At 54.4% G+C, this 118,705-nt stretch overlaps 9 protein-coding genes across 14 annotated transcripts; 6 read left to right on the top strand and 3 right to left on the bottom strand.

Annotated features, from left to right (window-relative positions):
* Positions 1 to 20,136: 20,136 nt before the first annotated feature.
* On the top strand, positions 20,137 to 34,022 carry PTBP1 (polypyrimidine tract binding protein 1). Of its 4 annotated transcripts, XM_079771091.1 has the most exons (15): positions 20,141 to 20,269; positions 23,414 to 23,444; positions 27,257 to 27,332; positions 27,614 to 27,786; positions 27,889 to 28,035; positions 28,124 to 28,294; positions 28,370 to 28,480; positions 28,562 to 28,736; positions 28,993 to 29,070; positions 29,769 to 29,917; positions 31,096 to 31,129; positions 31,551 to 31,643; positions 31,726 to 31,942; positions 32,274 to 32,351; positions 32,435 to 34,022. In XM_079771091.1, exons 1-15 carry the CDS (start codon positions 20,262 to 20,264, stop codon positions 32,565 to 32,567), a joined length of 1,674 nt encoding a protein of 557 aa, XP_079627217.1. In that variant the 5' UTR covers positions 20,141 to 20,261; the 3' UTR covers positions 32,568 to 34,022. The 4 variants fall into 4 exon arrangements, with proteins under 4 accessions (XP_079627219.1, XP_079627217.1, XP_079627216.1 ...); XM_079771093.1 differs by lacking the exon at positions 28,993 to 29,070 and having other exon boundaries at positions 20,137 to 20,269; XM_079771090.1 differs by lacking the exons at positions 20,141 to 20,269; positions 23,414 to 23,444 and having other exon boundaries at positions 23,451 to 27,332.
* Positions 34,023 to 34,172: 150 nt separating this feature from the next.
* Positions 34,173 to 39,914, bottom strand: PLPPR3 (phospholipid phosphatase related 3). Its single transcript, XM_079771089.1, has 8 exons — positions 39,823 to 39,914; positions 39,390 to 39,484; positions 37,133 to 37,318; positions 36,909 to 37,050; positions 36,616 to 36,811; positions 36,463 to 36,520; positions 36,118 to 36,291; positions 34,173 to 35,911 (listed from the first exon to the last, which is right to left on the bottom strand). The coding sequence occupies exons 2-8, from the start codon at positions 39,462 to 39,464 to the stop codon at positions 34,553 to 34,555; spliced, it is 2,190 nt and encodes a 729-aa protein (XP_079627215.1). The 5' UTR covers positions 39,465 to 39,484; positions 39,823 to 39,914; the 3' UTR covers positions 34,173 to 34,552.
* A 6,375-nt stretch (positions 39,915 to 46,289) lies between these two features.
* AZU1 (azurocidin 1) lies at positions 46,290 to 51,809 on the top strand (the record flags this gene model as incomplete). Its single annotated transcript, XM_079773086.1, is given in 8 exon segments — positions 46,290 to 46,294; positions 49,203 to 49,283; positions 49,285 to 49,323; positions 49,760 to 49,898; positions 50,913 to 50,963; positions 50,967 to 51,025; positions 51,253 to 51,367; positions 51,726 to 51,809. Coding segments are annotated over 8 exon segments (573 nt in total).
* Positions 51,810 to 56,323: 4,514 nt separating this feature from the next.
* PRTN3 (proteinase 3) lies at positions 56,324 to 59,653 on the top strand (the record flags this gene model as incomplete). Its single annotated transcript, XM_079772387.1, has 5 exons — positions 56,324 to 56,390; positions 56,670 to 56,826; positions 57,727 to 57,868; positions 58,776 to 59,006; positions 59,483 to 59,653. 5 exons carry the CDS (start codon positions 56,324 to 56,326, stop codon positions 59,651 to 59,653), a joined length of 768 nt encoding a protein of 255 aa, XP_079628513.1.
* Positions 59,654 to 63,741: 4,088 nt separating this feature from the next.
* ELANE (elastase, neutrophil expressed) lies at positions 63,742 to 66,161 on the top strand (the record flags this gene model as incomplete). The annotated part of the gene is made up of 5 exons (XM_079772386.1): positions 63,742 to 63,808; positions 64,231 to 64,387; positions 64,689 to 64,830; positions 65,531 to 65,761; positions 65,922 to 66,161. 5 exons carry the CDS (start codon positions 63,742 to 63,744, stop codon positions 66,120 to 66,122), a joined length of 798 nt encoding a protein of 265 aa, XP_079628512.1. The 3' UTR covers positions 66,123 to 66,161.
* A 2,174-nt stretch (positions 66,162 to 68,335) lies between these two features.
* Positions 68,336 to 70,601, top strand: CFD (complement factor D). The gene is made up of 5 exons (XM_079772369.1): positions 68,336 to 68,490; positions 69,211 to 69,367; positions 69,478 to 69,628; positions 69,791 to 70,048; positions 70,390 to 70,601. Exons 1-5 carry the CDS (start codon positions 68,433 to 68,435, stop codon positions 70,549 to 70,551), a joined length of 786 nt encoding a protein of 261 aa, XP_079628495.1. The 5' UTR covers positions 68,336 to 68,432; the 3' UTR covers positions 70,552 to 70,601.
* A 7,741-nt stretch (positions 70,602 to 78,342) lies between these two features.
* On the bottom strand, positions 78,343 to 95,112 carry MED16 (mediator complex subunit 16). 3 transcript variants are annotated; one of them, XM_079772167.1, is made up of 15 exons: positions 94,915 to 95,112; positions 93,351 to 93,523; positions 92,091 to 92,198; positions 91,598 to 91,767; positions 89,503 to 89,934; positions 88,680 to 88,785; positions 86,416 to 86,571; positions 85,504 to 85,715; positions 84,783 to 84,989; positions 83,302 to 83,512; positions 82,704 to 82,837; positions 82,423 to 82,620; positions 81,797 to 82,013; positions 79,818 to 79,901; positions 78,343 to 79,205 (listed from the first exon to the last, which is right to left on the bottom strand). In XM_079772167.1, exons 2-15 carry the CDS (start codon positions 93,481 to 93,483, stop codon positions 79,057 to 79,059), a joined length of 2,517 nt encoding a protein of 838 aa, XP_079628293.1. In that variant the 5' UTR covers positions 93,484 to 93,523; positions 94,915 to 95,112; the 3' UTR covers positions 78,343 to 79,056. The 3 variants fall into 3 exon arrangements, with proteins under 3 accessions (XP_079628293.1, XP_079628291.1, XP_079628292.1); XM_079772165.1 differs by having other exon boundaries at positions 78,346 to 79,205; positions 82,428 to 82,620; positions 94,915 to 95,105; XM_079772166.1 differs by lacking the exons at positions 92,091 to 92,198; positions 93,351 to 93,523; positions 94,915 to 95,112 and having other exon boundaries at positions 78,346 to 79,205; positions 82,428 to 82,620; positions 89,503 to 89,980; positions 91,598 to 91,732.
* Positions 95,113 to 97,143: 2,031 nt separating this feature from the next.
* Positions 97,144 to 105,537, bottom strand: R3HDM4 (R3H domain containing 4). Its single transcript, XM_079770151.1, has 8 exons — positions 105,409 to 105,537; positions 101,278 to 101,432; positions 100,542 to 100,666; positions 100,000 to 100,123; positions 99,763 to 99,848; positions 99,255 to 99,340; positions 99,113 to 99,168; positions 97,144 to 98,148 (listed from the first exon to the last, which is right to left on the bottom strand). Exons 1-8 carry the CDS (start codon positions 105,489 to 105,491, stop codon positions 98,045 to 98,047), a joined length of 819 nt encoding a protein of 272 aa, XP_079626277.1. The 5' UTR covers positions 105,492 to 105,537; the 3' UTR covers positions 97,144 to 98,044.
* Positions 105,538 to 109,149: 3,612 nt separating this feature from the next.
* KISS1R (KISS1 receptor) lies at positions 109,150 to 112,022 on the top strand (the record flags this gene model as incomplete). The annotated part of the gene is given in 6 exon segments (XM_079773083.1): positions 109,150 to 109,393; positions 110,134 to 110,258; positions 110,822 to 110,957; positions 111,177 to 111,409; positions 111,560 to 111,895; positions 111,897 to 112,022. Coding segments are annotated over 6 exon segments (1,200 nt in total).
* Between the last annotated feature and the right edge of the window lie 6,683 nt (positions 112,023 to 118,705).

Here is a 118,705-nt window from a genome sequence, read left to right as displayed (position 1 = left end):
CTGGTTTGAGGCCGAGATGAGCAACTGCATGCTGCCACCAGAGGGCAGCAAAACACCAGCAATGCGGTATCTGCTCCCACCCGCCCAGAGAAGGCGGCCCACTGCATCTTGCAAGTTCCAGATCCTCTCCCTGGCCTAGGCTCCCCAGCGCCCCTGAGCGCCCAGGCTGGAGAAAACACAGCCCCAACCCCACAAAACGCCCCTGGGCTGCTGGGAACAACAGAGAGGGGAGTGGAGGTGGACGGAGCCCATCAAGCCATATTACAGAGAAAGATGCACACCCTCTAATACGTTTTAATGTATTTAAACATATCTTAATGGATTTCTTCCCCAGCACATTCAAGTAGTTGAAAATTTTTGAAAAATTAAAAAAGGATGTGTTGGCTGGGTGGCTCAGTTGGCTGGAGCGGCGTCCCATACAACAGAAGGTTGCAGGTTCGATTCTCAGTCAGGGCGCATACCTAGGTTACGGGTTCAATCCCCAGTTGGGGTGCATGCAAGAGGCGACCGATTGATATTTCTCTCACATCAATCAATGTTTCTCTCTCTCTCTCAATATCAATAAAAACATCCTCGAGTGAGAGTTACAAAAAGTATGTGTATTAAAACTCACGGCAAACACACACACACACACACACACACACACACACACACACACAAAACCCTCATGGCACTATTTTAGGTTTAAATGTATATTTTTGTATTTATAGTCCAAACAGAATGCATACATTTCTTCCAGTCCTGCTCCTGCAAACTAGGTTTCCTGTGTTGGGTTCCTGTCTGGGACCTGCTGAGAGAGGAGTGACAACTTGTGAGCATGGAGTGTCCTTTGTGAGATGATGACAATGTTCTGGAATTAGACAGTAGTGAGAGTTGCACAAGTCTGTGAATGTACTAAAAGCCACTGGATAGTCCACTTTTAAATAGTGGATTTGTATGAGATGCAATTGCATCTCAATTAAAAGAAGACATCGCTAGAACTTTCTGAAGGTGGCTGCCTGCTTTGCATTTGCTGTCTGCTATGATATGGGGGTTCCCATTGGCAGGTGCTGGCCAGCACTTGGCACTACTGATCTTGGTTTTAGCCGTTCTCATAGGGCCCTGGTCCCTCTCTGGGCTTTAATCTGCACTTCCCTGTGGACTGGCGCTGTCAAGTACATGCTCACGGCCTTCGGGGGTCCTTCCCCAGGACCTGCCCTTTCAAGCCCTCGGCCCATTTTCTTAACTTGGGTTGGCTGATTTCGGGTCATTGATTTGTGAGAGTTCTTTACATGTGTTAGACCTGAGTTCTTGGTTGTATTATGCGCTGCAAATACCTTCTCCCAGCCTGTGCTTTGCCTTTTGACTCCCCTAATGGTGTATTTGGATAAACCAAATTGTTTAAAATAAAATAGTAAATATTTTAATTAGAAATACATTCTACAGGCAAGGAGGCTCAGCAGATGAGTCATTGAGGAGATAGTTTGCCAACAGTAGCATCAGCTTTTCCATGTGAAGGGCAGAGAAAATGAGATTGGCTTCATTCACAAAGAGCCCAAAGTTCTCAGAAGCACCTTGACTTATCCTGGGTCACCTGAGGCAGCAGCCCCTGATCTGAGTAGAAGCCTGGGAGGGATGTTTCTGGAAGACGCACCGCCCTGCCCCCTCACCCCCCGCACCCACACTCCCCGCCACTGCCGCCCACATTAGTATATTTCTAGCAAATCTGCAGGTTTGGCATGAAACCCACAGTTTCAAGTTACAAAACCTCATTTCCTGCCAAATGTAATGGAAAAGGCTGGAGACGGAAGGCCACTATTTATGTCTTGTCCCCTCTGGCTGGCTGCCTCCTAGGTCAATCATTGGTTTAACTATGTGGTGTGGAATGAGGACATGGCCACCCACAGGGGCTCCCTGAGGATGTGCCCCATCCCTGTCCACTTCTAGGTCCCCCAAGGGGCCATGGGTGCTGGGAGGTGCCAGAGCGGGCAGCTGGAAGCTGTGTGTTCACCCTGGGTCATCAGTGCCCAGCCTTTCTGGGCATTAAATGTCTGGGGTCTTACAATTCTTTTATTTCTTTTTCTTTTTTAAAAAAATATCTATATATATAAAAGGCTAAGTGACTGTCCAACCAACCAACCGTCCGACCGACCATCTGACCAACCATCTGACCAGCCGGTAGGTATGACGCGCACTGACCACCAGGGGGCAAATGCTCAAAGCAGGAGCTGCCGAGCGACAGCAACTTTGCAGAGTGCCCTCTCACACTCTGGGACCCCTTAGGGGATGTCGGAGAGCGGGTTTCAGCCCCATCCTCGCAGGCCAGGCCGAGGGACCCCACCTGCCAAAGTGACCTAGCTCACTCTGCCCCTTTGAGCCCCGCGGGAGGTTGGCTCCAGGGAATGTCCAGCCAGTCTCTCCCAGTCCCGCCCCAACGGCCACCTCCTCCTTCTTCTTCTTCCCCTTCTCCTTCCCCTTCCCCTTCTCCTTCTCCTTCTCCCTCTCCTTCTTCCTCTCCCTCTCCTTCTTCCTCTCCCTCTCCCTCTCCCTCTCCCTCTCCCTCTCCCTCTCCCTCTCCCTCTCCCTCTCCCTCTCCCTCTCCCTCTCCCTCTCCTCCTCCTCCTCCTCCTCCTCCTCCTCCTCCTCCTCCTCCTCCTCCTCCTCCTCCTTCTTCTTCTTCTTCTAAATCTTTTTATTGATTTCAGAGAGGAAAGGAGAGGGAAAGAGAGATGGAAACATCAATGAGAGAGAATCACTAATCAGCTGCCTCCCGCATGCCCCACACTGGGATAAAGGCCACAGCCTGGGCATGTGCCCTGATGGGGAATCCAACCATGACCTCCTGGTTCATAGTAAGACGCTCAACCACTGAACCACGCCAGCCGAGCTGGGGTCTTGCAATTCTTCACAAAAGAATTGAAAACTGGCTGGTGGCTGAGGGGCAGGTCAGCCCGAACCACACCCTCTCTTGATTCCAGGTGGCTGGAAAGTGGCACAGGCAGCATCTGAAGCAGAGCTCCCTGACCCGGAGCCCGGTAGGAAGTGGGGCCAGGACCCGCCCCCCTTGCCCAGCACACCAGCCCTGTTTATAACAGGAACCCATGGAAAGTTCTCTTGCTCCCAGGGAGCTGCTCTCATCAATAAGTCATTGGCAGGATGAATGATTCCTCCCCAGGGAGCAGCAGAGAGGCAGCCGCCTCACCCTTTCCGTGCCCTGGATGAGCCATGTCGGGACGTCCAAACTGCTGGCCAGGCCAGGCCTCGGAAGTTCAAACAGGGAATTACTGTGTGACCTAGCCATTCCCCTCCTCGGTGGAAATGAAGATGAGAACTGAAAACATATGAACACGCAACAACCTGCACACCCATGTTCAAACTTCGCAATTCACAGCAGCACAATTCACAACAGCCAAAGGTGAACACAACCCAAGGGCCCACCGACGGGTGAATGGACAAACACGATGTGGTCCCTCCACACACGGGAGTAGCACTCAGCCTGAGAAGGAGGGAGGCACTGACACTCCCTACACCCTGGATGGGCCCTGAACACAGGACGCTCAGTGAGAGAAGCCAGACACCAAAGGCCACACAGCGTGTGGTTCCATTTCTATGAAATGCCCAGAACAGGCACATCCACAGAGACAGGAAGTGGATCAGAGGCTGGGGAGGGAGATGGGGGTGACTACTAGTGGGGACGATTTTTTTTGGGGCGGGGTGATGAAGATGTTCTGGAATTAATAGTATTGTTGGTTGGACAATTCTATGAATATGCTAGAAACCGTTGAATTTTATAATTTATTTCTCCTGCATAGTTGTGGGTTTTTTTAAAATCCTCACCTGAGGATATGTTTTTAATTGATTTTGGAGAGAGGGGAAGGGAGAAAGAGAGACAGAAACATCGATGTGACAGAGAAACATTGATTGGTTGCCTCCCAACCCCTACCGAAGATCGAACCTGCAACCCAGGTAAGTGCCCTGATCAGGAACCGAACCCACAACTTTTTGGTGTAGGAGACGATGCTCCAACCAACTGACCTGGCCAAGGGCTCTGCATAGTTTTAAAATATATATTTAAGCCCTAACCAGTTTGGCTCAGTGGATAGAGCGTCGGTCTGCAGACTCAAGGGTCCCAGGTTCGATTCTGGTCAAAGGCATGTACCTTGGTTGCGGGCACATCCCCAGTAGGGGGTGTGCAGGAGGCAACTGATCGATGTTTCTCTGTCATCGATGTTTCTGGCTCTGTATCCCTCTTCTTCCTCTCTGTAAAACAATCAATAAAATATATATATATTATATATATATATATATATATATATATATATATATATATTTATTTATTTACCAGGTACAATTTATACAATGCAGGTGGGTATACTAAAAAAAAGTCTGGTGTGGCTCATTGATTGAGTGTCGACCTATGAACCAGGAGGTCACAGTTCAATTCCCAGTTAGGGCACATGCCCGTGTTGCAGGCTCGATCCCCAGTGAGGGGTGTGCAGGAGGCAGCCGAACAATGATTCTCTTTCATCATTGATGTTTCTATCTCTCTCACCCTCTCCTTTCCTCTCTGAAATTAATAAAAATATATTAAAAAACAAAACAAGTCCTAACCGGTTTGTCTCAGTGGATAGAGCGTCGGCCTGCGGACTCAAGGGTCCCAGGTTCGATTCCGGTCAAGGGCATGTACCTTGGTTGCAGGCACATCCCCAGTAGGGAGTATGCAGGAGGCAGCTGATGGATGTTTTTCTCTCATCGATGTTTCTAACTCTCTATCTGACTCCCTTCCTCTCTGTAAAAAATCAATAAAATATATTTTAAAAAACAGAACAAAAAGTCTGTTCTAACTCACCTTTCACTTATTCCACCAGTTCATCTTTCTAGGAGCAAACCCTTTCCACACTCCTTGTTCCCAGCTTTACTGAGGCATGATTGACCTATAAAAACTGTGTGTGTTCATCGGCACCAAGATGCTGATGGAGACGAGGCTTCCGGCGGCTAGCAAGCCTCTCAGCGGGGCCTGTGCACCACCCGGTGGTGCCGGTGGTGGTGGTGGTGGCGGAGGACACAATCACCACAGACAAGGGCTTCGTGTGGGGCCATGGAGCTTATTCGGGGGAAGAGAAACTCACTGCATCGGTGGCTAGCTCTGTGTGAAAGCTTTGAAAACCAGATGCAATGGTGAGGTGGGTGACGTCATCGTGGTGGAGAGGATCACAGAGGTTCAACGGAAGAGACGGGAGGTGGAGGCCAGCTCCAGGCTGGACTCAGTCTTTTTTTAAAAAAATATATATTTTATTGATTTTTTACAGAGAGGAAGGGAGAGAGATAGAGAGCTAGAAACATCGATCAGCCGCCTCCTGCACGCCCCTACTGGGGATGTGCCTGCAACCAAGGTACATGCCCTTGACCGGAATCGAACCTGGGACCTTTCAGTCACCAGACCGACGCTCCATCCACTGAGCCAAACTGGTTTCGGCGTGGACTCAGTCTTGATTCTGTCGTCCGTGAACCTTCCCATAGGAGAGCCGAGGAGCCGATCTGCAGAAGATGAGCGGGCAATGCGAGGGTTTTTACAGAAAGGGGACCTTATTAGTGCTGAGGGCCAGGCAGTGTTCTCTGATGAGCTGTCTCTCTGCACACGCGGGGTCTAGTAATCGAAAAACTAGGTCAGGGTGTTTTGGTCCCGGTTTCCCCCTCCCTAGTAACACGGCAGAAGGCCACACGGTGTGTGAAACATCAATGATGAGAGAGAATCACAGCAGAAGACTCTTCCACGGCGTGCCTTGTGGTGCCTCAGGTCTCCTGGGCAGCAGCAGCTTCATCTGGATGCACCCTACACCTGGGCACAAGGAAAGGGATGCAGGGGCTTCATTCCAATCTCCCGCTGCGCCCGTAGCTCTCAAATGGAAACAACGCGAACTTGGTGTAACACACACCCTCACCAGCAAGCCCTGACCCGGCCAGGGCAGCCGCAGGGCCAGCAGCAGAAGCTCGCACCCAGGCTCTGCGTGCATCCACACCGCGGAGGAGCCTGCTCACCGGTGGGAACCAAGTAAAACAGCCAGCCACTGCAGGAAAGTCAGGAGTTCTTCACAGAGCCAAACTAGAGCCCTGGCAGGCATAGCTAAGTTGGCTGGAGCATCGTCCTGTACGCCAAAGGGTCACAAGTTTGAATCCTGGTCAGGGCACATACCCGGGTTGTGGATTTGATCCCAGTCGGGGTGCATGCGGGAGGCAACCTATCTATATCTCTCTCTCACATCAATGTTCCTCTCTCCCCTTCTCCCTCTCTCTTCCTCTCTGTCTAAAATCAATAAAATCATATCCTCAGGATTAAAAAAATCTATACTAATAAAAGGGTAATATGCTAATTAGACTGGGAGACCTTCCAGGGGACCTTCTGGGCGTTCTTCTGGACAAAGCCATGGTGGTGGGGCCGAGGTAGAGGCAGTTAGGGACCAAGAGGGAAGGGCAGTTATGGGTTATCAAGCCAGTGGGGAGGGCCGCTGGGGGTCATCAGGCCGGCTGGGGAGCAGTTGGGGGTGAGCAACCCACCAGGGGGGCAGTTGGGGGCAAGCAGGCCGGCAGGCAGAGTGGTTAGGAGCAATCAGGCAGGCAGGCAGGTGAGCAGTTAGGAGCCAGCAGACTGGGCTGAGGGAACCCCCCTCCCCGTGCACAAATTTCGTGCACCAGGCCACTAGTAATAATAATAAAAAGGCTGGCACAGCTGGCATGGCTCGGTAGTTGAGCATCAACCCATGAACCAAGAGCTGCCCAGTTTGATTCCCCGTCAGGGCACAGACCCAGGTTCAGTGCATGCAGGAGGCAGCCAATCAGTGTTTCTCTGTCATCAATGTTTCCATCTCTCTATCCCTCTCCCTTCCTCTCTCTCTAAAAAAATCAATAAAAACATATATTTTTTAAAAAGCCAAACTTAGTTACCTCTGTCTCAGCAATTCCACTGCTAGGTCTCTACCCCAAATAAACAAAATCGGGTGTTCAAACAAAAATATGTTTACGACTGTTCACAGCAGCCAAAAAGCAAAACAACAGGTGAACAGACAAACACTACAAGGTTCAGCCACACACTGAAGTGTTATTCAGCCATAAAAAGGAGCGAGGCCAATACAATATACAGATGCTGTATGATAGAATTGTACACCTGAAACCTAGATAATTGTATTAACTAGTGTCACTCCAATAAATTCAATGAAAACATTTTTTAAAAGGAGGGAAGCATTGGCACCCGCTACAACGTGGATGGACCTTGAACACACGATGCTCAGTGAGAGAAGCCAGACAAAAAGGCCATGCAGTGTGATTCCATTTATGTGAAATGTTCAGATCAGGCACATCCTTGGACAGGAAGTGGGTTAATGTCAGGGGCTGGGGAGGAGATGGGGGAGTGACTACTAATAGGGATAGGGCTTCTGTTTAGGGTGATGGAATGTTCTGGAACTAGATAGAGGTGATGATGGTATAAAGCATTGAAAATGTACTAAATGTCACTTAAAATGATTAATTCTATGTTATGTGAATTTCACTTCAGTTTTTAAAAAAGGAGCCTGGCCTGTGTAGCTCAGTTGGTTGAACATCATCTCATGCACAGGTCAGGGCGCATGCCCGGGTGGTGGACTTGATCCCCAGTACGGGTTGTGCAGGAGGCAGCTGATCAATGTTTCTATCTCTCCCTTCCTCTCTCTGAAAAGTCAATAAAAACATCCTATCTAATAAAGATGGAATATGCAAATTGACCATAATTCCGCAACAAAGATGGCTGCGCCCACAGTGCAGGTGGGTATACTAAAAAAAAAGTCTGGTGTGGCTCTTTGATTGAGCGTCGACCTATGAACCAGGAGGTCACAGTTCAATTCCCAGTTAGGGCACATGCCCGTGTTGCAGGCTCGATCCCCAGTGAGGGGTGTGCAGGAGGCAGCCGAACAATGATTCTCTTTCATCATTGATGTTTCTATCTCTCTCACCCTCTTCTTTCCTCTCTGAAATCAATAAAAATATATTAAAAAACAAAACAAGCCCTAACCGGTTTGGCTCAGTGGCTAGAGCGTCGGCCTGCGAGAATATGCAAATTGACGTGACAAGGCGAGAGGTGGAAGGCGGCTCCGAGCCGGAGCGAAGGCGGAAGGAAAGCCTATTCTTGCACGAATCTTCCTGCATTGGGCCTCTAGTATTTTTTATAAAAAGGATTTGTGCTCAAAGCAGCTTTGCTCCCAGACTGTTCACACCCTATGATAGCCACTGTGTGCCTGCTCTGTGTTGGCCACAGTGATGGGCCTGGGTAACAGTAAAGGCCCAAGGATAGCACCTGTGAGGACTGAACCAGATCCCAATTCCCCAGTAGCCTGAGAAGAGTCTCATTGGAACAGCTGAAGCCCACTGAGTGCCTGGGACCATGCTGAGGCCTGGCCTGTGCTCGCTGGTTCTATCCTGCTTTCCGTCCTGGAGGAGGTCACGGTCACACAAGAGGGAGGTTTCCTCTCTAAGGGCCGAAGGCTCTCCACAGACCAGCACCTCAGCTCCACACAGGGCAACCCTGGTCCCTCCTTTACAGACACCATCGAGGCTCAGGGTGGCGAACAGCTCCTGAAATCGCCCCCACCCCAGGACCCCACCCAGGTCAGTCTGCCTCCAAGTGCGAGCCCACTGGGCACCAGGCACCGGGGACAGAAATACACACTCCGTAGGGTGGATCCAGCTGAGGACCTGGAAGAATGATTTATTCTGTTTTAATTTATCTTTATTGTTTAAAGTCTTACAGATGTCCCTCATTTTCACCCCATTGATCCCCTCCACCCCAGGCCTTCACCACACTATTGTCTGTGTCCAGGGGTTATGCATATGTGCAAATAAATTCTTTGGTTAATCTCTCCCCTCCTCCCGCACCCCTTTCCTCTGACATTTGTCAGTCTGCTCCATGTTTTTATGTCTCTGGATCTATTTTGTTCATCAGTTTATTTTTGGTGTGGAGTGATTTTAACCCCTGCCTCAGTTTCCCCACTGGGAATCTGGTTGGCCTCCAAGGCTGGCCACTGTCTAACTGTTAGGGGCAGAAATAGAATAGCGGGGACTAGCTATAATTATAAGAAATATTAATCAAACTCTGTTAACCACGATTGTTCTGTTCTGATTAGAGAAAGCACATTCTAACCGGGCGGAGAGTTGTATGCCCGGGGACAGGAATGCAGTCCGTTCTCCTTTTCCAAGAACTGCCTGCCTGTCATCATGGAAAGATTAACAACCTTGTTGCTGAAACAATCTGGACCCGGAGGCATCTGCCCTGGGCGACCCCCAGCCCGCATTGCCTGTAACCAGTAACCATCACACCTTGTCCACTTCCTCATGCCTGTAATTCCTACTTTCCCAGGTAATCTTTGTCCTTCTCTCCGATACAAGCAGTTGGCTTATGGGGTGGGGTGGGGTGTGCAGAACAGATATTTGTGGATGGCCTGCAGCTCTCCCATACTGCTGGCATTATTGGAATAAACACTCATGTGTGATTCAACCCTATATCTGCTTAGGTGGTTCAATTAGTGACCGGCAGCCGGGACCCATTGGTTGTCTGGTTTCATAACCAGTATCCGAAACTCTGTTGCCTCCCTTGTGTGTCCACCACCCAGCCTGGTCTGCAAGGGGCTGAAATCTCTTTCGACCTCCCTCCTCCCAACGGCTAAGTGTGGGGAGGCACGAGTGCCCTGGCTGCAGAGTGGACAGTGTTGATGGGAGTGGCCTGAGGCAAGTCAGCCGTGGATGACCAGCCTGCGGTGGCCCAGGGCATGCAGGCCAGCTGCGCACACTCAGACGCAATAACCCCAGTGTGGTGTCCCTGGGGGAGGGGGTGCAGCATGGAAGGGTGCTAGCCTGTCCCATGGCTTGGCCACTGGTGGTTCCTGGATGAACAAGCAAAGTCCCTAAATGCTAGCGGCAGCAGAGAACAAAAGGAAAAAGGCGTTCCTGGGCATCTAATTTAAAACAAGCAAACAAACAAGTGGGGACAAAAGCAGGAATGCTCGGAATGTGGCCAGGTCCCCTTCCTCCCGGGTGCGGGTGCGGGTGTGGCTGTGGCTGACCGGGTGGGACCTCAGGCCACCCAGGCTCCCTTAGCCTCTGCGCTCTGTGGGAGGGAACTAGGAAAATTATTAACACTAAGGAATTTTGCTGTTTTTACGGGGGGTTGAGATTGCTCCCTCCCGGCGTGTTTATTGTAAGGGACGTTTGGGGGTCTGAGTGGGGACCCCTCAGAGTTTGAATTCTTGGGCGTGAAAGAACCCTGTGGAAGGTTCCAGAGAGCTTCACGGGGAGAAATAAGCATGAACGTCGCAGGCTGCTGGAGGAACACGGGCATTTTAAGAGCCGCGTTCTTAAGCCTTGGCCTGGTGTGCGGAGGCCTCTCTCCCGGAACCGTATACAATGTCTGGAAATGACACAACATTCCACACTTTGGAGATAAACACCAGCATTTGGTATGTGTGTGTGTGTTTTTTATGGTTGGATCTGCTTTATCTTCAGCAAAAAGGAAGGAGCCTGTGCTTGCCCAATTAATTCTAGAATTTTCCTCCAGGATTATGCTGGGGGATTTAAACTCTGCTAGCTGGACAGAGAAGCTGGGGCAGGGGAGGGAAATGTGGCTTTCTTCAAAGAATAAAGATGTAGCCCTGGCCGGTGTGGCTCAGTGGTTGGAGCGCTGGCCAAGCACTGAAGGGTCTGGGGTTCAATTGCCAGTTAAGAGCACGTACTTGGGTTGTGATTTGCTCATGCAGGAGGCAACGGGTCATGTGGCTCTCTCACATCCATGTTTCTCTTTCTCTTTCTCCCTGCCCTCCCTTCCTTCCACTCTCTGAAAAAGTAATGGAAAGAATATCCTCAGGTGAGGATTAACAAAACAACAACAACAAAAGAAGATGTAGATTTTAGGGAAAGTAGAATTGTTATCATCTCAGTCTTTCTGTTTTTTTTTTTGTTGTTGTTTGTTGAACTCTGCTGTTCTGATAGGGAGACCCCGGGCGTGGGCTGGTCGGAGGTTCGGGAGAGGCAGTATTCTGAGGTCAGCTGGGCTGGGGAGGGCTCCCTCTCCTCTGGAATGTGGGTGGGGCAGCCAGGAACATTGTGCCTGACCCCTGTCCTCAATGACCGGGCACCCAGATTTAGGGCTGGACATGCCTGTGCCCCCCGCCCCCCGCCCGGCACATCCTGAGTTTAAAGAAGCCCAGGGGAGGAGATGCTGCCCACGTGAAGAGGGAGCCCCAGAGACGCTGACCAGGAGGAGGACGCGAGACTGTCAGCACCGACAACCCTGCAAACTGGCGAAGATGTTTCCAGAATTTCAGTTTGGGAAGATGAAAGAGTTGTGGGGACGGATGGTGGTGTCGGCTGCACTACAATGTGAATGTACTTGATGCCACTGAGTCCAGGATTGAAAATGCTGAAAGGGGTTTGCATATTTTACAGATTTATTTATTTATTTTTTACTAATTAAAAAAAATATTTTACAATTAAAAAAAAAAGATGTTTCAGAGGAAATGTTAATATCCTCTGGAAAGTTTCAGAATATAAAATAAGGGGAAAGGAACCTGCTTAACAAGGAAGCAAGTCTCACTTTGGTGAACACAATAAAGCTACAAAATAAAGTTCAAAGCCCCTGCTGGACACACTAGCAGTTGTTCCCTCTGGATTACTGGGGGCATTTATTTCCTCTTCTATTCTATTTTTTAAATCTTTTGCTACACTAACATGAGAAACTGAGTTGGTTGTTAAATGCAAAATGCATCATGGAAAAATGAATGGTGCCCTAGCTGGTTTGGCTCAGTGGATAGAGGGTCCCAGGTTCGATTCCGGCCAAGGGCATATGCCCAGGTTGCGGGCTAGGTCCTGTCCCCAGTAGGGGGTGTGCGGGAGGCAGCCAATCGATGATTCTCTCTCATCATTGATGTTTCTATCTCCCTCTCTCTCTCCCTTCCTCTCTGAAATCAATAAAGATATATTTAAAAAAAAAAAAAAACAACCCTCAAAGGATGGAAGATGCATAGGGGTTGGGAGCATGATGCCACCTAACAAAACACAAAAAACAACTGTATGTCCCCTCAGGTTCTGTGGTGGGAAATAGGGCCTTGGAAATGCCGGGGAGCAAATAGTGTGAACTTGGAACAGCTGGAATATGCAAGGAACAGGGCAGAGGAGCGGGGTGCGTGAATTGGTTACTATGATACTTAGTTTTTAACCAATTTTTAGAAAGTATTAGCATGATTGGGATTATGCTGTATATGTGTATATAGACATTATGTATGTGTATATACATATACACATGTAAACATTTATATATCCACTTATTTTCCTTACAACATACATAGATATAACCCTGGCAGGCATGACTCAGCAGTAGGAGCCTTGGTCTCCTCACCAAAGAGTCTCAGGTTCAATTTCCGGTCAAGGGCACGTAGCTCGGTTGAAGGCTGGATCCCTGCCCCTGGTTGGGGCACATGTGGGAGGCAACCAATGGATGTATCTCTTTCACATCGATGTTTCCCACTCTCTCCCCCTCCCTTCCACTCTCCCTAAAAATCAATGGAAAAATGTCCTCAGGTGAGGATTAACAAACAAACAAACAAAATCAATGGAAAAATATCTTTGGGGGAGGATTAAAAAAAACAAACAAAAAGGTAAATAGATATAGGAAACCTGAAAGGAAGGCCTATGAGGTTAAAGGTGGTTACTGTTGACTTGAGTAGTGGGAGTGTCAGGTAATTTTTAGTTTTCTTCTATTTGGTTACCTAATTGTTTAGAGTAAGCTTTTCTTTCTTCTTCTTTTTTTTTTAAAAAAAAACAACGTTTCTTTTCATTTTTATAAAATATTTTTATTGATTTCAGAGAGGAAGGGAGAGGGAGAGAGAGACTGAAAGATCAATGATGAGAGAGAATCATTGATTGGCCACCTCTTCACGCCCCTACAGGGGATTGAGCCCACAACCCCGACATTTGCCCTTGACCCGAATCAAACCCTGGGACCCTTCAGTTTGCAGGCCACTGCTTTATCCACTGAGCCAAACCGGCTAGGGCTACAACGAGCATTTAGCATAACGTACACATATTTTAAACTCAGTAAGAAAAATAATGCAGAAAAGCCTCAGGAACAAAAAGAGAAATCCCACCCCCATCAGCAGTCACTCCCCATCCCCCTTCCTAGCCCCTGACAACTACTAACACACTTCCTGTCTCTGGATCTGCCTGTTCTGGACATTTCACAGAAATGGAATCACACACTATGTGACTCTCTGTGTCTGGCTTCTCTCACTGAGCATCATGGTGTCAAGGTCCATCCACATACCTGTGCTTCACTCCTTTCCATGGCTGAGTAACATTCCAGTGTGTGGACGGAGCACATTTATCTGCTGATGGGCACCCGTTGCTCCTTCTTTATGGCTTTTGTGGATCATGCTGCTGTGTACACTGTTTTGTTTGTTTTTGTGTACAGTTTTAGGTGGGTGTGTTTTTATTTCTCGTGGAGTGAAACTCCTAGGATGAAATTGCTAGGTCAGACAGTCACTCTATGATCACCCTTTAGAAGAGCTGCCACTGCTTTCCACAGTAGCTGCCCGTTTCACAGCCCAGCCGCTGTGGACTAGGGCTCCAACCTCTCCGCATCCTCGGCCACCCCTGTGATCACCGTTTGCACAGTGGGTGGGAGGCCGCCTCCCACTGTGAGTCTGTTGGGTCAGCATTTCCTCCGTGTCTCACGCTGTTGAGCATCTTCTCATGCCTTTTTGGTCCTTTGTCCACCTTTTCTACAGAGATGTCTGTTCAGAACGGCAAAGGAACTTAGAGCCAGTGGCCTTGGCCCCCTCTCCTCCCTCCCCTTTGGACTAGCACCTAAGCAGCCCCCACCCTTCAGCCCATCCAAATGAAAACAAATTGGTGACACAGTGTCTCCACTCCAGGAAGGGGTGGCTTCTGTAGAGCCAGGCACCAAACACTTGTGTGTTCAGCCCGAGATGAGGGACAGGGTCCGTCTCGACCCCCTGTGGGTCGTCAGGAGCCGACCCAGGCAGGTGGCCCCGAGGCCATCCAAGCCGACTGCCCGAGACTCCAGATCAAGTGTCCGTTCCTGCTATAAACTATTGATGCTGGCACTGTCACCACTGGAAGGCTGGCTGTCTGGGGTGTCATCTGTTACCTGTTATGAAATGCAAGGGCCACTTTCCTTGTGTCCTCAAGTCCTATCTGCCTGCCTTGGGGGCACGTTCTTTCCCGTGCCCCTGGATCCTTCCAGAATTAGCTTTTTAGCAGGATTCCAGGTCCCCCCACTGTGCAGCCTGACCTCCTCCGGGGGTCATCTGCAGAGGACTCAGGGGCTTTATTTAAACTCAGCTGACATTGGGCAGTTACTCTCTGTGGGGGGGCCATCCTGGGCACTTGTGGGATATAGAGCAGCACCCCTGGCCCCCAACTAGAAGTCAGGAACACCCCCAGTGTGACAACCACAAATGTCCTCAGACATGGTCCAGTAACCAAGCGGGGGCAAAAAGAACCTCCTGGGTGAGAAAGGCTGCTTTACTGTATGTAGGAAAGGCTCTGCTGTAGTGACCAGGATGGGGCTGGGGTCCTCACCCCCAGTGAATGAGGACTTGGGTCTGTGCCCCTACCCTGGTCAGGACATGCTGGGCAGCCCACAGCCCCTGATCTGCTCCATCCCAGCTGGTGCCCATGGCCCCATGACCCTGTGGGCAGGCGGGCATCGGAGTGAACAGATGGCCACAGGATCACTTACAGCCCAGCTCACATTCCCTCTCCCTATCAAGACATCCTCCTTTTCATCAATTTTGCAAGGGCCACGGAAGCAAGCCAACTTTCCTGTCACCAGGCAAAGCTGCCAGCCCAGACCGGACAGCCACTGCCCACCCCCCTGGCCACACTTCTCAAAGGCATGATGAGTTTCCTGTGGCTGTCACGACCAAGAGCCACGAGCTGGAGGACTTAAAACAACACACAGTTACTCTCTCCCTTTTCTGGAGGCCAGAAGTCAGGGACCAAGGTGCTAGCCGGCTGGTTCTTTCTGGAGGCTGTGAGGGGAGATGTTGGTGTTGCCAGCAACCTTGGTGTCCCAGGCTGGTGACCTCATTACCCCAGTCTCTGCCTCCCTTGTCACTGTGGCCTCTCCCCTGTTTCTATGCAAATTTCCCTCTTCTTATAAGGACACCAGTCATTGCCTTAGGGCCACCCCACTCCTTTGTGACCTCATCTTAACTGTTTACATCTGCACAGACCCCATTTCCAGGCAAGGTCACATTCATGGGTGCAGGGCGTCCGGACGTGGACACATCTTTTGGAACCATGACTCAACCCTTGACAGGACCCTTGTGGTTCCGTCCTCCACACTCTTGGCCCAGCAGTCCAGTGCCCGCCCTCCCCCCTCAAATTAAATGTGGCTGCTCAGGGAGGCTGCCCTGACCTGTCCCAGCCCCTTCCGGCCTTTCTCTCTGGCATTTCCTGCTGGGCTCATTGCAGCCGCCTGCTGATGTTTGCTGCCCTCGGTTTTGTGTTTATCGTCCATTTCCCGAGGCTTTCTGCACAGCCCAGTGCCCAGCAGGAGCTCCGACATGACCTTGAGCCATTTGGGTTCCTGACAACTTGACAGAAAGACCCGTGGCCCACCCCTCTGCATGGGCTGCACATGGTGACCCGCTCCTGAGAGGACAGTTGAGGGAGGGACTTCCCCGTGGAGAAGTCTGACCAGCACAGAGGCCAGGAGATGAGGGTCAGTGTCAGCCCTGAGGAGCCACAGGGGACAGCAGGGACTCTGATGACTTTATGGCTTGCCAATGTTTCGTTCCTTTTCATGGCTGAGTAATATTCCACTGTGTATGTGGCTGGATCACGTTTTGTTTGTCCGTTCGTCTGTCAATGAACACTTTTGGCTGCTGTGAGCACTCCTGTCCAAGTGATTGTGTGAATTTGAGTTTCATTTCTCTTGAGCACATACCTAGAAGTGTTGCTGGGTCAGGTGGTTACTCTATGTGGACAAGCCTGTTTGCCCTAAGGAAGATGGAGCGGCTTGGGGGGAGAGGTATCTTACAGGCTAAGAGGCTCAGGCAGCTGACTCAACGTCTCTGGTCTCTGGGCTGGGGGAAAGGAAGTGATAATACTTCAAAAGGTGAGCGTGTGGCCAGACTCACCCTGAATCATTCTTTAACTTTTAAAGAGTTATAACTGGAAGGCACCCAGCACTAGCTGAGCTCCCAGTGGGTGTGGATCAGCCTGGGGGTGGTATAGGGCTGAAGGTGGAAACAAAGTTCTAGCTCTAAGGCAAGGCCTGGGGAGAGGGTGGGTTCCTGGGAGGCAGGGCAAGCCAGGCTGGTTAGGGCGAGTAAGGGCTAGGGAGTTAGCTGATGGCCTGAGGGCCTGAGGGAAGGGAGTCTGAGCCCTAGATGTGGGATCTATGATAAGACCCTTGAGAGGTGGCCATGAAAATTCAAAGGAAGCACCTTGGAGACCCCCTCCCTACCTTACAGAGACAGGGGGCTGGGCAGGGCCTGGCAGGGGTAGTGGAGGAAGAGGCCTGGGGCCTAATTGGAGGAGGGGACCAGCTGAGGTCTGGTAGCTGGGGAGTCAGCTATTCCCTGATGGACCCAGGCAGGAGGCAGATTTGAATATTCTTAGGCCTGAGAGAGTTCCAGAAGGTCCAGGAGAGGGTCCAGGCCACCCAGCTGGGGCTGGGGGAGGAGCTGGGAGTAGTCTCTTTAATCCCCCTATGCCCTAGTTCAGTTCAACAGAAATGTGGAAAAAGGGTCAGAAAGTCTGGGAGGCCTTCTGGGGGGAGGGAAGATATGAGAGACTTGACCAAGCCCAAACCCAGGTCCCCTACAACCCATGGCTTTGTAATCTAGGCAATGGATAAACAAACATGGGACTAAATCCAAAACTATTAAGCTATTTCCATTTGAAACAGGAAGGTAAACTGAAGGGAGGTGAAGAGGGACAGGCCTGGCCGTGCCCCTTTGTTTTGACAAAGAGATAAACTGAGGCACCATCCTCCACTTCCATCTGATTTGAGAAGAGAATTAAGGCCCTGGGATACCTGCCCTCCACCCCCATCTGGCTCCCACTCACCAGCCTTGCTCCTGCCACAGAGTATCATTTTCAAAATTATCAAACAATTGCAAGGTGAGCGTGTGGCTGCACTCACCCTGAATCATTCATGAGGGAAGCAGCTGGCTGGCAAGATTAGGATGGAAGCACTGAGACGGGAAAGGGAAGACAAAGAGAGGAGACTGGCTCCCCTAAATAAACCAGGGGCACAGATCTAATTGTCAGTGCCCTGCCCTAAGCCTTTGCTGCAATCATGAAGGCCCCACCAGCATCCTTTTGTTGCTGGTCCAAGTTTCAGATGGTGTTGTGGACTGACCAGTTGGGTTGGGGGGACCATATTAGATTATATTCACATCTAATCCCTGAACCTGTGAGCATGACCTTATGTGGGAAATGGGGGGTCTTTTGCAGGTGCTCTTAAGGGTCTTGTTAACATAAAAAAAATTCAAACCTGTAAAGAATTTTTGTGAGTTTATTTGAGCCAAACTGTTGACAATTGCCGGGAAGCAATATCTCAACGGATTGGGATAGCGCTCCGGAGAATGGCGGCTTTTCCTCTATTTTTATACATTGCAATCAAAGGAGGCACGTAGGTGGGGTTACATGAAATCCATTGGTGATAAATTAGAGAGACGGGAGAAAGCAAAGCAGGGAAACCTCTGGGATTGGATAAAAAGTAAAATGATAGACACATACTTAGGTGGGTGCAGGAATAATTAACTTGACAATGAAGGAATTTGTGGTCTCTTTTCCTGGCCCAACAGTCCAGGGCCCGCCCAACATTTGGTTGTGCCCCAAGGGGTCCAGAAAAAGGGAAGTTACAAGTTACCCAGACATTTCAAGGATATGTTATTATAGATGCAAAAAGACAGACAGGCTCAGTTAAGGTAAAGGTTGGCCTTGTCAGTGAAGATACCAGCCTAGGACGTTACTATCCCCCATAACTACTTTTAGTTAAAGTTTAACTTCAGACCATCCTTTGTGGTGACTGTAGGTCTCAGAGTTTGCAAGACCGCCATGCAGGCCTTCCCTGAGCTTGTCAGGTCAGCATGTGGTCCCTTTCGTCCAGTTTTGAGGTGAGATCTTCCTCGATTATCCTGACGGGCCCTAAATCCAATGAGAAATGTCTATTTTAGAGACACAGAGAAGGCCATGTGATCACAGTCAGAGACTAGAGTGATGTGCCTACAAGTCAAGAGTCTGGAGCCCCGATAACCTGAGAGGCATTAAGGCTCCTCCCCTGGAGCCTCTGGAGGGAGCGGGGACCTGTTGACACCTTGATTTCAGACTTCTGGCCTTCAGAAAGCGAGAATAAAGGAGGGAGTTGTGTAGGTTTAGGAAAGAATCTTCCAGAAGGAACTGCTGCACAGAGGCCCGCATAAGTGGGTCAGAAACCAGAAAGGCGGCCAATGGTGTGGGGCGGGTTGATTTGGGCTTGAACTCTGAGCAAGACACGAGTCCTGGGAGGGTCATGCTCAGAAGTGGGTTATAACACAATCCTGATGGCTTAGGGCCGCCCCCCCCCCCCCCCCCCCCCGCAATGTCAGCTGCCCCTCTTCTCTCCGGGCTGAGACACTCCTGCCATTTAGGGTTGGGGGTGGGGAGGCAGCCCTGGCACTGGTCACCAAAGGATGAGCAACTGGCCCTGGTGGTACCCACATCCGAGCTTGGATGGGAGTCTGGGAGGGAGCAAATCCAAGAATCCCCTGGAACGTTCCTCATGATTAGTGATTCTGGGGCTTCAGATATTCTGAGACGGGAGAGAGGGCCAAAAACCGCAGGGCAGGAGGCTTCCTGTAAATCGGAGGCCGCCCCTAATCCGTGGCAGCCCTCCGGCTCCTGGAACTCCTGGGCTGCGTCCAGGTCCGCCAGCCTTGGAAGTGTTGTTGCCAGGACTACGGGCGCTTGCTGGTGAAATGAAACCAACCCGAGAGGCAGAGAAAAATGTCACTGCTTCCCCCTCTCTAGGCTGGTGCCATTTAAAAGTCCCCCTTTCAGCAGGGACGTATAGCAAACTATAATCACAACAGCTTCAGCTTCCTCTGTTTACTGAACTTCTTCGCACCGCGAACCTCGCCGAGCCTACGATGCCCATCGGCTCCGCCGCCTGCGCTACCGACATCGCCGGCGGAGCCGACCCACACGAGCCTCCCCGGCTCTGGCCTCTCTGATCTCATGTGGAGCTCCCCCTCCCCACCTCCCTGGCCTTGGTTTCCCGTCCTCTCTCTAAAGGGGCAGCCCTGTTAAAACTCCTGGAATCAGCACTCCTGGGAATATGTTTAGGGTGTTTTTCCTGCTGCTGGGATGGAGCCGCACCCGGTTCTGAATTTCCCATGATGGCAGGATTCTGCTTTCTGCAACCCCGGCTCAGATTCCCCGTGTGCAGGGCAGATGCTGTCCCCTGTGCGCCACGCCACCCCCGCGCCTCAATTTCCCCGTGTGCAGACTGCACTGGGCTTCGCTGCTCTAAAACAGGCCGGTCGGGGCGATCCCTGACCACATGCGCCTGCAGGCTCGGTGGCCAGCAGTGAGAATGGAGGCCTGGCGTCGGGGATGCCTTAAGCAGCCTCTGCCTCCCCGCCTACTAACCTAGGAATAACGTCTCAATTTGAATCAGACTTTTCTGCCACGTGCCCACAAGCAAGATGGAGCCTAATAGGTGTCCCGCCCGACTCCAAAATGGCGACGAGCCTCCCTTTGCTCTCACGCGTGAGGGGGACAACACATGCCCGTTTGCAAGATGGCGGCAACCTAGGGGGAGCACGCTTCCCGCCGCCGGACTCGCCACGTACCCACTCTCAAGATGGCTTCTCCCGCAAAGCCCTAGGCAGGAGGGATGCTGGCTCATTGGTTCAGGCTTTGTCACGTGCTCCCACCTTTTCTCCCCTCCCCCGAGTCCATGGGCCGTTTCCGCCTTGAGCCCTGACGGACGGCCACGTTCTCCAACGGTCGCCTGCCATTCCTCTTAGCTCCACCCCTCAAGCGGCCTCCTAGCCACTGGGCGGCGCTGGTGGGGGTCCGCAGCGCTCTCCCCGCCTCCCTGAGCAGCGGGAGCCAATGGGCAGAGCGCGCAAGGGACGTGTTCAGGCGTCTCCGCCATTTTGTGAGTCTATAACTCGGAGCCGTTGGGTCGGTTCCTGCTATTCCGGCGCCTCCACTCCGTCCCTTGCGGGTCTCTTCTGTGTGCAATGGACGGGTGAGTCGTGTCTATCCGCGCTTCCCGCCCCTCTTCTCGCGCTCCAGCCTTCCTCTTGCGGCCGCCTGGGCCTCCTCGGAGCAACGGCTCGCCTGCCGGGGCCACAGCGCCTCCGGGATCTTTCCTCTCTCCCGGCCGCGGGCGCGGAGGGAAGCTCCCAGGAGCGAGAGGTGTCCCAGATCTCCCGAGCCGGGGATCGGCCGGCCCAGCCCTTCCCACCGTCGTGCTCGTTTCCGGTCTCTCCGCGGCTAGTCCCGAACACACGCGGCGGCCGCGCGACCCTTTCCGCTGGTCTTCCTCCGCGCTCCCTTTTGCGCTTCCCACGTGCCCCTTCCTGCTATCCGTGCGGCCCTTCCCGGTCCCCGTCCGGTTCTTCCCGCTCCCCGTCCGGCCCCCACGTGCGCGTGCGCAGTTATTCGAACTCCTCTCAGGCCCCGGTGCGCGTGCGCAGCCTTTCCCGCCGCACCGACTTTGCACTCGGCCTCCCCCGCCCGCGGCGGTCCCGGGCGCGCCGGGAAGACGCCGCCCTTCTGTCCGGAAGGGCGCGGGCCCTCCTCCGCCCCCGCCCTGCCTCTCCCCGGACTCCCCACAAAGAACCGCCGCGCTCCCGGTTCAGCCCCAGGACCGGGGGTGTCAGGGAGGGGCCCTCGCGTTCCCTTTGTTCCCGCCATCCCGGAGCTCCTTGTACGGGAGTCCTTTAAGCACGAGTTGGCTCACTCCGGCCGTGGAGCTACACGCCCTAGAGTTCGTGGAACGACCCACGTGGGCCGGCACGACCGGACCCCGAGCTTTCGGGCAGTGTAGCCGGCTGGCCGGCCAACGGCCATTCAGCCGCCTTGGGAGAGGGAAGGGACCTCTCCGGGGCTTGTGTGTGTTCCAGGGACGAGAGGAATGGGGAGGGCGGTGGGGCAATCTTGATTTTACATTGTGGGTTATCATAACCTTAAACAGATCTGAGGTTGCAAAGGCTATCCACTTGACGGTTGAGATTTAGGGCCAACGCACAAAACTGTCTTCTGTTAGCCCGAGACATGAGTCTGCCCAGTTTAAGGACTCTTTCTCCCCCCCCCCCCCCCCCCCGGATATTTCTGGTCTGAGGAAAATGATAGAACTTGTTAAAAATGAAACTAACTTTAAACAGGGCCTTTTCTTCTTTCGTGTTAGTCTGATTGTTTTCATTTCCCCTTGGGAGGGTTAGGTTCTGGTTTTTAAAAAGTGAGCCAGAAGATTCCAAAGGCAGTTCTTATCTTTAGATCTGGGGGTGTGTGTAGTTAAAATGTCTGGACGGTCACTATCTCTGTGCCTCTGGTTTTAAATGATACGTTTCAGGCTTAATTAAATTCAGCCTTTTAGAAAAACTGCTGGTGCATGAGGAATGTGATCTGGGGTCCACCTTCCGTTTTGGGTGGACCTCCCAGGGAATCCCCAATCCAGTTGGCCTGGGCTGTGGGTGCACATAAGTGGGAGTTTAAGAGGCCCTGTAGAGAAATCTTGATGGAAAGTGGGGACTGTCTGGTCCGGTTCTGTTTTTCTTCCCGCAAGGACTGTTGAGTGTTTTGTCCCCCAGATGTGGCTTGGTGGCCCAGTCCCATCTGCAGCCTCTTTTGAATTGTGTGGTATTACCGGGCAGCCAGGTTCTCTTTGGAAGGTTTGAAACCCTTTTTAAGAAGGGCCATTTTATGTAAAACTGTGCCTGAGGCTCCCTCCCAAGGAGCAGTGTGTTGCCCTGGGTTAGCAGAGGGGAAGCTGCATATTTTTCATTCTTTCAGTTTTTCTGAGTTTTTCCTTGACACTCTATAAGGCAGTGGTTCTCAACCTTTCTAATGCTTTGACCCTTTAATACAGTTCCTCATGTTGTGGTGACCCCCAACCATAAAATTATTTTCGTTGCTACTTCATAACTGTAATTTTGCTACTGTTAATGAATCGTAATGTAAATATGTTTCCCGTGAGAACCGCTAGCAGGGTCGCCTAAGACCATCGGAAAACACAGATATTTACATTATGATTCATTAACAGTAGCAAAATTACAGTTATGAAGTAGCAACGAAAATAATTTTATGGTTGGGGGTCACCACAACATGAGGAACTGTATTAAAGGGTTGCGGCATTAGCAAGGTTGAGAACCACTGCTATAAGGTTTTAAAAACTCTGTTGACGCTAGCCCATAATGTTTTTTTTACTGAAGAGGTGAAGGCCCTCCAGTAGAGGCAGTGGGTTAGAATGAGCCAGTGAGATGTGCAGCAAATGGCAGGACTAGGGTGTAGCGCTTGGGGTCATGCTGTTCTGGGGGCAGGGGGTGTCGGATCTTCTGCCCATTCTGAGACTAGCCTTTCCCTGGCTGGTGAGGGGGACATCTTTGTGTGACATCATGGGAGGCTCTGGTCACAGACGACTAAGCCAGGTGACCTGGTGGGGGGGCGGGGTGTTGCTGACGAAGTTCCTCTCCTTGAGTCATTAAGGACCTTGTGAGTTTACATTTAGAAGTGGTAGGAAGGTTTTATGTTTGTACTGAGAGCTGGTGTGCAGTTGAGGAATGCAGGAACCTCAGCAGCCACGGTTTCTTCTCACCTTCCCTAGCTGGGCCTGGAGCAGGGAGAAAGTCCAGTCACATGGAGCCAGGTTGATGAGTAACTTGTGTTAATTTTATCTGATTATTTCATCTTTGCTGCCTCCTTCCTCTGAAGGGTGCCATTCTTTGAACAGAGTTCCCTTGTTGAGTCTCTTTCTCATCCCCCTGGAGCTATGACCCCAAGGCCTTGTGAGCTACCTTCTCACTAGTCTTCCCTGCTTGAAACATTCTCCAAGCACTTCCAGTTTTTAGAAAGCAAACAACAGCACTTCAGCTTTTAACAACAAGCATCAAGTGTCCCTCCTGGGGCTTTTGGAGGGGGTGTTTTTGTCTGGGGGCCTGCTGGGAGGGAGGGGAGCTAGAGGACAATGATGGCTCCTTTTTCAAGTTGAGATTAAAGGGACGGCAGCTCACTTCCCTGCCCTAAGCTTACTAGTTATCTGAGGACCTCATTGGGTGGACTGTGCAGCCAGAGAAGCCCTTCGCTGGCCGGCCTATCCCGAGAGTCCTAGCAGCAGCTGCTGTAGTACACCTGCTAACATTCTTTTTTTTTTCTCTCTCTCTCTCTACAGCATTGTCCCAGACATAGCAGTTGGTACAAAGGTAGGCATTGCTGACTCTGCTACCCTGCTAGCTCGCATGGCCTCTGATCTGGTGCTGTCCTTGTAGGCCCCTTCCCTCCTGCTGCTGAGCGCTGGGGCTTCTGACCGCTCCCATGGTCTACAGCAGGGGTCCTCAAGCTTTTTAAACAGGGGGCCAGTTCACTGTCCCTCAGACCGTTGGAGGGCTGGACTGTAGTTTAAAAAAAAAACGACCAAAACTATGAACAAATTCCTATGCACACTGCACTTATCTTACTTTGAAATAAAAACAAAACGGCAAAAACACCCGGCGGGCCGGTCCGTAGTTTGAGGACGCCTGGTCTACAGTGTGTGTAGGGCAGACAGTTTTGCAGGTTGGGCACTCAGACACCTTTTCTTTGTCCTGCCTGCATCCAGCTAATTCCAGGCACTGTGTTTCCAACAGTGTGGGTTCAGTGGCCTCTCAGTGGTAAATGCACCTTTGGCCTTAATATGGGACCCCTCCTCCCTGCCCAGGCGAGAGTCCTGTGATTGGGACAGGATATTTGCCAAGTGTTCTAAGTACTGTTGGCTTGATACAGAAAAAGTTGAAACTTGGTTGTACCCCAAGTAGTTTATGAGGTGGCTGGTGGGATAGGAGGGTATAGAGGTGCTGCTCTTTAAAAAAAAAAAAATTTTTTTTTTTTAAATTTTAGAGAGGATAGGAGAGAGAAACATCAGTGATTGAATTCATTGATCGGCTGCCTCCTGCATACCCCCCACTGGGGATTGAGCCGGCAACCTGGGCATGTGCCCTTGACTGAAATCAAACCTGGGACCCTTCAGTCTGCAGGGTAACACTATCCACTGAGCCAAACCAGACAGGGCCAGAGGTGCTACTTTTGATGGCATTGTGATTTGGTCTAAACATCTTATAGCTTCTTCTTTTGAGATGAAAGAAGTTAAAGTGCCGTGTCCCCTTTATATGCCATCCTTGGTACTTGGGACATTTAAGCTGTAGAAAGGGCAGAGCTGGCATCGGCTGTCTCCACAGGAAGTGGGGCCATGATGGTTCTCAGTTCTCCCCTCAGGTGAAGACCAGGCCTGTGTACACTGCAGTAAGTGGTATCCAGGGATGCCTGGTGCTGATTGAATACTTATACAGATTTGGTACGGCGTGCTGGCAGGAATTGGGGGCTGGGGAATCCACTGCAGGTGGGTTGGTCAGTGAGCCATGCTGCTGGGATGGGTTTTTCCAGGTGGAGTCTTGTCTTCACATGCTGCCTATCCTGATCTTTTTGCAGATAAAACCTGTTTGTTCAGTGGTAGGAGGAGGGGAGAGGGACTTTCATCTGAAGCATTTGTAACCATCACAGAAAATGTCTGGCCTTCCGTAATCCTCCTGGCTTTGCCTGTTTCCAGCTGGAGCAGCTCTGTCTGGGGTTGTCCTTAGAGTGGTCCTTCCTGGCCAGCCCCAGGGGACCGCTGCTTTCAGAATCAGACCTGTACATGACAAACCTCAGAGGTTCCAGTCGGTGGGTGGGTGGGTGGCTACTTGTCATCAGCAGGGCAGCACAGCCTGGTACCTGTACCCCAGCCTATCAGGAGGGCAGCACAGTTGGGTTCTGGGCACCACTGACCTTCACCCCAGCTTTAGAACAAGCTGTGTCATAATTTAGAAGTGTCCAGAGATTTACAATGCTTAGCTACTGATTAAAAAGCAAAGGTTCCCCTTAACATACTGTTGGGAGCAGGTGTGCCTTGTTCCCAGCAGGAAGCACACAGCTTGGGGGCTTTTCCAATAGATGCTTAATTGACTTTGGATAAGGTACCATAGGGTCTCCCCAAATGCCCAGGTCGTGATCTCAGTGTCCCTGTGCTCTGGGGATGGGGGAGTTGCTGTTTAGCAGACCTGACCTGTGTCCTGGGGAAGGGGGTGGGTCTAGGGGAATGTGGACAGACAAGTGGTCACAATTTGTCCACAAATGTGGGAGCACCAGCCCATCTTGCCATGGGAACACGAAGAGTCAGGAGTGTTGCCACTCAAATGATGGCCCACCTGGCACTGGTCAGAGACAGCAGTCAAGACCCTTTTTAAGGTTGTGCAGTCAGCACGGGGGAGACACATAGTGCCTGGCTCTTGTCCAGCTTTGGGGGAGGCACCTTTGTGAGCCTAAAGGGGGCAGGGATATGGGTCAGAACTCCCAGTTCATAGGCAGGAACCTTCTTGAGGCTTGCACAGGTGGGACTCACCTGCCCTTGGTGTCACCAGGAGGTTCTGGGGCTGGGGTGCACTTTGCCTGGTGACTTTGTCCCCACTGAGGCCTGTCTGTCTGCAGTACTGAGCTTTGAAGCACTGGGTGACCACTCAGGAAAAGCTCAGTCATGACAGGCCCAGAATGTTTCTTTTTATAGTAGACCCCAGTCCTCAGAAACCAGCAATTTTAACTTTCTGTTCCTTGGCTCTTAGCACCACTGGGATTGGGCAGCCCTCACAGCCTTGGGCTATGGGGAGGTAGGGTTGGGTGGCTTCTGGGTGCTTGCCTAGTCAGGGGTCTGGGATGTGGGGATATGCCCACATAGCAGGGACCAATGGTGTTGTGGACATTCCTGATCCTCTTCTTGAAGAGCAGTTTGTAAACCTCGTCTCCCTTCAGTAGGTACTGACATCTGCCTGTGGCGGGGGGGAGGGGGGGGCGTTCTGAGGGCTTCTAGAGCACCTCAACTCTGCCAGTGGTAGATGGCAGCCCTGGGTGATGGTTGTGCTTGTTTGATTAACAACTGTATTGGCAGTTTGGAGGAAGGGCAAAGATAAGGTGTCCTTGAGAGAAAGGCAGTTTGAGGGAGAAGGGGCGAGGCTCGTAAGCCCTGAGAGCCAAAGGCCCAGTTGAGCTGGTCTTTCCTGTTCCTGCTACAGGCCTGAGGGGGCACTGAAGTTGGGGGGTGGGGGGAAGAGACACCCTCCCCTGATTGCCAACCTTGGTCCTAGTTCATGCTGATGGAGTCCTGTCACAGCTCTGCCCCTAACCCCCGACAGGTCCTAGAGCCTGCAAGTTCCTGGTGCTCATGTTCTTGTTCCTAGCAGAGCCTGTCCTGGGTGGGGGCTGCATCCTGAGTCTCCACTTGCACGAGTGTACTGCAGTCTCAGACAGTTCACCCCTGAGTAAGAGTAGTCCTGTCCTTGGCCTCAGTCCACAGGAGGGATGCCTGTGTGCCTGCTTTCTAAGCCCAGAGTTAGTCTGACATGATTGGGGAGTTGATTTAATTAGATTGAGACTCAAGGAGTAAACAGGTTGTTTCTGGAAAGAAAACAGGCAGGTCAGAAGTCACAGGAGCCCGCCTACAGATGAGCAGTTCTAGAGCTGCCCTCAGACCCTGTTTTCTGTCACTAGATAGTGTTGCTGGCTCACAGAGAGGTAGTGTTTCTAGTCTGAGTGATGAGGCTGCAGCTCAGGTGTCCTCACACAGCTGGAAAATAGGCCGAGCTCCGGAGGCCAAGGGAATAGCTGCAGTGTGACAAGGGGGCTTTGTTCTCAAGTTTGCAAGCAGCTTTGTGATAACTACAGACAGTCTAACAGTCTCAAGGTGGCCAGCTAGGTCTGTCCACAGACCCTGTAAGGGTTCCCCAGAACCTGGAGATGGGAGTGACATGTAAGCCCCTTGTAGGTGACAGTCCCCCCTCCCCCGCCTTGGAAAAGCAGCCACATCTGGGACTGTGAGGCCATCTTGAGGTGGGACAGACACAGTGCAGGGCAGTGTCTTCACATCTGAGCAGCAGGGTATTCTGGGAGGAGGGTGTCTGCAGCCATGTGCCAGGCCACCCCCAGCCCCACTTCAGCACACCCTCTCTTCCAGCGGGGATCGGACGAGCTCTTCTCTGCCTGTGTCACTAACGGACCCTTTATCATGAGCAGCAACTCAGCCTCTGCAGGTAACTGCTGACCATAGCCCTTTGTCCCTGCCACAGGGCGGGGTGGGGGGTCCCTCTGCTTCAAGGACACTGAGGTGAACTGATTTGGGCTGTGACCTTGAGCCCTGGTTCATACATGGGCACTCACCTGGGAGCTATGTGTGTGAGGGGTGCACCAGATGTGGAGATCACTCTGCTTGAATCCTGTCAGGGAGGAAGCTGATGCTGAGGAGGTGGGGGGAATGTTGCTGTGTGAGAGCCTGGGAGGTGCTCTGTGTTAGACTTACCACCTTTCTTCTCAGCAAACGGAAATGACAGCAAAAAGTTCAAAGGTGACAACAGAAGTACAGGTGTGCCCTCCAGAGTGATCCATATCCGGAAGCTTCCCAGTGATGTCACCGAGGGCGAGGTCATTTCCCTGGGACTGCCTTTTGGGAAGGTCACCAACCTCTTGATGCTGAAAGGGAAAAACCAGGTATGTGAGCACATCTCAGGAAGGGCCCTAGGCCTGCTTTAGGAGTGTGGTGCCGGGCTTCCTCAGGGGTCTGGGTCTGGCTTACGCCCCCACCCCCACCAGGCCTTCATTGAGATGAACACAGAGGAGGCAGCCAACACTATGGTGAACTACTACACCTCGGTGACACCTGTGCTTCGTGGCCAGCCCATCTACATCCAGTTCTCCAACCATAAGGAACTTAAGACCGACAGCTCACCCAACCAGGCAGTGCGTCATCCCCTCCCAGGTCTGGGGTGGGACAGGGCTCTTGGTGTGAGCCTGGGGGCATTGGGACTCATGGCTGTCCCCCCAACAGCGGGCCCAGGCGGCCTTGCAGGCAGTGAACTCAGTTCAGTCCGGGAACCTGTCACTGGCTGCCTCAGCTGCTGCTGTGGATGCTGGGATGGCGATGGCTGGCCAGAGTCCAGTGCTCAGGATCATCGTGGAAAACCTCTTCTACCCAGTCACCTTGGACGTGCTTCACCAGGTGAGGTGGGGTCCATGTGCCCCATTTTCTACCCAGACCCTGGGCAGAGGTTGACTGTTCTTCCTTTTCTGACAGATCTTCTCCAAGTTTGGCACAGTTCTGAAGATTATCACTTTCACCAAGAACAACCAGTTCCAGGCACTGCTGCAGTATGCTGAACCCGTGAGCGCCCAGCATGCTAAGCTGGTGAGTGGGTCCCCAGGGATGCTTGCCTGCCCTCTTCAGCTCCAGGGCCCTAGCCACTCACAGCTTTCCCCTCCCCCGCAGTCGCTGGATGGGCAGAACATCTACAACGCTTGCTGTACACTCCGCATCGACTTTTCTAAGCTCACCAGCCTCAACGTCAAGTACAACAACGACAAGAGCCGAGACTACACCCGTCCTGACCTGCCCTCTGGTGACAGCCAACCCTCTCTGGACCAGACCATGGCCGCAGCCTTTGGTAAGATTTCTGGGAAGATTCCCGCTACTGCCGTGTGCCATAGGCAAGGACGCGCAGCTCAGTCTAAGTGGCCAGGCCTCAGGATGCCCGCCCTGCGCCCAGGGAGGTTGGCGCCCATCGCTCCTTACATGGCCATAGCACCCAGCTTGGGTGGACATTGGACCTGCCTGCTGGGTGTGGGGTGCGCCGGCTTGGCTCACTCGGCTCTGGTGGCGGAGGTTGTGGGTGCAATGATTAGTGTCTCATTTGTTTCTAGGTGCACCTGGTATAATGTCAGCCTCTCCGTATGCAGGAGCTGGTTTCCCTCCCACCTTTGCCATTCCTCAAGCTGCAGGTACTCAAACACTTGGTCTTGGTCCCCATAACTGACTGTGCATGCCCACACACCTTTCAGTAGCTCTGCCGACATGCGAGCTGACGGGCGCAGTCACGGGGGGAGCCCATCTTCCTGGGCGCGGGCATCTGGGTTCTTTGAGGAGCCTGGACAGGGTAGTTCTAGGACAGGGCCACGCAGAGAATACTCTAACCCCACAGTCTCTGGTCTGATTCCTTCAAGCACCTCCCGGGCAAGGACGTGTGCACACAATGGTTGGAGGGCTGTGTCCCTAGTAGGTGAATTAAGTGTCCTGGTAAGAAGATCAGCATGAGCTGGGCGGGCACACCTGAGCGTCCCTCCTGGGGGCTGGGCGCCCGACAATGTAACAACTACCATGTGACAGTCATGAGCCTGCTGTGTCCTGCCCAGTGTGCCATCTGCATGGTGATGGGTACCTGCATGCACACAAGGCCGAGGCTCGATTCTGCATTCATGGAGCTGGAGCTTCTGTGCTGTATGGGCGCATGTAGCCTGGTCCAAACCCAGTACAGTCTGCTGTGAGGAGGATGAAGGAGCTAGCAAGCCATATGGCCAGGACAGGCCGAGTGCAGACACCTCCTGTGTGTCTCCTTTTGCATGAGGATGGGCAGGACTTCGCTGCCCTTTTGGTGGAAAGCAGGCTGTACTGCTCATCTCCTTACTGCCTTTTCCTGCAGGCCTCTCTGTTCCCAATGTGCACGGGGCCCTGGCCCCTCTGGCCATCCCATCGGCGGCGGCGGCGGCGGCGGCAGCTGGCCGGATCGCCATCCCAGGCCTGGGAGGGGCTGGAAATTCTGTTCTGCTGGTCAGCAACCTCAACCCTGAGGTATGTGGCTCTTTGAGGCTGTTTTTCCTGGAGGCTCAGGCAGGGGAGTTGTGTATCTCAGGTCTTAGTGTAAACTGTCAGCAGGCCACGCTCCTGTAACTCCCTGGAGCTCATACACAGGCCAGTCCTTATGCAGTTCCACTCTGTGCTCGCATCTCCCCTCCCTTCCCACTGTGCTGGAAGCTCTGTCCCTGAACATCCTAGTTTACGTTTCCAATTTCATAGTGTTTAGAGTTGAAGTATTTTTTGATACTTTCATGAAAGCAATCATAAAATTTCGAGCCAAACACACCTCTGTTTGAGGAGGTCTCTGGGCACCTCTGCTCAGGAGGGCCATGGTCTGCGCTGCCCCCACAGCTCTGAGTCATAGTCCTACTATAGCCAACCTACACTTGTCTCAGGGCCAAGTTTGGCTCAGAGAGCATGGGTGAGATCAAGGCTCAAAATATTTAACTCTTGAGAGATGGGATTAACGTCCAGTTAGCATTTCAGACTGTTTTCTCATCTGTCTGACCACTCCTATAATCTCTTGGCCTGGGGCAGCCGGTGCCTTGTCTGACTGAGTTATTAGATGCTCTAGAAGCCTCACTAACAGACTCCACCCCTCGTGCTTGTGTGAGCGTTTATACTTTCCCCGCAGCAGTCAGCAGGAGACAGGTTCCGGGGGAACTGAGCCCAGCAAGGGGCTTGGCAGGAGCAGGGCAAGGCCGGAGGGGCAGCAGCGTCTCCTGCTCACTGTGCGGACAGGTGCTTTCCTGCCTGCTCCACGAGGTGGACCTGTGACTAGTAATGTGTGTAGATCTGACTGATGGAACACTGCGGATTTTCTTATGTATTTACTGACCTGTGTTTTTTGCTACTTTTTTTCTTTTCTCCCCTTCCCCTTTCCCAATTTTTTTTCTGATCCGGAATTTCTTTGCCAACTGACTGCACGGTACTTCTGCTTCCTGTTGTTGCTTGAAACAAAACAAAACCATAAATAAATAAAAACAAAATTCCCCCTCAAACCCTGCTCTCCGGAAACCAACCTGCCCTTGAATATTAACATCCTGACAACTTCATCATCCATCAACCTGCACGCCTGCGGGGCTGCCTCCTCGTGGTGGACGATGGCAACTCGCCCCCTGACCTCTCCCTTTCCCTGTCCCTCCGCTGCCTTGCTCTGCTGTCCTCTAAAGAGAGTCACACCCCAAAGCCTCTTTATTCTTTTCGGTATGTTATCATTCACACTTTTATTATCTTGTTTTCATTTAATTGAGGTTATTTTTATGCCCTAAGATATACTATGAGTTTGCAGTTCTGCCTCATTACTTGGTTTGCCTTCGGTTTGTGTATTTATTTGGATTTTTGTAGACACGCATGGTTTATTGCCCTGCATGCTCTCGCAGAGTTAAGCGTGTTGGTAGCATGTAAAGTGATGGCTCTTTGGCAATTGACCTTTCCTGGATTTTATGACTTCTTTGCTGAAGGTAGTCCTCCTGGTAACATCCCTGTGACTAGACGCAGGTTCCCAGAGGCAGAATAGCAAACCTTCAGGAAGAGCCAGTCCTGTGAGGGTGTGTGGGTCATGGGGGCTGGTGTGGGAGGCGGAATCAGATCCTAGGCTCAGAGCCCTGTCCCCACACTTTTGAAGGCGTGTATGGCGATGTGCAACGGGTGAAGATTTTGTTCAATAAGAAGGAGAATGCCTTGGTACAGATGGCAGATGGGAGCCAGGCCCAGCTGGGTAAGTGGTGATGGCCCGAGATGGGGGTGGGGAGCCAGGCCTGTGCCTGGGGCCTTGGGTCATATGGGTCCTACCTTTCCAGCCATAAGCCACCTTAACGGACATAAGCTGCATGGAAAGCCTGTGCGCATCACCCTCTCCAAGCACCAAAACGTCCAGCTGCCCCGTGAGGGCCAGGAGGACCAGGGCCTCACCAAAGACTACGGGAACTCACCCCTGCACCGCTTCAAGAAGCCTGGCTCTAAGAACTTCCAGAACATCTTCCCACCCTCAGCCACCCTGCACCTTTCCAACATCCCGTAGGTGGCACATGGTGGGGGGAGCAAAGGGGTAGGAGGGCCTTTTGACAGGTGGTCCTGCTATAAGCTGCCTCTGTCCTTCCTGAAACACTCCCAAAACAAATAAGGAAGGAGGGGCTGGCATTTTTTGCAAACCTGTTTGGTGTCATTTTTTGAAGCCGAGTGGATTGTTTTTTGTGTGACTCTTGATAGACCTCTTAAGATACGGTCGTTCTGCAATATCTATGGGTACCTAAAACAGTGAGCAGGCCCCTCCCTGACCTCTCTGAGAGAATTATTGTCCTCAAGGTAGTAGTCAGATGGTCTGCTCAGGTCTTCCCTCTCCCTACAGGCCCTCCATATCTGAGGACGACCTCAAGATACTCTTCTCCAGCAACGGCGGAATTGTCAAAGGGTTCAAGTTCTTCCAGTGAGCATGAAACCCTCTCCCCACCTGCCCCCCCCCCCCTCCCGCCTCCACCTCATGCCGTCTCTATACCCCTTGTCCTGCAGGAAGGATCGAAAGATGGCGCTGATCCAGATGGGTTCAGTGGAGGAGGCCATCCAGGCACTCATCGACCTGCACAACCACGACCTGGGAGAGAACCACCACCTGCGGGTGTCCTTCTCCAAGTCCACTATCTAGGCTCCCCACCAAGGACCAGCCTGCTGGGTAGTCCCGGCAACAACTTCCATCATTCCAGAAAATAGCCACTTTAAAAAGCAGCTGAAGTGACCTTAAAAAGACCAGAGATTTTATTTTTTTAAAGAGAAAATCAGTTTACCTGTTTTTAAAAAAATTAAATCTAACTCACCTTGCTCACCTTTGGGAGATAGGGTGCCAGCCTCAGGCTCTTGGTGACCCGTGGACAATATGCCTACCCCTTCTGCAGCCTGCAGGGTGGGTGTTCCCAAGCCTCCACTCAGCTTTCTTGTGCCTTAAAACCCACTGCTTTGGCAGGGCCTTTTTTTGCAGTAGCAAATGCATAGGGGTTTGGGGACAGAAGGGACTGCTTCCCCACAGGGATCATGTGCCTGGCATGGCAGGAGGCTGCCAGCTGCAGGGTCTGCAGGCATCCTAATCCTCCATTTAATCAAGTATCTTGATTCTCCCCTCTCCCTGCCCCTGGCTTGAGGTGCCCCTCCTGGGCCAAGACCCTCTAGGGTGCATCCCTGGCACTTCTTCAGCTTGGAGCTTTGTTTTATCATAAGTCTTTGTATTGTGCTTTTATGCAGTTGCAGACATCTGTGCCTAGCAATATTCCAGTTGACCAAATATTCTAATCTTCATTTATATGCAAAAGAAATAGTTTTAAGTAACCTTTTATATAGCAAGATGATAAAAATGGTATGAGTGTAATCTAAATTTCTTCCTTATATGACCTTGTATACTGTACTTTTTATTTTATTCCTTGTAATTAAGTTGCAGGGCAGGATCTAGTTTCCAGGGCAGACGCAGTGGGGGCGGCCACTGCGGAGCCTGGGTTCTTCCTAGAAAGCCCCAGGCCTGAGACCTTCAGATGCCTTACACATAGCCTGTCCTCTGTCTGGGAGGACAAGGGCTCTCTTAAACTTTCAGGGTTTATTTTTCCTGCAAATCATGGACCAAAGTTTGTTTTTTTTTTGTCTGCCTCTAACGCTGAGACCCATTAAGGTGGGACAATAGCCCTCGAGTCTTAACTGTCTCCTTTACCTTGTATAGTTCTACACTCAAGGGTCCAAGGGGCTTCCCTGTGCACAAACCTTGTGCTGGCTGGCTCCTCTTCCTTGGGCCTGGACCCCAAGTGTTCATGTTGGGGTGGGGACGAGGGATTAAATATTTATAATTTTTTTATACCTGTTGTAAGACATGAGGGGCAGCAAATGCAGTTTTTTATGGTGACACAGATGTATATTTTGATACCAGCAATTACAGGCTCAGTATTGTAATGTGGAGCGTGGCACATTCCACTGCCTGCCTTACAGCTTGTAATGTTGAGAAAACTGAATTAAAGCGATTTTATAACAACTCTTGCCTTTTCTGCAGGCTTTCTATTCACATTGTAGAAGGCAGTTTGGCTAGTCTGTACTGGACTTTGAATAAACTCTTCTGTATCCTGCACTCATTTCCCTCTTTATTGGGCCTGCTTGTCTTCACTGCTGTTTTCTTTGTGAATTCAGACATTTTTTGACCCCCCCCCCCCCCCCCTTGTGACTTTAGGATTTCAGGGGAAATTTTATGGGCCAGTGATCCCTGCTTGGGAGTCCCACCTATCCTAGTGGGGGTGACCTTCCCTGGGAAGTAAGCATGAATCTGAAGTGGGGCAACTCCCCAGATGCTGCAAACCACACTAAAACCTTTTCCATATTCCAGTTAGAACCTTGCTCTAGTGCCCTGTTCTTTGTACTCTGCAGGCCTTGGTCACATGACCTGAGAGCCTACAGCCAGCCCAGGACCCTGGGCCTATATGCCTGGCCAGGGCTGCCTCAGTGGGGGAACCCTCAGACCAGGATGACTTTGCAGCCAGGACTCCAATTCAAACTTTTATTGTCTGATTGCAAAATGCCTCCACTCAGCCCTCTTTCCCCAGTACCCCCATGCTGTTGCACCCCCACCCCACCCTCACCCCAGCCTGCTGAGCCCCTGGGCACTCAGTCCTTGAACCTGCGGGCTGCCTGCATCTTATGGTAGTAGCTTTCAGCCTCTGACTCACAAGAGGCAGGATCCCGCTCACCCAGTGCCAGGCCAACTGCTTTGCGCCTCAGCGTTGATTCCCGGCTGGCTGGCCCCAGAGTACTGTCGGCCGTGCCCAGTGGGGGCAGCCCCTCCCCTGTGGCCAGGTTGACTGTGGCCACAGCACCAAACCTTGGCTCCTCCTGGTCTACATCACTGACAGATGAGCCAGGAGACACACCCAGTGGCTTGGGCCCACCGCGAAAGCCATGAGCCAGGTCTCCTAGCTCATAAGTGCCCTCGCCCTCCGGCCCCTTGGTCCCACTGCCAGCAGCCTTCCACTCCCAGGGCCCGTTACCAGCAGACAGGTGGACCACGGGGTGGTGAGGCGCGTGTGCGTCAATGGTAACGATGCTTGCTGAGTCGCGGTCTGATGGCGACCTGTACTGGGAGGAGTCGGAGCTGGAGCTGGAGGACAAGGCTGTCTCGGCCGCCTTGGGGCCAGGTCCACCAGGTGCCTTGGACATAGCAATCACCTGCAGCAGTCGGGGCGGGTTGGCCATACGGGGCTGGGTCGAGGCTGTGGCCACAGGGGCCCCGCTCTTCTCAGCCATCATGAGCCACTTGGCCCGCACAGCCACGCTGCCCTTAGGTGACAGACCAGCTGCTGCCTGCGCCCCCTCCTCGGGGATGTGGACCAGTGGCTGTGGCCCGGCCCTCGGTGGGAGAATGACCCGAGGCCCGAGGCCTGGCCTGGCCTGGACTGTGGGGTAGAGTGAGGGTGGAGCTGGGCCCTCTTCCTCTCCCCCTTCCTCCTCCTCCTCCTCCTCCTCCTCCTCTTCCTCCTCTGCCATGGGCTCTGCAGGCACCAGCATATGCCCCAGGCTGGCCTCATCAGACAGCCCCAGGCCACGGCCTTCCAGTGACTTCTGTTTCCACTCGCTAATGAGCTGTTTAGAGCGTGAGGCATCAAGTGGCACGTGGATGGTCATGTGGCGGCGGGCAGGGTCATCAAGTGAGGGCGTGCTGACACGGGGCAGTGTGTGGCTGAAAGTCACCATGTTCTCCTTGCCCATGGGGCTGCGTGGAGCCAGCAGGTCCACGTCCACGCTGGCCCGCTTCAGGCTGCCCAGTGAGGTCTTCTCACGGGCCACGGGCCCAGGCACACTCTCTAGCCGCCCTGGAGGGCCCAACTCATCAGTGCTCACAGACTTGTTCTGCTGGTACACCGAGTCGTGGCCCCGCTGGGTCAGCACCCGAAGTGCATCTTTGGCAGGTGTTGGGGCTGTGGGCTTCTCTGTGGGTGGGGCCTGGAAGTTGCCAACTGCATGGCAGGCCTGGGGGTGAGATTCAGGATGGCTGTGAGGCCATGTCAGGGTCCCCACAGGGCAAAGGTCTTATCAAAGTCTCCCCAGAACAGGGCTAGGCCTTGGCACCTGTTCCTCCCCTCCTCTGGCCTCCCCCTTGGGGGCTAGCCTGCTCCTTCAGACCTCCCCCCTCAGACCTGCCCAGTGGCTGCCAGCCTCCCTGGTCAGACTCTCACCAGGTAGGCAGCGATGCCAGCACCGATGAGGAAGCCCGCATACACGTCCACGGGGTGGCTTCGATACTGTGTGATCTGGGTGAGACCGCAGACACCCGCTGCGATGGCAAAGGCGAACACCAGGCTGGGCTTGAGCAGCTTGGTCGTGTCGGAGATGACAGAGTTGAAGTACATCTGGGGGCGGGGCAGCAGTCAGGGCGGTGGTGCAGGAGCGGAGGTGGGGCGGGTCCAGGGAAGCTGGGGCGGAGGTGGGTGGGGTGAAGGAGGGTTGGGTAGGTGTGGGCGGATCCTAGCAGGGGGCGGGAGGGGCGGGAGGATGAGCAGATCCTGGGCCTGGGGACTCACGGACACATAGACCGCAGCGAAGGCCGACAGCGTGGCGTGCTGGGATGGGAAGGTCTTCCTGTAAGAGTCATCCATGTGAGCCCCGCTGTATCTGAGACCCCTCTGTGCCTCAGTTTCTCCCTACTGAATGGCACAGGGGCTGGGCCTGCTCACCTTGCGGACAGGATGGCATGGGTGTCCTGGCCAGAGCAGATATCCTGCGTGATGTAGGGGTTGGCCTCGCATGAGGTGCCCAGCAGTGTGTAATTGGGCTTGCAGACCGTCAGGAAGAAGGGTGCATGGTAGCCCGTGGCCAGCTGGATGACGTCCGTCACTAAGGCCGTGGCACACAGGCCGAACACATGGACTCCTGCAGGTGAAAGGGTCAGGGCCGGCCCAGGGGGCCAGGACCCGCCCACTCCGGGCTATAGATAGGGGGAGGGTTGGGGTGCTGACCAGGGACTTACCCACAAAGCGCACAGTGCGCCGTAGGAAGGAGTTGAAGTTGCAGCCGCCAGCATTGATGCTGCCCTCAGCCCCACCTGGGCCACCTCCGCGGCCCCAGAGCCGAGACTGCAGACAGTACAGCATGCCCTCGCCCACCATGATCTGCCGACAGGGGGGTGGCTCAGCTGGATCCTGGCCGGGGGTGCCCACAGGCTGGCCGAGACCCCTGGACTCTGGGACTCACCGAGGCTGCAGGGGCAGCGAAAGCCAAGCTGAGCAGCATGAGCAGTGGAATGAGCTCCTCGTTGGTCTCCACGTAGGGCATGGAGAGCGTGCGGTCGTAGCACTGGAAGCCCACCTTGGCTGGCTTGAAGAGGTCGGTCAGCTCCAGGAAGTACAGGGACACGATGGAGGATGCCACAATGGGCAGCTACAGGGAGAAGGCTATTCAGTCACACCCATTCACTGGCACATCCATCCATGAGTTCAGTCCCATCCATTGATTCACCCACCAATTCACACCACTTATCCATGCTGCAGTTCACCCATCACGCAGTGACCCACCCATCCTTGTAGCAGCCATAGTCCATCCATTCATCATAGCCTTTCTTGCACCCATGAATTCATTCATCAATCCATGGATTTACCCATCCATCATTCATCCATGCTTCCTTCCTTCCATCCATCCACCTACTCACCCACCCACCCATCATCCATCCTTTCATCCACCCACCCCATTCATCCATTTCTTTCCTCCAGCCATCCTTGCCATCTTGAAAAACTTAGAAACAGCAAACATTCCTGCCTCTCAGCTTTTTCTCTCAAGGATGGATGGATGCCCTTAGATATCCCTCTGGTGCCCCAGCCCTCCTCAGTGGAGCCCTCCCTGGCTATCCATCTCTCTATCCCTTGTACTGCTTTATTTCCTCTGGGCCCCATATCCTATGTGCCAACCTGCCACTCAGCCCCGAGAACATGGCGGGTGCTGAGTGAATGAACAACTGAATCCACTGAGTCACTAATTCATGCAACTGTCCTCCACACATCCTGCCTTGTGCCCCGCACAAGCGGGGCAAACAGCATACATGACAGCCCTGCATGCTCACGCCACCCGTGAGGTACAGAAAGTGAGACTGAGTTTGGGAAAGCTGAGCTGTTCACATCGCAGGTGTGGTGCCTGAAGGAAGGTCACTGAGGAAGAACACACTCGTTTACGTGGGCCACAAACAGCTGTTGGGCACAGATTCTGACAGAATCATTTTTAAAAAATATATTTTTATTGATTTCAGCGAGGAAGGGAGAGGGAGAGAGAGCAACATCAATGACGAGAGAGAATCATTGATCGGCTCCCGCCTCACCATGGGGGTTGAGCCTGCAACCCAGGCAATAGGCCCTGACCGAGAATCAAACCGTGACCTCCTAGTTCATAGGTGGACACTCAACACGGAGCCACGCCGGCTGGGCTGGCAGGGTCTTTCTGAGGAAGCAAACCCTCCTGGTGTTCTATGCCTCCCATCCTGGTCCGAGGGTCTCAAAATCAAACACCCACAGGAGACAGAGAGGGCTGGCACTGTGGGGGCCAGAGAATATGGAAGAGTCTAAGGGGGCCTGGCCGCCTCAGGAAACCCCCCTCTATTTTACAGACGTGGAAACTGAGACACAGATAAACCCACGAGAGGCTCCCATCTTCACTCCTGCTTTGAACGACGCCTTAAGAGGGGCCTCAACCATCCATCTAGCCCTGGAAAAGGTACAGGGCGGGACAGACAACCCCAGGCCCATGGTCAGGGCTGGGACCAGGGTAGGGGCTCTCGGAGGGAAAATGCCAAAGTTGGATTTGTAGGAGGTCTCCTCCCCAAGGAGCAGTTATTGAGTGCCTGTTGGCATGTCAAGAGGGAGATTTTGGCTACAGGGAGACTCGTCAGTACTGAACCTCAACGGTCACCCTGTGCCATCCTCAGCATATGCCAAGTGGCTGAACGTACTATCTTTTACTTTTCAAGCACTCATTAAGCCTCCATTATGTGCCTGGACTGTTCTATCAGAGGTCAGGGGAAGTGTACCAGCCCCCGAGATCAGCACAAGAGGGATGTGAGCTCAGATCCTCAGGCTTTAGAGCTCAAGGCCTGGAGGAAATCACTGCACCGCATTACCTGCACCATCCTTATGCCTCCCTGCACCTTGCTCCAGCCCCTCCAGGTGAGCTACTGGCCTGAACCCCAGACTGAAGGTCCCACCTCCCCTTTTTCCCAGCATTTGCCCAGACTGTTCCGGAAGCACAGAACAGCCTTTTGCCCCTCCAACTTCTACTCATCCTACAGAGCCCAACTCCTCTGATCCGCACCCCCAGGCACAGCCCCACCCCCAGGCCCTCTAGCTGTGCCCCAACTCGAGCGTGAACCGAGCAGGGCCGCCCCTGTACCTCAGCATGGGGGGCCCGGTGGGACTGAGGCCTCTGCCCTGCCCCCACCGGCGCGGCCCCTCCCCCCTCCCCCGCTTACCTCCACGAAGTAGAAGCAGGGCAGAAGCGTCATGCTGTCCTTGGGGCTTTTATTCTTCTCCTTGGTCGAGATCATGGTGTTGCGGGTGCCACCGGCTGTGGTTGGAGGGAATAAAGCTGCGCTGGGAGGGAGGCGCAGGCTGAGTCCGGGGACCCGGGGCCCGGCGATGGCGGGGGAGGGGCGGGCGAGGATGCGAAGGAACCGCTCAGGGAAACTGAGGCCAGGGGAGGGGGGTGTCCCCGCGGCCTCCCCCGCGCACTGGGTCCCTGTCAAACAATCGGCTGCTGGCACCCCCACACTCCGGATGGGGTCGGGCGAAGAGGGCGGGGCCGGTCTGGCTTAGAGGGGGTCTTAGCCCGGGGCGTCCCCCGCGTCGGGGCGGGGGCCTCCGGGAGAACGGAGGGTCCCGAGCCTCGGCTGGTAGGCCCCTCACCTGGCGCTGGCGCTCGGAGGGCGGAGCTGGCGGCGCGGCGGCCCCTCTCAGCGCTGAGCACAAAGCACAGCCCCTCCCCCGCGGGAGGGGGGCCGCGGGGAGATGGGAGGGGAGGGGAAGGGGAAGGCGGAGGGGACCCCGCCCGGCCCTGAGACCCCGCACCCGGAGGCCCAGATGCGGCGCGAGGGGCGGGGGCTCTTTGTCTGGCGCGTCGGGGGCGCGGCGCGCGTTGGTGTGCGGCCCCCGCCTCCCGGGCGCCCGCCTCCTCCGCCTCTGGGTCCCAGGGGTCCCAGTGTCCGGGAGCAGAGAGCTAGGGCTGGGGTCTGCGGCCTCCTCCCCTCCCGGGGTAGGCCTCGGGAGCCCCCTCTGGACTGGGCGCGGGGCGAGGGTCTGAGCTCCTGGGTCTCTGGTTATCTCTTCGTCTCTCTGGGTCTCCCCTGTCTCTGACGCCCCAACCCGGCATCTCAGCACCCCTCCTCCTCCGCCGGTGCCCACCGCTCGCCCGCATGCGTTTCCATGGCGAGAAACCTGGGCGCGGAACCATCGGGAGACAAAGAAGCTGGGCGGGGGCTTGCCCTCCCCCCCACCCCGCCTCGCCCCCGCGCCTGCCTGCCGGGGTCCACCCTCAGACCAGCCGCCAGAGTCCAGGCCCCAACCAGGCACCGCTCTCACGGTGAATTTTTAATATGTTTCCATTGATTAGATATATAGTTTTAAATCCTCACCCAATGGTTTTTAGAGAGAGGGAAAGACAGAGAGAAACATCGATGTGAGAGAAACACATGGAATGGTTGCCTCTTGCATGATCTCGACCAAGGCCCAGGCCGGGGAGGAGCCTGCAACCGAGGTATGTGCCCTTGACCGGAATCAAACCCGGGACCCTTCGGTCTGCAGGCCCACACTCTATCCACTGAGCAAAACCAGCTAGGGCTCCCGCTGAATTTTTTGATGCACAATTAATTAGGCAGCTCTTACTGTTTGTAGTCACTTCCTCCTTACCACACACAGCCCTGTAGGATGGGGACTGACTGACTGAGCCCTGAGCCCTTATTTACGAACTAGAGGCCCGTTGCACGAAGAGATTCGTGCAATAGGCCTTCCTTCCCTTGACTTCCAGCACCGATTTTCCTCTGGCACCTGGGACCCAGGCCTTTGCTCCGGCCAGAGTCTGCCGTCATTGCTGCAGACTCTGGCTGGAGTCTGCCATCTTTGCTGCAGACTCCGGTTGGAGTCTGCCATCTTTGTCTTTGCTGCAGACTCCTGCAGTCTTCGTCTTCACTGTGGCCGAGTGCTGCTCCTGTAGATCCCTTCACCCCCCGCCCTCCCTCTCATAGCAGGCGTCCTGTCCCGCCCAGCCACTCCGAGCCTGGAGCAGCTGGGCAGCTGCCACCGTTCTCCTAATTTGCATATTCTCTCCTGATTGGCTGGTGGACGTAGCGGAGTGATGGTTAATTTGCATGTTTCTCTTTTATTAGTGTAGATGGGGCAACTGAGGCCCAGGGAACTTAAAAATCACTGACCAAAGTCACCAGGCCCCCAAACGGCAGGATATTATTCAGTTCATATATTCACCATCTCTTGAGCAACTACTGTATACATGGCCCTAAATAGTCACTGGGGGCCCCCTGGGAACTGGGACAGACCTGGACACTCAACTCCGTCCTTAAGTGTTGGGGGGACGAGGGCTGCATTATTGAGCTCACCACTGGTTTTTATTCCTGGCCAGCTGCTCACACTCGGCTGAGGCTGTCCAATAAGCTGGGCAGACCAGGCCTGGTGGTGGACAGACCTGAGTTTTCCTGGCTGGTCGAGGCTGGGCTGCCATGATTGAGGCAACGTGGCACTGGTGTTGAAAGGTGACTACAGCCAGCCAGCCTTTGGGAGGCAGGAGGAGGAGGGAAAGATGTGCAATCACTCTTGGGTGACTCCTCGGGGGCAGGAGCATGGAGAGGGGTCCTGGAGAAACTTTTTAAAAAATATATTTTTTTATTGATTTTAGAGAGGAAGGGAGAGGAAGATAGAAACATCAATGATGAGGGAGAATCGTTGACTGGCTGCCCCCTGCATGCCCCCAACTGGGGATCAAGCCCATAACCCAGGCATGTACACTTGACTAGAATTGAACCTGGGACCCTTCAGCCCACAGTCTGACACTCTATCCACTGAGCCAAACCAGCTAGGGCTGGAGAAACTTCTTGACTGCTTGATAGTCTAGGGCCGTGGTCGGCAAACTGCGGCTCGCGAGCCACATGCGGCTCTTTGGCCCCTTGAGTGTGGCTCTTCCACAAAATACCACAGCCTGGGCGAGTCTATTTTGAAGAAGTGGCGTTAGAAGAAGTTTAAGTTAAAAAAATTTGGCTCTCCAAAGAAATTTCAATCGTTGTACTGTTGATATTTGGCTCTGTTGACTAATGAGTTTGCTGACCACTGGTCTAGGGGAATATCAGGATCTGGCGGGGGGAGGGGGGGGAGGGCAGTATATCCTTCTTCCCATCCATTCCTGGTGGTGGAGATGGGGCAAGCCCAGATTGTGGTGGCACATTGTCCAGCTGAGGGCCTGCACTTGAGTCTGGGGCATTAGAGAGCCACCGGAGAGGTCAGAACAGGCAAGAGGGGTTGAGCATGCTAGGGGCAGCTCAGAGACTCATGCTCGTATTAACTCAATACCACAGCTATACCGGAAGGGTGGGGTTGTCGTATCGTTAGGGAAACTGAGGCACAGGGCAGGCAGTTTACTACAGAGCTCAAGGGGCTCACCACTTGGGGTGCTCTATTAAAAAATGAGACATGGTTGTCACATGGTAGTTTTATTTACTTGCAGCAGGAAAAAGCGCCAGAGGATTCCTATCCAAAGCCCTGCCTCCCCGAAGGGAGGCTTAGCCATGGCTTTTATACACTGTTTGGTCAATTCCATGTTGATTTCTTCTTTGCAGTTGGCTACACTTATGGGTTGGGTTCCCTTCCAGTTTATCCTGTTTACAACTGGTCTACAAAATACTGTGCTATATATTTTAACATTTACCAAGAATGGCGTTTAGTAAGAATGGCTCAGACCTTGAGACCCTTGTCCTATCTAACAGTTCCCCCAGGAGATTTTTTCACTTCTCATTTTTGAGGAAATAGGGACAAGGGTCATACTTCTGTAACTTTTCTGCTGAACGTGGACCAAGCATGTCTTTGCGTTAGAGGAGGGAAATGATCCGGCTGCCTGACTTAAGAAAGTCATGGGGTCCCCTAGGTTTTGAGATTCCTGAGAAGAGGGGCGGATGGAGGCAGCACTACTCTCACAGGAGACATGAGCCGTTAGAGGTGAGGCAGGAGTGAGAGGGGAAAGCCAAGGAAACCGAAATCCTGCCACTTATAAACTCACACCCTCGTGGGGATCCAATGAGCCAGATGGAACAGAGTGACAGCTTCCCTAAGTAAGATGTCCGCAAGCGAGGCCGTCCACCCAAGACTTTGGAGGACAGGTAGGATCTGGGCAGGATGGAGCACAGGCGTTCCAGACAGGGGAGGGATACCGGATGTGACCGCTGTGCACAATATCCAGTTGGGGTCCACGGTTTTTCTAGCACAGAGATGCTTGCTTTGTGGCCGAGTGAAGAGCTGCATCTCATGAGGCACCTTGGCCTGGGGAGGCGACACAGTTTGGGAGGAAGTCCTGGCACAGCCTCCTGAATCAGCTGTGCGTCCGAGAGTGCACCAGAGAAAAGCCCCCCACCCCACCCCGTGGTGGCAGGAGGCACTCCCGGGGACTACAAACTGTGTGTGTGTGTGTGTGTGTGTGTGTGTGTGTGTGTGTGTGTGCGCGCGCAAGTAAGGTCAAACACGTGAGGCCACGCTGTTCACGCCCACACAGCACAAGGCCCTCCATAACCAGACATCCTGTTGGATACCATCCCCTAGTTAGCCAGCTACACAGCTGCAATTCAGAGACTTAAAGCCCTTCTGAAAATCAGGATACAGGGAGAAAGCACCAGTCACTCGCTACCTCTTTGTCACCCAAACCTACTGCCCCGTAGGCGCTGGGATGAGCTTTGATTTGAGCAGACCCCCTGAGGTCTATGTAACCCACAATTTCCATCTTTTACGGACTGTGGCTCCTCCACCCCTTGTCCCCTGTTTGGAAACATTAGGAGCTCAAGACTAAGAGTGAAGGCAGGAAACAGCTGTGGAAACAGGTTGTAATGAAAAAGGGGGGAAAGTAAGGAGAGTCGGCAATGCCATGAGGAGCTGCTCACAGGAGGCACCGGCCGCCCTCACCTCCTCTCTGGCCGCAGACGCCCACATTAGCAGAGTCTCCACTGCAGTTACAGATCCCGGCTCCGCGCAGTCCTCCGGCGTCTGGACTATTGGAGAAGATGAACTGAGAAGGCCTCCCCCGGGTTTGCCCCCGTGTTCCCCACAAATGGGACTGTGAGAGGCAGGACAGGCCCAGGATGCCTGGTGTAAGAGCTTGCCTCTCACGCCACAGTTCAGACCCAATCTGCGACGAGGAAGGGTCAGGGTGGTGTGGCCTCCCTGTGTCTGACTCCCTTCCAGATCACACCTTAGCAGGGCTGTGTTCTGTTCCTAAACTCCCGTGGCTGCCTCTGGCCGTGACAAAACACTGCGCCGACCTGGGGCAATGTCTGGGTCAGCCCACTCCTCTGCCAGTCAGAGACTCCCAGAGCCACAGGGGCCTGTGCCCAGGCTGAGTGGGGGCCACTCCCCAAGGAAGGCTCACAGCTTAGGAAGCACCTCATCCTGCCTGTGGATGCAGAGGTCGAGCTCTCTCACCTTGGTCTGTCCCACCCCCAGCCACCCCACAACTTTAGAAGAGAGAAGGGGTGGGGGGAAGAGTTAAGGGGCTGCTGCTCAGAAAAGAAGCCGAGGTCTTAAGAGTCTCCTGGCCTTGAATGGGCTCTGACACGGGGAATGCATAATTGTTCACCTGCCCAGAGTCAGTGATCTCAAAACCATACTTGCAAGTGAATAAGTAAATTCAGGAAATAAGTAAATTCTTTCTTTCTTTTTTTCTTCCTTTCTTTCTCTTCCTTCCTTCCTTCCTTCCTTCCTTCCTTCCTTCCTTCCTTCCTTCCTTCCTTCCTTCCTTCCTTCCTTCCTTCCTTCCTTCCTATATATTTTTATTGATTTCAGAAAGCAAGGGAGAGGGAGAGGGAGAGAGATAGATAGAAACATCAATGAGGAGAGAGAATCATTGATTGGCTGCCCCTTGCACGCTCCACACTGGGGATTGAGCCCACAACCCAGGCATATGCCCTGACCGGGAATCAAACCTCGACCTCCTGATTCATAGGCAACGCTCAACCACTGAGCCACGCCAGCTGGGAAGTTACTTCTTTTTTTTTAATGTTTTATTTTTCATTGATTTTAGAGAGGGAAGAAGGGAAATGGAGAGAGTCCCCACCTGCATGCCCACCACTAGGGATCGAGCCCACAACCTGGGCATGTGCCCTGACCGGGAATCAAACTGTGACCTCCTGGTTCATGGGTTGACGTTCAACCATTGAACCACACCAGCCAGGTGCAAAAATTACTTCTTAAGACCATTCTAAAGTCCTCCTAAAAGCAATTCATTTTCTTGTGTCATTTCCACCTTCCTCCCATACCACGTGGCTAGAGAGCCCACCCTTTTGGCTTCTGTGACTCAAAATACATACATGTGGTTGATTCTACTCACTTCATGTTGCAAGTCCATTAAAGCTGACTCAAGCTACTTTTTTCTTTTAATGTCAATTCCTTTTTTTAAAAAAAATATGTTTTTACTGACTTTTTAGAGAGGAAGGGAGAGAGATAGAGAGAAACTTCAATGTGAGAGAGAAACATTGATCGGTTGCCTCCCGTATGCACCCCAACTAGGGATCAAACCACAACCTGGGTCTGCGCTGACCGGGAATTGTACCGTGACCTCCTGGTGCATGGGACGATGCCGAATCCACTGAACCACACCGGCCGGGCGAACATCTCTTTATATCAGTGAGACTCTTGAAGAGATGTGGCATGTAATTTTCCCCCTTATCCTTCAGAGGAAGAAAAGTAGGAGGAGTCTTTTTTTTTTTTAAATTGATTTCGCAGATGAAGGGGGAGAGAGAGAGGCAGACAGATACATCAATTGGGAGTTTTATTCAAACAGCTCATAGATAAAACCAGTAATTCTTCCCATATAACCCCAAGCATATATCTTTACACCATGAGCCATAGATTGGCCCCTGAGTCCCACAGCCAAACCGTTGCCACGCTTGCCTGTCCCAGATCACCCCCACTGGGAGCCAGGAGCTTACTCGCTTGCCCTCCTCAGCGCAGGAGGTGGGGCCTGGTCTGATGGGACCCTGGAGGTTGTTCAGGGAACTGCTGGGGTGCATTCCCATTTCCCACCTAGTTCCACCCTGGCTGCAGGAGCTCCAGACAGTGCACTCCTTGGAGGGAGGCAGCGCAGGAGTGGCTGGAGAGAAGCTTACGGGTATATGTGGTCAGTAAATGTTAAAACTCAAACAAACAAAAAAACTGCACTTAGAAAATCACGCCGCCTAAATCCAAAATAGAATCCCAGCCTTGAGCAAGGCTGCCTTAAACAGGACAGGCAGCTTCCCTCCATTAGTCCATGGGTTATATTTCTTCTTGTATTTTAAGCGCTTAATTTATTTAAGTCAAGTAAACCAAACTCTTTTTGTTTTTTAATATATTTTATTGATTTTTTTACAGAGAGGAAGGGAGAGGGACAGAGAGCCAGAAACATCGACGAGAGAGAAATATCGATCAGCCACCTCCTGCACACCTCCCATGGGGATGTGCCCGCAACCAAGGCACATGCCCCTGACCGGAATAGAACCCAGGACCTCTCGGTCGGCAGGCCAATACTCTATCCACTGAGCCAAACCAGTCAGGGCTAAACCAAGCTCTTTTTATCCAATTCTGAAGAACGCACCCCAAGAGGCTGCATTGGGGGATCAGATTTGAGTTTCCCACGGCCGACACATTTACATAGAAGGCGAACAAGGCAAACACCAATGTGCACACAAAGAATAAACTCTCACTCCTGCAGGACAAACAGCCAGACAACCAGACCAGAGAGTGCCACCCAAGGATGTCTTGGGTGCCTCACAGCGTTGCTCAACCCTCCAGCGTTAGCCCCGGGTCAGGCCTTGAATCTGGCGTCCCAGAGATAAGTTCCTGCCCAACCAACCAGAAACCAAGCCCGTACCAACTGAAACTATCTTTCCGACAGCCTGTACCCCAAACAGGAATAGAAACACCAATTGTAGTGACCACAGGAGCTGATCTCCCCGCACCCCTTTCGAAGTGCTGAATGAAATAGATCCAGGTGTCCATTCGGCTTTGCTATCCAGGCAGACCAGGCAGCCGGTGCAGTGGGCACCAAGTGGGAGTATCCTATGGAACAGATGCTTCGTCCAGGGGAGATGCAGGCAAATTAGCCCTGGGTGAGAACTGCTGCTGCTGACCACTCGGCCAAGTGTCCACACAAGGCCAAGGGGAAACCCTTTTAGAAGGGTCCCATCTGGAGTTGCCAACTTGGTACCGAACTCAAGGGGTTTGCCACTTGGGGTGCTCTATTAAAAAATGAGACTTGGCCTGGCTGGGTGGCTCAGCAGTTGAGCATCAACCCAGGAACCAAGAGGTTGCTGGTTCAATTCCTGGTCAGGGCACATGCCTGGGTTGCTGGCTTGATCCCCAGTATAGGGCGTGCAGAAAGCAGTCAATCAATGATTGACTAGTATATATATCCTACATAATAAAAAGGCAATATGCAAATTGCATCACTCCGCTACGCCCACGATTGGGCCGGCTGGAGGCGCAGGGGGCGGGACTCAGGGTGGCCAATTGGCTGGCGGTAGGAGCGGGGGGGGGGGCAGGGACTCGAGTCCCTGCCCCGCCCCCCGCTCCTACCGCCAGCCTAAACAGCCAACGCTGCGGAAGGACCCATGCGGCCGGCGGAAGACGCTGGTGGCGGAACTCGGGGTGGCCAATTGCGTGGCTGCCGGCACCAGTTTTCCACCAGCAGCAGTTTTCCACTGGCCACCCGCCATCAGGGCAGGGCGCGGCGGGGTGGGGTGGAGCGCGGCCGGGCGGAGCGCGGCGGGGCGGCAGTGGCGCGCGGGTGCAGGTGTGGTGGCCCCAAGGCTGCGGCAGCGGCAGTGTACGCGGCCGAAGCGGCCGCTTGCAGGATTGAATCCTGCAAATGGGCTACTAGTATATATATATATATATATATATATATATATATATATATATATATATATCCTATCTAATAAAAGGGTAATAGGCAAATTAACCATCACTCCGTCACAAAGATGGCGGCGCCCATAGCCACAAGATGGCAGCGCCCAGTCCTCTCGACCCAGCCAGAGTCCCCCAGTCCTGAGGGGGTAGTGTGAACGGCCTGGCAGAATGCTTGCTTTGTCACCCCAGCTACAAGGCAAGCGTTTCGCACCCGGCCGCGGATTGGCCTCTGGGCCGCAGAAAGCCTCTGGGCAGTGGGCACTGAGCGGCCAGGCCCCGCAGAGAGCTACTGGCACAAGGATTTGTGCTCAGGGCTACTAGTATATATATATCAAGAGTTGGCTGTCACAAAGTAGTTTTATTTACTTGCAGCAAGTAAAGGAGACAGAAGATTCCTATCTAAAGCTCTGCCTCCCCAAAGGGAGGCTTAGCCATGGCTTATATACACTATTTGGTCAATTACATGTTGGTTTCTATTTTTGCTATTGGCTCTATGGGGTTGGGTTCCTGTCAAGTTTCTGTTTACAGTTGATCTGCAAAATGCTGTGCTACATTTTAACACCTAGTAAGAATAGTATTTGGTAAGAATGGCTCAGACCTTGAGACCCTTGTCCTGTCTAACAAGTTGGCAGAGTCTAGGCCGTTTCCAGGGGCAGTTGGCAGTGGAGGCCTTGGGCAACTTCTTGTTTTTCACCAGGAGCGGCTGACCCTGTGCTGGGGGTACTGCCAATGCTGAGGCCTGAGGTATGAGGGTGGTCCCATCCCCAGCCACCCCGGCTGCCCTGTCACGCCAGCACTCAGACTCCCATGCCAGGCGTGCCCACCTCTGCTGGGGGTCCAGCTGCAGAGGGAGGGCCCGGAGGGGAGGGAGCAGCAGCCCATTCCTTGTTCCCCTGGCCTTAGGGCTCAGAGAGGGAAAATTACTTGGCTCAAGCCACACCGCCAAGGGACTGTTCAGGCCCTGAACAGTCCTAGAAGTGGGATGCAGAGGGCCGGAGGCCACCTGTCCTTTTAGGGAAGGAGTGGGGGGAAGCAGGGGTGGGTGTCTCTCCAGGGGTAGGGATGAGACGAAGGAGCTGCACATGCCCCCACCCTTGGTTCAGCTCCCCCTTGTGGACATCCTCGGGGTGAGGGGACAGGAAGGCTAAGTCACTGGGGCTCCTGTTCCTGGCCTCCATTCAGCATCAGAATTGGCACTTCTGCAGGGGTGCCCTGGACCACACGCTTTGTGTTGACAGCAGCCAGCTGCTTCCAGAGCCAGTGATGAGGGGGCAGATGGTGCCACCGGGGTGGGGGTTCAGAGTGGGAAGGGTTCTCAGGGAAGGAGGTACCTCAGGATTCATAGGGGGTTGCCTGGTAGATGAGAGGGGAGAGGGTTTGGCAAAAGAGGGGAGGCTCAGGGAAGGGTTAGGGGATTGGAGAGGGAAATGGGGGGTCCCAGAGAGGCTCGGGAGAATCTGGGAACAGAGGTGAATATAGCTGTGAAGGAAGGAGGCCTGGCCATCCTGGCTGGCCTCTCTTTGGCTCCTGGGCTGCTGGGCAGTGGGCTGGTAATTCCCCACCTTCTTTGCAAGCTTGCTCTCAGGCAGTGCCCAGATCCCAGGGTGGATGTGGGAGGTTGAGTTGGGGCTTTCCCACAACCCCCAGGGCTGCCCCAGCCTGGTGTCTTCCCCTCCTGCTTTCCACCCACTCCCAGGAACCCCAGAATTGCCACGGTGGTGCTGAGGGCCTATGACCTGAGGCATCGAGAGAGTTCCAGGCAAACATTCTCCATCAGGAGCATCAGCAAGAATGGCTACGATCCTCAGAACTTGAATGACCTGCTGCTGCTGCAGGTGGGAAAAGGGGTGACACGGGGTGGACGGGCAACAGCTGAGGGGCTAAGGGAGAGAAGAGCCTGCGCTTCCTTTGGTAGATCAAATCATGGAGCAAAGTGCACAGACATCCCACAACCCATATATTTAGCCTCCTGTTGGTGGGCACTTGAGTTGTTTCCAGATGGAATTACAATGAACTTCTTTGTATCTGTATCCTGCAAAAGTTTCTCCAAGGTAGACCAAATAGCTTACCCTCTCCACCAGCAGAATTAAAAACTGCCCCTTTTTCCATAGCGTTACCAACACTGGATATTATGATTATTTATTTTTATTTTTATTTTTAGAAATATCCACATTTTAAAAAATATATTTTTATTGATTTCAGAGAGGAGGGGGGGGAAGAGAGAGAGAGAAACATCAATGATGAGAGAGAATCATTGATTGGCTGCCTCCTGCACACCCCCTACTGGGGATGAGCCTGCAACCCTGGCATGTGCCCTTGACTGGAATCGAACCCGAGACCCTCCAGTCCGCAGGCTGACGCTCTATCCACTGAGCCAAACCAGCTAGGGCTGACTATTCTTTTATTATTATTATTATTATTATTATTAATATATTTGTATTTATTTCAGAGAGGAAGGGAGAGCGGGAGAAAGAGAGATAGAAACATCAATGATGAGAGAGTATCATTGATCGCAGCCTCCTGCACGCCCCCCACTGGGGGTCGAGCCCACAACCCAGGCATGTGCTCTTGACCAGAATCGAACCCAGGACCTTCCAGTCCATAAGCCGATGCTCTATCTACTGAGGCAAACCAGCTAGGGCTAGGGCTGATTATTCTTTTTCTATGGTGCAGGAACCAGAGGCCCAGAGAGGCAAAGGGACTGGGCCAGGATGCCACAGCAGGGCACTGCCCAAGCTGGGACTTGAACCCAAACCACTTTACAGACCAGAATTTATTTTGCTGCCACTCTGGCTCCCAACTGGGCCCCATGAGGCTCCAGTCCCTCCTGACTTGGTTTCCCTCCCCAGCTGGAGGGTGAGGCCAACCTTACCAGCAGTGTGGCGCTGGGACCACTGCCCTAGCAGAACGCCGTGGTGGAAGCCAACACCAGCTTCCAGGTGGCAGGCTGGGGGATCCAACGGCATAGGGCAGTGGTCGGCAAACTCATTAGTCAACAGAGCCAAATATCAACAGTACAACGATTGAAATTTCTTTGGAGAGCCAAATTTTTTAAACTTAAACTTCTTCTAACGCCACTTCTTCAAAATAGACTCGCCCAGGCCGTGGTATTTTGTGGAAGAGCCACACTCAAGGGGCCAAAGAGCCACATGTGGCTCGCGAGCCGCGGTTTGCCGACCACTGGCATAGGGGACGTACCTCCAGTTTCCCAAGGATCCCCAATGCCACCATGACCCCCTTGGACCAGTGTCACCCCAACAATGTGTGCACTGGCATTTTTACCTGCTGGGGTGGCATCTGCCAGGTACAGGCCCGGTGCAACCTAGCAGGGGCTCCCCCTGGTGGGAGGAGAGGTCTGAGAGATAATGAGTTTCCCGTGTGGGAGAGAGCAAGTCCAGGACAAGTATGATACTGAGTATGGAATTAGAACGGGATGGTTAAACATTTGAGCATTTGAGTAGCAGGAGAACAGGTGGGATTGGAACAGGTTTGGGGGTCGCAGGAGAAGGGCTCAAGTTGTGGGGGAAGCTACCAGCTGAGAGATTCTGTGGTGGGAGTAGAGTGGGCGACTAGGCCTGGGGGTCCCCTAACTGGTCTGCCAACTGTCCAGGGGGATGGGCTGGTGCTGGGGGCCCCTCATCTATAACGGTCTGGCCTGTGAGGTGGATTCCTCGATGGAGCCCTTGTGGCAGGGCCCCAACTCCTTCACCGAATGGCATTCTTCCAAGATTGGATACTGGCCCTAGTCGCTTTGGCTCGGTGGATGGAGCGTCGGCCTGTGGACTGAAGGGTCCCCGGTTCGATTCCAGCCAGGGGCACTTGTATGGGTTGTGGGCTCGATCCCCGGTGGGGGGCATGCTGGAGGCAGCCGATCAATGATTCTCTCTCATCATTGATGTTTCTATCTCTCTCTCCCTTCCTCTCTGAAATCAATAAAAATATATTAAAAAAACAACAACAACACAGACTGGATACTGGATCGATTCTGTTCTAACCCCCTCATTGGATTAACACTGGCCTGGGAGGCCCTGAGCTTAGCCCGTGGTGGGGGGCGGGGTACTGTGACCTCCCATCTCCAGGCCTGTCCCCCACTCCCACCCCAGCCTGTGCAGTTATGACTCTAATACAGAAGCCATCCCATTCTCTCTGCACCTGACCTCTGCTTTGCCAGGTTGGCAGGGGCTGGGGCAGGAGTCATGAGCACCTGCCGCAGTCGCTGAATTCACTCACAGCCCTGAGAACCAGCTGCCCTCATCTCCACCTCACAGACCAGCACCTCACCCACCTCTCATTTTGGTCGAAAGATGTTGTGCAGCAAAGTCAAGGGGCACACGAGACACTGGCCAAAGACTGTCACTGGACTCCCAGAGGCTAATGTACCTAATGTAGAAAGACCTAAAACATAGCTATTAAATAATTACAATTATATGAAAACAATAAATAGAATCATATGTTACATGATATAGTTTATTAAAATAAAAATTTAAACAACATATCATTATTTATTACATACCACTATATATATTTAAAATGTCTATATTTAGCCTTGGCTAGTGTGCTAAATGGTTAGAGCATCGGCCCACACACTGAAGGGTCGTGGGTTTGATTCCCAGTAAAGGGCTCATACCTGGGTTGCAGGTTCGATCCTGGGCCCCAGTTGGGGTGCGTGCGGGCAGCAACCAGTTGATGAGTCTCTCTCTCTCACATAAACATTTCTCTCTCTCCCCCTCCCTTTCTCCCTTCCACACTCTCTAAAAAAATCAATGAAAAAAATATTCTCAGGTGAGGATTAACAACAAAAAAGTATATATTTAATAACATATGATATAATTATGATTAATATATGAAGAGCAACTAAAATCAATAAGAAAGAAACAACAGCCCAGTAGTAAAAGAAATGGATTCAGGATGTTAGCAGTTCATAGCACAGAAACAAAAGAATCTTGAAGATACAGAAACACCTTCACCTTCATTCATTATACTAGAAATATGAGCAAACTTTCTCGAAGATCGCATTTTTTTTCAGTCCATGGGATTTGCAAAAGCCCTGGGGTTTGAGAACTCTGTGGGCATCTGCCTGGGTGGGCTGGTAACTGGGACACGCCCACCAGAGGTGGATCTGGGGCCTCAGAGCCAGCAGCGCCCCTCACAGGGGGGGGGGGGGTAGTGGGGGGGGTTGTTGGTGGTGGTGGTTTGCCCCACCTGTCCCTTGGCATCGTTCGGATGATGAGGGTACACAGTTCCTGTCACGTGTCTACAAGGGAAAGAGACTGAAAACAACACGTGTCCTCAGGAGGAGGCTACAAATGCAGTCTGGCTCACTCACCTGGGGAATATGGCGCAGCCGTGTAAAAGGTGGGGGCTCCTCTTTCACCGGCCTAAGGGGTCTTCGTGGGACAGCGGAGACCTGGACAACCCAAGGGCAGACAGTGGGTGCACATGTGTGAATGGCACACTCTCATCTGTTGGTCGGAGCATCGAGAAGCCAAGAGAATCAGTCAGTTTACTTGTGGGTGGAGGGGCCAAGGATGCAAGACTTTCCAATCTCCCGGGGGAACTCTTCACATGTATTTTAATTTTAATTAATTATTATTATTTTTTGTTGTTGTTGTTGTTAATTTTCACCTTAGGATATTTTTCCATTGATTTTTAGAGAGAGTGGGAGGGAGGGAGGAAGACAGAGAGAAACATCGATGTGGAGAGACACATCAATTGGTTGCTTCCCGCAGGCGCCCAACCAGGGCTGGGGATCGTAAGTTAAAGACGAGCAGTACACCTGTTTGTGCTGGAGGGGGCCCATGGTTTGGGTGTCACACCGCGTTTAGGTGAGGGTGAGTGTTGCTGATCTGAGTCCCTAGAGGCAGCCCCTCAATCGTGGAATGGGCCACTAGTCGCCTGGGGTTCCAGGTTTGTAGTGGGGGGGCAGGTGCCAGAGCCCACAAAGGCTTTGAATCCTTGGCCAGCAGAAAGGGGGCTAGAGCTCGGCCCCCGCTGCCGGGTGTGAGTGTCTGTGGGACTCCACAGCCCCCCGCCCCCGTGTAGGTGCCCGAGAGCCGCCCACTGCCCCCGGAGCCCCCGACGCTCACCCAAACTGTCGGCCGATACCCACCTTCACAAAGGGGGCGGCTGAGGCTCAGAGGGGACTATCAACGGCTCAGGAACCTAGATCCCTCCAGGGGCCCTGGCCAGAGCTCAGGGAGGTCAAGCCACTGCCTGCTCATTGTTCGGAGGGGAAACTGAGGCCCAAGGGCTGTTGGGGCCCAAGAGCATATTGTCCCCCAGCTTGCAGCCCCCACACTGACACACTTAAGAAAATCATATTTTTCTTTTTAAAAAAAAACATTTTATTGATTTTTTTATAGAGAGGAAGGGAGAGGGATAGAGAGCTAGAAACATCGATCAGCTGCCTCCTGCACGCCCCCACTGGGGATGTGCCCGCAACCAAGGTACATGCCCTTGACTGGAATCGAACCTGGGACCCTTGAGTCCGCAGGCCGAGGCTCTATCCACTGAGCCAAACCGGTCAGGGCCGTATTTTTCTTTTTTAAGGAGAGGAGAGGAGACAGAGAGAATGCAGGCTGGACCTCCTGTTCCCTCTCTTTCCCTCGGGTCCTGGTGATGCAACAGACCCGGGGCCTCCAGCAGCGGTTGCCTGTTATGCCACCCACGGTTGGAATGGAAAGGGGCCGGGGCAACAGCTTCCAGCCCCCACTTCCCCTCCACCTGCCAGCGGGCCCCCTGCCAGGGGGTTCATTCCTATTGCCCTGCCCCCAGGCTCGCCACAGCCCCCAGCTGGGAGCTTTCCCACAGCCCATCCCCTGGGCCTCCAGGCAGCCCCCACCCCTGCGCGCCCCTGCCTGTCCCCCAAGCCTTGGTGAGTGTGCACCTGGAACAGCGCTTGGAGAGGAGCTCCCCAGACCCTCCAGGGAAGCTCCCCCCCCCCCCCCCCCGTGGTGGGTGAGTTATCTAGCAGGGTTTGTGTGTATGTTTCATTTTGTTGTTGTTAAAGCTTTATTGAAATATACTTTATAAACCGTACGACTCACCCATTTAACCATTCAGTGATATTTGATGCATTCACAATATTGTGTAACCACCACCTCTATCTAGTTCCAGAACATTCCATCACCCCGAAAAGAACTCCCCCCTCCCCATCAGCAGTCACTCCCCCGTCTCCTTCCCCCAGCCCCGGGCCACCACCAACCCACTTCCTGTCTCTGGATCTGCGTGTTCTGGACATTCCACATAAACGGAATCGCACAGTATTTGTCCTTTTGTGTCTGGCTTCTCTCACGAGCACGTGTTTTCCGGGTTCATCCACATTGTAGCAAATGCCAGCGCCCTGTTCCTTTAACCCCTGGGTCAGGGGATCCCGCGGACCCCAGGAGACTCTGCGTTCAGTAACCATCTGACCACTGAGGTCCTGGGAGGCTGCCCACATGTAAATACACAGCCTGAGTGGGAAGGAGGGGCATGTGACTCACAGATGCTAGGGTCACCCTGGTTTATATCGTCTGAACATCATGATTTATTCTGGTGTCTACTGTGAGCAAGGAGTGGAATCAAAATGTCCCCAAATAATTAACTAGGGCTTCTCCACTATTTACACTGGTGTGTGTGTGTGTGTGTGTGTGTGTGTGTGTGTGTGTGTGTGCAGTTCACCCCTGGGAGCTGCCCTGGGCATTGTGGGGGTTGAGAATGGTCCCTGGCGGAACATACTCAATACCAGGAGCATCCCCAGTCAGTCCGTCCTGACAATCACTGCCCCAGGCAGTGTCCCCTGGGGCAACAATCACCTGGGTAAGAACTCTGTCTTCCAGGGAAGAGTGAACCCTTCTGGGTCCCAGGAGGGCACATGGCTCTGTGGCCCCACCACTGTGTCCTGTCCTTTCCTGTCCCCAGGAGTGGGGCTCACACCAGCACCTAGACATGCTGGCCACAGTCCTCTCAGGCCAAAGGGGCCTGTGGGGGAGGCTCGGAGAGCGGAGTGTGCCCCTCTGAGCCTGTGCCCTGCTGGCCCTTGTCCATGCGACCCAGGCATGGGGTGGGCAGGAGATAGCTTCTCATACTCTCAGGGGAGTTGGAACCCTGAGCCCAATGCTCCCAGTCCTCCTGGAGTGTGGTTTGACCCCCAACTCCCTGTGGCCCCAAGTTGAAAGGAGGAAGTAAGGACACCCAGTCCAGGTGTGGGGCAACCCAACGGCCTCCAGGTCTCGGGCTATAAGAGGGGTTGGGGAGGCAAGGGAGCCCCCACCCGACCATGACCCAGAGCCACCGACCCTCCCACCCTGCCCTGGCCCTTGTCTTGCTGGCCACGCTGCTGGGCGGTGAGTGGGGCCACATGTCCGTTTGTCCACCTGCCCAGGCCTTGCTGATTCTGGGGAATATCCACCCACAACAGCCAGCCCAGCACCCTCTCCGCACAGATGGGAGGCTGAGGCAGGGCCAGGGCAGGACCCATTTGCTGCCTGGGATGAATGCCTCAGGGAGCGGGGGGAGCTCTGGGACATCGGACTCGGTGTCTGCCCAGGGCTTCCCTCCCAGGGAGGGGGGTGGGGATGGACGCAGCAGGGAGAGTGACAGCCGCTGATGCTCCTCGCTCTCAGGTGCAGCATGGGCTTCAGAGATTGTGGGCGGGCGGGCAGCTAAGCCCCACTCGCGGCCCTACATGGCATCACTGCAGATGTTGAGTGCCCACTTCTGTGGAGGCACCTTGATCCACCCGAGCTTCGTGCTGACCGCTGCTCACTGCCTGCAGAACATGTGAGTGCCCAGTGGCCCTGCCCTGGGTCTGATGGGGGAGGTGGCCCTGCCCTGGGTCTGATGGGGGAGGTGGCCCTGCCCTGGGTCTGATGGGGGAGGTGGCCCTGCCCTGGGTCTGATGGGGGAGGTGGCCCTGCCCTGGGTCTGATGGGGGAGGTGGCCCTGCCCTGGGTCTGATGGGGGAGGTGGCCCTGCCCTGGGTCTGATGGGGGAGGTGGCCCTGCCCAGGTCTGATGGGGGAGGTGGCCCTCCCTGGGTCTGATGGGGGAGGTGCCCCTGCCCTGGGTCTGATGGGGGAGGTGGCCCTGCCCTGGGTCTGATGGGGGAGGTGGCCCTGCCTGGGTCTGATGGGGGAGGTGGCCCTGCCCAGGTCTGATGGGGGAGGTGGCCCTGCCTGGGTCTGATGGGGGAGGTGGCCCTCCCTGGGTCTGATGGGGGAGGTGGCCCTGCCCTGGGTCTGATGGGGGAGGTGGCCCTGCCTGGGTCTGATGGGGGAGGTGGCCCTGCCTGGGTCTGATGGGGGAGGTGGCCCTCCCTGGGTCTGATGGGGGAGGTGGCCCTGCCTGGGTCTGATGGGGGAGGTGGCCCTGCCTGGGTCTGATGGGGGAGGTGGCCCTCCCTGGGTCTGATGGGGGAGGTGGCCCTCCCTGGGTCTGATGGGGGAGGTGGCCCTGCCTGGGTCTGATGGGGGAGGTGGCCCTGCCTGGGTCTGATGGGGGAGGTGGCCCTGCCTGGGTCTGATGGGGGAGGTGGCCCTGCCTGGGTCTGATGGGGGAGGTGGCCCTCCCTGGGTCTGAGGGAGGCTATAACTGAGGGAGCTGCATCTGGTGCTCAGGGTGCCCATGGGGTAAGGAAATGGGTGGATGGGGGCGGCAAACAATAAGCACCCTGACCCCTCAGACCCATGGCCCTGGTGAAGGTGGTACTCGGGGCCCACAACCTGCAGAACGATGAGCCCAGCCAACAGCAGTTCTCTGTCACTCGCCTGTTTTCCAACAACTATGACCCAGAGGGATTTCACAATGACATTCTCCTACTGCAGGTGGGTGGGTAATCACCCCTTCATTCGCCTTTAGCAAACATGTGTTGAGCACCTATTGTATGGCAGGCCCCTGCCGGTGCTGGGACATAGCCTGGTACACAGTAGGCCTGGTCAGGAGAGGGCCATTCAGACCCTCTTAACGAGCAGCAGTTCAAAGCCCCACAAATGGCTGCCCCACCTGCCTTTGATCTGGCCATGCCCCTTGCCAGCACCCATCCACCCAACATCCTCACCCCCAACCTCAGCGCCAACCTCACCTTCTCTGCGAGAGCTGCCCTCACCCTAGTACTGTGGTCGGCAAACTGCGGCTCGCGAGCCACATGCGGCTCTTTGGCCCCTTGAGTGTGGCTCTTCCACAAAATACCACGGCCTGGGCGAGTCTATTTTGAAGAAGTGGCGTTAGAAGAAGTTTAAGTTTAAAAAATTTGGCTCTCCAAAGAAATTTCAATCGTTGTACTGTTGATATTTGGCTCTGTTGACTAATGAGTTTGCCGACCACTGCCCTCGTGGAAAGACAGCCACCCCTCCCCTGATTTACGGTTCACCATCTCGCCGTTTCCTTTGACAATGCATTTGCCATTCTCCTGGCCTCTCCGACTCCCCGAAAGGTCAGCTCCCAGAGGTTTAGTGGAGGGTGTGGCACTCACTAAGTGACAGATGCTACAAAAGGGAGGCCCATGGTGTCAGAGAATGGAAAACAGCCCGGGGGGCGGGGGGGGGGGAGGGAATGGAGGATCAATCCGAACAGGCTCCCTGGAGGAGGTGACCCCTGAGGGAGAACCTGAGAGTGAGTGGGAGGGGCCAGAGGAGGCACTTTGGGGTGGTCAGGGCGTGCGTGGATGTGAGAAGGGGCGGCTATGGGGCCTGGAGACAGGACCTCACCGCCCACCGACTCGCTCTGCCCCAGCTGGACCGCCCCGCCAACCTCACGGCCCAGGTCACCGTGGCACAGCTCCCGGAGCAGGACCAGCAGCTGCCCCACGGCACCCAGTGCCTGGCCATGGGCTGGGGCCGCCTGGGCACCATGGCACCGCTGCCCCACATCCTCCAGGAGCTGAACGTCACCGTGGTCACCTTCCTGTGCCGGCCCGAGAACGTGTGCACCTTCGTGCCCCGGCGCAAAGCCGGCATCTGCTTTGTACGTACCTGCCCGGCTCCCAGGGCCCTGCCCACAGGAGGGAGCGTGGGGGGCGGCAGCCGTTCAATCCACCTCCTCCTCACTGAGCAGCTGCAGGCTGTGCCTTGGTCTCCTGTCGGGAAGAGGGGCGCACCCACTGTGAGGGCTCAGCAAGTGATGGGGAACAGCCTCGGCTCCCACAGGCACACAGGGGTGCTCATGTCGTACCCGGAGGCCTTGGTGGGTCTAGGGATTCCCTCACTCCGGGCGCCTCTCGGACCAGCCCAGCCCTCTCCCGGGCCCAGGTCTACGGCAGGGGCAGTAAGTGCCCGCCGTCCTCCTGAGCGGCCCCCTCTCCCTCTGTCGTCCACATGCCTTAACGGGCATCCCGCACGGGAAACATGGGACCACTAAATGGCATTAGGCTGCCACCAGCTACCCTCCACCTGACAGTAACCACATCCTGGTGACTGACCAGCCTGTCCCCACCTTCCCAGGGCGACTCTGGCGGCCCCTTGATCTGCGACGGCGTCCTCCAGGCCGTGGACTCCTTCCTGATTCGCGAGTGTGCCAACCGCCAGTACCCCGACTTCTTCACGCGGGTTTCCCTCTATGTGGACTGGATTCAGTCTGTGCTGAGGAGTGTGGGGGGTGAGGGCAGCCCCTGAGCCCCTTCCCCCAGGCCCCCCACGGGCTGAGGCCAGAGAACAAGCCCTCATGGGGGGAAGGGAGCCGGCGCCCAGCCTCACGGTGACGTCAATAAAAATTGAAACCCTCCTTGGGCTCCTGTCTGTCCTTCCCAAGGGCCCCCAGATCTCCAGACCCCAGACTGTGAATGGGGGTTCGGAGCAGAAGCCCAGAAGCCAGTGTAGGGCCCAGGCCACAGGAGGTCCCACTCCCCCAGTGCCCATAGACGTGGGTTCTAATCCAGCCCCACCAGCGTGGCCCTGGGCAAGTCGATGCCCATGTCTGTGTCTCCGTTTCCTTGTCTGGAAAAGGGAGCCACCGCAGACGTTTCCCAGAACGGACCGAGAGCCCCACCCTCACCCTCAGGGATGGGGGCCTCGTGTCCGCTCCGTGTCTCCAGCTGGGGGGCTGCTGGATTAGATGGGGGCTGCTGGAGGACCAGGCTGTCATAACACGAGTGCTGCCCAGCCGACGTGGCTCAGTGGTTGAGCGTCAACCTAGGAACCGTGAGGACCTGGTTCAATTCCTGGTCAGGACACATGCCCAGGTTGCGGGCTCGATCCCCAGTGCAGGAGGCAGCCGATGAATGATTCTCTCTCATCATTGATGTTTCTGTGTCTCTCTCCCTCTCCCTTCCTCTCTGAAGTCAACAAAAATGTATTTTAAAAATACTAGCAGCATGGAGTGCCAGGCCTGTGGGCTCCTGACTCAGCCAGGGGCCGCGGGACGGCTGTGAGGGAGGCTCCCTGGAGAAGGAGCTGTGCCTGAGCAGGAGCGTGAAGGGCAGAGGGCAGAGGAACAGGAAGGGTTCGGCGGCTGGAGTGGAGCCGGTCAGGGGGCTGGGGAAGGAGAGGTCAGGCATGTGGTGGGGCTGGCGCAGCAGGGCCGCAGACATGAACGGGGCGGGGGCGGGGGCTAGGGAAGAGCCCTGAGGCCAGGAAGAGGTAGAGTGCCTTGGCCGGCAGGCGAGTAGCCATGGGAATGAGGCCCAGAGAGAGGGCCAACCTGCCCACAGGACAGACGGGAACTGGAAGGAAGCTCTTCCCTGATTGATCCCTTCTACCACCACCTGGTGTCAGCATACAGATTCAAACAAGAGTGAGAACGCCGGGCCTGCCCCCTTTTGCAACCGTCACACCTTACCCCAGGGTAGGCGCTAGGGCTGGGCTATAGCAGCAGCACCAGGAGCCAATATGTGCTGAGACAGGGGACACAGCTGAATCCTGGGAAATGCACCCTGGTGAGCGGCAGGGGGATGCTGGGGATTCCCTGCACTTCCCAGGGGCTCAAGGCAGGGAAGTGGTTTCTATAAAACCCCACAGCGCCCTAGCCGGTTTTGCTCAGTGGACAGAGTGTCGGCCTGCAGACGAAAGGGTCCCAGGTTCGATTCTGGCCAAGGGCACATGCCCGGGTTGTGGGCTCGATCCCCCCCAGGGGGGACCTGCAGGAGGCAGCCAATCGATGGTTCTCTGTCATCATTGATGTTTCTATCTCTCTAGCTCTCTCCCTTCCTCTCTGAAATCAATAGAAGTATATTAAAAAACAAACAAACAAAAAAAAAAAAAACACCCCACAGTGTTGGGGGTAAAAGAGGTTTGCTAGAGGGAATGTCGGGAACAGAAAGACCCACAAAAATCCAGCAAGAGACGTTTGCCAGTTTCTGCGGGCTTGTGTGTGAAAGATGGTTCAGGGACGCTCTGCACAGCAAAGATCAAACCCAGGACTGGGAGTTGAGGATCAGGGGGTTGGGGGTCCTGGGGTAGATTCAGGAAATGACGAGCCCATGAGAATAACAAGCAGGATGATCAGCACATGCAAATTGGGAGGCCTCAGGGAGCAAGGGGTTCCCCCAGCAGCCCCAGGGGGGGGGGGTGTCTATGCTGCTAGGGGCCCCAGACCGGTGGGGCCAGTCCCTACAGCTCAGAGGCCCCCAGCCTCCAGCGGTGGGGAAAGATACTCGAATCATGTTTTCTCCCTGCAGTGTAACTTGGGTCTATAAAGTGCACCTGTCTTATTTGGAAGACGCGTTACTCGTTACACAGGTGTGGCCAGTGTGACCACGACTCTGATTGCAAACCAGAAGCCTAGCAGTTTGCCTCCCAGCCTTTGCCCACCCTACCCTCCTGGAGGTGGTTAATGGTTAACAGGTCCTCCTGGACGTCACTTTCTTATCTAAGAACTTTACAAATGTTCATTCACTTCAGCCTCGGGATAATCCCATACAATGGAGTCTATTATTACAACTTCCCTTTTACAGACAAGGAAACTGGGGCACAGGTGAGTTAAGTCAGTGTCCTGAAGTTATGTAGAAGGCAAGTGACCAAGCCAGGATAGGCACCCAGAGTCGATAGGCTTGACCACTATGAGATGTGTGTACATCGTATACAGGTGATGCTCAATAAATGCAGCTTTGATTAAACGGGGTCTCCCTGTGTGAACCACAGCACCCTCCTCCTCCCCCAAGACATGGCTTCCTCCACTCTCCCTCATCCCCGGACTGGAAACAGGGCTGTGTATACAGTAGGTGCTTACTAAATGCTCGGTGGCAAATTTAACACAATGGGGTGGGGACCCTGCCAAGCAGGTAGGAGGGCAGGTGACATGTATCTGACGAAGGGAGGGATGAGGGCGAGCACTGAGCGCCTGCTATGGGCCAGGCTCTGGGAAAGCAGGGCCATCATCCTCAATGGTGAGATATGGGGGTTCGTTTGCCTGTGGCCACAAATGGAGCGGGAGGCCCAGGGACCCACAGAACCCCAGCCCTGACTGGGGGTGTCCTCCATGTCCCCACCCACTTGTTCCTGCGATGGATCCGTTGGTTCCCTCCCGTGAACCCTGCTCCTGGTCAGGAGAACGTTGCTTCTTGCGACAGCCTTGGCTCCGGCCGTTGCCGCTGGAGCATTCTGGGGGAGGTGGGAAGAGGAACAGGGCCAGGGGGTGGGGGCTGGGCCCTGGGGCCCCTTCTCCGCTGTTCGGCCTGAGTTCTTCCACACCCCCAGACAGAAGCTCTCAAGCTTCAATGGACATCCATGGTCCAGCCCCTTTCCCAGGCCGGAGAGGGCTTCTGTGAAACCTCGGGAAATGGGGGGTCAGGGGGGCAGAGGGGGTTCTTCCCCAGAACCTCTGTGGTGACCAGAGGCTAACAGCGCCCCGGGTGGGAATGAGTTCCCCACTGTGAGCAATAGCCAAAGGGAGGCCGGAAGGCCAGGCCAGGAGAGGGAGACCCAAGACTCGGGGAGGTGGGCAACAAGCCATCATCCAGCTGCGCATTGTGAGGCCTGAGTTCCAACCCCGGCTTCTCACCGTGTCACTGGGCAAGAACTCCTGGGGGAGGCCTCGCTGTGCATCAGCTTCCTCATCTCAGATGGGAACCTAGCAGCCCCCCATCGCCCTGTGAAATGCCAGGACCGAGCGGGGGGCACTGGCATTACTATAGTGCTCTGGGTAGACCGAGGCATGGCGGCAGCCGACACTCTCTGGCCTAGGGTTGCCAGATTTAGCAAAAATACAGGACACCCAGTTACACTTGAATGTCAGATAAACAATGACTAGCTTTCTAGATAAGTACAATATTTGGAACATGGTTATACTAAATAAATTGTTTTAAAAAACCACTCACAGACACAGACATCAGTATGGTGGAAACCAGAGGGCGGGGGGCTTGGGGGAAGTAAAGGGTAAAGGGGGTCAGATATATGGTGACAGGAGATTTGACTTTGGGTGGTGGGCACACAATGCAACATACAGACGATGTATCAGAACTGTACGCTTGAAACGTTTAATTTTATTAAGCAATTTCACCCACATACATTTAGTTAAAAAGAAAAAAAGAATTTTTTTAAATCTGACTTTCAAATTTGTGTCCTGAATTTTATCTGGAGCCAACCCAGGCCCCTTGCACCCATCACCCCTCTTCTTCCCATCATCACCCTCATCCATGCCTGGGGGTGGAGAAAGGAAGTGGGGACACCTGGCCCTGCCGTGGGGCAATGCAACGGCCCCCGGGCTTTGGGCTATAAGAGGGCCAGGTGGGTGCAGGGGACAGAGACACTGGAGCCCCTGCTCAACCATGACCCAAAGCTGCAGACCCTCTGGCCCTGCCCTGGCCTCCATCCTGCTGACCATGCTGCTGGGTGGTGAGTGGAGCCACATGTCTGTCCATCCATCTGTCCCTGGGCATCCATTCCTGCTTCTCCACTTATGCCCTTGACTTAAGTGGTCCCCTTCTCCTCACGGGAAGGGTGGCTGGGATGAGGAGACCCATTTCCAGAGGAGGAGACTGGGGTTCAGAGTGGTGAGGGGCCCGGTGAATCCAGTGGGGGCGGGTCAGTGGGCACGCTCTGGGGACCCCAGAGCCAAATGAAGCTCAGATCTAGCTGTGCCCTGGCAGAAGGCGGTGGCAGGGCCCGCCGTCCTGTCTGTACCTCAGTTTCCTCATCTGGCAACAAGCACGTGAAGAGTCCTGACCCAGGGGTTCTTGTGGGAGTTCAAGGGCCAACTGGCCCAGTGGGGTGGGCTCCTCCATGACACTCACCACCCCGCCCCCGGATGTCTCCAGGCTCCGTGCTGGCCTCCGAGATCGTGGGTGGCCGGCAGGCCCGGCCCCACGCATGGCCCTTCATGGTGTCCCTGCAGCAGCGTGGAAGCCACTTCTGTGGTGGGACCCTGGTGGCCCCGAACTTCGTCATGTCGGCTGCGCACTGTGTGAACGGCATGTGAGTGACTCCTGAGCGTACCTTCCCTCTTCCCTCCGTCGTTTCCACATCTGCCCAATGGAGTGGGGGTGGAGGGGGTGGGCCGTGAGGCCAGGGTCTGGGCTCCTCCAGGGCACCCCCATCAATGCCCCTTCTTCACCAGGCCTAAGTGGGGGCATGGAGCCATGGAGCCCAAGGATCAGCCCTGGGTGGTGAGGCATCCCGAGGGCATGGGCCTGGGCTCGGCTGAGCTCTGGGGCCTCTCTCCCACCCCCAAACCCAAGAGCCACCTCGATCACCTCCTGCACCCACTTTGCTGCAGGAACTTCCAGGCAGTGCAGGTGGTGCTGGGGGCACACAACCTGGGCCGGCCTGAGCCCACGCGGCAGCTGTTCAGCATCCAGCGCATCTTTGAAAACGGCTTCGATGCCCAGAGGCTGGTGAACGACATTGTTCTTCTGCAGGTGGGAGGCCGGCTGGGCAGGGGAGGGTGCCTGGGGTGGGCAGGGATGCCCAAGCAGGCGTAAAGGCCTGGGGCCGGAGGCGTGGGGCGGGCAGAGAAGGGGCTATAGACTGGGGGTCACACCTGGCTCTAACTGGGCGGGTCATCTCTGTGCCCCAGTCTCCTCCTGTGTGACCTGGGAAACAAGCCCCAGCTGAGGGTTGTTGAGCGCGTGAACAAGAGGACGCAGAGTGCTCTGAGCAGTTGTCCATCAGCAGATGGTTGTGATTATTCGTGCCCTGTGGCCGAGGGCGGGGACAGTCCCTGTCTTTGTGAAACGGGGCAAAATCCCCCACATTCAGACGGGTGGGAGGCTGGAGGGAGAAGCGTCCCCCCGCCCCACTGCTTGCAGAGCTGTGGTTACTCTCAGCCATGTTCCAGAACCAGGGGTTTGTTGTCATTGGTGTTGCCCATAGTTTGGTACCTGCTGTTTACTGCACTCAAGACATGTTCAAGTTCACCCTGAGCCACTGTGGTTGCTTCACAAACAGGGATATTTCACAAACAGGGAAACTGACACTCAGGGTGGGGAGCATCCTGCAGGGTGGCCGTCCTCCTCCATAAAATCCCAGAACTATCATAGGTCTGTTTCCCCCGGGAAGGGCAGCGTCGGCACCCACTGCCCCATGTGACTCTTTGATGCTCTGTCCTGCCCACTGCAGCTCAACGGGTCAGCCACCATCAACGCCAACGTGCAGGTGGCCAGGCTGCCCGAGCAGGGCCAAGGTGTGGGCAACGGGGTACGCTGCCTGGCCATGGGATGGGGTCGGCTGGGCACAAACCGGCCACCACCCAGAGTCCTACAGCAGCTCAACGTGACCGTGGTGACATCCCTCTGCCGCCCCACAAACGTGTGCACACTGGTGCCGCGCCGTCGCGCCGGCATCTGCTTTGTGAGTACCTGCAACCCCCCTCTCCGCTCCCACCCCACTCCTGCCTGGGCCACGGCAACCAGGACTGCGAGCCAGGTGCCAGGAGGACTTCCCAACCCCGAAGGGAGGCGGGTGGGGGGTCCTGGAAGCCTAGCCTCCTAATCTCACCGGCTCCGCACAGGGGGACTCCGGCGGGCCCCTGGTCTGCAACGGGCTGATCCACGGGATCGACTCCTTCATCAGAGGGAGCTGCGGCTCCGGCTTCTTCCCAGATGCCTTTGCCCCCGTGGCGCAGTTTGCAGACTGGATCAACTCCATCATCCGCCAACACGACGACCACCCTCGACTCCACCCCAGGGACCCTGCAAGTAGGAGCCACTAGAAAGGGCTGCCCCAGTCACCCCGCCTCACCTGCCCCTGGCCAGGCCCATCCATGCTGCACGACGCAGCATCTGACAGAATAAAAACCTTCTCTGTTTTGTAGAATGTGTCTGGGTGTTGGTTGGTTGTGCAGTTGGAGATGGAAAGTAGTTAGGGAGAGTGTTTTGGGCATCGCACGAGTATGCTGCCACCAGGGGGCAGCAAAACCAGGGCATTGGGGTAAGAAGTTCCTTCCCCTCCAGGCGGGAAAGGATGCCCCTGGCCATTTCTGGTCTCCCTCCCCGTAAAGCTCATGGACACACGATGAAGTTCGAATTGCAAGTGGTCACGGCACCCGGCGCTGTCGCAGGTGTTTGCTGAGTGCTCACCAGGTGCAGGAATCACTCTCAGTCTTTGCCGTGTTGGCTCATCTCCAGCCCCTGGGGCCGGTCCCGTCAGTGCCATGTATGACGGACAAGAAGGGGAGGTGCGGAGAGGTGGAGCCCTTCTCAGGAGCCTGAGCTGAGTCCCAGCTCTGCCTTCGGGCAACTTGGTGGCTGTCTCTGAACCTCTGTTTCCCTGTGGGGAGGAGTGGGTGCTGTCTGGGAAAGGGTGCAGCCAGAGATTGGGGTTTCACTGGGTGACAGAGACAAGTCCTCCCCCAACTCCCCAGCCTCGGTCGAAGTTGCTGCCCTGGGGGCGGGACATGACTGACTTGTACCCCTCTTCTGTCTTCCTGGGCCCAGGAAGGAGCCCTCTGGGGCCTCGGGTGAGGACCACAACAGACATGGCCTCTGCCATCATGCAGCCTATAGTCTGATGGTGGGGGAGGAAATAGTCACCCAAGCAAACAAATAAATGAGAGTGGTAACAATAGGTAACACCCCAACACACACACACACACACACACACCATGAGTTTGGGATAAATCTTTTCCTCTCTGTCCCCTGGTCCCAAAGCCCCTCCCTCTGGAGCTCAGCCCCCTGGGTTCCCCTCAGGGCCTCTGCCTGGGTGTCTCCTCTGCCCGCCTGCTCTGCCTGCAGGCGCTCCCTTACCCAGCCTCCCCCAGGTGCCAGCTGCTCAGGAAGGTGCCTAGCTGCCCTGCTTTTTCCACTTAATACTATACCCAGGCGGCCTTCCCTTGTCCACACGACATCTGGAGATGTTCAGGGCTAGTTATTGAACCACACCATCTTCCTAGGTCATTTCCAAATTTTGTTGCAATTTTGAACATTCTTACATAATCTGGACTCCCGTCTCCTCATGGGCATTCATTCAGAACGTCTGATTTTAATAAGGAAACATGTTAGGATCTATCCGATCCCATTTGTTATTTTCTATTCTTTTCTATATGTATGAAATAATCTGTTGTGAGGAGGGGAAAAAAAGGAGGGGAAAGTATTGTGCGCTGTTCCCACTGGGGTTATTCAAGGTCTGCCCCACCCCTCTGGTCCCAGCACCTGCCACTTTTCTTCTCTTCAGAACCTGGGAGGGGGCACGTGATCCAAGCTCAGCCAATCAGAGGCAGCCTGCAGACATTGGTGTAATGGGGAATTGGAGCAGGAGCCCACTGAGCCACTGGGCTGAGTCTGGGGTTCCTGGGGCCACAACAGGGGAGCCTGGTGAGGAGAGGAAGAAGGGGGGAACTAGCAGCAAAGACCTGACATTGTTCAAGGTGCCTGGATCAAGCCACACCTGAAGGCAGCCCTGAACTTTCCATTAAAATGTCCTTATTGAAGGCACAGTCTTTCCAGCTGCCACTACACACCACCTTTGCAACATTCTGCTTGTTGGGGTGTCAGGACCAATGTCAGAGGCACAGCAATGGGGACAAGGTGTAGGGTGACCTTATTCCCTCCCCCACCCAATTTCCTCTCCAAGTTGGAGAAGGAAGACAAAGAAGGGAGGTGCAGGGGAAAAAACGGGGGGGCGGGGGGGAAACAACCACGAGGAAGTGGGTTGTTTACAAGCTGTGGCCTCCAGCTGCTGTTGCGAAACTTGAGGGCTGGAAGGACACTCTTGGGAGACTTGGCTGGGGGGCTGGAGTGGCTCCATCCCTCTGCTCTGCTCCTGCATCCTGAGGGGCTGCTCCCCGCACCAGGGTCAGCTCTGGGCGAGGTACACAGAGGCAGGAGGCAGCCCTCACGGTGCAAAGTCCAGCAGAAGATAACCTCACCCTGAGGCGGGGGGAAGCAGACTGGCGGGCTCCCCTTTACCCAGCTGGGCCTCTGCCTATTGGACAGATGGGGCCAGTTGGAGCCGCCCCACCTCCCACTCCCATAAGAGAGTCCCGGGGCCCCGCCCTGGTCAGTGTCGAGGCCACAGCAGCACCATGACAGACCTCTCCGTGCGCCTGGCGGCTCTGATCCTCCTGGGAGGGGCCCTATGTGGTGAGAGGGGACCTGGGACTGGGCGGACAGCAGGGGGCAGCAGCCTGCCGGGCAGTCGGCCATGGGGCCCCCTCCATCAGACAGGATTGTCCCCCAGCCCTCCTGGATAGGCAGAAAGGGGGCAGCGCCCAGGGGAATGGAAGGCTCTGAAAGTCTGGGAATTCTCCAAACTGGGATCTGAAATGCAAGCCTTCCCCACAGTGAGAACACGCAGCTCTGCCGTGGAAACCGGCGGCCGCGTGTTCCGTGGCTGCCAGGAGTGTTGGTTCGGTCCATCCCGCTTTTCTTGTGTTTAAATCAAAGCTGGTAGGCTCGGTGTATAGAATGGAATTAGCCCCAGACCAGTGATGGGCAACCTTTTGAGCTTGGTGTGTCCAACTTCGCCAAAAAACGGAGCATAACTTGGGTAGTGTGTCACTTCTAGGAAAAAACATTATTTCGCAAATGTTTTATCCTCGGCATGCGGCCGCCTCAGCAGCCGCGTGTCATCAGAAATGGCTACGCGTGTCAGTGCTGACACGCGTGTCATAGGTTCGCCATCACTGCCCCAGACCCTGCTGCTCCCTATTGTTCCCCCAGGCATCTGAACGTATGACCCTGGGGTGGGGGCTCCAATGATGAGATTCCAGGTCGGAGGGGGGCTGGAGTGGCCTGCGGGGGCCCCTGAGGCCTGGGCTGCAGTCATCCGTGGAATCCTCACACCCACCTGCCTGCACCCAGCGGCACAGCCCCGGGGCCGGATCCTGGGCGGCCGGGAGGCCCAGTCCCACCAGCGGCCCTACATGGCGTCGGTGCAGGTGAACGGCACACACGTGTGCGGCGGCTTCCTGGTGGCCGAGCAGTGGGTGCTGAGCGCAGCGCACTGCCTGGAGGATGTGTGAGTGGTGCTGGCGATGGGGGAGGGGGGGCGGGTGTGTGGGGGGGACACAGAGCAGGGATGTGATTGGGTAGCGGTGGGGACGTGGACCTGACATGGACCCGCCCCAGCCCCAGGCCCAATGAGACGGTGAAGGTGCTCCTAGGCGCGCATTCCCTGTCGCAACCTGAACCATCCAAGCACCTGTATGATGTGCTCCGAGCAGTGCCCCACCCTGACAGCCGGCCGGATACCATCGACCACGACCTCCTTCTGCTGCAGGTCAGCCAAGCCTGGCTGCACTCCTCCTGCTGCATGCCCCGCCCCCTGCAACCCCCAACCCTGATTCCCACCTCCCCCTACCGGTCCCACGGAGTCTAGCCACAGTCCCTCCTGCTGCATACTCTCCCTGCAACCCTGACACCCGCCTCACCCCACCCGCAGCTGTCTGAGAATGCCACTCTGGGCCCCGAGGTGAAGCCCCTGCCCTGGCAGCACGAGGACCGCGAGGTGGCAGCTGGCACGCTCTGCGACGTGGCCGGCTGGGGCATAGTGAGCCACACGGGCCGCCGGCCCGACCGCCTGCAATACTTGCTCCTGCGAGTGATGGACCGCGCCACCTGCAACCTGCGCAAGTACCACGACGGCACCATCACTGAGCGCATGATGTGCGCAGAGAGCAACCGCAAGGACACCTGCAAGGTGTGGGGTGGGGCGGGGCAGGGGCCCGCTGAAGAGGGGCGACTCTGAGGGCGGGGCCTGCGGAAGGTGGGCCCCTAAGAGGGGTGGGCTGTGGAGAGGGCGGGGTCTGGAAGGCGGGCATTGAAGTGTGGGGTTTGGAGGGCAGGGACTCAGTGGGTAGGGCCTGCAGTGATGGGTGGGGCCTGGGGGATTGACACACAGGGGGCGGGGAAAGGGTTTGGGCTGGAGGGAGGAGCGGGAATTGCAGTGGTTGAGCCCCGGTGTGACACTGGCGGGCAGGGAGACTCTAGAGGGGGGAGGGAGGAGGATAAATACCCCCCTCACAGCCCTTTCTCACATAGGGTGACTCTGGGGGCCCTCTGGTGTGCAATGGCGTGGCCGAAGGCGTGGTCACCTCAGGATCCCGCGTGTGTGGCAATCCCAAGAAGCCAGGCATCTACACTCGTGTGGGGAGTTACAGGGCCTGGATCGAGAGCATTATGGATGGAGGCGTGGCCTCCTGAGGAGACCCTGAGGGGCGGGGTCACAAGCAATAAAGTCATTCACTCCTGCATCCCATCAGACTTTATTTTTTTCTCTATTTTGTTTATTCATTTGTTTTAAGATTCACATATAAGTGAAACCATATGCTAGTTGTCTTTCTCTGTCTGACTTGCTTAACTTAGCATAATACCCTCTAGGTCCATCCGTGCTGTTGCAAATAACAAGATTTCATTCTTTCTCGTGGCTGAGAAATATTCCATTGTATATGCACCACATTTTCTTTGTACATTTGTCTATCGATGGACGCTTAGGTTGTTTCATATTTTGGCTATTGTAAATAAAGCTGCAATGAACATAGGGATGTAAATGTCTTCAGCTAAATATCCAGAATGCTGGGTCATGTGGCAGCTCTATTTTTAATTATTTGAGGAAATTCCATACTGTTTTCTATAGGTGGCTACATCAGTTTACAATCCCACCAACAGTGCACGAGGTTTCCCTCTTCTTCACACCCTCACCAACACTTGCTGTTTGTTGATTTATTATTATTATTTTCTAAATCCTATGTTACAACCACTTTCTTGAATTGATTTTAGAGAAGTAGGAAGGGGGAGAGAGAGAGAAACATCAATGTGAGAGAAAAACATGGATTGATTGCCTCCCATATGCGTTCCTGGGAATCAAACCTGTGACCTTCTGGTGCATGGGACAACTCTCCAACCAACTGAGCCACACTGGCCAAGGCATGTTTGCTGATTTATTGATGAGAGCCATTCTGACAGGTATGAGGTGGTATCTCATTGTGTTGTTTGGGTTTTTTTAATCTTCACCCGAGGAGTGAGGATATTTTCCCACTGGTTCTTTTATTTTTTATTTAAAAATATTTTTATTGATTTCAGAGAGGAAGGGAAAGGGAGAGAGACAGATAGAAACATCAATGATGAGAATCATTGATTGGTTGCCTCCTGCACGCCCCCTACTGGGGATGAAACTGGGCATGTGCCCTTGACTGGAATTGAACCTGGCACCCTTCAATCGGTAGGCCAATGCTCTATCCACCTAAACAAACCAGCCAGGGCTCCATTGATTCTTTTAGAGAGAGTGGAAGAGAGGAAGGCTGGGTGGAGAAGAGGGGAGAGAGAGAAACATCAATGTGAGAGAGATACATCTATTGGTTGCCTCCCACACTCACCCCAACAGGGGGAGGGGGATAGGCGGAGATGGAACCTGCAACCCAGGTATGTGCTCTTGACTGGAAATAAAACCCAAGACCCTCCCGTGTGCAGGCCAACATTCTAACCACTGAACCACGCTGGCCATGGCTCTTATTTTGGTTTTGATTCACATTTCTCTGATGATCAATGACGCTGAGCATCTTCATATGTTCGTTGGCCATCTGTATGTTCTTTCTGGAGAAATTATTATTTAGGTCCTCTGCCAAATTTTTAATTGGATTGTTTGTTTTATGATGTTGAGTTATATGAGTCTTTACATATTTTGAATATTAACCCCTTATCAGATAAATCATTTTCAAATATCTTCTTCCATTCAGTAGGTTGTCTTTTTTTGTTGTTGATGGCTTCCTTTGCTGTGCAAAACTTTTTAGCTTGATATAGTACCATGTTTATTTTTTCTTTTGTTTTTCTTGCCTGGGGGAACATATCCAAAAAGATATTGATAAGAGTGATGTAAAAGAGTTTACTGCCTATGTCTTCTTCCAGTTTTATGATTTGGGGCTTTCCATTTAAGTCTTTAATCCATTTTGAATTTATTTTTGTGAGAAATCAGCTGATAGCCTTATTGGATTTCCTTTGTATGTAATTCTTTTTTCCCCTCTTGCTGCCTTGAAAATTGTCTCTTTATCTTTAACTTTTGCCATTTTAACCACAACATGTCCTGGTGGGGTCTCTTCAGATTCATCATGTTTGGAACTCTCTGTGCTTCCTGCACCATGATATCTGCTTCCGTTCCCAGGTTCGGAAAGATTTCAGCCATTATTTCCTTTTAAAAAATTATTAGCGAGAAATACATTGATTGTTGTTCCTCTTACTATTTATGCATTCATTGGTTGATTCTTGTATGTGCCCTGTGGACCAGAGATCGAACCTGCAACTTTGGCATATCCGGACGACACTCTAACCATCTGAGCTACCTGGCCAGGGCCCAGCCATTATATATTTAAGTAAAGTCTCTGTTGTTTTCTTTCTTTCTTCTCCTTTTGGGATCTCTATAATGTGAATGTTGGAGCGCTTGATGTTATCCCAGAAGTCCCTTAAACTATCCTTGTGTTTTTCAATTATTTTTTTCTTCTGTTCTGAATAGTTGTTTTCCATTAGTCTGTCTTCCAGGCCACTGATCCATTCTTCTGTGTTAGCTAATCTGCTGTTAATTCCTGCTAATGTGGTTTTCATTTCAGTTATTGTATTCTTTTTTAAAAATATATTTTATTGATTTTTTTACAGAGAGGAAGGGAAAAGGATAGAGAGTTAGAAACATTGATGAGAGAGAAACATCGATCAGCTGCCTCCTGCACATCCCTACTGGGGCTGTGCCCACAACCAAGGTACATGCCCTTGACCGGAATCGAACCTGGGACCCTTCAGTCCACAGGCTGACGCTCTATCCACTGAGCCAAACCAGTTAGGGCAAGTTATTGTATTCTTTAGGTCTGCTTGGCTCTTTCTTATACTTTCTAATTTTTTTTCTTATAATTTCTAAGTTCCTCTATTTCACTCAAGTTTGGAGAGCATCCTTATGACCACTCCTTTGAAATCTTTTTTAATGGATTTTTTATAATTTACAATTTGTACAGTTTTACATAGTCTCTATAAAATTGTGTGCTCTACGTTGTTTCATGAACACTTTTCTGTGAGTATTTCTAGTCAACTATTTTAATAATTAATGTAACATTTCTTTGTGTCGGTGTATCATAATACATAATACAGAACTTAATTACTCTGTTCTGTTATATACTTGGTCCATAGGAGGTTCTCAGTATATATTTGTTGAAAGAATGCATGAATATCACAAACTTATATTCTGTGCACCTTTTCAATATTGCAAATTAAGGGGCAAAAACATTTCCCTTCTACTCTTCTAGGTTCTTTGGCTGGTCTAATCAAATTGACATAAGACAGGTTAACAGGAGAAAACCAAATTTAATTATGTACTATGGAGGGGGGGGGGGGGGAGGAGGTTCTATGGAAAGTAACCTCATAGGGTGATTTGATTATAGATTCCTGAGCAGGTCATGGTGAGTAATCAAGCCCCAGGCCTATAACTTCTTCTTCTTTTTTGTTTTTTTACATATATTTTATTGATTTTTTACAGAGAGGAAGGGAGAGGGATAGAGAGTTAGAAACATCGATGAGAGAAACATCGATCAGCTGCCTCCTGCATACCCCCTACTGGGGATGTGTCCGCAACCAAGGTACATGCCCTTGACCGGAATCGAACCTGGGACCCTTGAGTCCCCAGGCCGACTCTCTATCCACTGAGCCAAACCAGCCAGGGCTACAATTTCTTTAGTGAAAGGTTTTAAGCCAGCCCTGCCCATTGTTCTTGGGCATCCCCTTTGAATTCCTTATCAGGCAAATTATTAAATTATTTATCTTTTTTTCTGGAGATTTTTCTTGTTCCTTCAGTTCAGAGATATTCTGTCATTTATTTTGTTTGATTTCTATTTTATTTTTTAAAATATCAATTGGACAAAATAGCTGTCTCTCCCAGTCTTGATAAAGTGGCCTGATGTAGAAGCGGCCTCTGTTTAGTCAGCATGCGCCCGGTGGTTTTGGGAAGCTGGTGGGAGCCAAAGGTGTTGGGCACTGGCCCACTGAGCTGGAGTGGCCCCGGGTAGGGAGGCCAGGTGAGTGTGGTGAGGCCCTGTTCATCCTGCTTGCTCTCTTTGTTCGAAGGCGACCTTGCAGGCAGACCAAAGCCCGTGGATAGAGCTCCTGCTGCCTTATAGAGGGTAGAGGGATGTAAACAATGACACTCATGACCCCTCTGACCCCCGCCATCCGGGAGAGTTCCTGCAGTTCACTCTCCAATCTTCTCTATACGTTCCCTCTCTTGTTTGTCCTTTAGAAAGTGGTCTGGCATAGAAGCGACCAGTGTGTAGGTGTTACGTGTGGGTTTTGTAGTTTAGGAGGTTGGTTGGAGCTGGGCAGGCATTATAACACCTGGGGCTCCGGCCTGCGGACCTGAGTGACTCCCTGGCAGGGAGGCTAGGTGTGCAGGGTGACACCAGCCCCGTTGTCCCTTTGTTTGGAGGCAAAAGGTTCCAGGCAGTATAGCTGGGAACCTCCTGTACTGACCTGCAGGCCAAATCCCCTGAATAGAGCTCCTGCCGCCCTATGGTTCTTTGTTCTGTCTCTTTCTCATTTGCTGTTCAGAAACTATTCATTAGCCTCTGATTAGGTGAGTTCCGCTCTCCCTTGCTGCTGCCATTAGAGCACACACTGCAGGACACAGACAAGCCAGACCCAGGGGTGGCGGAATCCGCAAATGACAGTACCTGCACCAGTAATGCGGTGCTAGGAGGTGACAGGAGGGCTGAAAGGTGGTGAACCTGGTTGGGGGGACCTTGGGGTGAAGGGTAAAAGTGGTCAGATCTGACACCATTCATGAGGGGCTGAAGTTGTCAGGCGCCTCTCCATGCCTTGGCCACACGGTGGCGCCCTTACTCCTTCCTACCAGTAGAGAGGACTCCTGCCCCCTTGGTCTGGCTAATGTCCAGCTCTCCTTTTGCTTCCCAAATGGACGGTGAGGGCCTATGTGTGCAGGCCCCTGCTCTGGGCTGAGATGTAGGTGTACAGAGACTCTAAAGTTGTGCTTTATGACCATGTCGCAAATTGGGAAATAGGCTGGGAGAGTTCATGTGAATCTCCTGAGGTCACACAGAAGCTACCGGGCAAAGTCTGAATTCGAACCCAGAGCCATGGCGCCTGCGTTCAGAGGCATTCCCTGGGCTGAGAGGGCCATAGAAAGAGATTGACGGGTGTCCCTGAGCAGCCACACAGCTCTGCCCTGTCCCCACCCCCTCACTGCCCTCCTTCTGGGCAATGACAGGGAAGTGATAGAGGGCAGAACCCAGGCCCCCAGGCCCTGTGCCCTTTCTCCTGCCTGGATGTGGGACCATTAAGGTCCCACTAGTTAAGCCTAGTCCCCAAGGGCATTCATGACTTCCCTTTTGTTGAAAAAAAGGAGGGTCTAAAGGTAAAGTTGTGTGCCCCACTGGGGATTGGGAAGTTGGAATTGGGACCTGTGGGAGGGTTTTGTTTTTGTACATGGAGCATTAATTTATGCACAAGAGTTTATTGAGCTCATCCCGTGTGCCTGGCCCTGGGCTGGGCGCTGTGGACACAGCTGCCTCCAGTCCTGCTCAGAAGAGCCGGTCCTGTATTCTGTTGCAAGGAATCTAACTCATTTAGGCTTTCCTATGAAAAGATCCTCCTCAGCACACTCATGAATTTCGTAAGAGAGACGTAATTGCTGGTCATTCAGCACCAAAGACTCAGTCACTCAGTAGGTATTTTCTGAATGAAGAGATGATGTCAGGGAGTGGCTTTGAAAGGGGTGGAAGGAGGATGACTAGATTTAGCAAATAAAAATACAGGCTGGCTAGTTAAATGGGACTTTCAGAAACCAAATACATTTTATATTTTATCTGTCCCAGGTGACATTTGGGAGAGACTTATATTAAGGAAGTATTCACTGTTCGTCTGAAATTCACATTGACTGGGCATCCTGCCTTTTATCTGACAAGACTGGTGGGGGTTCCAGATGGACTGCTCCCTGTCCATGAGCTGATGACTGATGAAGCTGGGCCAGGCTTCCTCCAGCTGGAGGGTGGGATGGGAGAGGTGAAGGGGGGTGCAGCCTTGGGGGAGTCACAGGAGGTTCACCCCCATCCTGTGGTCAGTGGGAGCCACAGAAGATTCCAGAGATGGTCTGGGAGGAGGAGGTGGGTTGTAAGTAGAGGAAGGCTGGAGGCCTGGGAGCACCGTGGCCACGAAATGCAGAGAAGGGATGAGTATCTTCCAAATCCAAGGCACAGGCTCCAACCTCGCAGCTGCTGCGGCCCTGGTTTCCTCGCCCGTCACGCAGGCCCAGGGTCCCTGGCTCTACGGAGGCTGTGGATTCGGGTGCACAGACAACACTTGCAGCCTGATGGGCTGAACAGCCTCTTCCTATTACAGTCACACTGTCATTGTTGACCCGAGGCGGGAACTGCACTGTGTGAACACCCGTGGGCATCACGATGACTCCAGGTGGGGGGCAGGTTGGGGGGTAACTGGACATCTTAATCCACAAGTGCTCCCCTTCCAACATTCTTTCTAGGGGGCCCATAGCAGGCAGGCTACCCCATGTGCCCCCCATTAGCCAATGCTCCCGGGCAGCCTGGCACATTTTGCCTACTAGGCCCACAGAGCCATTTACCAGATGTCCTGGTGGCCTGCTGCGAAACAAATCCCCCGAGCTTACTGACAGAGAGCCCCTATGTCACTGATGCTCAGCTTCTGCGGGTTGGGAATCGGGAGGCAGGTGGCTTGCCCCTTCTTCACCACGTCCAGGTGACCTGGGGTCACGTGCAGGCGTCTTCACTCCCCCCGGGTCCCAGCTGGGAAGACTCTGAGCAGGTACATGGCCAAATGAGGTGCAGATGACATGACAGTAAAAGGACGAGCCTCTAACCTCCACCCACCTCAACACGCAGATGGCACCGAAGTGGAGTCACGGGTGAGGTTTGGGTGGGACAGACAAACCTCACCCTGGGGCAATGACCCCTCCTCCAGGTGTGCCTCCTCCAGGGAACTGCCCTGGGGATCCCCATTTCACCAAGGGGCAGTGGGCAGTGATGGCCAGCTTCCCCTTCCCTTCCCGCTGCTGGCTCAGAGCGCCAAGTCCCTGTGGGAAGCACCAGCTAGACACACTGGTCACACTTAGGACAGACACGGTCTGAGTCCTGTAGCCATGGGTAGGCGGGCTTTAAACATGTCCCTAGCCCAGGTAAGGGGCTCCCTGAGCTCCCGCCATCCTGAGGCCAAACAGTGCCTGTGCAGTGGTGAAGGCATTACCGTCTGCGGGGTGCCCACCTGGCCTGCCTGCCTTGAGCTTCCAGAAGAAAAACATGAGAATCAATTACCACTAAGGCAGGCTACTGCATCTTCCTTCCTCGGCGGGGGTGGGGGGGGGGTGGGGGTGGGGGCATAATCAGAGGAAGTGCCTGCTGGTGGCAGGGGGTGGGAACCTGAACAGCTCTGGGTTGGGGCTGGGTGGGAGAGACAAATACAGAGAGCAAGAAGAGAGACACACACTCAAAGACAGATGAGGCAGACACCCACCCACCTACAGAGAAACAGGCCAGGCCAGGCACAGTCCCCACCCTCACCAGCCCACTGCTCCCTTCGGGACCCCTGTGCCTGGCATACACTAGGCATTCCGTAAATGCTGACAGAGCAAGAGAGCACACATATGGGCACATACAGACAGAACTGCCCGGAAACACGATGGGGGAGGGGAAGTCAGGATTGGGTGGGACTTGGGGGGCGCTGCTGGGGTGATGCCCACCACATGGCCAAGCACCTGCCACCCTATACAGCTGAATGTTTACTGGGCCACCTGGGTCAGAGCCACTTGTATGAGCAGGTACAGCATCAGTAGATACAGGTGAGGAAACTGAGGAAAATGCCTGGCTGGTGTAACCAGCAGCAACCGCTGGACACCCAATAGATTCAAGTGGGACATTTTCTTTTTTTTAATATGTTTTTATTGACTTTAGAGAGAAACATGAATTAGCTGCCTCCCGCATATCAGGGATTGAGCCTGCAACCTGGGAATCAAACCTGCTACCTTTTGGTCCATGGGATGACACTCAACCAACTGAGCCACAACAGCCAGGGCTCACATAGGACATTTAAAGGACCAACATTCAGAATGTTCTGGACCCTCTGAACTATGACCAGGGGCATCTGCGAGTTGGGAAGCCCGGGGGTCTGGAGGTTCGGGGAAGTCGGCACCTGAGCCACAGACGTGTGAGCAGACCTAGGTCTGTCTGTTAGCACACAGCACGGATAGAGGCCAGCTGTGAAACTGGGCCCCACTTCCGGGGATGCACCGTTAGGCTCCAAGAGAGGAAAAGTGAGCCCCTGGGCACCAACCTGAGGCTTCAGGCCATGTCTCCCCTGCCCGCCCCCCTCATCAGGCCTTGGCTGATGAGGCGCCAAAAGCCACACTTGAAGAATGACTATTTTAAAAAAAAATTTATTTATTTTTAGAGGGAGAGAAACATCGATTGTTATTCCACTTGTGTACGCATTCCTTGGCTATTTCTTGTATGTGCCCTGACTAGGGATTCAACCCCCAACCTTGGTGTGTGGGGACCACGCTCTAACCAACTGAGCTGCCTGGCCAGGTCAAGGATGACCATCTTTGAATGTACTAATAAAGGTCCTGAGTGTGTGGAATGCTGTCACTGGCGAAGGGACAGAATCACCTTCCTATAAAATCCATCAGGGATCTATTTACAGGGCTTGGGGGCCCCAGTCAAGGGCAGCTGAGGGGCATCCGCCGCCAGAGCCCCCCACACAGGCAGTTCTTGATCCAGCGCTGTTCCCATTGTTTGACGGCTGTTGTCTTGTTGGGCGACTTGAGCATGGTAACACAGCCACACCTGCAGACAGATCTGGGTGGTAGCATGTGCTGGCAGGGCCCTCTCTCACCTGCCACTGGGCCCTTGCACATGCTGTTCCCCCACCAGGAATACTATTCCAGGCACTACCCTCCACACTGAGCTAACTCTTCCACATCCTCCCGTCCAAGTTTAGGCATTGCCCCTTCACCTCCCTCAGTGAACGAGGCAAGGTAGGGATTCCAGTCCTGGCTTAGACACGCCCTAGTGGTGTGACCTGCGAGTGAGAACCTGCGTCTGGGATCGTGTGGCAGTGATCAGGGCCACGTCTGCAAAGGGCCAGCACAGGGCCCAGGCCTCATACTGCTGTGGCCGTACCTTCATTCCTGCGCTAGGAGCTCTGCAAGGGCTGTGTGGTCACCTGATCAAGGGCTGTGTGGTCACCTGATCATCATCGTGCCCCAGGAAAGGAAGCCCAGGACCTCCCGAGGCAGTTTGTCCGGTACAGAAACTGCCCGGTGTGCCCTCTCGGCAGCCCCACAAGTGGGGGAAGTGAAGTTCACAGACAAGCCTCTCACCCTGTGGTCACCTGGTGGCAGAGTGGGGACAGGGTTTGCCGCGGGACTGACAAAGGGTCCACAGTGGGGGGCTCACCTCGTACAGGCCTTGCACTCCTCCGTGGGGTGGGCTCCCAGGTGCAGCCTCCGCAGGTGGTCGATCTTGGGCTGGCCCGTTGCCCTGGCCGATGAGAGGGGAGAGCAAAGGGGATCAGGCCTCCAACCCCACAACACGCAGAGAGATGCATGCACATGTGCACACATGCGAACACAGATGCATGCACACACGACACATCCACTGTGACAAAACACAAGGGAGTGTGTGCATGTAGGTGTGCATCTACAATCCCTCTACACACAGAGACACCCTGCAGGGATGGTGCGGACACCCTGGATGACACCAGAGAACCTGGCAGTAGGAGCTTCTGCAGGAGTGAACCTGGTGGCTGGGGCAGGACAGTTGGATATATTCGTTTAAAACATGTTTGGAAGTTTCCAGAACAAAGGGTTTAAAACCTCTCTGTAACCAGCATACTCATTCATAAAGTCTTTTCTGAACCCCCAAAAAGAGGGAAGCCTGCGATTCATCAGGGCGTGACACAAGAAAGGAAATGCAGGGCGGTCCCAGAGGTGGGACCCCAGGGTGTGAATGGTTATTTCCTTTATTCACCTGTTTTATTTACTTTTTTTACCTTCACCCAAGGATATGTTTATTGATTATTTTGAGAGAGGAAGGAAGAGAGAGAGAGAGAGAAAGAGAAACATCAATTGGTTGCCTCCAACCTAGGTTATGTGCCCTGACCGAGAATTGAACCCGCAACCTTTTGGTGTACAGGACGGCACTCCAGCCAACCGAGCCTCCCAGCCAGGGCTTACTCATGTTTTCTGAAACTTCCAAAGTAACAGGATACTTGGGGAGGTCATGTGTGTTTCTCCATCCAATGAACACTGAGCAGGGGTGGGAGCCCGATGGGTCCTGGTACAGATGGTGGCCCAGGGTTCCAGGGTTCCTGGTTGTAACCCTGGCTCAGTGATTGCACCTTTTATTTTTGTTTTTTGTTTAATTGATTTTTATAGAGAGGAGAGGAAAGGGAGAGGGAGCAACACTGATGTGAGAACGTGACATTGCTTGGTTGCCTCCTGCACGCCCCTACCAGGGATCGAACCAGCAACCTTTTGGTGCATGGGACGATGCCTAACCAACTGAGCCACACCAGCCAGGGCGTGATTGACCTTTTCTGAGCTGTTGACTCCTCTGTAAGATGGGGACAAGCCCCCCTCCCCCGCCCCCGCTACAGTACTGTGGGCAGTGAAGGGTTAACTTAGCAGGCTTCGGCTATCCAGACCCGTTTCCAAAGACAGGGCCGGCCCTTGACTGCATGAGCTCCCCTCAGCCCTGTGACGGTCCTGCCTGACTTAGTGTCTACTAGGGCCGGGGGCCAGGCCGGATGTGCTTTATAGTTGGGGGCTCAGGCCACGTATCAGCCTGACCTCTGCAGAGGCTGGAGCCCAAGTAACCACGGCCAGCCATGTGGGCACTGCATGCAAGAGGTGACAGACCAGGGCGAGGACACGGTGTTACATGGATACCCGAGTGCACAAATCAGTGAAGACTGAGGTGATGGCCGCAGCCAGTTGGGCTCAGTGGACAGAGCGTCGGCCTGCGGACTGAAGGGTCCTGGGTTCAATTCCGGTCAAGGGCACATGCCAGGGTTGCGGACTCAATCCCCAGTAGGGGGTGTGCAGGAGGCAGCAGATCAATGATTCTCTCTCATTGATGTTTCTATCCTCTTTCTCTCTCCCTTCCTCTCTGAAATCAATAAAAATTTTAAAGATAAAGAAATAAAAAGACTGAGGTGATGGTGGAGGGAAGTGACAGATACTAGGAGGAGGTGGGGGGGGATTCACTGCCTAAGCTAGGGACCTCCCCAGGGACAGCATTCGGGTCAAGGTCAGAGGAAGCAGCAGGCACAGCACAGCAGCCCTGAGGCAGAAGCATGAAGGGGTCCGGTAGGCTCAGTGGGGGGAACCCCCCCGGAAAGAATATGCAAAGGGCCCGAGGCAGAGGGCACGCACCTGATAAGGCCATCCAGCTGCAAGGTGGTGGCGCTGCCGGGGAGAATGGGAGCCTTGCCGAAGTGCAGACGCAGGGGCTGCTTGGGCTGCAGGCGGCTGACCAGGCCGTCACTGACGGGCAGCCAGTCCAAGCTGGGAATGAGCAGCTGGCTGGGCAGCAGGCAGCATTCATCAACGAGTGCCTCGTCTGGCTCACTGGTGGGGCCCTCGTCACGGCCTGCAGAGAGGGACCACGGGGATGTCGTGTTCAGCTCAGCGCTCAGGGACCAGGTTTGGGCCCAGCTCTGACCCGGCTTTCAGAGTTGCCCTGGAAGCTCCTCCCTCTCTCTGGCCTTCTCTATAGAACGGGAACCCAATCACTCATTTGAAAAACATTCAGTGAGCACTGGGTGCCTTCCTAGGAACAGGGCTGCAAGGACAACAGAAATGTAATCTGGTGACTCGAGACAAGCCACTAGGTGCCTAATAACAGCTAATGTTTAATGAGCACCCACCCCGTGCTTGGACCCGTGCTGGGTGCTGGGTAAACAGTAGAGACTAAGACAGAGCTGGTTCGATTTGTGGAAGTTTATATGCTGGTGGGGGGGACTCAGCTAGGGTTTATATGCTGGTGGGGGGCTGGGAATCTCACAGCAAATCCAGAGCTTGGTGAGCAGGCGGAAGAGCAGGGACATGCTGTCCTGAGTGTCAGAGGTGGCTGTGTACACGGGCAGGCAGCTGGGCTTCAGCAGGCCCCAGATGCGGATGACGACCATCAGCTCCCGCAGCATGCCGAGCGAGGTGCCGTCCCGCAGGAAGCTATGTCCAGGCCGCAGCGGGGCGCCCTGCAGGAAAAGGCACTCAGGCTGGGTATTTAAATGTGGGCCACATCCTATCACCTCCATGGGTCCTGGGGGAGGGGGCACACCTGGTTGGGCAGGCTGGCCAGCAGGTAGAGCACGAAGTCGCCCACCCACTGCAGGAGCTGCTGCAGGGCCTGAAGCGTGTTCATGTCCAGGACAAACTCCTCTGTTTTGAGGTTGATCATGACCTTGTCGATATCTGGAAGGGGGGAGTGGTCAGGTGGCTGGGCCCCACCGTGCACAGGGACCAACCCTGCTTTGCACCCGGGGCCTCTTATTACCCACCAGCACCCAAGTGAGCTGGGCCTGACGAGGTCAACCCAACACTGAACAAGCAAGTGGACAAGATGGCTGAGCTGAGGAGCTTGGAGGAAAGGGCTGGACCTAGAGCAACAGTGTCCACTGCCAGCTCTCAGGACAACCACCATGTCCCTCGGGCCAACCTGCACTGGGCCCCTTGCAGCTCCTCTGCTGGTTAACATCTGTCCCCGGCTCCAGGCCAGCCCTGAGGGCCAAGGCCTCCACTCCCTTCAGTTACCACCCCCATGCTTGGCACAGTCAGCTCCCAGTGGACAGTGTGTGGGTGGGATTTAGGACATTCCCACACACAACTGTGCATGTGCAGCAGCTCAGGGTGGCCTGCTGGGTGGGGGCAGGACCCACCAACGTCTGTGATCTTGGCGCAGATCTCCGTCAGCCGGTCGCCGGGACTTTTGTCGGGGGTGTTGAGGATGTGTGGGCGCAGCAGGGACTTGAGAGTGGAGCTGATGGCGATGAGAAAGAGCTTGGCGTGGTAGTCACACACGAGGGTCACGGTGCAGGGCGAGAGCTTGCAGAGCGAAGCCTTCATGGCCAGGATCCGGGTGGAGAGGACCTGGGGGGTGTACAGTGTGAGGAAGTCACTTTGCCAGTGTGTAGCTGGGGGGGCAAACTGAGACAACCTGCTTCACGTCTCTGTGCCTTACCTCCCTATGGCGGAATCAGAAAAGAGAACCTATCTCACAGAATGGGGAGGGGGTCAACCTGGGAGTGGCCCTGCCCCCAGGGGACACTAGGGCCTCCTCTGGGGACATCTGTAGTTGTCACACGGGGGTGTTCCTGGCATTGAGTGGGTGGGGCTGCTCAACACCCCACTGTGCCCAGGTCAGCTCCCCCACCACTGACCGGGCCGAGATGTCAGTGGTGCCGAGGGGAGACCTGGTCTCATGGGATGGGTGAACGCACGAAAGAATTAAAATGCTTTAGGTTACTGCCCATAAGCAGTGATATTTTTTTAAATCCAAATGTGTTTATTGGGATGGTTCCCCACTCATCTTGATTCGAGGTGCTTTCAGTGCGCTTCCCTCTGAAGGAGCATCCTCTGTCAGCCTGGCTTTCCCTCCTGCCGGCTGACAGAGGACAACGGAGCAACCGACACACAAAACCACCGTTGTGCCTGGCTGAAGGCGGTGGTGATTTACAGCATCCTGGGCACTTCACAGCCATGAAGTAGGAACTGCGGCTCTGCACCAGGCGCTTCTTCTCGTGTCTCCTCCTCTCCTCTTCAGGAGAGGGACGGAGGAGAGCCTTAGCGAGCGGCATATTGTCGTGGGGAGGTCGTCGCCGCCGGAAAAGGCAGCAGTGATTTTATTTCCACCGCGATCAGCCCTGAACCTCTGCTGCATCCTCACATCCACCCGAATAATCCACTCATGTCCCATCAGGCTGCTCTGATGAGGGGGACCTTTCCCCACTTTACTGTCTTACTGGTCATCGCTGGCACAGAGGAAAGCTACCGACTTCTGGAACTGTCCTCTGCAGCCTCCATGCTGAGCTCGCACTGGAGCTCAGGGCCCCTCGAGGTGACTGTGGTCTCACAGGCACACAATCATGTCTCCGGGTCACTGTTCTCTCTTCCTTTCTGATCTCTAAGCCTGTTCATTGCTCCTGTCTCATGAGGAACCCCCAGCTCCACATGCACGCACACGCGTGCACTCCAAGCTGTTTGAGAAGAAGGCCCCCACTGGCAGCAGAGGCGGTGGCCCCAGGGGTTCACGTGTCACCTACAGGGCTCTGACTTCCTACAGAAATCTCTCCAGATGAAGGACTAGGTAAGAAGGGAGGGGGCATCCTCTGTCAGGTGACGGCACGTGGCCCCAGACTACCTGCTGAAGGGCAGCTTTCTGGCGCGTGTACTCCTCGTGCAGCCGCTCCACCAGGCTCTGCACCATGGTGGGCTGCACGTGCAGCAGGATGTCCCACCAGTCATAGCCGGTCACCATGCAGTACTCCAGCAGGAAAAGCAAGTGCCGCAGGGCCAGGTTCACATCCAGCGTGTGGCCCATGGAGGGCGAGATGCGCAGCATGCTCAGCTGTGGGAGAGGGAACGGCGGGTGAGGCCACTAAGGCTCCGGGCACCCTGTCCCTCCAAGGGCTTAGGGTCCTGCTGCTGTGTGGGCAGAGCCTGGTGTGTGGAAGTGTTAATGGGTTTGAGGGAGCTGTGCAGTGCTCCCCAAAAACGGCCCAAGCGGCCACCCTGTACCCACAGGCACCTTGGGAGTGACCGGAGCCTTCACTGAGGACACAAATGAACACACGATGGACACAAACCCATGTGGGAGGGGGCGTGGGGACCTCCAGACACAGACACAGTTCCCCAGGGAAGCTGAGCACCTCATGCAAGACAGGCCTGTGGACGGCAGATGGCCCCTAAATGCAGGTGCTGAGGAACGAACCAGGATTCAGGGAGACACCAAAACAAGTGGCAGGCGCCCGACAGTGACCAGACGGAGCCCATTTCCTCCAGGACAGCCGGGGGGGGGGGGGGTGCTCCCACACAAACACACACTAAGTGGGCAGCTTTGGAGCACCGGGGACAGTGCTTACCTTCCCATGGTTGTCAATGCCCACGAGGGCCAGGGAGGTCCAGGACAGCTGCATGGCCTTGAAGTGGACGGTGGGGCCCGTGGTCCGAGGGCGCTTGATAGCTGGCTCATCCATGGAGCGCGGAGCGGTGGAGCTGTAGAAGATGGCCATGGTCTGCAGTGACAGCCGGTGCACGATGTGGACGCTACCGTCATGGAAGGCCAGGGCCAGCCCTAGGGGCGGGGCACATGCAGGGTCGGGGCCGGAAGGGCCTAGAACAGGCCCACGGGCAGCTGTGGGGCTGCCCAGTTCTGAACAATGGGAAGTGACTACTCTGGGGCTGGGTGAGCCCCAAGCCACAAAGGGCCACCACCCCATGTCTGGCTGGCTGCCCCCAGAGCCGTTACCCCCTCTTCCTTTGCTACCAGCCTATGAGAGTCAGTGGAGCAAGCCACTGCCCGCTCAGGCTGCATATCCCCGGCCCCCTTGCGGCTGGCGCTAGGTTTTAGCCGATGTGAGCAAACGCACAACTCCCAGGGGGGCAAAGTGGAGGGGACAGGAGCACAGGAAGAGCCTCATAGCAGGAACAGAGGTCAGCAAGGTCAGGGGCTCCTCAAGCCCAAAGCTTGTAACGAATGTATAGCAGGGTTGGGGCTGACTGTTAGCCATCCCAGTGCTTCCCGCCTGATTCACTCATGGTCACAGGCTCCGGGCACTGAACCCAGGATCAACGTCTCAGCTGCTTATCTGGAAAGTTTGCCCCCAAGTTTCCAACCTCTGCCTGACTGGTTTCTAACTGCCCTTTATGAGCTAAAGAGGCAGCTTTTCATCAGCCAGCCTCCCAGCCCTTTGAGCTTGTCTGATCCTGAAAGTGGGGCCACCTCCTCGTGGGGAACTGACTTGACACCAGAGACAGCCCCGAGACCGCCGTACCAAGGCCAGGGTAGAACTGCGTGTCGCTGGCCACCTTCAGGTCAGTGTTGGTGAGCGAGATGGGCAGCTTGGGCAGGGCCACGGCAGACACTCGATCCAAGTCGTTGGTGGCTGACAGTATCCGCCATTTGAGAATCATGGGCTGCTTGTCGCCAACTGAAAAGGGGGCAGGGACACAAGACAGCAATGGAATGAAGACAAGACAAACACCACAATGGGGGGCCCCGACAGTGGTCAAGTCCCCTTCTCTGATCCCAGCGCCTGTCCCCCACAGGGGCCCTACCCCAGCCCTGGCCACCCAGTACATCATGCCCCAGCCAGGTGGTTGGTGCAGGACGGGTGTATGACCCGAGGTGGCCAACAGAACTCAATCCTGGGACTTCCTGGGGACGGGGAGGAGGTATCCTTCAGGAAGCTGTCAGCTGGTGGTAGTGGGTGCCCACTTGATGGACCCAACACACTGAGAAGGGGGACACCACCCTCGATATCCTGCCGCCACACAAACCCCCAAATTCCCCTCATAACTCAGCCAGCTTAGGTTTGGTTTTGTCCCTTATGATCTAAGAGATCCTAGGTAGGACCCCATCTCTCCCCATCAGATAAGATGCATCCCCTTCCTGTACCCACACCCTCAGTGTGAGGATGAAGCCCCTGCCCCAACAAGAAGTGGACTGATTTCTGTGAATCTGGGCTTGGCCAGTGGGCGCTGGTGAACGTGATGTAAGTAAAGGGTCAGACAGTGCTTGCACCCAGGACACTGAGTTAGCAGACTGGGCTGCGGGGATGTGCGCCATGGGAGGATGGGCCCAGCTGGTGGTCAGCAGCCTGAGCCCGGAGGCACATGGAACCAAGTAGGTTCAGCCAGGTGACCCAGCCTAGAATAGTATGGGCTGTGGTTTTTTGTTGTTGTTGGTTTTTTTTTTTAATCCTCACCTGAAGCTATTTTTTCCATTAATTTTTAGAGAGAGTAGAAGGGAGGGAGGAGGGGGGAGAAAGAGGAAGAAAAAGAAAGAGAAATATTGACATGAGAGAGATACATCGATTGGTTGCCTCCAGCACACACCCCAACTGGGGCGGGGGATCGAATATGCAACCCAGGTAAGTGCCCTTGACCGGGAATCGAACCCACGATGCTTCCGTCTGTGGGCCAACACTATAAACACTGAGCCAAACCGGCCAGGGCTGGGCTGTGGTTTGTTACTGACTGTCAGAGGGCTCATCTCTGCCACCATCTATGTCCAGATTTGTGCCCCAGGTGGCTCCTCACAGTTTATAAACCCTCAGGGGACACTGCAGCCCAGAGAGGTTAGAGTGGATTTCAGCATCTGGCATGGAAGACACTAGAGTGTCAAGGTAACAACCACAGCAGACTTCCAGGGAGGGTTTGTGGGCTGGGAACTGTGCCCAGCATTTAAACCCTTCCTGCCCCCCTGCTGCACATGGAGGCACTAATGCAGCCCTGCCTGCCCCCTGTGGGGCCACCAGCCATGTCTAAAAGCTCCCTGGGATGCTTGTCCAGGGACAGGGCAATGTGGCCCTCTTCAAGTTAATTACTCTGCAGCCACAATAGATGGCTTATGTAACCACCTTGAGCAGCGAATGGAGCCTCAAGGGGCCTCTTGACACAGCTTCATTAGCAGCTTTTGTTGAGCAGCAACCCGCCCCCAACATCCAACTACCCCAGAGTCCATTAGCACTAATCAGCAGAAAGCAGAGCTTTCTTTTGCCAGGAAAACATCTACATCTGTGTCTCAGCGCAGGGTTTACCCCCCACAGCCGCGCCATCAGGGGTTGAAAACCAGTAGTTTTTCCAGCTTCCCACTGACTTCAGGCCAGGCCAGGCCAGTGTGTCCCAGGGTCTGTACTGAGGAGGGGTTGCCAGTCTTGGGGCCATCCTGAGCCACGGTCTCCCCATGGGTGAAAGGATGGGGGAGAGGGAGGTGAGACTGTAGGCTTGTTCTTGGTAAACTCAGTTAACCCTCCAGCCTCAGTTTCCTCACTCTAAACCAGGGTTTCTGCAAGATTCCCTGGCTTTTAGGATTAAGTGCCTCCCTGCCAATCCCCCCTGCTGAGCTGGTTCAGCTCCTGGCTTTGTGCCCAGGACTTTTGCCCTGCTCTTCCTCCTCCAGCCCACACGCCCTACAGGTTTCAGGTTGCGGTGGCTGGGCTGCCTGCTGGGTGACTACAAGTAAGGACTTCACCTCTCTGAGCCCAAGTTTCCCCAATTTAAAAGTCAAATGCCCAGCCCCACCGAGGAGACTCACCCACAGGAGAGATCTGCTGGAAGATGTTGTTCACGGGGAGCCCCTCCTTCCGCAGGGACCAGCACTCCACAATGCTGCTTGTCTGGCTGGAAGCGCACAAGAGCACCTGGGAGGACAAGGGGTGACTGGAGGCGGCGGCAGCACCTTGGGCATTCACACCTTATGGGAGGGCTGGCTCTGACCCAGGCTCAGACGCTGGCCTCCTTATCTAGCTACCTCCCCTCCCGAGGCCCGTGTCTCCTCAGTTGCTCACACTGGCCCTGGCCTCACAGCCGCTGTGGACTCGAACCCAGGCCTACCTACCCACCACTCTGCTGGAACAGTACACATCACCCCCGATGGTGCCCTCTCTGGTACTTTAGACCTTATTGCTGCATTGTTATGACGGGAACATAGTGACTTAGTGGGGTCAACTGAACAACAGCCTCAAAGATATTCCTGTCCTGGTCTCAGGACCTGTGGACATGTCACCTCACATGATAAAGGGGCTTTGCGGGTGGGTTTAAGTCAAGGACTCTGAGATTCTGAGATAGGGACGATTCTGGAGTCCCTGAAGAGCCCAGTGTCATCACAGAGTCCTCATGAGAGAGGCAGAAGGGTCAGAGATGGTAGAGGCTGTGCTGCTGGCTGTGAAGATGGAGGAAGGTGCCAAGAACCAGGGATACGGCACCTCTAGAAGCTGGAAACGGTTTTCCTTGGAGCTTCTGGAAGGACCAGCCCTGCCTACAATGGGTTTAGCCCCGTGAGACCCACGTTGGACTCCCGATCCAGGACTGGAAATGAGAAATGGGTGGCACTGTAGCCGCATCCCAGGTGGCCTCACCTGCTCAGACATGTCTCGGGCCAGGAATTTGAGGTGGGTGATGGCGGGGAACTTGTCCTTGCGGTTGAGGTCGGTGGTACAGCGCATGAAGAGCGAGGGCAGGATCTCGGTGTCGATGCGACACTTCTCGCTAACCACACTCACGCACACCTTGTAGAACTGCACGGGGGAGGCGCTGCTGCCATCCGCCGTGGCCACCACAATGTTGCCGCCACCCGTGAAGGCAATGTCGGCCAGGGCAACACGGCCACGCAGCCGGCACAGGCTCTCCGTCGATGTCAGCACCTGCCCGCTGGGCTTCAGTAGGGACACAGTGACCAGGCCGCTGACTGTCACTGCGATCCAGCCCTCCATGGGCTTGCCCCCAAACAGAGTGAGCGACGGTGAGAACTTGACTCGGGAGAACTTCTCCCCGAAGCTGGAGGCACCTGACTGCAGGGGAGTGAGCGAGGGTTCTTAGTATTGGTTCCACCCCCACCTAGGGCATGAGGAAAGATGCCCCATTGAGCTGTTAGGGGTCTGCCTCTTGTGACCCGACGACCCCCTTCTGGGAGTCACACCCACAGAAACAGGAACAATGAGGTAGAAGCTACAAAAGCGTGGACTTGAATTCAAATCCTGCCTCGGCCACTTGAGCACTGTCCTATGGGCCTCTCTGATCCTCAGTTTCCTCATCTGTACTTCAGAGGACCCTGCTGAGAGTCAAATGACTGAACACATGAAGGACAGGAGTCAGCAAGCTTCTCCTGTAAGGGGCCAGACACTCGGTATTTTTAGGTTTGCAGGCCAGGTGGCCTCTGCTGGTGGACTACTTGCTCTTTCTCTGAGTTTGTAGAAGCAGCTGCCAATAAGACTGTTCACAGAAACAGGTGGGGCTGCATGTGGCCCGCTGGCTGTACTGTGCAGACCCTGCACTAAGAATTCAGGAGGTACCATAAAAATACTGGCTGCTGCTATTTTATGTCAAATTAGGTTTAAGCTACGATTTATGTGCAACAAAATTCACTCTTTTTTAAGCATATGGTTCCATGGGTCTTGACAAACGTATTGTCATGGAAAACCACTAAAATCGTGACCAGAATCCACTCCCCTCAAAAGGGCCTTCATGGCCCTTAGCAGTCAGTCCCCATCCACCCTACCCTGGGTCCTGGTTGTGTTGTTAGTTTTGCCTTTTCTAGAATTTTACCTGAGTGGAACCAGCGTGCAGCCTTTAGGCCTGGTTTCTTTCCCTCAGCATGACACTTGTGAGCTTTGTGCTGTTTAATCACTGAAACGGCACTGAGCTGGAGGCTACACAGGGTTTCTCTAAGTGGTCTGAGAGCACTGGTACACTCCTCTCCTGTGAGCTGGAACAGAATGCAGGTTCCTGGGCCTTTGACCTGTGCCAGGCCCCAGGATGACTCCTCTCATGCATTCTCTCAACGAATCCTCACCAGGACCCACCACCAACCCCACTTGGTAATAAGCAGAGTGATGCATATAGGCAAGAAGTCAGAATTTTAACTCAGGTTTCCCTTGATCTAGGACAGTGGTCGGCAAACCGCGGCTAGCAAGCCACATGCAGCTCTTTGGCCCCTTGAGTGTTCTAACGCCACTTCTTCAAAATAGACTCGCCCAGGCCGAAAACCGACTTCTGCGCATGGGCCACGAAGTTTCAATCGCACTGTACATGCGCGCCTGCACGTGGTATTTTGTGGAAGAGCCACACTCAAGGGGCCAAATAGCCGCATGTGGCTCGTGAGCCGCAGTTTGCTGACCACTGCCCTAGCCGGTTTGGCTCAGTGAATAGAGTGTCAGCCTGCGGGACTGAAGAGTCCTGGGTTCGATTCCGGTCAAGGATAGATGCCCAGGTTGTGGGCTCAATCCCCAGTAGGGGATGTGCAGGAGTCAGCTGATCAATGATTCTCTCTCATCATTGATGTTTCTCTCTCTCCCCCTCCCCTCTCCCTTCCTCTCTGAAATAAGTAAAAAATAAATAAATTTTTAAAAAAGAACAACAGAAGATGCTGGTGGTGGGGGAGGAGGAGCCAAGTTGACAGATGGATGGATAAAACAAGTGGTCTCGTCTACCACACTTACTCAGGCAGACACCCACCTTTTCTACGTGCAGTGCCAACTTCACACCATTGTGCAGCCAAGACAGGGCCACGATGGGGTCCCCCTCCACCAGGCTTCCCATAGGGCTCTCCCAGCTGTTGGCCAGGTGGTCCGCCATGCTCCAACACTTGATTTGTCCATTGGCATCAGCTGACAGGAGCCGGGAGCCTGTGTGAAACAAACGTGCATCACAAATCCCCACCAAGGACTATTACCCGCAGTACTTCAAGGACCTGGGAGAAGCCAGCCCAGTGGAGATGGAGCAGGGGAGAGGCACAAGGCATGATGCGGAAATGGCTCTGAACACGGGAACAGGAAAAGCAGTAGCCGCAAAGCCGTAAATCGAAGGTTCCAGTCCCAGCTCTGACTCTGGGGACAGGACCAAAGAAAGACAGAACACATCTCCCTGGGATTCGGGATCAAGTGTGAGCATCACCATGGTCTCCTTCAGCCACACAGGACCCTACCAACCTTACCAGCCCCGCCCTCACCTGACTGGTCCCACTCGAGGCAGGTGATGGCCTCGCTGTGCTCGGAGCTGACGGAGTGCACGTCCCAGGGGTGCTCCGTGTCCAGAATGTGGATCAGGCGGGTCAGGTCTGCAAGAGACGGGACGGGGCAAGGTCAGTTCAGTGACAATGATGTGGCTCTGAAGTCATGGAGGAACCCAGCAAAAGTCTCACCCAAAGGGAAGTCATGGAGATGCTGCTGACCATATACACAGCCTGGGAACTAATGAGGAACAGGCTTGTGCTCCCTCGGGAAAAAGAGCAGGCCTGTGAGTTTGCCACCAGTGTGCCTACAACTACGTGTTTTAGAGACCCAGAACACAGAACGGGAAGAGAATGGCCCCAAAATTCTAACAGTGTGCTTCTCCGTGGAAGATAATAGGTGATTCTCTTTATCCTAAATTTCTGTGCTTTTCTAATTTTCTCTAACAGGTGCACATTACTCAAATGATGGAGAGAAGACTGCAGTGGGCATGCACCTTAGAGGCTTTCAAAAGTCACAAGTGACATGTGCCCTGGCCAGTGTGGCTCAGTTGTTGGGCATCATCCCATGCACCAAAAGGTTGCTGCTTCAATTCCTAGTCAGGGCACACGCCCAGGTTGTGGGCTTAATCCTCAGTGGAGGGCATGCAGGAGACAGCGATCAATGATTTGCTCTCACATCAATATTTCTCTCTTTCCTGCTCCCTTCCTCAAAATCAATAAAAACATATAATTTTTAAAAAGTGATATATAAGAAGAAAAAAAAAGAAATAAAAATAAGTGCTATGTAAGGTATGGAAAGTGAGACTCAAATCTCCAACAAGCCTGAGTAAAATGCTCACCTTTCCCCCCTTCTATCCTGCAGGGGTGATCCCAGTGTCCCCCAGGCACCAGATGTAGGAGAGCACCATCACAGAGCCATCAGTTAAATTGGGTGGCTCACTGAGGAAAGCAGCCACCAGTTAAATGGGAGGTGGTTCACCGAGGAGAGCAAGCATCCGTTAAATAGAAGGCTCACTTAGGGTTGCAGCCATCCGTTAAATGCATCTGCCCTTTGCACACCCGAGAGGCTGGGGCCCTCACCACCCCCCAATTGTGAATGAGGAAGGACTGAAAGGGCCTGGACAGGTTGGAGGTGGCTACCAGGCAGGCTAGAGACATGGAGTCACCCATGCCAGGCACCATGGGAGCCAGGGGTATAACAATGTGTGGGGAGGGGAGAAGAGGAAATGGGAGCCGGGCTGGAGGTGAAGGGTGTACCCTGGTCGTCATTCCGAAGGTCCGTGGTGAAAGCGATGAGGTTGCGGCAGGACCAGGCGCAGGCCAGGGGCACTGACGGACAGTGGGTGCTCTTGGGCCACTTCTCCCACTCGCAGACATAAGCCAGATCCATTGTGCCCACCTGCCACAGGTCACACACGGAGAACAGTCACCTGAGGAAGAGAATGACCACCTGAAGGAGGAAGTGACAGGGAGGACTGGCTTGCCTTTGCCAAGTGCCTGCAGGGTGCTGAATGCCATGCTGGATGCTGGGTCACCATGAGGAATCAAAAGGACCCAATCCCTGCCCTTGGGTCTTACGTGTGTGTGTGTCAGGGGGGAAGGCTGAATTTTAAACAGAGGGCAGGGGAGGCCTCACCGGCAGAAGACATGTGAGCATAGGTGCAAGGGAACGCACAGAGGCAAGCAGCTATCTGGGGAAGCGTACTGCAGGTGGAGGGAACAGCCAGTGCAAAGGCACAGAGGGTGGATGGAGCCTGCGGTGTTTAAGAAGTGGCCTGGTTATTGGAGTAAGGGTGGGAGGCGACAGTGCAGGGTCCTGGCTTTCCCCTTGCACGGCATACAAGTCCCGGGAAGGCAGTGATTTATTTCTATTTCAGCAGGACCCTCCGCTGTCCGGAGGATGCAGCTGCGGAATGGGGTGAGGTGACTGCACTGGTCCAGGTGAGCAGTGGAAACTGAGAAGAGGTCAGACCCTGGGTCTATCCATACGGAAGGGCACCGGCGGGGTACCTTCGGCAGAGTTGGGGAGACAGGTTGGGGGAAGTCAGCAGTTTATTTTTGGTGTGTTTTTGGTGTGGACTTATGGATTGTAAGAATAACAATAACGGTGAACTCCTCAGTGCTCTCTATGTGCCTGGCATCGATTACGGGTTATTTCCTTTCACCATTACAAATGCCCCGTGAAGTTAGTATGATAAATGCTTTTTTCAATCACAACCCCCACGTCCGAATTCTTCAGGCCCCGCCCCCAAAGCCCTCTTTCCCCCTTCCCCTTCCATCTTTGCTTTCCAGACCCTGCACCCAATTTGCCTCTAGAACCTCCAGGCCCAGCCTGAACTCATAGGCTTCACCGCAGGGACTCCCGAACAATCCTCTGGTCCGCTCCCAAAGTCCTCCAGCCCCGCCCCTAACACCCTTTGCTGTCCAGACCCCATCCCCACAACGGGGCCCTCCAGGTTCCGCCGCCAATTCTCCCCTACAACTCCAGGCCCAACCAGGGACCACACGCAACCACTAGGTCCCCCCCAAGCCCCCCCAAAAAAACCCCTTTAAACTCCGCCCCCAATTCGCCAAGGACCCTCCCCAGAGAGAAACAATCCCTAGGCCCCGCTGCGATTTTCCCCCGGATGAGGACCCCACTTCTGCAACAACCCCAGACCACGCCCAGGCCGCATACCCAGCACCCTTTGCTTTTCCGACCCGCCCTCTGACCCCGCAGGCCCCGCCCCAGGCCCTCGAGTCCCCGCCTCCTCCGGGACGCGCTCCCGGGGGGCGCCCGGAGGCCGGCCGACCCCTCTGGACCCCCGTGCCTCTTGCTCACCAGGCCAGTCAGGGCGCTGCGGCCGCAGCCCGCACTCGTCCTACCTCCCCGGCTCCGGTGCCGCCATCTTCCCTGGGACCAACGAGTCGCCCGCGCAGCGCGGCCGCTTCCCAGAGATTTCTGGGACGGCGGCGGCTCTGGCTCCGCCCCACTTCCGGGCTCGTTTGTCTGTGAGGCTTAATAGACTCCCAGCAGCTACCTGAGCTTTGTTAGAATAACGAACGCTGTTTCAACTCCAGGGAAAGATCCCATTATGTGCTGCACTAATATCATATCAAGATGGGTTGCCCTTAGTGGAAAGTATTTATATGCCCTGTAAATAGCCCTAGGTTCGGCCCCTAGCTAATGCTGGCTTCGGCAGTACTATACGAAACTGGGACGATACAGAAAAAGATTAGCATGGCCCTTGCACGAGAATGCCACACAAACTCGTGAAGCGTTCAGTATTTTGCTTTTCTAATATTCGTGGGTGGGGAAACTGAGGCTGGATAAGAAAGTGCCTTACTCAATTGAGGGCCCTCCCAACCTCAGACCTCGTCTCTAACTCCTTCCAAAGCTAATAAGTTCCATTCTGTATTTGCTTTACTTTTGTATTGTTCATAGGTGGGGAAAGTGAGGTGACTTATCCTATTGAGGACCCTTCTGGATTCAAACTCCATCCCCACTTCCTCCTCCAACAAGCTGCTTCTATTCCTGCTAGACTCTCGCTAGTTTGGAAGCTCTTACCTCCTGGGATTGCAGGGAAGGGTGCACCAGGCTGAAGGCAAAGCCTGGACAAAGGCTTGGAGGCCAGGCAGCTTGGGAACCGAGCTGGGGCAGAGGGGCAAGAACCCCCACAGCCCCACTCCCTGAGACCCAATCCTGTCCTCTGGGAACCTGGGGATGGGTCCCATTTGCAGATGGGAGCCTCTGAGCTTGTTACTCAAATATCTCCGTTTGTCCATCCTCCATACTTGCCATTTGGATTTCCGTTTAGTGTCTAACTTTAAAACTACTTAAATGTATGTTAAAATGGAATACAATGCACCCAGCGTCCACTGGATTCTAACACGGTGCCCCGATAAAAGGAACTGGACTCCTTGGAGAAACACACCAGCCCAGCCTGAGCATCATGTAATGGCAGAAAGTCAGAATCATGCTCAAGAAATAAAAACGCCACAGGAGTGGGTGGGAGGTAATTAACCAAAGAATTTATATGCATATATGCATAACCCATGGACACAGACAATAGGGTAGTGAAGGCCTGAGGCGGGAGGTGGGGCAGAGGAGCGGGGAGGCTGTAGGGAGTTAATGTGGGAAAAAGGAGACATATGTAATACTCTCAACAATAAAAAAAGAAAGAAAAAAAAAGACAGGCGCCCCACCAGTGTGGCTCAGTGGTTGAGTGTCAACCTATGAAACCAGAAGGTCATGGTTCAATTCCTAGTCAGGGCACATGCCTGGGTTTCAGGCTCAATTTCCAGGTTGCGGGCTCGATCCCCAGTGGGGGACATGCAGGAGGCAACCAATCAATGATTCTCTCTCATCATTGATGTTTTTCTCTCTCTCTCTGAAATCAATAACAAAAGAGAGACAAACAGACACAGGAGCCAAACTTGGAATCATTTCTATAACAAAGTTAAGTAATACTGCATTATAATCCAAAGTAGAAATACCCATGCCTCCACATTGCTATAAAGTCATTGAATAAATCCATACATGGGGGAGAAGAGACAAACCTTCTAGGCAGAAATCCCCATAATTAATGTAGCTTCTCCGTCTTCAGGGAGGTGGAACTGAGGGATACCAGAGCCACTGGGAGTTGGGACAGGTAGGAAGGACCCTCCCTGGAGCCTCCAGAGGAAGCAAGGTCTTGGGACACTTTTGAGTTTGGACTGCTGGCCTTCAGAACTGGGAGACAATAAACCCTTGTTTTCAGCCTCAGTGCGGGTTATTTTATTGCGGTGTGTGGTGTTTTGTGCCGGCTACACCAGGAACCTCACTAGTGACTTTTTGGAGGTCATACAACTGGGAAGTGGCAGAGCTGGGGTTTGAGCCTGGACATCCAGGAACGGCCAGGTAGGCAGAGCCAACGCACAGATGCTCCCAGCAGTCTCCCCACCACCTGCCTCACCCTCCAGGAGCAACTCAGCTTTTCCCCCAGACCCACCGCCCTCAGTGATCAGGACCCATGCACATCCTGAGCACCTATTGTGCCTCCCGCCTGGCCCCAAAAGAAAATCCCACATCTGGAGACCAGAGCACCAGAAATTTATTGAATTATTCACTTTTCCCAAAGCGCAACTAGCCACACGTACGGCAGTGTGTGGAGGGGTGTCCCCCAGCCCTGCTTCTGTGGCCCGGTTCAGGGTGACACCCCGAAGCTATAGACCAGAGTCAGGCTGGGGGGCGGGGTGGGTGGGGGGTGGTGGTGAGAGAACACGGAGAGGGGAAGTTGGCAGTGGGAGGGTGGAGACTTCTGGCTGGAAGTCCCAGACTCCCAGTATGAAGAGAGGAGAAAAGATGGAGGGAGGGGTTGTAGAGCAGGCAGGGCCCCAAAAGCCACCAAAAGGCACCTGGGGAGGAAACACACATTCCCAAGAGGGTAAAACCAGCCTTTAAGACACAGCTGCTGTCCTGGGTAGCAGGACACCAGCATGCATATTAACACGCACACACACACAACACGTAATGCTCCTGGGGTGAGGGGCAGCACCCCAGAGACCCCCCAATTCTAGCCAAAAACTGGGAGGGAAGTCAAGCAGGGACTAGAACAAAGCCCCCAATTTATCAGTTGGCGTTTTTGGTTTTTCTTCCCAAAAGGAAAATTTTAAAATCAACACATCATCCCAAATTCATTAAAAGTGATAAAAACCTAGCCTCTCCCTCCTCGCGTAAGCTTCAGACTGGGCTGAGAAAGCTGACTGAAGGTCTCTCCACCCAAATACGAGTACCAGAGCAGGGAGTTATGGGCCCAGTATAGTCTAAGGCAGCTCCAGCTGCCAGCATTTCCCTGGAAGAGCTGGGATGGGATGGGGCTAGGGTGAGAGTGCCATCCCAAGGGAACAGCATGACAAATTCTAAAATTAACAAACATTTCAGTGGAGGTATAGGAAATCTTGAAGGAGGGGGGTGGGCAGGCAGGCTGGCATCAGCTGCGTTGCTCCAGGTAAGCGGACAGGAGCAGCCCAGGGGGCAGGAAGTCCAGATGCCGATTGCTGACTTTCATCTGTCTCTTGCCCTCCAGGTTGGCACCTGCAAGAGGTGACAAGTAGGGCAAGAATGAAAAGAATGCAAGAGGCATGGCAAGCTGGCACCTGGGGTCTGGCTGACGGTGACAGGCTCACAATAGCAGCTCCAAATCCATGAGAACTTCCATCTGCAACCTGTTTCATCCTTTCTGTTCCTTATCCATGTTCAGATTGATGCACTGAGTATACACAGGCCGGAGGCCAAGGGCACACTCACAGCCTGGAACAAATGTCCTGCCTCCTCCCAGTTCGCCTGCTTCCATCCCTACCCTAGCGTGACTCTGAAGCTCAGTCCCACCTGGAGACTTCTGCCTCTCTCCTGCGCCCCATCTTACCAGGGCCCCTCCTCCGCTGTGTTCAGGCAACAGCTGGACTCCAACAGAAAAGCACCCCCCAGCCAAGCCCCCCATCCATCCTGATCTATGAGAACAAAGACAAGCATGTGGATGAAACATCTTGGGTTGCCATGGGAACTGTCTCCTAAGCAACTCTGGGCTGGAAACAGCCAGACAGGCAGCAAAGCCTTACGAGCACCCTCCCTAGAGAGCTGTGTCCCAAAACCACCCTTTGTAACTGGGGACACAAGCCCCAAGAAGGGGCACTTGCCAGAAGTCATGTGTGGCACAGCAGAGGGGAGTATGGCTAAATGAGGACCCTGCAGACACTGGGGTCCCCTTGAGGCTCAGCTTCATCACCCTCACATAGGCCCCTCTCTCCCCCGGCTCTGAAGATGTGGATGGAGGTGGGGTCTGTGTCCACAGCATCGCCCTGTGTGAGGCCAGGACCACAGGTACTCTGATGAATTAACGCAGAGTTCCACTACCACTGCTTTGTTCAGGCTGTCTCCCCGCGCGCCCCCCCCCGCCCCGCCCCCAGAAGCCTCCCACTGAGTGAACAGATCCCGGGTAGCCTCGATTTATGGGCAGAATTGATTCATTGGGAGGGTCCCAGGGCTGCCAGGCACTTACTGGCTGAGATGAGGTCCATGTACTGGCAGACAGCATGGAGTAGGAGCCTCTCAAAGCTGTGGAGGAATAGGTGGTGAGTGGCCACAGGCTGGGGTCAAGGCACACATGGAGGGAGCTTGCTGCACCTGCCCCCACCAGTCACCTGTTGTCCAGCATGGCCGTGTACACGGCTTGGGGAGATACTGAGAAAAACCTCAGCAGCCGCTCCTCCCAGGTCTCCAGCGTTTCCTGCAGGAGATATAGGCCCAGGGTCAAGCTGACATTGAGATCTTGGCCAGGCTGTCCAAGCACCCCCATGCCCAGGACAGTCTCCAGAGCTCAAAGCCTTGGGTTCAAATGTGGCCTCTGACCGGCAACATGAGCCTACTTAATGAGTTCCAAGAATTCCAGGCACTTAGAAATCTTCATATCTTTGAATGCCTGCACCTTCTGCCTGGTGAACTCCTACACATTCTGCAGTGCCCACCTTCACTGCCCCTGACCCTCCCACCCTTGACAAGTCCTGGGCCTTGCATTCTGATCACACCGGTGTGTATCCCACCCAGTTTCCACTGCAGCACGTGCACTATGTAACTGGTGCCCTCATGCCACCCCCAACTGGAAAGTTGAGACAGGCAGGTGGGGAAAGATGGGCCCAGCCTGATACTCACCATGGGGATGCGGCTCCTCTTGAGAACGGCTCGCAGACGCCGGCTGATGCGCTGGAAGCACTCTCGGGGGGTGTAGGCTGGGTCCTCTGCAAAAGTCCAAGGCTTTGGGCAGCAGCTGAAGCAAACTGCCTGCCCGCCCCACTGGGCTCCTCCCCAGCTGTCCCTAGTCCCGCCCCACACACTAGGCCAGGCCCCTACCCACAAGTCTGGACCCCCCACCCCCCATGCAGGCCGCACCTTTCCTCCGGTCCACCCCCCGGCTAGGACCCCTTCTCCGGGCCTTGCTCTTGCCCTCATCCTCCAGGTATTGGAGGACCCGCTCCTGCTCCTCCCCGGAGCGGTTCATGAAGTCATTCCAGACCTGGAACAGAGGCAGGCAGGCACTGGGCTAATGATGGTGCATCTCTGGGCATCAGTCTCCCCATCTGGCCAATGCACACAGCGGGCCACAAAGTGTACAGAAATACTCCTTGTGGACACCTTTGCCCACTGGACCCGCCAGGTCATGGGACACCTGAAGACCTGCTTGTCTGGGGAGGGGTATCTATATGGATGAGCAGATGAGTCATGGGTGCTAGGAGGTTCTGGGGTGGGGTGGGGGTTCTAGCCTGGTCTGAAGAACCCAGAGGGAGACTGAAGGGGCATTCATCAAGGGACCAGAGGTCGATGGGGACTCCTGGTGGAGGCACTAGCACAGGCAATGCCTGGTGGTGGGAGCCAGAACAGAAACACAGTGTGGCTGGAGCAGAGGGAGGGAGCGAGGGCGTCGGGAGCCCCACCTCTACATAGGTCTCATTGCTGCAGGCCTCCGCAAAGATGCCAGGTGCTGCGGGGGGCGCCAGGTCCCCATCCTCCGGACCAAGTGTGTCCCCGTGTGTCTCCAGCAGGGTCAGGAGGTATTGAGCTGGACAGAAACAGATGGTCTCTGAGCTGGGGTGTGGCATTTGGGGCCCTCCAGGCTTCCTCCCTCTCTCTATATTTATATTTTTTGTTAATTCTCATGGGGGTATTTTTCCCATTGATTTTTAGAGAATGGGAGGGAGGGAGTGGGGAGAGAGAGAAACGTCAATGTGAGAGACACACATCTATTGGTTGCTTTCCACGCACACCCTGACTGGGGTCAGGAATTGAACCTGCAACCCAGGTATGTGCCCTTGACCGGGAATCAAACCCGAGGCCCTTCAGTACTCGGGCTGACACTCTAACTTCTCTATATTTATAGCTTTTGCTCTCTGGATTGTACCAGCCTCCCCACCTCCACATTCCAACTGTCTCTCCCAGAAGGTACAGAAACCATCCAGCCTCCAGAACTCCTCCTACCTCTTCCTGCCTTGTTGAACTCCTACACACCCTTCAAAGCCCCGGCTCCAATGCCTCAAGTTCCCTCTGGCCCAGCCCCAGGATTGCCCAGCTCAGGGCCAGGCTCACGGTAAGGGCAGCAGATAATTCCAACATGCATACCATTCTCATCTGAGACCTAGGAACCCCCAGGAGGCACCCCTGACCCCTGCTCACTGTTCTCTAGGCGCTGGAGGCTCTTCCGCCCTTTGGCCTTGGGCACAAGGTCTGAGTTCCGCACGGCCTGGTTGATGAAGTGCTGCTTCCGCTTGGAGGCCGAGAACCTCTTCACTTGGGAGCCAGCTAGAGCGGGCAGGCATCCCGAAAGGTGCCTGTGGGCCAGGGTTTAGGGCGGGGAGCCGTCCTCAGGGCCAAGACAGGCCAGGACGCCCAGGCAGAACCCTACCACTGCCCTTCTACCATAGTCCTCACCTGCTTGGTTTCCCTCAGCAGCGGCAGCTCACCCCCTGCCATGTATGTAGCCCTGGACCCTTAACATTTAATTGTGTTTCATCGTCACATCACCCGAAATGCAGGCATAATTGTGATGACAGATGGGTAAACTGAAGCTCAGAGAAGACACTTGCCTTCAGAGAATTCACACCTCAGGTGGGTGGCTGAGAAAAGCTGCTCCCCTCTCCCCCAGGTTTCCAGATTGTAGCTGTAAGCCGATGAGGCCCAGAGTGTATGGATTTGAACACCACCATCCTCTGGGAGTTTCTCAAAGACTTGATTCGCCTGAGCCCAGCTTCCCCAATGTGCCCAGGGACCAGGACCAGGGAGGGGGCTGGAGTGCCCCCCTCCAGCTAATCTGCCCTCCTCAGAGCAAATGGCATTAACTATGGAGATGGATTAGCAGGGCCACCAAGCCTCCTGCTGGGGACCAGAAGGCCAGGTGCATAGGAGCAGCAGGGGGCTCTTGGATAGAAACCTCAAGGCAAGAAGTTGCTGGGGCTTTCTGGTCAGTCCCTGACAACACCAAACCACAGGATGGTCCCCAGCGGACTCACAGAGTGTGGATGGTCCCTGCTGGGCTCAGAAACCCTCACGGTGCGGGGCAATAGTGGATTCTGGCTGGGGTGCCAGGATCCCCCTCTCCCCATGTACCTTCCCTCATTCACTCCTGTCATCTCCTGTTGCTCCTCCAATAAGCCAGGCGCATGTGAGGGGCCTTTGCGCTGGCTGTGCCCTCTGCCTGGTACACAGTCCCCTAGACTCCGAATGGCTCACTGGCTCACTTCCTTTTGGCTTCTGTTGAAACTTCCTCAGTAAGACCACAACCTCTTCCGTGTAACACTTTATTGCTTTGGTTTTTGGATCACCGTACATTCGACTCCACTGATGACTCCTCACCTCTCCCAATAAATCATAACTTCTCCCGGGGCACTCACAGCTATACCTGGCACACAGTAGGTGCTCAAACACACACACACACACACACACACACACACACACACACACACACACGAACTGCTGGATCAGATGTCCCAGAAAATCCCTGTGGGTGCCTGTGAGTCTGGGAGAGGGCACTCAAAGCCAAGAGAAGCTGGGACAGGCACCCTCCCCAACCCCCATATGCTTGGTTTCCTCCTGTGATGGGGAGCTCACCCCCTCAGCCACACCAATGATCATAGCAACATCCATGGGGTGAGCATTCACTTATCAAGTCAGCACAGGCTCTGACCTGAGAATTGACTCCTGAGGCTCAAGCACGCCCACCCCAACCTCCAGATTCACCCATGGCCTCCCTGGGGCTCCAGTGCCTAGGTCTCCACTCCAGGAGCTGGACAGAGTCCAGGATGGTAGCCTGGTTGGGCAGATAACAGAAGCCACATCCTGGGGGAGCTATCAGACATCAGAGCAAGGCAGGACTCTGTGAGAGAGCTCCAGCCCTTATGGCATGGGCTCTTTGAGAAAAAGGGCTTCCTGGCACCTCCAGAGTAGGAGCAGAGCTAAGATTTGAACCTGAGTCTGAACAGAACTCCCACATACAACAAAAGGAAGCCTCTTGCTTCACTTGTGAGTTCACAGAGATCCGTGGTGGGTACCCCAGACGAAAGCCCACCTAACTAAGACCCAACAGGTCCCTCCCCTGTTCCACCACCACCCGTGGCTCCCTCGCACTGTCAGAGAAAGGCCCAGCTCTTCCCTGACCTGGTGTTGGAGACCCTGTCTGTCTTGTTCCCAGGCATTTAGGGGGCTTACTACCCTCTTATGGGCCTCAAGTGCTGGGCTGAGCACTGTAAAATGAGTCCACCATCAATTCAAGCCTCCTGACTTCACCCAGATTCCAGCAGGAGATAAGAAACACATAAATACGAAGGGCCTGGGTCCCCCCACTCAAGACACAGAGAGGACAAGGCATAAAGGGGGCGGGGCACAGTTTCCCAGGAATTCATATTTGTTATAAAGGCTGGGGGGAGGGGTGTTAACTATCAGTGTAAACTTTATATAAAATGATCTCTACATGGCAAAACATCAATGCCCACCCCCATCTCTCCTCTGGGGGCTTCCTCTGCTCCAGCCACAGGGATCCCCTCCATGTCCCTCAAACCAGCCAGAAACAACCCACCTCAGGAGCTTTGCATGTGCTGAGCCCTATGCCTGAGGCACCCTTTCTCAGCTCTTTCTGGCCTCTGCTCAAATGTCACCTCCCCAGAAACCGCCTCAGCCCCCACTAGCCCCATCAGCCCTGTTTGCATGCTTCACCAATTGGCATCCAAGATCAGCTGGTCCATGTATGTGTTTACTCCTTAATCCTCACCTTCCTTGCTAGACCTGTGCAAAGAGGACACAGGACGAGGTCGTTTTGGTCGCTGCTGTGTCCCCAACACCGGGCCCACAGCGGGTGCTCAATAGCTGTTCACCTGCTCTCTGTGCCACCCAAAAAAGACCACTCTACAGATGGGGAAACTGAGGATCCAGAGGGGGCACCTGAGGCTTCCTGGACCAGCAGTCCTCAGGAAACGTGTGCACAGTGGACAGGCCCCATGGTGAACAGCTGCCAAGTCAGGTTGGGTTTGGGAGGGCAGACCCTATCGCCCCCAATTCTGGTCCCTGAAATGGGGAATTTTAACACTGTTGCCCTGGGCAAAAATCACCTCCTCTGACCTGTCCCCTCCCTCAGGGACGGGCAAGACGGGAACCTACTTCCCTAGCAGGAAACCAAGAGGGCTCAGGGTAGAGAGATGACTCAGACTGGGTGGGGCCAGCGGGGGCCACCCAGCAGTGGCCACACACCCCAAAACACAGAAGTGAGGGGCACTCTGTGCAGGTCAGAGTAACACACCTGGCAGGTAAATACGCACTTTTGTGGTTAAGGCCTCTTAAAAGAGGAATTATCTCTCATTCCGGTAAATACCGATATATGTAGAGACCAAGAAGGCCTCAGGCAAATGCCCAGATGAGATAACATAAGCTAATAATAAATAACAATAAAGTAATAACAAATATAACAAGACAATAAAATCCTTTACAAATAATAATAAAACTACAATAATAAGATGTTTAAGATAATAAAAGAATGGACACTCCTGTGCTGGGCACCTCAGGGGGCACAGGTTCACTGACCCCCAGCCACTCTGAGAAGAGGCCACTGTTATTATCTCATTTTACTAGGGGGGAAACTGAGGCACAGGGCGGGTGGACCACACCCTTTGAACCCTGGTGTTTCTGCCTAAACTCCAGGGTTCAAAGGAAATCTGGGACCCACAGGATCCACAGGCATATGGAGGAGGGGTGTCTGCACCCATATGGGTTCGCTCCACTGGCTTCCAGGCTCCCTCCGAGGGCAGACAGGCTCCGGTAGACCGGGTTTTAAGCCCCTTCACCCCCGGTTAATCTGGGTATGTAGCCGGAGATAAACCCATACCCTGTGCACCCAGGAAGGAGGCTGACAATCCAGGTGGGGATCCAGCCCTGGCTGTGGGGTGAGTGCCCAGCCTGGGGACAGGAACCCCGCGTGTGGACAAAAGCCGGGGGACACCACACAGCGGCCGCCTGGCCGGAGCGGTAACAGGTGCTCCCAGGACCCCAGACGGTTCGGTACCTGGGACTCCAGGGCCCCGGGGTCCTTACACCCCCCGCCGGCGTGCGCCCTCCGCCCCAGCAAACACCCCGCGGGTCGGAAATGGGATTTCCCCAGGGAAACACACGGAAACAATAAGCCCCCCACTCCCACCGGCGTCTGGGGGGTGTCACCGAGGCAAAGGGGCGGGGAGGGCTCGGGGCTGTGGCTGGGCGAGGAGGTGGAGGGAAGGGAGCCCCGGAGCCCTGGGGGGCGCGCCCCGCCCGCCCCATCGCGCTCACAGCGTCCGCCGCCCGCCCGGAACGACCCCGGCTGTCGCTGCCGCCTCCTCTGGGCCGCCCTCGGGCTTCTCCAGGGCGACCATGGCTCGGAGGTCGCCGCCGCCGCCGCCGCCCGGCCAGGCCTCCGCGGGGCCGGGCAGGAAGTGACGGCCGCCCGGAGGCGGGCCGGGGCGGATCTCGGGGGCTGGCCGTGCGGGGCGGGGTCGCTGCCAGGAAGGCGGCCAAACCCCGGGCTGCGGTTGGAGGGGGCACCCAGCCCCAGGCGGGGAAACTGAGAAAAGGAGGGGGGTAGTGGTTCGGCGGCCACAAACCCAGGCTGCGGGCATGGCGGGGCGCCAGCCCGGGAACGGGAAACTGAGGCCTGGGTAACGGGGAGGGAAGGGACGTCCTTCTCGGAGGCGGTGGAAGGATGAAGGACTCGAGCTCCCCACCCCTCCCCAAGCACCACGGGCCTTCTCTTCCACCAGCTCCCTCCTTGTCGTTCATGAGAGTGTAGCCCTTGGAGCACCAGCCGCATGCCTCAGTTTACACATCTCTGAAAGCAGGACTCAGGCCCTCCCTCCTCAGTGTGTCTCGGTTGGTTACAGCGTCGTCCAGTCCACGCAAGGGTGGTGGCTGAGTCAGGGCACATACCCAGGTTGCGGGTTCAATCCCGAGGTCAAGTACATTCAGCAGGTGGGCTGTGGGCTGGGGAGCCAGGCGGCAGGTCTGGGTGTGGGCAGGTGGGTGCAGTGGGGAGGATGGGGCCCAGTGGGAAGTGGGTTGGGGGGTGGGGGTGAATCAGCCTGGTGGATAGGCTGGGAGGAGGTGTAGCCTGGACCCAGTGGTGGGGGGCGGAGGACCCCAGCAATGGGTAGGGCAGGGCTACAGAGAGGCACTGGGTGCTGGAGATGAGCACAGGAGGGTGATCCGGGTTCTCGCCCCACCCACCGGTCCCTAGGATGGCTCTGCCTCTCCCTGTCTCAGTCTCTGGGTCTCAGAAGGCCCCCAATGGTGCCCTCAAGCCCTCACTATTCTGGGGTCCTCTCTGGTATCACCCCTCTCCTGACCCTTTCATGTGTGGGTCCTGAAGACCCTCCCAGGACACGCCCTGTGTGCACCCGAGTGTTTGGACATTTGTGTGGGGGGTGGCGGGGGGAGAAGGGGGTGACCCTCAGTGTGGGCACAGACAATCAATGGATGTTTCTCTCTCCCTTCCTGCCTTTAAAAAATCAATTAAACACACACATATCTTTGGGTGAGGACTAAAAACCAAAAAATTGGGATGTCAGCACCCACCACTTTTGGCATTTTGGGTTTGTTCATTCAACAGAAGCCTCCTATTTCATGGGGCCACTTCTGGGCTCTGCGGACCCAGCAGTGACCAAGACAGACCCCTCCCTCACCCACAGGGAGAGGAAGAGGAGCCTCTGGGTAGAACAAATAGCCAATGCAGAGTGGCCAGAGCAGGGGGGTGAGTGGGAGGCAGGGGGAGTAGAGGTGGAGGGGAGGGGCAGGCCCCTGAGTCTGGTGATGACAGATCTGGTTTTGGTCCCGAAGGCACTGGGGAGCCGTGGGAGGACTTAGAGCACAGAATTAAACCTGCACTAACATCCAGACTCCACCCTTCAGTCTACCAGGAAAGTGGGGAACCTACACCACAGGGATGCAACCTGCCAGACCCAGTCGGGTGCAAATTGTACAGAACAAATAACCCAAATATCTTAACAAATAAGGAGCAAGGGGGAGATTGCAGGCGTGAGGGTGGGTGGAGGAGGAAGGGGGCATAGATGGGATAAATGGTGATGGGGAAAATTTTTTTTAAAAAAGAGCAATGGAGCCCTAACCGGTTTGGCTCAGTGGATAGAGCGTCGGCCTGTGGACTCAAGGATCCCAGGTTCAATTCTGGTCAGGGGCATGTACCTTGGTTGCGGGCACATCCCCAGTGGGGGGGTGCAGGAGGCAGCTGATTGATGTTTCTCTCTCATCAATGTTTCTAACTCTCTCTCCCTTCCTCTCTGTAAAAATCAATGAAAAATATATATTTTTAAAAAGAGCAATGGAGGGCAGAAATAAAAGGAGGAGGAGCAATTAAAAGACCCCCCCTCCCCAAAGAGCTCATACTGTGTGACTTCTGCAAAGATGCCAAAGAAATTAATGGTGATACACATCAGGAGAGAAGAAAGAAGTGAGGAGGGGGCTCTGGGGGCTACAAATGTTTGCTCTCCTGCTCTGGCCCATGATGAGAGCTGCTCAGTAAATGTGCCAATCCTAGAGTACGCAGCCTGAGCCTTGACCTGACAGGGCCTCATTCTCAGCGAGTCTGGACTGCACTTTTGCCAGTGGTCTTGATCCAGCATCTGGAAGGGTCCAGGAATCTGGAGAAGCGCTGTGTGTAAATTAAATAAGAGTCCAGAGACTAAACATAATTTTGGAAGGCATTTGGGGGGCCAGAGGAGCTTAGCTAAAGGAACTAAGTTCTCCTTGTCTCAGGACCCCTGGCTATTTATTAACACAAATTGTCCTAAGGCAAGGTAGATGTACGCTTCAAAGGCCAGGTTTTGGTATACAGAAGCCATTGTCAGATTGGAGAATGACCTCCAGTTGTTCAGGTGTTTGGTTAGGAGGAGGCAATAACTGTAGATTAAGATGCCCTCAGCTGTCTGGCAGCAAGCAATCGTCTATGCAAATCTTTTTCAGGTTTGGGGAAATGCCCTCAGCCATCCCAGGTGATTCAGCCCTGCTGACATGCTGGAATTGGCTTCCAGCACTCTTTCTTCCAACCTCCTGGACCCTTGGCCTGTCAGTGAGCTGCTGCTGTTCCCCAGAGCCCCCACCTCGAAGGTCCAGCCACCTGCTGAGTGCTCCCTCAGGCCCATTAAACTCAGCAGCTTTCCCCAAACAGTTCCTCTATCTCCATCTGTTCCTCTTACCATCCCACATGGATTTCTCTTCCCTGGTTTTTATTCTAAGTTGTCCAGAACAACTTTGAAGGTATAAAAAGAGTGAACAAGGAGACATTCCCCTCCACCTGGCTCTTTGTACTCCCCCTGGAGATAGTTGATGTGCTTTGATGCCTGTGCATAGCTCTTCGTTTCTCCCCCATTTTAGTCTTTTTATACAAATGGTAGCATCTTATTCTCTGCTGCAACGTACTCCACAATGGCGACCATCCTGGTACATAGGCCAGTCTATGGAGTCCACTTCTAGGTGTGGGTTTTCAGGTACAACAGCGTCCACCACCGGGCACCTACCAGCAGCGGTACAGGTGTCTGCCAATAGCTGCCCATGAGCTGGGAGGTGGACGCGCCTAAGGGGTCTGATTTGCAGCAACCCAAATCCAGGGAGATTGTGTTCTTTAAAGAAGAGGCCTCTTCTAACCGCCAGAACCTGGGCAGTGAGTCCACCTCCCCTGATCAGGGTGGGTCCTTCCAGTCTGCACAGCAGCCTACCCCATCCCATCCCGCTCTGCCCCAACCCTTCCTCCAGATCCTCTTCTCCAGAAAGGTTGCTGAGCGGGCGGAGGGCCACTGGCAGGGGAAGGAGTGGAGAGCGCCTGCAGGAGGGGCAGGAAGGCGGGGACAAGGCGGGAACGGGGTATAAATGCGGGGCGGCTGCGGGAAGAGCAGAGGCGTAGCTGAGTCCAGAGGAGCCACCTTCCAAACCCGGTGGCTTCCAGCCGAGATCCTTCCCGGGATCCGCAGGTACATCCCCCGGGCGGCGGTCCCGGAGAGCGATCGATAGGAAGAGGGCGGCAAAGTCATGCGCGCCTTGGCCTACTCTGGGCCCAATGCGTCCAGGTGGGCGCTGGCCAACGCCTCGGGCTGTCCAGGCTGTGGCGCCAACGCCTCGGACGGCCCGGTCCCCGCGATGTGGTCCGTGGACGCCTGGCTTGTGCCGCTCTTTTTTGGCGCGCTAATGCTGCTCGGCCTGACAGGGAACTCGCTGGTCATTTTCGTCATCTGCCGCCACAAGCAGATGCGCACAGTGACCAACTTCTACATAGGTGAGCACCTCGGCGCTGCGCGGTGCGGGTCTGCCAGCCCCCCTGTCGCCACGAGGGCGGAGTGGCGGGACCGCCCCCTAGCGGTGCCCCGGGCCCTCCCAGAGAGGGGTCTCCCCCGGGTCTCCGCTCTTTTCCCTGTTGGCCCCGTGCCTTAGGCTAGAGGTCGCCAACTGGCGTTGGAGGAGGGTTCACTCGGGTCGCAGCAGTTAAAAGTTTGGAGAGTGTGGCTTGGAGAGCTCGCCCCAGCCACTCGAGGAAGATGCCCTATTGAAATGTGGTCGTACGACACAGTATTCGATGAATAAAAGCAGTGGAGGGGAGGGGCTGCTTGGTCCTTGGGCTCCCAGTTTGCAATTTCTGCCACATGGCTCAGTTTGCACACCTGTGTGATGGGATGACCTGCCATACAGGTGAGTGCTCAGTTCGTGTTCTCCATCCTATGGTGGGTGTTGGGCCAGCACCACGGTCTCCAATTTGCAGATGAGAAAACTGAGGCTCAGAGGGACAGGGGCCTGCTCAGGCTCTCCCAGCCCAGACGGGGTGAGCCCATTGAAGCCTGAATAGCTGTGAAGTCGGTGTGGGGGATGTTTGAAATGTAAAGGGGAAGACTGGAGGATGTAGGGGGCCTTCTGGAGCTGTCCTGCTGGTCACTCAGACAAAGGTGGGTGCTAGGGAGCTGGGCCAGAAGCGCTGGGGGGCGGAGGCCCCCTGTCCAGAGCCGGAACTTCTCCTGCCTGCAGCCAACCTGGCAGCCACCGACATGACCTTCTTGCTGTGCTGTGTGCCCTTCACCGCCCTACTCTACCCACTGCCTGCCTGGGTGCTGGGTGACTTCATGTGCAAATTTGTCAACTACATTCAGCAGGTGGGCTGTGGGCTGGGGAGCCAGGGGCAGGTCTGGGGGTGGGCAGGTGGGTGCAGTGGGGAGAATGGGGCCCAGTGGGAAGTGGGTTGGGGGGTGGGGGTGAATCAGCCTGGTGGATAGGCTGGGAGGAGGTGTAGCCTGGACCCAGTGGTGGGGGGCGGAGGACCCCAGCAATGGGTAGGGCAGGGCTACAGAGAGGCACTGGGTGTTGGAGATGAGCACAGGAGGGTGATCCGGGTTCTCGCCCCACCCACCGGTCCCTAGGATGGCTCTGCCTCTCCCTGTCTCAGTCTCTGGGTCTCAGAAGGCCCCCAATGGTGCCCTCAAGCCCTCCCTATTCTGGGGTCCTCTCTGGTATCGCCCCACTCCTGACCCTTCAATTTGTGGCCCCGAAGACCCTCCCAGGACACGCCCTGTGTGCGTCTGAGTGTTTGGACATTTGTGGGGGGGGGGGGGGTTGGAGCGGAGGGGGACCCGCAGTGTGGACACAGCCAAGGCAGACCCCAGACCAGGCGGGGAGTGGGATAGGGGCGGGGCACACGCCCAGCTCCCGGCCCTCCCAGGTCTCCGTACAGGCTACGTGCGCCACTCTGACCGCCATGAGTGTGGACCGCTGGTACGTGACGGTGTTCCCGCTGCGCGCCCTGCACCGCCGCACGCCCCGCCTGGCGCTGTCAGTCAGCTTGGGCATCTGGGTGGGTGAGTGCAGCGCGGGAGCACACGGGGGGGGGGGGGGGGGGGGAGACAAGTCCTCGTGCTCTGGGCGCCTTCCCTCTCACCATCTCTCTCTGGGCGTCGGGTTCTGCCTGAGAAGAACCACTGAGCGCGCAGACTGGGGAGGCTCCTGGGAGACCAGGGCCCTGGCCCCCTCCTGGCCCTCGTTCCCGGGCAAGGTCTTCAGCTGCGCCTGTGGTGCAGGCTCCGCAGCCGTGTCGGCGCCGGTGCTCGCCCTGCACCGCCTCTCGCCGGGGCCGCGCACCTACTGCAGCGAGGCCTTCCCCAGCCGCGCCCTCGAGCGCGCCTTTGCGCTCTACAACTTGTTGGCACTCTACCTGCTGCCGCTGGTCGCCACCTGTGCCTGCTATGGAGTGATGCTTCGCCACCTGGGCCGCGCCGCCCTGAGCCCGGCGCCCGATGACAGCACCCGGCAGGTGCGCTGCTGGGTGGGTGGGAGGCGTAGCCAGGCTGGGATGGGCACAGTGGGGGGTGGGGAGGCACACCTGAGGAACTGAGGGGCAAGGAGGGCAGCTCTGAGGGAAGGTCCCACAGCCTCTCCTCCTCCCACCCCCCTGCACCCTCAGGGGCAGATGCTGGCGGAGCGAGCGGACGTGGTGCGCGCCAAGGTGTCCAGGCTGGTGGCGGCCGTGGTTCTGCTCTTCGCTATCTGCTGGGGCCCCATCCAGTTGTTCCTGGTGCTGCAGGCACTGGGCCCGTCGGGCTCCTGGCACCCTCGCAGCTATGCGGCGTACGCGCTTAAGATCTGGGCGCACTGCATGTCCTACAGCAACTCCGCGCTGAACCCGCTGCTCTACGCGTTCCTGGGCTCGCACTTCCGGCAGGCCTTGCGCCGCGTCTGCTCTTGCGTGTCCAAGCGCCCCCAGCGCCCCCCGCGGTTCGGACCCTCGGATCTCTCCGCCCCCCACCCACGCGGAGCTGCACCGCCCCGCCTCCCTTCGCGACCCCAGGACGACGACGAAGCCGGGAAGCAGCGGGCCAGGGCCGTGCAGGCTGTGCGTCCTGGGGGAACACGCTGCTCCTCTCTGAGCCGACTCTGGTGGAATCGAGGTGGGCCCCGCTCTGGAACAGGTGTTGCTTGAACAGCAGTTGCCATTATTCTGTTATTAATATCTTTATTTTTGTCCAAGATCATCTTGGTGAAAATGTTATGTCCTCTTGTAACGTTTGTTACAAACTGGCTGTGATGTTTGCAGTTGTTGGTATTGTGATTATTATTTCTTTATGTCCTGAAATTGAAGATACTTTGATGCTGGCACCATCTGGAACTTTCCAGGAAGCATCAATAGACTTTGTTTTCACTCAGTATACTGTACGATCGCAAAATTCATCCCATTGTCAGCGATATTAAAATTCGAACACACCCTGTCCAGGTAGCTGAGTTGGTTACAGCGATCACCCTAATACGTCCAGATTGCGATTTCAATCCCTGGTCAGGGCACATACAAGAATCAACCAACGAATGCATAAATAAGTGAAACAGCAAATCAATATCCGCCTCCTCTCAAATCAATCAATAAAGCCCACCAATCCCCAGTAGGGGTCCTGCAGGAGGCAGCCTATGGATATTTCTCTCTCATTGATATTCCTATCTCTCCCTCTCCCTTCCTCTCTCTGACATCAATATTTAAAAAACCACTTAAAAAATAAAATCAGTAAGTAAAAAAGTTAAATGTGAACACATTGTGCATTTTAAAATTGCGGAACAGGCTGCTATGATTGCTCCCCGGAGGCTGGGAAAACCTCGCTGGGGCACAGAGCATGGAGCTGCTGTGCAAGAGGCAGGATTGACCGCTGTGTAACAAACCGGCCCAGACAGAGTGTCTCAGAACAGCAGCCATTCATCGTCTCTTATTATTCTGTGGGGTGATGGGGCTCCAGCCCGGCGGTGCTGTGACCCTGTGGTGTTGGCTGGGCCAGGACGTTGGGAGAAAGCTTCCCTCCAGTGTGCGCTCCTAGGAGGCCATGGGGCTTTCTCCTGGATGGCTGTCAGGAAAATCAGACATTCCTCGGCAGAAACTTCCGAGAAGAGGCAGAAACTACATGCTTCCTGAGGCGTGGGCTCAGGAGTCCCAAAGCCTCACTTTCCCACACCAAGCTGTCAGAATCCCACCAGATTCCACAGCTGGGGTGGAAGTGTGTGCGTGTGTGTGTGGGGGGGGGGGGGGGCGGGGAGAACCCCATCTCTTGATGGGTGGGGCTGCATGTGCTTGCTGGGGAGAGAGGGGCATAGTGCAGTCTCCCAAACAGCCCTACAAGCTGAAGGCTTCATTCCCTGAGGGACAGCTGCCCATATCTTGGAAGGCTCCCGTCCTCCCCAATTATGTGGGGACATTATAGCTCTCCACACCACCCAGATTTGTGGAGACATTAGTATGAGACTGAGAGGCTAGAACATCATGTTGTTTTTTAATCCTCGCCCGAGGATATTTTTCCATTGATTTTTAGAGAGAGTGGAAGAGAGAGGGAAAGACAGAGAGAAACATCAATATGAGAAACACATCGATTGGTTGCCTCCTGCACACGCCCCGACCAGGGCCAGGGCTGGGGAGGAGCCTGCAACCGAGGTACGTGTCCTTGACGGGAATTGACCCCCAGACCCTTCAGTCCACAGGCCGACACTCTATCCACTGAGCCAAACCGGATCGGGCCATCGTGCTGTTTTGATGATGGCCTGAACCTTTTTGTTCTGGTCTTTAAGACCTGGCCTCCAGGCTGGATGTGAGGGTGAAATTCTCTGCTCATGGGCCCTGCTCACCTCCCTTTCCTCCTCCCAACATCTCCCAAATCACTACCTCCCCGTGGCTTCCTGAACTGCTGCTATTCTTCTTGCATCTGGCCCTTGACACATGTAGGTCCCTCTGTTGGGCGAGGTATACCTTCACTCACCCATCAGGCCTCAGGTCAGCTGCCTCTTCCTCCAGGAAGTCCTCCCAAATCTCACCAGGCTGGGCCAGGCACCCCAACTGGCTTCCCAACACAGCGCTAACATCCTTGTACTGTACCCTCTGGGTGCATGCCTTACTCGGTCCCCCAGGTGTCTCCAGGGCCCAGTGTCTTTCCCTCTCTCTTCCACTCTCTCTAAAAATCAATGGAAAAATATCCTCGGGCGAGGATTAAAAAACAACATATTCTAGCCTCTCAGTCTCATATTAATGTCTCCACAAATCTGGGTGGTGTGGAGAGCTATAATGTCCCCACATAATTGGGGAGGACGGGGGCCTTCCAAGATATGGGCAGCTGTCCCTCAGGGAATGAAGCCTTCAGCTTGCAGGGCTTTTGGGAGACTGCACTATGCCCCCCTCTCCCCAGTGCACAGTAGGCTGAATAGATGTTTGTGGAATGGAAAGCCAGGTGTGCTGTGGGGATTAAAAGAGGAGGCGTGTGCATAGCGAATGGCAGCATTTCTCTGTGGAAAAAGGAATTGAAAAAATCATTTAAGAGAGACAGACTCTTGGGCATCTAACTCAGAGAAATGAAAACCTCTGTTCATGCAAAAACCTGTACATGTGTCCAGAGCAGCTGTATTTGCAAAATCCCCAAACTGGAACCAACCGGATGTCCTTTAACAGGTGATGGGAAAACAGACTGTGGGCCAGTCACACCACAAGCTACGACTCAGAAGGAAAAATTATGGACATACTATGGATCCAGGCACCATCTTGGATGGATCTTCGGGAAAGACGTTGAGTGGGAAGGATCATCCCCAGAGGTTCATGATGTGTGGTTCCAGCTATTAAGATCCTCGAGGTGGCCCTAGCCGGCTTGGCGCCGTGGATAGAGCGTCAGCCTGTGGACTGAAGGGTCCCAGGTTCGATTCTGGCCAAGGGCACATGCCTGGGTTTCGGGCTTGGTCCCCAGTGAGGGGCATGCAGGAGGCAGCCAATCAGTAATTCTCTCTCATCATTGATATTTCTATCTCTCTGTCCGTCTCACTTCCTCTCTGAAATCAATAAAGAAATATATATATATATTTTTTTTTAAAAAAAAGATCCTCGAAGTGGCAAAATGACAAAATGGAGAACAGATTAGTGGTTGTCAGGGTGAAGGGTGGTGGCAGGAAGGAAAGGTGGGGAAAGGTGGGTGGGTGTCATGAGAGACCTTTTTTAAAAATATATATTTTTTATTGATTTTTTTACAGAGAGGAAGGGAGAGGGATAGAGAGCTAGAAACATCGATGAGAGAGAAACATTGATCAGCTGCCTCCTGCACACCTCCCACTGGGGATGTGCCCGTAACCAAGGTACGTGCCCTTGACCGGAATCAAACCTGGGACCTTTCAGTCCGCAGGCCGATGCACTATCCACTGAGCCAAACCGGTCAGGGCCATGAGGGACCTTTTTGTTAGAACTGGTCTGTCCCTGGACAGTGGTGGTAGATTTATGAACTTACACAGGTGGTAAAATTGTAGGGAGCTACAATTTGGTGGCTAAATTGGTTGGAGCATCGTCCCATGCCATACACCCAAAGGTTGCAGGTTCGATTCCAGCTCAAGGCACATACCCAGGTTGTGGGTTCGATCCCTGGTCAGGGTGTGTGCAGGAGGTGACCGATCAATGTTTCTTTCTCTCCCTCTCCCTCTTCTTCTCCCTCTCCCTCTCCCTTTCTCTCTAAAAAATTAATAAAAGAGCATATCTTCAAGTGAGGATTCACACACACACACACACACACACACACACACTGGTACAAGTAAAATGGGGAAATCAGATAGGATGGCTGGATTGCATCAATGTTGATATCCTGATTGTGATATTGCACTATAGTTTTCTAAAATGTTACTCTAGGCCCTAGAGTCTAGGGGAAGCCTGGCGAGGATATGGGAGCTCTCAGCATTAGAATGTAGAATCTACAATCATCTAGAAACAAAAAGTAAAACAAAACAAACAAAAAAAACAACGAAGTTAGCCCAGCAGGTGTGGCTCAGCAGTTGAGCGTAGACCCAGGAACCAAGAGGTCACCGGTTCTATTCCCAGTCAGGGAACATGCCTGAGTTGCAGGCTGGATTCCCAGTAGGGGGCGTGCTGGAGGCAGCTAATTGATGATGTTTCCCATCCATGTTTCTGACCCCTTTCTCCCTCTCTCTCTCAAAAAATAATAGCCCACCCTAGCTGGTTTGGCTCAGTGAATAGAACATCGGGCTCTAGGACTGAAGGGTCCCGGATTCAATTCTGGTCCCAAGGGCATGTACCTCAGTTGCAGGCTCTGGCCCTGGTCGGGGTGCAACCAATCCATGTGTCTCTCTCACATGGATGTTTCTCTCTCTCTGGCTTTCCCCTTCTCTTTCACTCTCGCTAAAAGTCAATGGAGCCCTAGCTTGTTTGGCTCAGTGGATAGAGCGTTGGCCTGCAGACTCAAGGGTCCCAGGTTCAATTCCAGTCAAGGGCACATGCCCAGGCTGTGGGCTTGATCCCCAGTAGGGGGCATGCAGGAGGCAGCCACACCTGCTGGGGTAACCTCATTTTTTATTTTTATTTTTTGTTTCTAGATGACTGTAAACTCTAAATTCTAATGCAGAGAGCTCCCACATCCTCACCCAAGCTTCCTCTAGAGCAGTGATGGGCAACCTTTTGAGCTTGGTGTGTCAAACTTCACCAAAAAACTGAGCATAACTCGGGTAGTGTGTCACTTTGAGGAAAAAACTAACTCCAAGACTCTAGTCGCAAATGTTTCATCCTCAGGAGCAGCAAATGTTTCATCCTCGGCATGCGGCCGCGTGTCATCAGAAATGGCTACGCGTGTCAGTGCTGACACGCGTGTCATAGGTTCGCCATCACTGCCCTAGAGTAACATTTTAGAAAACGGTAGTACAAGATCACAATAGGATATCAACATCTGTCATCATTGATGTTTCTCTCTCTCTCTCCCTCTCCCCAGGCAGGAGGATATTAAAAAATAAGCAACCAGATGTAAAAAAATAAATAAATAAAAATCAATGGAAAATATCCTCAGGTAACCAAATATATTTTAAAATATATTTTTATTGATTTCAGAGGGAAGGGAGATGGAGAGAGAGAGACAGAAACGTCAATGATGAGAGAGACTCACCCATCGGCCACTGCCTTCTGCACGCCCCACACTGTGGATCGAACCCGCAACCCAGGCACGTGACCTGACCAGGAATTGAACCATGGCCTCCTGGTTCGTAGGTCAACGCTCAACCACTGAGCCATGCTGGCCCGGGCCAAAATTTTTTTTTTTCAATAAAAACATATTTAAAAAAAAATTTTTTTAATGAAGTGTAAGTATTGAAAGGGACATTCAGAAAGGGGAATCATTTTAAAACTGCAGACGCAGGGTGTGCCCTTAGCTTATCCTCACATCCATCCAGGTGGACACTGTTTTTGGAGCCCCTCCTGTGTGCCAGGCACTGTGGTGGGGACTGGGGCCGCACAGCAGCCATGAACAGCCCTGCTTCCACCGGTATGGTCCCCCCCCATCTAGCAGACAACAGGGTTAGTGAGTGGCAAACTACCTAGAGAGATGCAGTGTGGTAGCAGTGGAAAGGGTCATGCAGGGGAAATGTGTGCCCGTTGTGATGGACTAGAATGAGTCCAGGAAAGCTTCCTAAGAGGTGAGGCCAAGGACTGTGAACCGAACTCAGAGGTGGGGCAAGAGCACACCAGATGGAGGGCACAGCCAGTGCAAAGGCCCTGATACGGGGTATGTCTGGTGGATGTGAGAAATCCCTAGAGGGAGGTGGGGCTGGAGGGGACCTTATAACAGAGGGGACTATAGTCCTCAAAATTACTGTGCAAGGAACGAATTAATATTGACCCATTGTACAGAGGGGGAAATGGAGGCACCGGGAGGCTCGTGCACCTGCCTGGGGTGGGTGGGGCAGGGGTGCATTCTGATCTGTTGGACTCTTTCTGGGTGTGGAGGGGGCTCCCTGCACTTTGCAGACTGAGCTGGGGCCTGGCCCTTTATGGATGGCTTCCTTCCCCAGCTAACCTGGGTCTTCAAACTCCCCCTCCCCAGGCAGACTTCTGGGCCCCTCCCTCAGGTGTGGGGGGTGTGGGGGGGTAACAGCTGCTGGGTGTTTAATAGCCTAAAGGTGGAGGCCTCCCTGCTACCTGCTGCCATTAGACTACAGGCAGCCCCGGGGCTAGAGGCTGGGATCCTGCAGGGGGTGAGCAGGATTTGGGCCCCGGAGAGGGGGCAGCTCCCCTGGACCTGTCTCCTGGGCTTTGGACTCTCATGGACAGTGGGCCTGAAAAATGGGGGGCAAGCTGGGGGAATGCCCCCGAGAAGATGGCAATGCTATGTGCTTTAGGAGATGGGCTGCATAAGACCCAACATTGTAACATTCGAGACCAGAGACCTCAGTCCCTGAGGAAGGGAGACAGAGGAGGGGAGAAGTGGGGGGAACCTTGCAAACAGCGGGGGTGAGTTGGGCTGTTCCCCAGGTTTATGGGAATTATGGGAAGCTTCTCAGCAGGGAGGAATATGACCCAAGGTAAGTGGTGATGGCTTTCAATGTATTAGTTAATTATTGTGACTATTCTTCTTACCTTTTGGGCTGTCAGAACCAGTCATATGACAGTACAGACCATCTGGGAGGGGTAGGATGAGCCCAGGGCCAAGGTAGCCCCGGGGTCTGGGTGGGTAGGAAGAGGGGTTAATTTCAAGTTCAGATAAACAATGAAAAACATTTTTTAGCCTAAGTATATCCCGTGCAATATTTGGGATATACCTAAAATTATTCGTCTTTT

Source organism: Cnephaeus nilssonii (assembly GCF_951640355.1).
Source record: "Cnephaeus nilssonii genome assembly, chromosome: 5".
NCBI lineage: Eukaryota > Metazoa > Chordata > Mammalia > Chiroptera > Vespertilionidae > Cnephaeus > Cnephaeus nilssonii.
This window is presented reverse-complemented; position numbering and strand designations above follow the sequence as displayed.

What these genes read in the sequence shown, in the direction of transcription:
- PTBP1 (XM_079771090.1), top strand. Translation starts at nt 27,209, where the DNA reads ATGTGCCAGGCCACCCCCAGCCCCACTTCAGCACACCCTCTCTTCCAG. An exon ending in TGCTGAAAGGGAAAAACCAG is followed by an intron (nt 27,787 to 27,888) that starts GTATGTGAGCAC and finishes CACCCCCACCAG; the next exon opens with GCCTTCATTGAGATGAACAC. An exon ending in TCAGCAACCTCAACCCTGAG is followed by an intron (nt 29,918 to 31,095) that starts GTATGTGGCTCT and finishes TGTCCTCTAAAG; the next exon opens with AGAGTCACACCCCAAAGCCT.
- PLPPR3 (XM_079771089.1), bottom strand. Translation starts at nt 39,464, where the DNA reads ATGATCTCGACCAAGGAGAAGAATAAAAGCCCCAAGGACAGCATGACG. An exon ending in GCGCACTGTGCGCTTTGTGG is followed by an intron (nt 36,812 to 36,908) that starts GTAAGTCCCTGG and finishes TTTCACCTGCAG; the next exon opens with GAGTCCATGTGTTCGGCCTG. An exon ending in CTGGCATCGCTGCCTACCTG is followed by an intron (nt 35,912 to 36,117) that starts GTGAGAGTCTGA and finishes TCTCACCCCCAG; the next exon opens with GCCTGCCATGCAGTTGGCAA.
- CFD (XM_079772369.1), top strand. Translation starts at nt 68,433, where the DNA reads ATGACAGACCTCTCCGTGCGCCTGGCGGCTCTGATCCTCCTGGGAGGG. An exon ending in GCGCACTGCCTGGAGGATGT is followed by an intron (nt 69,368 to 69,477) that starts GTGAGTGGTGCT and finishes GACCCGCCCCAG; the next exon opens with CCCCAGGCCCAATGAGACGG. An exon ending in ACCGCAAGGACACCTGCAAG is followed by an intron (nt 70,049 to 70,389) that starts GTGTGGGGTGGG and finishes TTTCTCACATAG; the next exon opens with GGTGACTCTGGGGGCCCTCT.
- MED16 (XM_079772167.1), bottom strand. Translation starts at nt 93,483, where the DNA reads ATGGATCTGGCTTATGTCTGCGAGTGGGAGAAGTGGCCCAAGAGCACC. An exon ending in GCAGTTCTACCCTGGCCTTG is followed by an intron (nt 85,716 to 86,415) that starts GTACGGCGGTCT and finishes CCCCGCCCCTAG; the next exon opens with GGCTGGCCCTGGCCTTCCAT. An exon ending in AGAAAGCTGCCCTTCAGCAG is followed by an intron (nt 83,513 to 84,782) that starts GTAGTCTGGGGC and finishes TACACCCCCCAG; the next exon opens with GTCCTCTCCACCCGGATCCT.
- R3HDM4 (XM_079770151.1), bottom strand. Translation starts at nt 105,491, where the DNA reads ATGGTCGCCCTGGAGAAGCCCGAGGGCGGCCCAGAGGAGGCGGCAGCG. An exon ending in CCGGGCGGGCGGCGGACGCT is followed by an intron (nt 101,433 to 105,408) that starts GTGAGCGCGATG and finishes CCTGGCCCACAG; the next exon opens with GCACCTTTCGGGATGCCTGC. An exon ending in GGGGGTGGACCGGAGGAAAG is followed by an intron (nt 99,849 to 99,999) that starts GTGCGGCCTGCA and finishes GGACTTTTGCAG; the next exon opens with AGGACCCAGCCTACACCCCC.